This window comes from Urocampus carinirostris, chromosome 9 (genome assembly GCF_059441175.1).
Source record: "Urocampus carinirostris isolate Australia breed hairy pipefish chromosome 9, RoL_Ucar_1.0, whole genome shotgun sequence".
Classification (NCBI taxonomy): domain Eukaryota; kingdom Metazoa; phylum Chordata; class Actinopteri; order Syngnathiformes; family Syngnathidae; genus Urocampus; species Urocampus carinirostris.
In genome coordinates this window covers 42624396-42768574 of record NC_142357.1, presented here as the reverse complement: position 1 = coordinate 42768574, position 144179 = coordinate 42624396, and the positions used below count along the sequence as shown (strand labels likewise).

At 40.1% G+C, this 144179-nt stretch overlaps 2 protein-coding genes across 2 annotated transcripts in view; one reads left to right on the top strand and one right to left on the bottom strand.

Annotated features, from left to right (window-relative positions):
• The window catches only part of LOC148360363 (kelch-like protein 1), a 16912-nt gene extending 15046 nt beyond the window's left edge, over positions 1-1866 (top strand). The window contains exon 4 of the mRNA XM_088343872.1: positions 1858-1866. Within this exon, the coding sequence (XP_088199998.1) occupies positions 1858-1866 (9 nt within the window). The remainder of the gene's footprint in view (positions 1-1857) is intronic.
• A 41100-nt stretch (positions 1867-42966) lies between these two features.
• Positions 42967-108806, bottom strand: ahnak (AHNAK nucleoprotein). Its single transcript, XM_088343956.1, has 6 exons — positions 108709-108806; positions 81542-81605; positions 68232-68293; positions 66452-66608; positions 64442-64659; positions 42967-62320 (listed from the first exon to the last, which is right to left on the bottom strand). The coding sequence occupies exons 4-6, from the start codon at positions 66606-66608 to the stop codon at positions 44216-44218; spliced, it is 18480 nt and encodes a 6159-aa protein (XP_088200082.1). The 5' UTR covers positions 68232-68293; positions 81542-81605; positions 108709-108806; the 3' UTR covers positions 42967-44215.
• Between the last annotated feature and the right edge of the window lie 35373 nt (positions 108807-144179).

Here is a 144179-nt window from a genome sequence, read left to right as displayed (position 1 = left end):
TTTCCCTTGCCCTTGTGTCGGTTTAAGATCAGGGGATGGTGTCCTAATAGTCTGGTAATTTGCATAATCTGTGGTCTGTGCAGCCCTTTGAGACTCTTTGTGATTAAGGGCCCAACAAATAAACATGACTTGACTTGACTGTGGTTTTTGAGTTTTCCCTTGCCCTCATGTCGGTTTTAGATCAGGGGATCCTGTCATAATAGTCTGTGGTTTGCAGTAATCCGTGGTCTGTTTAGCCCTTTGAGACCTCTTTGTGATTAAGGGCCAAACAAAAAACATGACTGGACTGAGGTTTTTGGGTTTTTCCTTGCCCTCATGTGTGTTTTTAGATCAGGGGGATGGTGTCATAATAGTCTGTAAAGCCCTTTGAGACTCCTTGTATAGATATGATATGTGTTTGTTGTTTTTTAAATATAATTTATTTAATTACAGTATACACTCATTATATATAAATATATTCAACATTTAATAAATACTTAAAACTAGTAAGACTATCTTGTAGGTTGTGAATTTCTAAAAAAACAAACTATGAATTTACATGGCGTCACAAAAAAAAAGACATGATGTCCCTCTCGGTTTATGTTTATTGTGTAATAATATACCGTATTTTCCGCACTATAGGGCGCACCGGGTTATAGGGCGCACCCCCAAAAACTAATTTTTGGTCCTATTTTTGACATACATAAGGCGCACCGGATTATAAGGCGCTACAATGGGAACGTGGACAAAACAGTCAGATGGTTCAGTCCAACTTATTACCCCTTTAACATTCCCAAAGCTTGCAAAGACGCAAATACGTGTCTCAGACATGTACGGAAACAGTGTCTGTACCATGTCACTCAAATGCATCGTTCCATCATTCGGAAGGTTATAAAGTCTTGGGATTCAAGAAATGCCAACCATTCCTTAGTATCTATTTTTTTTTTCGCTCGCAACTTTACTGTGCATATGACGATAAACACTTGGAATTGAGTTGAATTTAAAAATAGACACTCCATTCCATCCATGATCTGCACCGCTTATCACAGAAACTTCGAGTTCAGTCTGAAACAAGATACAGGGAAAATATATAGCCGGAGTAGCTCACCGAAGTCGTTGTGTTCATAATAATGTGCAGCCGTGGTCCTCTTATATCCGTGAGTTTAGTAGATCCAGGAGAATAAAATACGAATACAGAATAGAAAAAAATGCTTTCTGTATGCCGTCAACCACGCATTCATCTTTTTCGGCCAATTGCAGGCTTTGTTTTGCCGTTCAAGCCAATGCAAGCCTGTAAATGATAAAAAGGATCCGCCCCTTGACCTCCGAATAACCTTAGCCAATAGTGATCGATTCAACTGATGATTGACACATTGGTTAGCCAATGAAACGCCGGTATATAAATCCCAGCATACACCGCAAACTACTCCACGTTCGGGGGAAAATCGAGTCAGCGGCTGCTTGCCTTAGTTGCAAGACTTTGCGACTTAATATTGATCCATATATAAGGCGCACTGTATTATAAGGCGCATGGTCAGCTTTTGAAAAAAAATTAAGACTTTTGGGTGCGCCTTATAGTGCGGAAAATACGGTAATTTCAATATGTATTAGTTTCATGTTCTGATGCGATTTAATGAAAAAATATATATCACACGTTTGAAGGCGCCTCTACTTACAAATGTTTCAGGTTACAAAGCGACTCCCAGAACAAATTCAATCGGCAAAACGAGGTACCGTTGTCGTTCTCGTTTCTGTCCCCGAAACTTGAAAATAAAGAGCGACTTTGAGAATCTCGTGTAAAACGTATCTCGTCCCGGTAGACTTTATTGCGCGCTCGCGCCGGAAAAGGTGTGACTTACGGCGCTATTTCTTTTGCAGGAGAATTGAGATATCATTCAAAGCAACAAGGCGATGTTTACGAGCAGAAGGCGGCGGGGGGCAGGCGGGCGGGGGGAACGGGCAGGCGGGCGGGGTCAGGGTTTCCATTCCCTTCGGGTTAACGCGCTCTATAAATCCGACCGGGACAAATAGGAAAGAAATCGAATCGCTCGGACACGAGGTGCTGAGATTGACGCCGACTTTGCGGGACGAGTTTTATTTTGAAAGTCGAGCCGGTCGACAAAGTCGTTGCCGGAAATATAGATTTACGGCAGGGGTGACAAACTCGTTTTAACTCGGGGGCCACACCATAGAACAAACATTCACTCGGGGGCCGGACTAGTAGATTAAAAAGAAAGAAGAAGAGATAAAGAAATAAGAGAAAGAGGGAGGGGAAAAGGAGAGAGGGCGGGACAAAGAAAGAGAGGGAGAGAGCGTGAGAAACTAAAGAGAAAAAGTCGTGAGAGAGGGGGAAAAGAAAGGGAGAGGAAGAAAGAAATCCAAAGAGAAATAGAAAGACAGGAGAAAAGAGAAAAAAAAGCGTGAAGGGTAGGAAGAGAGAATGAGAAAAGAGAGAAAAGGAAAAAAGAAAGTGTGAGCTAAAGGGGTTAAAAGACACAGAGAGAGAAAGAGACAAAGAGCAAGAAAGGAAGTGAAAAAGAGAGATAAAGAAATAAGAGAAAAAGGGAGGGAAAAGGAGAGAGGGCGGGACAAAGAAAGAGAGGGAGAGAGCGTGAGAAACTAAAGAGAAAAAGTCGTGAGAGAGGGGGAAAAGAAAGGGAGCGGAAGAAAGAAATCCAAAGAGAAATAGAAAGACAGAAGGAGAGAAAAGAGAAAAGAAAGTGCAAAGGGTAGAAAGAGAGAAAGAGAAAAGAAAGAAAAGGCAAAAAGGAAGTTAGAGTAAAAGAAGTTAAAAAGACACAGAGAGAGAAAGAGACAAAGAGCAACAAAGGAAGAGAAAAAGAGAGATAAAGAAATAAGAGAAAGAGGGAGGGGAAAGGAGAGAGGGCGGGACAGAGAAAGTGAAAGAGAGGGAGAGAATGTGAGAAACAAAAGAGATGAAAAGAGAAGTCATGAGAGAGGGGGAAAAGAAAGGGAGAGGAAGAAAGAAATCCAAAGAGAAATAGAAAGACAGAAGGAGAGAAAAGAAAGCGCGAAGGGTAGGAAGAGAGAAAGAGAAAAGAGAGACAAGGAAAAAAGGAAGTTAGAGTAAAAGAAGTTAAAAAGACACAGAGAGAAAAAGAGAGAAATAGAGAATGAAAGAGACAGAATGGGAGAAAAGAGGTAGAAAAGAGAGAGAGAGAGAGAGAGAGAGAGAGAGAGAGAGAGAGAGCGAGAGAGAGCGAGAGAGAGAGAAATAAATACCAGTACATGAGTACAGTGTCTTTGTTCTTTGGCAACATCAAGTTGACATATTTCAACCTGCAGCTTGTTTTTCTCTTGCGCTTCTCTGAGTCTTGTCTCGCGGACAAACACGGCGGCGACTAAGTAGGGATCCCACTATGTAAAATAAATACAAATTTCTCGACCAATGAATTTTTTTTTTATACAAAAATCAACGGCGGCGCAGTTCTGAGGCCATGAGATCGGACTCCCTGTGTGGAGTTTGCATGTTCTCCTGCATCTTTCACGTCAGGCACAGAACTTACAAAACGTCTGCGCCCGGGTGGCCGACAAATTTTAAAAGGAGAAAAAAGAAAAAGAAAAAACCAAAAGATTTTTTTTTTTTTCCCAAATCAAACGATTGCTTTATTCCGATTTCGAAATCTTCGTTCGATTTCGGAAATTTCAGAATTTATATTCGCTTGGCAATTTGCATACTCTGCATCGAATAACTTAGTGCTTCCGGACTGTTTCGAACGTTATATCATTTAGACGCAGAGTGAACACAAGAAAATGGAGAAGTGGTTGGGAATCGAGCCAAAACCTCAGCTCCAGAAGAAAGATTCAAAAGAAGCAAACCAAATTGATGACGCTCCAAAACGTAAACGTACATTAAAAGCATCGCGGAAAGAGGAGTTCACGTGGCTTGTAGCAGACGCACAGAAAACACAAGGAAAACTGGAGAAGTGGTTAGGAATCAAGCCAAAACCTCAGCCCCAGAAGAAAGATTCAAAAGAAGCTAACGAAATTTACGACGCTACAAAACGTAAACGAACATTAAAAGCATCGCTGAAAGAGGAGTTCACGTGGCTTATAGCAGCCGCACAGAAAACACAAGAAAAATGGATAAGTGGTTAGGAATCAAGCCAAAACCTCAGCCCCAGAAGAAAGATTCAAAAGAAGCTAACAAAATTGATGACGCTACAAAACGTAAATGTACATTGAAAGCATCGTAGAAAGAGGAGTTCACGTGGCTTGTAGCAGAGGCACAGAAAGCACGAGAAAAATGGAGAAGTGGTTAGGAGTCAAGCCAAAACCTAAGCTTGGAAGAAAGATTCAAAAGAAGCAAACAAAATTGATGACACTCCAAAACGTAAACGTACATTAAAAGCATCGCGGAAAGAGGAGTTCACGTGGCTTGTAGCAGACGCACAGAAAACACAAGAAAAATAGAGAAGTGGTATGGAATCCAGCCAAAACCTCAGCCCCAGAAGAAAGATTCAAAAGAAGCTCACTAAATGTATGACGCTACAAAACGTTAAAGTACATTAAAAGTATCGCGGAAAGAGGAATTCACGTGGCTTATAGCAAACATTGCATGAATGATGCAGGTAATAAGAGCATGTTGCAAAAGAAACTAGCTAAAACTATCTAGGGCTACAAGAAAAGACAGAGTGAACGCAATTTCACTTTTCGGAAATTTGTCATAAATCATCGATAGAGCTGGTGAGAAAACCCGGTGGGGTGAGATTTATGACGCGAGACGTAATCTGGTGAACCAAACATCTGCCGACGTGTTGCTGCCCTACTTCGCCTGGCAAACATCAGACTGCCGTACCTTTAGCCTGCTCGGCAGCGAAAAACCAAGGAAGGAAGGAAGGAATCGGAAATAAGGAGGTAGGAAAAATAGGAAAAATTGGGGAAAAGAAGGAAGGAAGGAAGGAAGGAAGGAAGAAAAGAAAGAAAAAAAAGAAAAAAAGAAAAAAAAAGAAAAAAAGAAAAAAAAAGAAAGAAAGAAAGAAAGAAAAAAAGAAAGAAAAAGAAAAAAAAGAAAGAAAGAAAGAAAGAAAAAAAGAAAGAAAGAAAAAAAGAAAGAAAGAAAAAAAGAAAGAAAGAAAGAAAAAAGAAAAAAAGAAAGAAAGAAAGAAAGAAAGAAAGAAAAAAAGAAAGAAAGAAAGAAAAAAGAAAGAAAGAAAGAAAGAAAGAAAGAAAGAAAGAATGAAAGAATGAAAGAATAAAAGAAAGGAAGGAAGGAAAGAAAGAAGGAAGGAAGGAAGAAAGGAAAGAAGGAAAGAAGGAAGGAAGGAATAAAGGACAGAATGGAGGGAGGGACAGAGGAAGAAAGGATGGAAGAAAAGAAGGAAAGAAGTATGGAAGGGAGCAACAACAGGAAATGGAAGGAGAAAAGAAAGTAGAAGAGGTATCAGAGACACAACAAGGTAGAAAAAAAAGGAGGGAGGGCAGGGAAGGGAAAGAAGGAATGAAGGAGAAAAAAAGTAGGAGGGATGGTATCAGAAATAAGGAGGTAGAAAAATGGAAAAAACAGGAAAAAGGAAGGAGGGAGGGAGGGCTGAAGGAAGAAAAGATAAAGGAAGGAACAAAGGAAGAAAGGGAGGGAAGGAAGGAAGGGAGGGAGGAATAAAGGACAGAACGGAGGGAGGGACAGAGGAAGAAAGGAAGGAAGAAAAGAAGGAAAAAGGCAAAAGGAAGGGAGTAACAACAGGAAATTGAAGGAGAAAAGAAAGTAGTAGAGGTGTCAGAGACACAGTGAGGTAGGAAAAAAGGAGGAAGGGCAGGGAAAGGAAAGAAGAAAGGAAGGAGGAAAGAAAGTAGGAGGGATGGTATCAGAAATAAGGAGGTAGGAAAAATAGAAAAAACAAGAAAAGGAAGGAGAAAGGAAAAAGAGAGGGAGGGCTGAAGGAAGAAACGAGGGTGGAAGGGGGAAGAAAGAAAATAAGAAAGCCAGCAAGAAAGGAAGGGAGCAACAACAGAAAATGGAAGGAGAAAAGAAAGTAGTAGAGGTATCAGAGACACAACAAGGTAGGAAAAATAGAAAAAAGCAGAAAAAAAGGTGGAGGGCAGGGAAAGGAAAGAAGGGAGAAAGGAAGGAAGGAAGAAAGGGGTAGGGATAGAGAGTGAAGGAAGAAGAGAGACAAAGGAGGTATAGAGAAAGAAGCAAGGAAGGCAATTACAGTGAAAATAATCCATACAAAGGAAAGGGAGAAATTTAGGAAAAAACGAGGGGAAGGAAGAAAGGGTGGAGGGATAGAGAGTGAAGGAAGAAGCAAGACAAAGGGATAAGAAGCAGGTATAAAGAAAGAAGCAAGGAAGGCAATTACAGTCGAAAGAATACATAAAAGGAAAGGAGAAAGGAAGGAAGGAAGAAAGGGGTAGGGATAGAGAGTGAAGGAAGAACAGAGACAAAGGAGGTATAAAGAAAGAAGCAAGGAAGGCAATTACCGTGGAAAGAATACTTAAAAAGGAAAGGGAGAAATTAGGGAAGAAATGAGAGGAAGGAAGAAAGGGGAGGGATAGAGAGTGAAGGAAGAAGAGAGACAAGGGATAAGAAGCAGGTATAAAGAAAGAAGCAAGGAAAGCAATTACAGTGGAAATAATCCATACAAAGGAAAGGGAGAAATTTAGGAAAAAACGAGGGGAAGGAAGAAAGGGTGGAGGGATAGAGAGTGAAGGAAGAAGCAAGACAAAGGGATAAGAAGCAGGTATAAAGAAAGAAGCAAGGAAGGCAATTACAGTCGAAAGAATACATAAAAGGAAAGGAGAAAGGAAGGAAGGAAGAAAGGGGTAGGGATAGAGAGTGAAGGAAGAACAGAGACAAAGGAGGTATAAAGAAAGAAGCAAGGAAGGCAATTACCGTGGAAAGAATACTTAAAAAGGAAAGGGAGAAATTAGGGAAGAAATGAGAGGAAGGAAGAAAGGGGAGGGATAGAGAGTGAAGGAAGAAGAGAGACAAAGTAGGTATAAAGAAAGAAGCAAGGAAGGCAAATACAGTGGAAAGAATCCATAAAAAGGAAAGGAGGAAGGAAGGAAATACAGAAGGAAGAAAGAAAGGGTGGAGGGATAGAGAGTGAAGGAAGAAGCAAGACAAAGGGATAAGAAGCAGGTATAAAGAAAGAAGCAAGGAAAGCAATTACAGTGGAAAGAATCCATAAAAGGAAAGGAGAAAGGAAGGAAGGAAGAAAGGGGAAGGGATAGAGAGTGAAGGAAGAAGCAAGACAAACCAGGTATAAAGAAAGAAGCAAGGAAGGCAATTACAGTGGAAAGAATACATAAAAAGGAAAGGGAGAAATTAAGGAAGAAATGAGAGGAAGGAAGAAAGGGGTGGGATAGAGAGTGAAGGAAGATGAGAGACAAAGGATGTATAAAAAAAGATGCAAGAAGGCAATTACAGTGGAAAAAATATATAAAAAGGAAAGGAGGAAAGAAGAAAGGGGAAGGGATAGAGAGTGAAGGAAGAAGCAAGACAAAGCAGGTATAAAGAAAGAAGCAAGGAAGGCAATTACAGTGGAAATAATACATAAAAGGAAAGGAGAAAGTAAGTAAGGAAGAAAGGGGTAGGGATAGAGAGTGAAGGAAGAAGAGAGACAAAGGAGGTATAGAGAAAGAAGCAAAGAAGGCAATTACAGTGGAAAGAATACATAAAAAGGAAAGGGAGAAATTAAGGAAGAAATGAGAGGAAGGAAGAAAGGGAAGGCATAGAGAGTGAAGGAAGAAGCAAGACAAAGGAGGTATAAAGAAAGAAGCAAAGAAGGCAATTACAGTGGAAAGAATACATAAAAAGGAAAGGGAGAAATTAAGGAAGAAATGAGAGGAAGGAAGAAAGGGGAGGGATAGAGAGTGAAAGAAGAAAAGAGACGAAGGGATAAGAAGGCGGTATAAAGAAAGATGCAAGGAAGGCAATTACAGTGGAAAGAATACATAAAAAGGAAAGGAAAAAGGAAGGAAGGAAGGAAGAAAGGGCAAGGGATAGAGAGTGAAGGAACAAGCAAGACAAAGCAGGTATAAAGAAAGAAGCAAGGAAAGCAATTACAGTGGAAAGAATCCATAAAAAGGAAAGGAGGGACGAAGGAAATAAAGAAGGAAGAATTGAAACGAAGAAAGAGAGGAAAGACCGAACTATTTTCATCCTTTCAATTCTTTGTCCGACGCAGCTAAAACGGGCATTGCTATCTCGCCGACTCTTTAAGCTCGTAAAAAACGAGTTTACCTTTGCCAATTGAACGCTTGTTTTTTTTTCTCTCCTTTTTATGTGCGTTGACTTTGCGCTTATCAAGTCCATAAAAAGCGGTTACTAAAAGCCGGCGCTCGGGGGGGCAAGGGCATCTTTTACGACCGGCCCCCCCGAGTAAGACCGACCCAACCCGACCGGCGCTTTTAATATTTCAGCATCCTTGCGGAATATCGCCTTCGATATTATATTTGACATCGCCCGCCTCGACGCCGCCCCGTGTGAAGGCATCGCTTATTCGTGCATTCTTGATACATAGTCATCCTCTTGTCATTGGCGGTGGACCCAAACGCAGGAAGCGTGGCAAGCGATTGTATTGAATTCCGGTATCAGAAATAAGGAGGTAGGGAAAAAAAGGAAAAATTGGGAAAGGAGGGAGAAAGAGACCACTGAAGGAAGGAAGAAACGAAGGAAGGGAGTGAGTGAGTGAGGGAGGGAGGGAGGGAGGGAGGGAGGGAGGAAGGAAGGAAGGAAGGAAGGAAGGAAGGAAGGAAGGAAGGAAGGAAGGAAGGAAGGAAGGAAGGAAGGAAGGAACGAAGGAAGGCAGCAGCAACAACAGGAAATGGAGGAGAAAAGAAAGTAGTAGGGGTATCAGAGACAAAACAAGGTAGGAAAAATAGAAAAAGGCGGAAGGGCAGGGAAAGGAAATAAGGAAGGAAAGAGGAAAGAAGGTAGGAGGGAAGGTATCAGAAATAAGGAGGCAGAAAAAAAAGGAAAAAATTGGGAAAGGAGGGAGAAAGAGACCACTGAAGGAAGGAAGAAACAAAGGAAGGGAGGGAAGGAAGGAAGGAAGGAAGGAAGGAAGGAAGGAAGGAAGGAAGGCAGCAGCAACAACAGGAAATGGAGGAGAAAAGAAAGTAGTAGGGGTATCAGAGACAAAACAAGGTAGGAAAAATAGAAAAGGCGGAAGGGCGGGGAAAGGAAATAAGGAAGGAAAGAGGAAAGAAGGTAGGAGGCAAGGTATCAGAAATAAGGAGGCAGGAAAAAAAGGAAAAAATTGGGAAAGGAGGGAGAAAGAGACCACTGAAGGAAGGAAGAAACAAAGGAAGGAAGGAAGGAAGGAAGGAAGGAAGGCAGCAGCAACAACAGGAAATGGAGGAGAAAAGAAAGTAGTGGGGGTATCAGAGACAAAACAAGGTAGGAAAAATAGAAAAAGGCGGAAGGGCGGGGAAAGGAAATAAGGAAGGAAAGAGGAAAGAAGGTAGGAGGGAAGGTATCAGAAATAAGGAGGCAGGAAAAAAAGGAAAAAATTGGGAAAGGAGGGAGAAAGAGACCACTGAAGGAAGGAAGAAACAAAGGAAGGAAGGAAGGAAGGAAGGAAGGAAGGAAGGAAGGAAGGAAGGCAGCAGCAACAACAGGAAATGGAGGAGAAAAGAAAGTAGTAGGGGTATCAGAGACAAAACGAGGTAGGAAAAATAGAAAAAGGCGGAAGGGCGGGGAAAGGAAATAAGGAAGGAAAGAGGAAAGAAGGTAGGAGGGAAGGTATCAAAAATAAGGAGGCAGGGAAAAATTGGGAAAGGAGGGAGAAAGAGACCACTGACGGAAGGAAGGAATGAAGGAAGAAAGGGAGGGAGGCAAGGAAGATAGGGAGTCAAGGAAGGAAGGAAGGAAGGAAGGAAGGAAGCGAGGAAGCAAGAAAGGCAGCTGCAACAACAGGAAATGGAGGAGAAAAGAAAGTAGTAGGGGTATCAGAGACAAAACGAGGTAGGAAAAATAGAAAAAGGCGGAAGGGCGGGGAAAGGAAATAAGGAAGGAAAGAGGAAAGAAAGTAGGAGGAAAGGTATCAGAAATAAGGAGGCAGGAAAAATTTAAAACCGAGAAAAGGAAGGAGAGAGGGAGGGCGGAAGAAGGAAACGGTAAAGGAAGGAAGGGAGGGAGCCAAGGAAGGAAGGAGGGAAGGAAGGGGGGAAGGAAGAAGGGAAGGGATGAAGGAATAAAGGACGAAATGGAGGGAGGGACAGAGGAAGAAAGGAAGGAACAAAAGAAGGAAAGAAGCAAGAAAGGCAGCAGCAACAACAGGAAACGGAGGAGAAAAGAAAGTAGTAGAGGTATCAGAGACACAACAGGGTAGGAAAAATTTAAAAAAATGGAAAAAAGGGCAGGGAAAGGAAGGAAGGAGGAAGGAAAGTAGGAAGAAAGGAATCAGAAATAAGGAGGTAGGAAAAAACAAAAGAAGAAAGCGAGGTAGCCAAGGAAGGAAGGAGGGAAGGAAGGAGGGAAGGGACGAAGGAATAAAGGAGAAACTGGAGGGAGGGACAGAGAAAGAAAGGAAGGAAGAAAAGAAGGAAAGAAGCAAGAAAGGCAGCAGCAACAACAGGAAATGGAGGAGAAAAGAAAGTAGTAGAGGTATCAGAGACACAACGAGGTAGGAAAAATAGAAAAAGGCGGAAAAAAGGAGGAAAGGCACAAAAAGGAAAGAAGGAAGGAAGGAAGGATGAAAAGAAAGTAGGAGGGAAGGTATCAGAAATAAGGAGGTAGGAAAAATAGAAAATACTGGAAAAGGGAGGAGAGAGGGAGGGCTGAAGGAAGAAAAGATAAAGGAAGGAAGGAAGGAAGGGAGGGGCAGAGGAAGAAAGGATGGAAGAAAGGAAAGAGAAAGGTAGCAAGAAAGGAAGGGGGCAACGACAGGAAAATGGGAAGAAAGAAAGTAGTCAGGGTATCAGACACAACGAGGTAGGAAAAAGAGGAAAAAAATGGAAAAAGGGAGGAAGGGCAGGGAAAGGAAAGAAAGAAGGAGGAAAGAAAGTAAGAGGGAAGGTATCTGAAATAAGAAGGTAGGTAACATAGAAAAAACAGGGAAAAGGAAGGAGAGAGGGAGGGCTGAAGGAAGAAAAGATAAAGGAAGGAACGAACAAAAGAAGAAAGCGAGGGAGCCAAGAAAAGAAGGAGGGAAGGAAGGGGCAGAGGAAGAAAGGATGGAAGAAAGAAAGGAAAGAAGCAAGAAGGGTAGCAAGAAAGGAAGGGGGCAACGTCAGGAAAATGGGAGGAAAAAAGGTCGTAGATGTATCAGAAACAACGAGGTAGGAAAAAGAGAAAAAAAAGCGGAAAAGGGGAGGAAGGGCGAGGAAAGGAAGGAAGGAGGAAAGAAAGTAGGAGGGAAGGTATCAGATATAAGGAGGTAGGAAAAATAGAAAAAAAGGAGAAAAGGAAGGAGTTAGGGAGGGCTGAAGGAAGAAACGGTAAAGGAAGGAAGGAACAAAGGAAGAAAGGGAGGGAGCCAAGGAAGGAAGGAGGGAAGGAAGGAAGGGACGGAGGAATAAAGGACAGAATGGAGTGAGGGACAGAGGAAAAAAGAAAGGAAGAAAAGAAGAAAAGAGGCAAGAAAGGGAGCAACAACAGGAAATGGGAAGTGAAAAGAAAGTAGTAGAGGTATCAGAGACACAACGAGGTAGGAAAGGAAGGAAGGGCAGGGAAAGGAAAGAAGGAAGGAAGGAAGGAAGGAAGAAAAGAAAGTAGGAGGGAAGGTATCGGAAATAAGGAGGTAGGAAAAATAGAAAAAACAGGCAAAAGGAAGGAAGGAGGGAGTGCCGAATGAAGAAAAGGCAAAGGAAGGAAGGAATGAAGGAAGAAAGGGAGGGGGCCAAGGAAGGAAGGATAGAAGAAAGAAAGGAAATAATATACGCCGATATTCCACAAGGATGCTGAAATATTAAAAGTGACAAACAAATGGTCGAAAACGACAATAAAACTGTCTGAACCAGAAAACAATAACCAAACCTCATAAATCAGGTGGCAGCTGGGGAAAGGGTGATACCGACGCTCCCCTACTTACATTCGACTTACGTAAAACGGTAGACAGGAACATTATTTTCAGGGATGTGGAAAAATATCTGGACGTTGCTGTAAGTTAGATTTTGTATCGTGTGCTCCTTTATCTGAGTAGAGGACATTACTGTAGTGCTTCTTTCTTCCACTACCGGCGTGTGGCGCTGTGAGAGGTCACCCAGCATCCACCATGAAGAAGAAATCCGGCTTCCTCTTAAACACTCTATACTGTATCTCCAGCGCGCCAAGAACTTTAAAATTTTTCTTGTTTAATATCTCGTGCATCCATTCAAGATGGTTGGTGTAAAGTGTAAAGAAGAGGCGAGCCGTTTCTTTTGAAATGAAAGTGGAATAAGAAAGCTTGATGCGGTTGAGAAAATGGTCTGATCGCTTTATTTCGTCTACTTTTTACCACAGAGGAGGAAGGTGCCGAATTTTTAAAGCCCATCTTCCAAAAGTAAGTTAAACTTGACTTTATGTATCTTTTGTCATGAATCGGGGCACCGACGAATGCTTCGTTGGCGCCAACAGCCCTGGTCGCTGATTGGCTCCCTGCCACTTTTTAAACCCCCGTCTTCCGAGAGGAAGCTGTCAGATCGCTCTGCGAAGCTATGCTCTCAGCTAGGCAAGCTTTTGTACTCTCCGACATTATCCTGCCCTAAAAATCATGCATGGACTTGCTCCCTCATATCTTTCTATGTTCCGGTCCGGAGCCTTTGCTCTGAAAATGCTGGTCTACTAGTGATCCCAAGACCCACGAAGAAATCCCCAGGTTGGAGTTTCATTCGAGATCCGATCTGCAACCTCAGTGGAAATGTTTCAATCTAAGCTTAAAACACACTTCTACTCTATAGCATACGAATGACCTATATTTTATGTTAACAGTATCAGGTGATGGTGTCATAAGAGTCTGGGGTTTGCAATAGTCTTTGATCCGTGCAGCCCTTTGAGACTCTTTGTGATTAAGGGCCAAACAAATAAACATGACTTGACTTATAAAACTTCATGTAAACCCAAAAAAATAAGAGTACTATATATTTTAAAAGAAGGACATATTTAAAATACAGGAATACTTTGCTAATGTCATGCTTTTAATATTCACTATTATTGAAGTACTTAACCATCATGTTGTCCTCATTTTTTTGAATACAGCTGACACAGAAATGTAAATTAAAAACATTTTTTTCATTTTTTTCTACTTTTAAGATCAATCTAGAAAAAGTCGGAACATTTAGAGATGAATAGTAGCGGGTCATTTTGACTCAAAGACAAGAGGAAGTTTGAGTACTTTGAATTTGTACACTTTTCGCAAGTATTTCCTTCATTTGATGGAAAAAATAGTAAAAATAAACAAACTTGTCTGCAACTTGAGTCAAGTCAAGTCATGTTTATTTGTTTGGCCCTTAATCACAAAGAGTCTCAAAGGGCTGCACAGACTACAGTTTATTGCAAACTACAGACTATTATGACACCATCCCCTGATCTAAAACCTACATGAAGGCAAGGAAAACCTCAAAAACCTCAGTCAAGTCCAGTTAAGTCATGTTTATTTGTTTGGCCCTTAATCACAAAGAGTCTCAAAGGGCTGCACAGACTACAGTTTATTGCAAACTACAGACTATTATGACACCATCCCCTGATCTAAAACCTACATGAAGGCAAGGAAAACCTCAAAAACCTCAGTCAAGTCCAGTTAAGTCATGTTTATTTGTTTGGCCCTTAATCACAAAGAGTCTCAAAGGGCTGCACAGACTACAGTTTATTGCAAACTACAGACTATTATGACACCATCCCCTGATCTAAAACCTACATGAAGGCAAGGAAAACCTCAAAAACCTCAGTCAAGTCCAGTTAAGTCATGTTTATTTGTTTGGCCCTTAATCACAAAGAGTCTCAAAGGGCTGCACAAAACACAGATTATTGCAAACCACAGATTATTATCACACCATCCCCTGATCTAGAACCTACATGAGGGTAAGGGAAAACTCAAAAACCACATTCAAGTCAAGTCACGTTTATTTGTTTGGCCCTTAATCACAAAGAGTATCAAAGGGCTGCACAAAACACAGATTATTGCAAACCACAGATTATTATCACACCATCCCCTGATCTAGAACCTACATGAGGGTAAGGGAAAACTCAAAAACCACATTCAAGTCAAGTCACGTTTATTTGTTTGGCCCTTAATCACAAAGAGTATCAAAGGGCTGCACAAAACACAGATTATTGCAAACCACAGATTATTATCACACCATCCCCTGATCTAGAACCTACATGAGGGTAAGGGAAAACTCAAAAACCACATTCAAGTCAAGTCACGTTTATTTGTTTGGCCCTTAATCACAAAGAGTATCAAAGGGCTGCACAAAACACAGATTATTGCAAACCACAGATTAGTATCACACCATCCCCTGATCTAGAACCTACATGAGGGCAAAGAAAAACTCAAAAACCACAGTCAAGTCACGTTTATTTGTTTGGCCCTTAATCACAAAGAGTATCAAAGGGCTGCACAAAACACAGATTATTGCAAACCACAGATTATTATCACACCATCCCCTGATCTAGAACCTACATGAGGGTAAGGGAAAACTCAAAAACCTCAACATGAGGAAAATGAATAAACCTTGAGAAGTCAAGTCCTGTTTGTTTGGCTCTTAATCACAAAGAGTCTCAAAGGGCTGCACAAAACACAGATTATTGCAAACCACAGACTATTATCACACCATCCCCTGATCGAGAACCTACATGAGGGTAAGGGGAAACTCAAAACTTCAGCATGAGTCAAGTCATGTGTATTTGTGACGCCCTTTAATCACAAAGAGTCTCAAAGGTCTGCACAGATCCAAGACTATTGCAAACTATCAAAGAAACTTTTCCAGAAAGGATGCCTTTTTTTTGCATTTGTGATACCTCCTACACAATGGTAAACAATGCTTTTGTTAAATACAAATGCACTTTGCTAAAAAAAGACCAGAAATACGCATAACATTCACACAATGTGTACCGAAGCAACCCTAAATATCCCAAATATTTATAAAAAGTGTACTTTAATAAGAAAATCTATCCCAAATATTCATATAACGTGCACCTAGACAACCCTAAATGTCTGATAAAATTCAGTTGGTTGGATCCCTTAACTAAAAAACGTGTACTTAAATAATACATAATTAAGATATGATGTAAAGTGTACTTAAACAACTATAAATACCATATTTTCCGCACTATAAGGCGCACCGGGTTATAGGGCGCACCCCGAAAAAATGGTTTTTGGTCCTATATTTGACATACATAAGACGCACCGGATTATAAGGCGCTACAATGGGAACGTCGACAAAACAGTCAGATGGTTCAGTCCAACTTATCACCCCCTTAACATTCCCAAAGCTTGCAAAGAAGCAAATACGTGTCGTAGACACGTGCGGATGCGGTGTCCGTACGATGTTACTCAAATGCATCATTTCAAATATCATTCGGAAGGTTCAAGTCTTGGGATTCAAGAAATGCCAAACATTCCTTAGTTTCTATTTTCTTTTTCGCTCGCAACTTTACTGTGCATATGACAATAAACACTTGGAATTGAGTTGAATTTAAAAGTAGACACTCCATTCCATCCATTATCTGCACCGCTTATCACAGAAACATCGAGTTCAGTCTGAAACAAGATACTGGGAAAATATATAGCCAGAGTAGCTCACCAAAGTCGTTGTGTTCAATAATAATGTGCAGCCATGGTCCTCTTATATCTGTGAGTTTAGTATATCCAGGAGAATAAAATATTTACAAATACAAAATGGTAAAAAAATGCTTTCTCTATGCCGTCAGCCACGTGCTATACACATTCATCTTTTTCGGCCAATTGCAGGCTTTGTTTTGCCGTTTAAGCCAATGCCAGCCTGTAAATGATAAAAAGGATCCTCCCCTTGACCTCCGAATAACTTTAGCCAATAGTGATCCATTCAAATGATGATTGACACATCGGTTAGCCAATGAAACGCCGGTAAATAAATCCCAGCATACACCGCGGACTACTTGGCGTTCGGGGGAAAATCGAGTCGGCGGCTGCAAGTTAGTTGGAAAACTTAATGTTGATCCATATATAAGGCGCACTGTATTATAAGGCGCATGGTCAGCTTTTGAAAAAAATAAAGGCTTTTAGGTGCACCTTATAGTGCGGAAAATACGGTACCCAAAATATCTATGAAGCCTGTACTAAACTACTCATAATACGAATAAAATGTCGACTTAAACATCTATAAATACACAAAATATTACTATATACATGTACCTACACAACTATAAATACACAAAATGTTACCAAAATGTGTACGTATACAAATATCACATATGAGTAAAGCTAAACAATGACAATTCTTTAAATATGTAGGTCATGAGGAATAATCTACTGGTCGAAAGTAAAATCATTTGAAAAATGTATTGAACTTTAATGGCAGACAGTTGTACATCATCCTCAAATTTGGCAATCATTCCCCTCTTCGTCTTTTCCACTTCCCCTTATCACCAATTTCTTGGGATTCAATAATATCATGACAAATGGGCAATAAAACACAGTAGATCACAATAAAACGAGATGTGGTCTTAACCAACACAATTGGAACAGAACAGGTAGACGGCATGTTATATGTCAAAGTGTCCTTGGGCAAGACACTAAATCCCTAATGCCCCCAATAACCAGGTGCATGGCTGACTCCCTATTAGTGTGTGAGTGTGTGTGTGAACGGGTAAGTGTGAAGCACATTGTAAAGCGCTTTGGGATGTCTTCATTGACTTGAAAAGCGCTATAGAAATGCAGACCATATACCATTTAGCATCTTGATTATCCTCAAACCGTTTGGAGGCTGACTCCCTATTGGTGTGTGAGTGTGTGTGTGACTGGGTAAGTGTGAAGCACATTGTAAAGCGCTTTGGGAGGTCTTCATTGACTTCAAAAGCGCTATAGAAATGCAGACCATTTACAACACTGAAATGATGCAGAAACAGTGCATAAACGACGTGCACGAAACATTATCCCTCTCTGACCAGACGATGACGATGGGACTTGTTTACTACTATTTGTCAATACATTGTGACTCTCAGGAGGATCCCTGTGGAACTTTTTTTTTCGTTTTCCGTCCCCTTCCCCTCGTACCTCTCCCTCGCCTCCACCCGAACAGGGTCCTCATCTCCGCCCTTGACTTCTTCCTTCTGGGGTCGGTCCTTGCGCTCGGGGCCGGGCGACGAGGCGCTCTTTCCCGTGTCCGTCCCGGGCGCCGCGTTTTGCCGGCGCTGTCCGGTCCTGACGGGCGCCAGGACGGGGTGGGCCGGGCTGCCAGACTTTCGGGGTCCCCCCGCGTTCTTCTGGGTCTTGAGGCGTCCCTGGTTGGGGGTCCCCCGATGTTCTCCTCCATCCTGCTGGATGTAGCCCCCGCCTCCGCTGCCGGCGTTTCCCGCCGAGCTTTGGGACGAGTGACTGAACCAGCGCCAGCGGAGACGCAGGATGTGCTTCACGTCGAAATCCTTTTTTCCCGACATTCTTTGGAGGGGGGGTCCGGGGTTATTGTCTCATGTCCGCCCCCTTCCCTGGATGCGCTTCTATTGTTGTTTCGGGGATGGAGAGTCCGCAGTTTGGCGTTCCCCCCCTCTAACTCTCGTCTTCTGCTGCAGATGCTGTTGCACCGCTGGCGGGAGCTGACTTCATGCGAAGCCCCCTCCCCTTGTCCATCCCCTTTTCCCTTACTCGCCCCTTCCTCCCTTTATCTTTCTCTCTTTTCACATGCACCCCCCCCCAAAAAAAAAAACATACAGTTTTAGACATGTTGGAAAGAATGCCCTCCCCACACCTACACTGCAAGCAATTACAGCTGAATCACATAACTCAACAACATGAGTGACTAGAGAAGGAAACAGTAGAATGTCAAAATCACGGGACTCACGACGTCCCCTTGTCCATCCCATTTCCCTTACTTGCCCCTTCCTCCCTTTATCTTTCTCTCTTTTCACATGCCCAACACATAAAGTTTTAGACAACATGTTGGAAAAAAATGCCCTCCCCGCCCCTACACAGCAAACAATTACAGCCGAATCACATAACTCGGCAACATGAGTGACTAGGGAAGGAAACAGTGAATATAGAATGTCAAAAGAGTGGCTAGTGAAGAAAACTATGGACAACTGAGTGGAGTAGAAGAGGAGCTTGAATGGCATGACTTAGCAACAAGTAAAAGATTGAATTCGTAAAGCCCTACGATAATGAATAAAAGAACTCAGCGACATGAGTGACTAGAGAAGGAAACAGTGAAAATAGAACGTCTAAATCACGGGACTCAGGACGTTCGCTTGCATGAGCAGCTGTAGAAGGCGAGTGACACTGAAGGGCAAAGCAGGGGAAACCAATAATAACAACTACCGACCAGCCATAGCCTGCAGCCAAGTGTCTAATACTAGTGGCTAGAGAAGAAAACAGTGAAAAAAGCGGAAGATGCATGGGCGGCAGTGCAAGGGTGCTGAGATTAAAAGACGAAGCAGGAGCAGTGAGCCTGCAGCCAACTGGCTATCAGTGGCTAAAGAAGGTAACAGTGGAAAAATGTCAAAGGTACCATAAAGAGCAGTGGAAGGTGAGTGATACTGAAGGACAAATCAGGAGAAGCTAACTAAAGCGGCTAGTAGTAAGCATTAGCCTGCAGCCATGATGCTAACGTGAGTGGCTAGTGAAGAAAACTATGGAAAAATGAGTGGAGTAGAAGAGGAACTTGAATGACGCGACTCAGCAACAAGTAAAAGATTGATCACAGAACTCGGTGACATGGGTGACTAGAGAAGGAAACCATGAAAATCAAATGAAAGATGCCACGTTCACAGGACTCACGACATTCGCTTGCATAAGGAATAGTGCAAGGCGAGTGACACTGAAGGACAAAGCAAAAGCTAACAATAACAAAAGTGACTAGCAGCAAGCCATAGCCTGCAGCCAAGTGGCTAGAGAAGGAAACTATGGGGAAAAAAGTCAGATGCCAAAATCACAAGACTCTGCAACGTTTGCTTACATGAGCAGCTGTGAATGGCGTGTGAGACTGAAGTATAATGTAGGAGAAGCTTACAATACAGGCTAGCAGCTAACATGAGTGGCTAGAGAAGAAAACAAACACAAATGAGTGAAATGTGCCCAAATGACAGGACTCGAACAGGAAAATATTGATTTTGTACAATGTTGGGATCTTATATCACAGAACTCAGCGACATCAATAGCTAAAGAATGAAACTGTGGAAAAAAGTAAAAGATGCTGGAATCACGAGACTCGATGATGTTGGCAGCATAAGAAGGCGGGTGACACTGAAAGGACGAAGCAAGAACCACTCATAATAGAGGCTAGCGGCTAGCCACACCTGCAGCCAAGTGGTCTTACACGAGTGGCTAAAAAGTGGCTAGAAAGGGAAACAGTGGAAAAGAAATCAGAATAAACCAGGATCATGGGACTCGAGTGACACTGAAGGACAAAACAAGAGACGCTCATAAAAGAGGCTAGCGGCTAGCCACACCTGCAGCCAAGTGGTCTTACACGAGTGGCTAGAAAGGGAAACAGTGGAAAAGAAATCAGAACATGCCAGGATCATGGGACTCGAGTGACACTGAACGACAAAACAAGAGACGCTCACAATAGAGGCTAGCGGCTAGCCACACCTGCAGCCAACTGGTCTTACACGAGTGGCTAGAAAGTGGCTAGAAAGGGAAACAGTGGAAAAGAAATCAGAATATGCCAGGATCATGGGACTCGAGTGACACTGAAGGACGAAACAAGAGATGCTCATAATAGAGGCTAGCGGCGAACCGCACCGGCCTTACACCAGTGGCTAGAAAGGGAAACAGTGGAAAAAAATCAAAACATGCCAGGATCATGGGACTCGAGTGACACTGAAGGACGAAGCAAGAGACGGTCATAATAGAGGCTAGCGGCAAACCACACCGGCCTTACAACAGTGGCTAGAAAGGGAAACAGTGGAAAAGAAATCAGAATATGCCAGGATCATGGGACTCGAGTGACACCGAAGGACGGAGCTGTATAAGCTAACGATAGAGGCTAGCGGCTAGCCCCACCTGCAGCCAAGTGGTCTTACACAAGTGGCTAGAAAGTGGCTAGAAAGGGAAACAGTGGAAAATAAATCAGAAAATGCCAGGATCATGGAACTCGAGTGACACTGAAGGACGAAACAAGAGACGCTCACAATAGAGGCTAGCAGCTAGCGACACCTGCAGCCAAGTGGTCTTACACATGTGGCTAGAAAGTGGCTAGAAAGGGAAACAGTGGAAAAGAAATCGGAATATGCCAAGATCATGGGACTCGAATGACACTGAAGGACAAAACAAGAGACGCTCACAATAGAGGCTAGCGGCTAGCCACACCTGCAGCCAAGTGGTCTTACACGAGTGGCTAGAAAGGGAAACAGTGGAAAAGAAATCAGATCATGCCAGGATCATGGGACACGAGTGACACTGATGCAGGAAACAAGAGACACTCACAATAGAGGCTAGCGGCTAGCCACACCTGCATCCAAGTAGTCTTACACGAGTGGCTAGAGAGTGGCTAGAAAGGGAAACAGTGGAAAAGAAATCAGAACATGCCAGGATCATGGGACTCGAGTGACACCGAAGAACGAAGCAGTATAAGCTAACGATAGCAGCTATCCATACAGCCACAGCTACCAGCCAAGTGGTCAACATGAGTGACTAAAGAAGGAAACTATGAAAAAAGTGGAAGATTTCTTAATCATGGGGCTCGCTAGGCAAAATCCTCATTCAAGTTTCCGTAGTAGCAAGACGGCGAGCAAATGTTGCTTTTTTAAATCAAGGACAAGCGTTTCAGGTTGTGTTCCTGTTTTTGCATATATATGATGTTTATTAAAGGCATATTTTATAGATTTTATCCATGCACATAAAAGCAACATTGACGACGCGTTTGGGTCCTAGCATCAAACGGGGTCCCGCGGGGGGGCGTCGCCTCCCGGAAAAACAAAGGGAAAGGTAACCGTGCGGATAAAAATTCCCGTCTCGATTCCTTGCAAGTCTTCTCAAGAGAAAAGCACAAGAGAAAAAAAAAGCCTCAAGGTCAGTAAGCTGCCCGTCAAAGCTTCGGAGTTCTGAAATCCCCGTCGACAGTACTCCGAGGGGGGGCGTCCAAAGGTAAGTTCAAGGTACCAGAAACCCTTGCTGTGATTTCTATTCTAAACTTTACTGCATCAAATACACAGTGAGCTACTTGCAGTCATGCTGAAGAGAAGCAAAGACATGATAACCATAGAAACGAAGCTTGCCATTATGAAGAAATCCGAAGAGTAAGCATGAATCGCGATCCTCGCTAAGGAATATAGCCGCAACATAAGATCGTATGGTATTTTTCTTTACTTTATTCATGGCCGTGGGTCCTAAAACTTGCAGTAATGCTAAAGGTAGAAGCAAATACATGATAACCCTAGAAATGAAGCTTGCCTTTATGAAGAAATCTGAAGAGTAAACATGAATTGTTACCCTCGCTAGGGAATATGACCACAACATAAGATCGTAAGGTGTTTTTCTGTACTTTATTCATGGCCGTGGGTCCTAAAACTTGCAGTGATGCTAAAAGTAGAAGCAAAGACATGATAACCATAGAAACGAAGCTTGCCTTTATGAAGAAATCCGAAGAGTAAACATGAATCGTTACCCTCGCTAAGGAATATGGCCGCAACCTCAGGTCGTAAGGTATTTTTCTGTATTTTAATCATGGCCATGGGTCCTAAAACTTGCAGTCATGCTAAAAGTAGAAGCAAAGACATGATAACCATAGAAACGAAGCTTGCCATTATGAAGAAATCCGAAGAGTAAACATGAATCGCGATCCTCGCTAAGGAATATAGCCGCAACATAAGATCGAATGGTATTTTTCTTTACTTTATTCATGGCCGTGGGTCCTAAAACTTGCAGTAATGCTAAAGGTAGAAGCAAATACATGATAACCCTAGAAATGAAGCTTGCCTTTATGAAGAAATCTGAAGAGTAAATATGAATTGTTACCCTCGCTAGGGAATATGACCGCAACATAAGATCGTAAGGTGTTTTTCTGTACTTTATTCATGGCCATGGGTCCTAAAACTTGCAGTGATGCTAAAAGTAGAAGCAAAGACATGATAACCATAGAAACGAAGCTTGCCTTTATGAAGAAATCCGAAGAGTAAGCATGAATTGCGATCCTCGCTAAGGAATATAGCCGCAACATAAGATCGCAAGGTATTTTTCCGTACTTTATTCATGGCCGTGGGTCCTAAAACTTGCAGTAATGCTAAAGGTAGAAGCAAATACATGATAACCCTAGAAATGAAGCTTGCCTTTATGAAGAAATCTGAAGAGTAAAAATGAATTGTTACCCTCGCTAGGGAATATGACCGCAACATAAGATCGTAAGGTGTTTTTCTGTACTTTATTCATGGCCATGGGTCCTAAAACTTGCAGTGATGCTAAAAGTAGAAGCAAAGACATGATAACCATAGAAACGAAGCTTGCCTTTATGAAGAAATCCGAAGAGTAAACATGAATCGCGATCCTCGCTAAGGAATATAGCCGCAACATAAGATCGTAAGGTATTTTTCCGTACTTTATTCATGGCCGTGGGTCCTAAAACTTGCAGTAATGCTAAAGGTAGAAGCAAAAACATGATAACCATAGAAACGAAGCTTGCCTTTATGAAGAAATCCGAAGAGTAAACATGAATCGCGATCCTCGCTAAGGAATATAGCCGCAACATAAGATCGTAAGGTATTTTTCCGTACTTTATTCATGGCCGTGGGTCCTAAAACTTGCAGTGATGCTAAAGGTAGAAGCAAATACATGATAACCCTAGAAACGAAGCTTGCCTTTATGAAGAAATCCGAAGAGTAAACATGAATCGCGATCCTCGCTAAGGAATATAGCCGCAACATAAGATCGTAAGGTATTTTTCCGTACTTTATTCATGGCCGTGGGTCCTAAAACTTGCAGTAATGCTAAAGGTAGAAGCAAAAACATGATAACCATAGAAACGAAGCTTGCCTTTATGAAGAAATCCGAAGAGTAAACATGAATCGCGATCCTCGCTAAGGAATATAGCCGCAACATAATATCGTATGGTATTTTTCTTTACTTTATTCATGGCCATGGGTCCTAAAACTTGCAGTAATGCTAAAGGTAGAAGCAAATACATGATAACCCTAGAAACGAAGCTTGCCTTTATGAAGAAATCCGAAGAGTAAACATGAATCGTTACCCTCGCTAAGGAATATGGCCGCAACCTCAGGTCGTAAGGTATTTTTCTGTATTTTAATCATGGTCCTAAAACTTTCAGTCATGCTAAAGGCAGAAGCAAAGTCATGATAACCATAGAAATGAAGCTTGCCTTTATGAAGAAATCCGGAGCGTAAACATGAATTGGGACCCTCGCTAAAGAATATGACTACAACGTAACATACTCGATACAATACTGTATTTATTTCTCAAGGATGCTAAAGGGAGAAGCAAAAACATGATAACCATGGAAACAAAGCATGGGATGATCAAAATATATGAAGAGGGCACCTGAACTGCCACCCTCGCTACAGCTGAATTGTGCTCGGTACAGTATTGGATTTTCTGTATTGTATTAATTCACTCCCAAAACATGATAACCATGGAAACTACGCTTAAGATGGTAACCAGTTCTGTCAAGGGCATATAAGAATCTGGCAGCTTTTGCTGTTGGTACAGTCCTTAAATACCAGGTTACTGATTAGACCCAAGAATTACAAAGAGAGCACATAAATCGCTCCCCTCGCTAAAGAATATGACCACAACCTAACATACTCGATACAATACTGTATTTATTTCTCAAAGATGCTAATGGAAGAAGCAAAGCATGATAACCATGGAAACAAAGCTTGGGATGATCAAAATATATGAAGAGAATTTTTATTTTTTTGGTGCATCCTAAAATCCAGGAAATACAGTAGATAAAATAAGCTTGTTTTAGTTTTTGAGTTTATAGTCTATGAAATATGGTGTATAAGAAATGTTTTTATGTAGACAACACTAGAATTTTGTTAGCATACGAGTGTTAGCGCCTCTGGTAAAACACAATTTCTACAGGCGGTCAAATGTCAAAAGAATACATTATTAATGAGCATCTGAAAACAAGAACAAATTCACAGACGGGGTTGTGTTATTTCGGTGCCGGAAGGGTACACAATCGGAGTCCTGGTACTCCGAAAGCTTGAAATATGTGTATACGAGTACGCTCAAATATCTCATGGGTTATTTTTTGTTTAGAGATGACTTTCACTATTTTACAAAGATATTATAAAAGAAGGGGAAACACAATATCATAGTTTTTTCGTAGTGGAGAATTTTATGGGATGCGATTTTGTGCTCGTAATTCTAGCCATGAACAGTAATGTGCTCGTAAGTGCAATTAAAGGCACATCATTGAAAGGCTTAAAATGTGTGTACAAGTACTGTAAAATCCCTCAAGGATTGTTTTGTCATTGTTTTACACAAAAAACAGGTCTCATCATTTAATTGTTCTCATATTTAAAGAGTGAAGTGATTCTGTGCTCGTAAGTGCAATTAAAGGGACATCATTGAAAGGCTTGAAATGTGTGTACAAGTGCGGTCAAATCCCTCAAGGATTGTTTTGTAATTGTTTTACACAAAAAAACAGGTATCATTTAATTTTTCTCATATTTAAGAAGTGATGTGAAGTGATTTCGTGCTCGTAAGTGCAATTAAAGGCACGTAATTGAAAGGCTTGAAATGTGTGTACGAGTACGGTAAAATCCCTCAAGGATTGTTTGTCATTGTTTTACACAACAAACGAGTATCATCATTTAATTTTTTTCATATTTAAGAAGTGATGTGAAGTGATTCCGTGCTCGTAAGTGCAATTAAAGGGACATCATTGAAAGGCTTGAAATGAGTGTACAAGTACGGTCAAATACCTCAAGGATTGTTTTGTCATTGTTTTACACAAAAAACGGGTATCATCATTTGATTTTCCTCCTATTTAAGAAGTGATGTGAAGTGATTCCGTGCTCGTAAGTGCAATTAAAGGCACATCATTGAAAGGCTCAAAATGTGTGTACAAGTACTGTAAAATCCCTCAAGGATTGTTTTGTAATTGTTTTACACAAAAAACGGGTATCATCATTTGATTTTCCTCATATTAAAGAAGTGATGTGAAGTGATTCCGTGCTCGTAAGTGCAATTAAAGGCATATTATTGAAAACATTTAAATGTGTATACAAGTACGGTCAAATTCCTCAGGTTTTTTGGGTTTTATATTTCGGATGTAAAGCTCACCGGTCATTATTTCCCCAAATAACTGGTGATTGTAATTTTTCTCATGGTGTACGATTTACGTCCGTAAGTACTCGTTATTGCGATTACGAGTACGGTGAAATCCCCCTTTTTTTGTGTGTGACTGGTTTCTTTTTGGAAGTAGAGCTCACCTTTATTATTTAACAACAACAAAAAACTGAATATCATGACTCAATTTTTCTCATACTTGGGAATTTATGTGACGCAATCCCGTGCTCGTAAGTGCAAGTAACACCACCTAACTGAGAGGTCTGAAATGCCATTTTTACTCAAATAAAATGCAGCTATTCCAAAACAAGGACATAAAGCAAATATCATATACGAGTACAGGTTTATCTTAAAGTTAGAGCTCAACTTCATTATTTTACAAAAGAAAACTCTATCTTAATTTGGTACTTCTCATACTTGAGAATTGATTTGATGCAATTCCGTGCTCGTAAGTGCTATTAAGGTTTTAAACGCATATACGAGCACGCTGAAATCCCGAACAGGTTTTTTTTGTGCGTTTTTTTTGTAATTGGAGCTCACTTTCAATATTTTACCCGCCCAAAATATATTCAATTTTTCTCATACTTGATCATTTATGTGATAAAATTCCGTGCTCGTTAGTGCGAATGAGGCTTCAAATGCGTATACAAGTAATCCCTCACAGGTTTTTTGTGTGGTTTTATTTTGTAGTTAGAGCCCATTAATATATATTTTAATTTCTTTTTCCCATACTTGAAAATGTATGTGATCCAATTCTGTGCTCGTTAGTGCAATTGAGTCTTCTAATGGATATACAAGTACTGTGTGATCCCTAACATGTTTTTGGGTGTCGTTTTATTTTGTAATTAGAGCTCACCTTCACCATTTAAAAAATAAATAAATATATATCTTATTTTTTCGGATACTTGAGAATTTATGTGACGCGATTCCGTGCTCGTAAGTGCAATAAAGGCTTGTAAAAGTTTGGTGAAATCCCTCACAAGATTTTGGCGAGGTTTTATTTTGAAGTTAGAGGTCACCGTGACTATTTTATTAAAAAAAAAAAAATATATATATATATATATATATATATATTATTGATTTTTCGGTTACTTGAGAATTTATGTGACGCGATTCCGTGCTCGTAAGTGCAATAAAAGCTTTAAATGCATATACAGTACAAGTACTGTGTAATCCCCAACATGTTTTTGGGTGTGGTTTTATTTTGTAATTAGAGCTCACCTTCACTATTGAAAAAAAATATATATATATATCTTGATTTATTTTTCCGATGCTTGACACGATTCTGTGCTCGTAAGTGCGATAAATGCTTCAAATGTATATACAAGTTTGGTGAAATCCCTCACAAGATTTTGGCGAGGTTTTATTTTGAAGTTAGAGGTCACCTTGACTATTTAACTAAAAAATACTATATATTTTATTGATTTTTCAGATACTTGAGAATTTATGTGACACAATTCCGTGCTCGTAAGTGCAATAAAGGCTTCAAATGTATACAGAAGTTTGGCGAAATCCCTCACAAGATTTTGGCGTGGTTTTATTTTGAAGTTAGAGGTCACCTTGACTATTTTACTAAAAAAATATATATATTTTATTGATTTTTTAGATACTGGAGAATTTATGTGACGCAATTCCGTGCTCGTAAGTGCAATAAAAGCTTAAAGTGCATTAAACTACAATGGTGAAATCCCTCACAGAATTTTGGCGTGGTTTTATTTTGAAGTTAGAGTTCACCTTGACTATTTTACTAAAAAAAAACTATATATTTTAATTGATTTTTCAGATACTTGAGAATTTATGTGACACGATTCTGTGCTCGTAAGTGCGATAAAGGCTTCAAATGCGTATACAAGTTGGTGAAATCCCTCACAAGATTTTGGAGTGGTTTTATTTTGAAATTAGAGGTCAACTTCACAATTTTACACAAAAAAAACTGTATATCTTAATTTATTTCCCGGATGCTTGAGAATTTATGCGACGCTATTCCGTGCTCGTAAGTGCAATAAGGGCTTCAAATGTTTTTTGGGGTGTGGATTTATTTGTAATTAAATCCCCTTCTTTACTATTTCACCAAAATAAAACGCAGCTCTAATAAAACAAGGCCATATCCAGGAAATCATAATTTAATTTTTCTCACACTTGAGAATTTATGCGACGCGATTCTGTGCTCGTTAGTGCGATTAACGGCACGAAAAACTCGCCGATCGGGATTATACGAATCCCTGGGAAAAAAACGGGTTTAATCATGGTCGTTAAAGGGTAATTAAGTGGCTTTTACTGCCTGAATAAAATTGCGGTGCCCCTCCCGAGGAATTTTTATGGCTCCAATACTAAAAACGGGGCAAGTCGTGTCAGCAGATTTGGAGATTTTTTCAACGGCTATGTTTTATCCTTTCTTTTATTTTTCCATCCATTTTCTGCAGGGCTTATCCTCAGTAGGGTCGCGGGGGTGCTGGAGCCCATCCCAGCCATCTTTGGGCAGTGGGCAGGGGACACCCTGAACTGGTTGCAGGGCACACAGGGACAGACAATTCGCTCGCTCATTCACACCTAGGGACAATTTGGTTAGGCCAATCAACATGACCCGAATGTTTTCAGAATCTGGGAGAAAACCGGAGTGCCCGGAGGAAACCCGCGCTAGCACGGGGAGAACATGCAAACTCCACACAGGAGGTTCAATATCTGAGAACTGTGCCACACACGTGCTAACCACTGTGCCACCGTGCTGCCCTTTAAGCTTATTATTTCACAATCATCCTCAATTTTAAAGAGACAGTTATTTTCAGACTTCCACCGGACGTCTTTTGGACATTTTCCCGAAATCCAGTCGGGTCCATTTTTGGGCGTCTTGTGTGTTCGAAACCCTTAAAAATGCATGACTTTTAATGTTGTGGTTTTAAGGTCAGAAAAAGGCTTACATTTTCGGTGAAGTGCTTGAAAATGCTTAAAATGGTTGCCATTGCCAAGTTTCTTGGTTGTCTGACTCTTGAAGGATTTTATACATTTGACTATAAAGGATTTTATACGATTGAATACAAGTTACATTTATTGAGTTTCTGAAAAGACCGAAATGTTAGTTATTGGTCCATCTAAATGTCGTGACTTGTTCTCAAAAACGGCTCTGAACATTGACAAATGTCATATCACCCAGAGTGACTCAGTTAAAAATTTAGGTGTCTTATTTGATCCCGATCTGTCCTTTCAAACACACATGAAGAATATGACTAGAACAGCTTTCTTCCATCTTCGCAACATTGCTAAAATTTGTCCTGTCTTATGTTGACAGTATCAGGTGATGGTGTCATAAATTTGTCCTATGCTGTCTCAGTCGGATGCGTTTGTTACCTCCCGTCTCGATGACTGTAATGCACTACTCTCCGGTCTCCCGAAGTCCAAAAACAAGAGCCTTCAGCTTGTACAAAATGGCGTCATAATAGTCTGTGGTTTGCCATAATCTGTGGTCTGTGCAGCCCTTTGAGACTCTTTGTGATTAAGGGCCAAACAAATAAACAGTGCCAAAAATAAAAGTGTGCAAATGCACTGGAAAGAGAAGTCAAACATTTACAATTCTTTCACAACATCTAAAAATTGGCCAAAGTAAAATACACAAATGTTTTTCGGGCTGTGAATTGGTCATCTCTAAATGGCTACTTTTGAAAACTAGATCTCCATTTAGAAAATATGTAAAATACAATGTTTAGTTTTTTAGATTGTGCTCAAATTTGACAAGGTATGAGGTAAGGCTTTAAGCTATTACCTCACCTGTTTTCCAGCTAAGATGCCCGTGCTACACTCATCCGCAGGCATTCAATTGCAAAACCAATTTGGGCAAGAATAAAAACCTTCTATTTCTGTGTTTTATAACTCTGATAACTCAATGTTGGTGCAAATTGTTTGGGAAATAAATTGTGTGAGTGCTACCATTCAAGAGACCAAAAGCATCCATATTCTCAAACCGTTTCCATTGACTTTGGGTACATCTTGGATTTGAGGCCCATTTTTAGGGCTTTTAGGGACTAATCGTAGCGGTAACTTTGGGTCAATAATCAAGCTTGACTTTTATTTTCTTTATTTTATTTTGTCAATGCAGGAACTTTATGTTCACAGTATCAGGTGATGGTGTCATAATAGTCTGTAGTTTGCAATAGTCTTTGATCTGTGCAGCCCTTTGAGACTCTCTGTGATTAAGGGCCAAACAAATAAACATGACAAGACACATTTTGGACAAAACGTCTTTTCGATAACCTTCCCTTTCCAACCGGACACAGACGTCTCTCGGGCGGACGGAACCGTTCCGTCTTCTCGACGTCTCGTCCATTTTGTCCCGTAAACGTATACAAACTATCCGTCCTTTTCACCCGGGAACGAATAAAGCAATTTAGTCTGGTCCCGTTATGACAAGGCGAGTCGGTTAGAATGAGGAACAGCCTCCTATAGAGAAAGGAGACATTACAAAGGGTCACGTCTTCAATGGAGGAGTCAAGGACACCATCTGGCTGCTCTCCTCAAGAGACATAAAAAGGCTAAACCAGACAAGGGAAAGAAATAACCGGACAGTATTGCCTCCTACCTTTACACCGTGTCCTATTTTCTTCTAACGTCGAATTTAAACTGAGAAAACTACAACCGTCTTCCGGCAGTATAAACAAATTGAGTGTCATGGCAGATTCCGTAAACATAGTGCCAGAGTCAACAAACGAGAAGGAAAAGAAGCTTGCACCGAAGAAGGGCGGTAAATTCAACTCATTTTTGCGAATATTATTCTTCATTTCCTACAGAAATAATATCTTAGAAAAAAAAAGTGACAACTAAAATGAGCAAAATGTTCTTCCAAAGGTGTTTTTGCAGATGATTTAGCTCATTAAAAAAATATTCATTTTTCTTTCTTATTTAATATATTGTTTTGATAGTCAAATAAGAAAATGTATACTTAAAACTGCATAGCTCTAATTTGGGGGGAAAAAACATTTTTACTGGGTTTTTTTCCATTTTAGGATATTTTATGTTGTTTTTTTATAGTCACATAAGAAAAGGCAGACTTAACATTACAGTCATTTTGGTAATTTTTAAATCATTTTTTTACATTATTGATTTTGCGCATGTATTTCTTTTTAATTCTCATTTTAAGATATTTTATTTTGTTCCTTTAATCAAATAGGAAATTGTTAAATAATATCAAAATAATGTCATGATTACCGATGTGATGCACCTGCCTCGGACTCTGATTGGCTCCCTGTCACTATTTAAACCTACGTCAATCTATCACCTGTTGTCAGTCCGTCTGTGAACCTCAGTGTACTCTAGGCAAGCTTTTTCGACACTGACTCCCACCTGTTTTTGCATCCATCTGTTTCCCGGCTTCGACCCGTTTTTGATCCTGACCATGTCTACTCTCCTCTCCTGGCTTTAGACTCGTTTCCGTTCCCGACGCCGCCATCGCTCGCCACGGATGTCCCACTTCCGCGTTCAGAGCGACCTGCTTCCCGCGTCCAGCGATCACCGGATCGTGGGCACAACCCTTTCTCTTTTTTCCAATTTAACCCCACTCCTACCCGTCACCTGTTGTCAGTCCGTCTGTGAACCTCAGTGTACTTTAGGCAAGCTTTTCAAACCTGACTCCCACCCGTTTTTGCTCCCGTCTGTTTCCCGGCTTCGACCCGTTTTTTGATCCTGACCATGTCTACTCTCCTTTCCTGGCTTTCGACTCGTTTCCGTTCCCGACGCCGCCATCGCTCGCAACGGATGTCCCACTTCCGCGTTTAGAGCGACCTGCTTCCCGCGTCCAGCGATCACCGGATCGTGGGCACAACCCTTTCTCTTTATTCCAATTTAAACCCACTCCTATCCGTCACCTGTTGTCAGTCCGTCTGCGAACCTCAGTTTACTCTAGGCAAGCTTTTCGACCCTGACTCCCACCTGTTTTTGCTCCCGTCTCTTTTCCGGCTTCGACCCGTTTTTGGATCCTGACCACGTCTACTCTCCTCTCCTGGCTTTCGACTCGTTTCCGATCCCGACCACGTTCTTTGCTCTCCTGTCTCGGCAGCTGACCCGTTTTTTTTTCGTTCCCGACACCGCCATCGCTCGCCACGGAAGTCCCACTTCAGAGCGACCTGCTTCCAGCGATCACCGGATCGTGGTTGCAACCCTTTCCTTTCTTCCAATAAAACTGAGAGAAACGAAACGCAAGTGGGTCCTGTCTCCGTTCTGGTCCTGACACATAACTGTCATGTGAAAGAACGTATCTCCATTGTTTCCCTCTTTTTTGATTTTGTGTATGCACATTAGGTCTATTTTTTCTCACTTTTAAGATATTCTATTTTGTTTTTTTAGTCGAATTAGAAAATGTATACTGTACTTGAAACAACATTGCTGTGATGTGCAAACTCTAAACAAAAATCTAGATACTTTCTTTTATATATATATATATCATTTATTCTAAAGATAGATAGAGATCGATAGAGATAGATATAGATAGATACATAGATACATAGATAGATAGATAGATAGATACATAGATATAGACAGAGATAGATGGATAAGATAGAGATAGATACATAGATAGAGATAGATATATAGATATATAGATATAGATAGATACATAGATATAGATAGATAGAGATAGATATATAGATATAGATAGATACATAGATATAGATAGATAGAGATAGCTAGATACATAGATATAGATGGATAGAGATAGATATAGATGAAAAGATAGAGATAGATAGATACATAGATATAGATAGATAGCGATAGATGGATATGATACATAGATATAGATAGGTGGATATGATACATAGATATAGATAGGTATGATACATAGATATAGATAGGTATGATACATAGATATAGATAGGTATGATACATAGATATAGATAGGTATGATACATAGATATAGATAGATATGATACATAGATAGATAGATACATATAGATACATAGATACATATAGATAGAGATAGATACATAGGGAGAGATAAATACATAGAGATAGATAGATAGAGAAAGATACATAGTTATAGATATTTGGATAGAGATTAATACATAGATATAGATAGATAGATGCATAGATATGGATGGATAGAGATAGATGCATAGATATAGATGGATAGATAGATTCATAGATAGCGATAGAGATAGATAGCTAGATAGATAGCTAGATACTTTATTCATCCCCGTCGGGAAATTCACACTTCCAGCAGTATCCTTGTGTTGAAAAATAAAACAAAAGAAATAGAATGTGTCATAATACTCTGTATAAATGGTTTGCAATAGTCTTTGATCCGTGCAATCTGTTAAAAGCTTTGAAAGGAAAAACATCATTTTTTTAAACTATACTTCTCCAATTATTGGACGTTTTTAGAAAAACATGGTTATTTCATTATTTTTTGTAAAATAGAAAAACACGTAAGAAATAGAGATTTTTTTTTCCAGTCAATCCTTATTGGATGTTTTTAGAAAGATATGATTTGTTATTGTCAAGACCGGAACAGAGAAAGGACCCACTTGCGTTGCGTTTCTCCCAAGTTTTTATTGGAAAGACGGGAAAGGGCTGCGCCCACGATCCGGTGTTCGCTGGACGCGGGAAGCAAGTCGCTCTGGTACTCGGATTGTGGATCTTCCGTGTCGAGCGATGGAAAAAGCGGGTCGGTAGCCGGGACAGGAGAGCAAAAACGGGGTCGGAAGCGAGTCGTGAGCCAGAAAAGAAGAGAAGACGTAGTCGGGGACAAAAAGAGGTCAGAATCCGGGACGGGAGAGCAGACGTGGTCAGGATCAAAAACGGGTGGACAGACGGGAGCAGAAAACGGGACAAGTGGGACTCGGGGTCGAAAAAGGCTTGCCTAGTGTTCACTGACGTTCGCAGACGGACTAACCACAGGGGAGTAACACGACAGGGTTTAAATTTGGACAGGGAGCCAATCAAAATCCGCAGTAGAAAAGAAAAAATAGAATGACAAAAAATAGTTTATATTTTTCTCTCTCTTTTAACTGGATGTTTTTGGGAAAAATCATTGTTTTACACACAAAAACAGGAAATTAATACCGTATTTTCCGCACTATAAGGCGCACCTAAAAGCCTTTATTTTTTTCAAAAGCTGACCATGCGCCTTATAATACAGTGCGCCTTATATATGGATCAATATTAATTTGCAAAGTCTTGCAACTAACTTGCAGCCGCCAACTAGATTTTCCCCTGAACGCCAGGTAGTCCGCGGTGTATGCTGGGATTTATTTACCGGCGTTTCATTGGCTAACCAATGTGTCAATCATCATTCGAATCGATCACTGTTGGCTAAAGTTATTCGGAGGTCAAGGGGCGGATCCTTTTTATCATTTACAGGCTCGGATAGGCGAAAGGGGCAAAAGAAACCCTGCAATTGGCCGAAAAAGATGAATGCGTATAGCACGTGGTTGACGGCATACAGAAAGCACTTTTTACTATTCTGTATTTGTATTTTATTCTCCTGGATTTACTACACTCACGGATATAAGAGGACCACGGCTGCACATTATTATGAACACAACGACTTCGGTGAGCTACTCCGGCTATATATTTTCCCTGTATCTTGTTTCAGACTGAACTCGATGTTTCTGTGATAAGCGGTGCAGATAATGGATGGAATGGAGTGTCTATTTTTAAATTCAACTCAATTCCAAGTGTCTATTGTCATATATACAGTAAAGTTGCGAGCGAAAAAGAAAATAGAAACTAAGGAATGGTTGGCATTTCTTGAATCCCAAGACTTGAACCTTCCAAATGATGGAACGATGCATTTGAGTGACATCGTACGGACACCGCATCCGCACGTGTTCTCGACACGTATTTGCGTCTTTGCAAGCTTTGGGAATGTTAAGGGGGTAAGAAGTTGGACTGAACCATCTGACTGTTTTGTCGATGTTCCCATTGTAGCGCCTTATAATCCGGCGCGCCTTATGTATGTCAAAAATAGGACCAAAAACTATTTTTTCGGGGTGCGCCCTATAACCCGGTGCGCCTTATAGTGCGGAAAATACGGTAATATTTCAAATGGCCAAAACGAGCACAAGGAGAAAGCTTAACTTTGTCTAATATTATTTGTTTGATTTTTATGAGAGTATTGCTACTTCATACTTTAGCATTTTTAGTCCCAACTCAGCTAGCTTTAGCTTGAGCTAGCTCCCTAGTACTTGGTGTAAGATTTTTTTTCCTTTTTCTTATTTCATGAAATTGATGATGATACCACAACAATCAAAACAAATACATCAACATGCTCTAGCTAACTAGCAAAGATAGCATCTTACCTGAATTTCTGGATTCAAATCGCGAAACAAACTTTAAGCTGGCTACCGTCCGAAGCGAGCGTCTTGTTTTTTTGAGTTTGGGTCTCTAAAAAGAAAACAGTACTTTCCTCTCCGAGAGGAAACCATTCTTTCCTTCCTCTGGGCCGAGACAACGATTGTCCACGAAGGAATGTGAAACCCAAGCTCATTATCTTCTAATTCTTGGTAGACCAGATGATTAGAATAGTAAGTAATAATACTTATGGGTAATAGTCATCAATCTGTTTAAATTAGCATAAATGTAAAGGAAGATTTACATTTGTTTTAACTTGACGTGACTTGAGGTGGTCTATTGAAGTAGCGGGTGGATGCAGAAGTTTGTATTTTGTAAGGTTAATTGTTCTATATTCTTTATCAATAATCGGTCAAATCATAATTCGTTACAAAGCCAAGGGGCCGAGACACTTGCTCCCAGCCAAGAGGCTGAGTCAAGGTCCTAGCAACAGAGTCAAGCAGCGATCATTGCGAATCAGAAGTGGGAGGAAAGGATCATCATGTTCCCAAAATATTTAGTTGTTTAATCACCGACTATCACTTACAATTGTCTCTAGAATAGAATAGAATAGAATAGAATAGAATAGAATATACCTTTATTGTCATTGTTACAAAATGGGTTAACATATTGTGACAACGAAATTGGGCATGACACTCCAGTTTTACACATTCACAGTGAGGTATGAGCCAAGAAGATAAAGGAACAGAGAAGATATGGTTATGAAACAAGGGGGATAAGGCTATAGTTATAATTTACATGGTATTTACACAAGAAATGTCGGCATGTGGGATGTTACATACAGTGTTGTCGTGATACCGTTGGTATCGTAAGGGTTGTGCAATATTGCAAAATCAATGCAATTTAGCGAGGGTAGCCATTCGAGTGCCCTCTTTGTGTGGCTTGATCAACGCAGGCTTCAATTCCATGGTTATCATACATTTGCTTCTCACTCTACAGCAGGGGTGTCAAACTCATTTTAACTCGGGGGCCACACGATAGAACAAACATTCTGTCAGGGGCCGGACTACTATATTAAAGAGAAAGAAAAAGAGAGATAGAGAAATAAGAGAAAGAGGGAGGGAAAAGGAGAAAGGGCGGGACAAAGAAAGAAAAAGAGAAAGAGGGAGAGAGCGTGAGAAACAAAATTGATAAAAAATCGTGAGAGAGGGGGGAAAAGAAAGGGAGAGGAAGAAAGAAATCCAAAGAGAAATAGAAAGACAGAAGGAGAGAAAAGAGAAAAGAAAGCGTAGGAAGAGAGAAAGAGAAAAGAGAGAAAAGGAAAAAAGGAAGTTAGAGCAAAATAAGTTAAAAAGACAGAAAGAGAGAGAGAAAGAGACAAAGAAGAACAAAGGACGAGAAAAAGAGAGACAGGGAGAGTGAAAGAGACAGAGAGTGGGAGAAAAGGGGTGGAAAAGAAAGAGAGTGAGAGAGAAAAAGAAATACAAGTACAGTGTCTTTGTTCGAGGCACCTGGCTTTGGCAACATCAAGTTGACATATTTCAACCTGCAGCTTGTTTTTCTCTTGCGCTTCTCTGAGTGATGTCTCGCGGGCCGGATTCAATCCCTTAGCAGGCCTGATCTGGCCCGCGGGCCGCCTGTTTGACACCTGTGCTCTACAGCAAATCTTGAGACCTATAGCAAAACCAATTCTAGTTTGCTACATGAGATTCTGAACTGGATGAAGAAAGATGCATTGTGGTAGGTTTGTTCATTCGGCCAATAGCATATCAGCATCTTCACGATAAAGTGACACAAACCAATAGCAGACCAGGATTTTAAATGACATATAACTTTGAATTTTACAAATATTTGGGCACTCAAAATACTTTGATAGAGTTACGGGTCTCAAGACTTGCAGTGATGCTAGAGGGAGAAGCAAAAGTCTGATAACCATGGAATTGAAGCTCGCAATGTATTGAAGCTTGTTTTAGTTGTTAATACTAACTAATAGCAGCTGATGCTTATTTCACGGACCTCAAGTATTATTTCTAGCATTGTGGATTTAGCCCCTTCTACTTTGGTTGATAATATGTTTATTATTTGCCCTTATGTGGGTTTTAGATCAGGGGATGGTGTCATAATAGTCTGTAGTGTGCAATAGTCTTTGATCTGCCCTTTGAGACTCTTTGTGATTAAGGACCAAACAAATTAACACGACTTGACTTGGATAATGCTGAGGTTTTGAGTTTTCCCTTGCCCACGTGTAGGTTTTAGATCAGGGGATGGTGTCATAATAGTCTGTGGTTTGCAATAATCTGTGGTCTGTGCATCTCTTTGAGACTCTTTGTGATTAAGGGCCAAACAAATATATATGCCTTGACTTGTTTAATGCTGAAGTTTTGAGTTTTCCCTTGCCCTCATGTAGGTTTTAGATCAGGGGATGGTGTCATAATAATCTGCAGTTTGCAATAATCTGTGCAGCTCTTTGAGACTCTTTGTGATTAAGGGCCAAACAAATAAACATGACTAATGCTGAGATTTTGAGTTTTCCCTTGCCCTCATGTAGGTTTTAGATCAGGGGATGGTGCCATAATAGTCTGTGGTTTGCAATAATCAGTGGTCGGTGCAGCTCTTTGAGACTCTTTGTGATTAAGGGACAAACAAATAAACACAACTTGACTTGGTTAATGCTGAGGTTTTGAGTTTTCCCTTGCCCTTATGTCAGTTTTAGATCAGGGGATGGTGTCATAATAATCTGCAGTTTGCAATAATCTGTGCAGCTCTTTGAGACTCTTTGTGATTAAGGGCCAAACAAATAAACATGACTTGACTTGGTTAATGCTTAGGTTTTGAGTTTTCCCTTGCCCTAATGTAGGTTTTAGATCAGGGGATGGTGCCATAATAGTCTGTGGTTTGCAATAATCGGTGGTCTGTACAGCCCTTTGAGACTTCTTGTGATTAAGGACATCAGAAATAAACAGGACTTGATTTGGGGTTTTGAGTTTTCCCTTGCCCTCATGTAGGTTTTAGATCAGGGGATGGTGTCATAATAGTCTGGGGTTTGCAATAATCTGTGGTCTGTGCAGCTCTTTGAGACTCTCTGTGATTAAGGGCCAAACAAATAAACGTGACTTGACTAGAGGTTTTTCAGTTTTCTCTTGCCCTCATGTAGGTTTTAGATCAGGGGATGGAGTCATAATAGTCAGTGGTTTGCAATAATCAGTGGTCGGTGCAGCTCTTTGAGACTCTTTGTGATTAAGGGACAAACAAATAAACACGACTTGACTTGGTTAATGCTGAGGTTTTGAGTTTTCACTTGCCTTCATGTAGGTTTTAGATCAGGGGATGGTGTCATAATGGTCTGTGGTTTGCAATAATCTGTGGTCTGTGCAGCTCTTTGAGACTCTTTGTGATTAAGGGCCAAACAAATAAACATGACTTGACTTGACTAGAGATAACTCTCCTTCTCGTAGCATCGATAATGCCGCACACGATTCGGTCACCTACCAGAAAATCATGCATGCAGCTCTCCAAACTCGCCTCGTCCTTTCAATCTGAGGCGTATGCATCAATTCTGTGTCCTCGTGAAGAAGATCCTCCTCCATAAACTTTTTCTTCAGCGCGTAAACGAACTTTAATCGCTTCCTCGCCGGCGACATGAAGGAAAAGTTGCACATCGCACCCTCTCGTCTGTTTCCGCAAAACAAGAAATCGTTGCAGCCGGCTTCGCCATTTTGAGCAAGAATGGCTTGCAAACACAGAGTTGGTGGAGGTTGAAATGGAACCATGACGTACACTTCTTCTAATTCTGACTCTCGACTTCTGAGACCAGGAAATATCTTGATGAGGCGTATAACTTTGTCTTTGTATTTATTGTTTGGGAGGATAGCGTGCATACTTCCTGTTTTACTGACAGCTACGGCTGCCGGTAAGGTACATTCACGTGATCTGTACACAAAGTATTTGATACATAAATTATATACAAATGTATGAGTTGAGTAGGGTTACTTGAACTGGATTACTTTCAATTACTTTTGGATTACTCCAATACTAATAAGCTAATAAAAGACAAAAGAAACTAAAAATGAATAAAATGACTCCATTATGTGCAGGCTTGGGGAGTAACGGAATACATGGAACGGCAAAAAATGATGTTGGCAAGCTGTTTGAATTGATTTTCATTTTGTTTCTGTCGCATTTTATGTTCGTTTTGCCGGAGAACAAAGAGTTCAAAGCCAGGAGAGAAAGCTTACCACGTGTTGTGAGTCATCATTTGATTCATATTTACATTCTTTTGTCTTTTATTAGCATATTTGCTATTGGAGTCATCCAAAAGTCATTGAAAGTAATCCAGTTCAAGTAACCCTACCCAACCCTGTCAGACATAGATTATGATTTATCACAAAAAAAAGGTGTTATGTATTTGTTTTCTATTTCAAAATAAACAAAGGTAAAAACAAAATAAACATTCGCACATTTTCTTTAATGTAATCGTCTTTTCTGGTGGCTAGCTTCCATTTAGCTTATAGCATCATCTTAATAATGCTAAGTAATCATACCTGTCGCGCTCCAGGCCTCCATGCCCTTACAAATTGTCGTATTTTCCCTTACAAAATACAAAATAATCTTGCACCGTATTTTTTTCAAACGTGTTTATTGATGTAGTTTAACATGTTATATTGTACATGTGTTTCGTTATATCATATATATTGTTTATGAACATTTTGAGTTGCTCGACATGAATGAGGTTTATTACAAAAAAGTTCAAAAATGAAGTCGCTTGAACGTTCACTGTAGAAGGAAAAAAATACATGCAAATATCATTAAGTAGAATAATACATTTTCTTATTCAAATTATGAATCATTTTCTGGATTCAATTATTGTTGGTAATCTACTGATTCAAGGGATAACCACAAACCTGTTCTTTTTCATTTTCTCCTCTTATACTTCCTTTTTTTCTTAACGTCTTTATAGAACATCATAATTCGTAATATAATGCATCAAAGCAAGTGAGCCGTTTGAGAGCCTACTCTCTTTAATGAGTTGAGCCGAAAAAGCCGGTTCTCTAAAAAGAGACGGACTTCCTTTCACTACATAACTACCACCTGAAATCCAATGTTGAATGATGCATGATGGGAAATCCCCAGGCGGTAGACGCATGCGCACAGTAGCATCAAACCGCTCGCTTTGTTTGCAACGAAAAAAAATGATACCGAGATAGAGGCTACCACGGCGAACTCGTTTGACTGGATTGATTCGCCGTTTGGTGATAGTCGGTGTATACCGGATGGTACCCATCCTTGACAAATTTGTGTTTTTCCGTACAGATTTTCTTGTACGTGGTACGCGTCTTAAAATGCATAATAAACGTACTTTGTATGGCAAAAACCTACAGGTTGACAGGTATGCTAATCATGATTTATTTTAAAAAAAAAGGTGTGACGTATTTGTTTTCTATTTCAAAATAAAGGTAAAAACAAAAAAAAACATTCTGCATATTTTCTTTGATTTAGTCGTCTGTTCTGGTGGCTAGCTTCCATTTAGCTTATAGCATCATCTTAATAATGCTAAGTAATATAGCAGCTAATGCTAGCGTCACAGACCTCAGCTATAAGTAAGCGTTTGCTTCTTTCTACCCCTTTTCGAACATGTTATGTTAACATTATTTTTGTTGTTGAGTAATTGTTTTTGTCCTGTTTTTATTTTATAATGTTTGAAATAAAGTGAAGTTTTCATTCATTCATTCAACTACAAATGCTAATGTTAGCATTGCGGACATTGTTACAAACTGCTAATGTTAATGTCTTTGTATTAATGCGTCCCTTTGAATAATGCTAATTTTGTGTCTTTAAATATGCTAAATACTTAACTTTTTTTTTTTTTTAAACGTGACAAAATCGATGATAGAATATTTTTTACAGTAGCTTTGAAAAGAATGAAACACACTAGGCAAAAGAATGGGAGACATTTTATGCATTTTTTGAAGCTGCCTATCTGCATCAGTGGATAGCCTCTGTTTTTGTGGCTAACTTCTCTTTATCCGCTAGCATCACTTTATCGTTAATGCTAAATAACATAATATAATAATAATAATAATTTCCTTGTATTGTCATTCTGTGTAACAATGTACACAGAACGAAATGTCGATTGCACCTGACCCGTTGTAGCGAGCCGATGCAGCCGCAGCCAACAGAGGGCGCCGCCGACCACTTTTTAAGTCTTAGGAATGACTCGGCCGGGGCGCGAACCACCGACCTCCCAGTCTCAAAGCGGGCGCCTTACCATCTAGGCTACTGAGCTGGTAATGCTAATATCTGTATAAATAATAATTACGTGTACGATTTGATTTTTCAATGTTTTGGTAGTTAGCTATATTTTAGCCGCTTGTAACATTTCAGTCATCAATGCTAAATGATTTAGCAGCTAAGGCTTGTTTTATTAATTTAGCTGCTAGCCGCTGATGCTAATGTGGATTCTGGATTCAGTTGCTAGCGTTTAATGGTAGGCTTTGTCCAAACATTTTGATTTTTCAGAAAAGATAAACAAAACCTATGATTTTATACATTTTGTCACGGTCTTAGAGACTAGCATCTGTTTTGGTAACTAGCTTCACTTCAGCCAGCTTCATCGCTTCAGTCATTAATGCTAAAAGATTTCGCAGCTAATGCTTGTTTCATGAACTTAGCTGCTAGCCGCTAATGCTCATATAGTTTCTGGAATTAGCTGCTAGCTTTTACTGCTAGTATCTATACAAATGTTAATTATTGTACATTTCGATAAAAAATAAATAAATAGACAAAACCCCTTATCCTATACATTTTCGTTAACGTAGCTGCTAGCGGATTTAGTGGATAGCATCTGTTTTGGTAGTTAGCTGTATTTTAGTCGCTTGCATCATTTCAGTCATCAATGCTAAATGATTTAGCAGCTAACGCTTGTTTCGTTATTTTAGCTGCTAGCCGCTCATGCTAATGTGGATTCTGGATTCAGTTGCTAGCATTTAATGGTAGGACTTGTATAAAATGTTAATTAATTCTACATTAGATTTTTCAGAAAAGATAAACAAAACCTATGATTTTATACATTTTGTCACGGCATTAGTGAGTAGCGTTTGTTTTGGTAGCTCGCTTCACTTTAGCCAGCTTCATCGCTTCATTCATTAATGGTAAAAGATTTCGCAGCTAATGCTTGTTTCATGAACTTAGCTGTTAGCCACTAATGCTCATATAATTTCTGGATTCAGCTGCTAGCTTTTACTGCTAGTATCTATACAAATGTTAATTATTGTACATTTTGATAAAAAAATATAAACAAAACCCCTGATGCAATACATTTTTGTTAACGTAGCAGCTAGCGGATTTAGTGGATAGCATCTGTTTCGGTAGCTAGCTTCACTTTGTCCACTTGCATCACTTTTGTCTTCAATGCTAAATACTTTAGCAGTTAATGCTTGATCAATGAACTTGGCTGCTAGCTCCCAATGCTAATGTCTCTGCTAATGTCTAATGTCTTTTGGACCTTTCAAATGGAATTTAAACAATTCTAATGCTGTTTAAACATGGTAAAAACATATAGACATATGCTGATTAGTAGTGAAGAATTTTTTACATTTGACCATAAAGGAGATTTTAAAATTAACTACATTTGTAAGTACATGTACTCAGTTTCATGCAGTAGAGAGATTCACTGACTGTTTTTCTTCAAGGTATATTAGAAGGTTAGGTTGTCTGGAATGCATCAGACGTATGTTGATAACAGAATTCTTGTGAGTGCTGACGGGAGAACGCTAGACGCACAAGGACGTCGGCATTGTTTTGAGCTGATAAGCTTTGCTGATATGAGTTTCCTTTAGACATGGCGGCGCCTTTCGGCGAGGAGGTGGTGAAGCTGGCACCTGACCCACCCCAGGGGAGGAGTCAGCACGCCCATGGGAGGAGTCAGCACACTCCATGGGGGGCCGACGCGCCGGCTTTTGAAAAGACGTGGACAGAAAACGGGAGACGGAAGGAGAGATGGGAGATCAGATCGGAGAATAAGAGGGACAATCGAAAAAGGAGGCTCGAAGAAGCCTCGAGCGACAATAATTCGGCTAATTTGATAGAATTCACTTAGAATAATACTTTAAGAAAATAAATCTGCCCCCGTGTGAAAATGCCGGCTATCTTTATTCTTTTTCCCATTAAGAAAAGAGCATGCATTGTTAGGAGCATGAAGTTTGTGTTTGGTTAATGGAGTCAGATAACTTATTCAAACAATTTAGTAAACAATACATTAGTAATATAGTTTTTTCCCTAACAGTAGCAAACATGATATAAGAGAGATATAAAAATGTGTTTTGATAAAACAATATGTTGTAACACGCTTTGGAAATAAATAAACACAAACAACAAGAAAAGTTGATACATTCTATACATTTTAATTAGTTTATCAGACAGAATGCACACAGAAAAGGTAAAACCGACAATTCATACTTTGCACATATAACATCGAAATTCTCGGAAATTCAAAACACGTTTTTATTATTACTTGTGAAATTGTATGCTGTATGAAGGGTGCAAAAAAAGAACCAGGTAAACTGTACAATAAACAGGTTAGAAACAAAAAAATGAGGACAGAAAATCGTTTCTAAAATATGAACTTAGGTTTGATAAAACTTTGCCCGAAAAAAAAAAAAGATTATACAAAAAAAAAACCTTCAAATTAAAACGGTTTACATGTGTTATCGGTTCGGACTACGCGTTCCTTCGAAATAACTACTGCGTAAAAAAAATGGACAGTTGACCACACCCACTCATGAACAACCAATAAGGACGAAGCAAATAGTATCGTTAGTGGATGGTATATTCTCAATAAATCTGGACTATGTACAGGAAAACAATATTTATTACATTTTATTTACAATTCGATCATTTGAACCGTTTTTGTTTGATCGTATATTTAGTAACAAATTTTCGTAACATTTCCGATCGGGAAGGATGGGGATTCGCCCGTTTTTGGGGTACGTCGAGAACACTCCCGCTACTTGACAATGAGGACAACCTATTGGACGATGAGGACAATCTGGATTTGGACATACCGGCTATAATTTCCCATTAAAAAATTTGGATCGTGAAATTCGTAAATCCGTTCGTTTTTGTGTAACACCGACAGTTGGTTGTTTGTGAACTTGGGCGCCCCCTACTGGACAATTAGGAAAATCCCTCTCAATACTGGAAAAAGTGGAAAATCTGGGATCTGCACTACCTTCTACTCCCACCTCGTGAAAAATCTGAATCTCGAAATTCGGGAATTCACTTGTTTTCGTGTAACACCGACAGTTGGATTTTCAAGAACTTCAGCGTCCCCTTCATTGCCTTCCCACGAGTGGACCATGAGTACAACCCTCCCTTACTAGAGGACTGTGAAGACATTTTGGTTATGGACACGTTGGTTCAAATTTTGGATCGTGAAATTTAGTAATTCTTGGATTTTGGGCGATACCGGAAACTGGATTTTCGTGAACTTAAGCGTCCCCTCTGCGACAACCGCCTTCCTTGCTCCAGGAATAATGTGGATTAACCCCCTCACTATAGGATTATGAGGACCATTTGGTTTTGGACACACCTACACTCCCGCCTGGTTAACATTTCAGATCCTGAAAATCACCCGTTCACTCATTTTTGGGTGAGACCGACATGTGGAATTTGGGGAACTTGAGCGCCCCCTTTGCCCCGCCCTCGTTACTGGACGATGAGGACAATCTGGATTTGGACACACCTGCGCTACCTTCTACTCCCACCTCTCCACTTTCGCCATAAGTGACCTCGTACGAGCCTTTGGACTTGGAACCAAAACCTCCAAAGGTTCCGAACTTCAACTTTCCTTTCTTTCCTTGAACTTTTGGTCCTTTAACATCTAAAGAAACCTCACCGCCCTCTGCCTGGAGGTGTCCCGAAGGGGACACGACCGCCAGCTCGCCCTCGTCGCTCAAAGACGAAGACCGGTGCCTCGACTTCTTGAACAGATCCAGTGACGCCGACTTGCCTTTGGGTGAGACGCTGACCCCGGCCCCGCCCTCCATTTGGAAGTCTCCGCTATGGACAGTCAAACCTTTAGACCCCTTCGCGCCGGAACCCAGGTCCACCTCCACTCCCTGAAGGTCCCCCGTGCTTCTGCCTTTCGCTTTGGACTTGCCGAAAAAATTGGGGACCTTCATTTTTATCCTTCCTTCACTTTGCCGTATTTCCGGACTGGAAACCGCGATATCGGTTGAGTAATGCAGTTCCCCGCCAGCCGAAACTTTACCGTCGCCACCTCTAGACTCGGTCTCCGGCAGACTAAAACCAAACTGTGGTATCTTCAGTTTGGGGAAGGTGACGGTACCTTCAGGATATTGAAGGCCTCTAAACACCCCGCCTGCCGGAGAGATCTCGATATCCGGAATTTTGAAATGCGGCGTTTTTAGTTTCACGTCCAAGCCTTCGTAACTACCGCTAGCGGACCCGTGTAACTCACCGGCGGGGAATTTCAACTCCTCAGAAAAGGATCCATCACCTTTTACTTTCGGGGATTTTAAATCGAGTTCCACGTCGGGGAATTGAAGTTTACCAAAAATGGGCTTCTTGACTTTGGTTTTATGGACTTTAATGTTTGCGGTTCCTGCGGTCACGTCAACCGTTGGTGCCTCAGCGTCAAAATCAGGTTTCTTGACCTTTCCGGTTACTTTTGGGAGTTTGAATTTCCCTTTCTTGCCCTTGATGTTGACGTCGACGTCAGGGTAGGACAAGTCACCTTCTATGTGACCTTCGTAGGTACCTTTCGGACCTTTGATTTCTAATTCTGGAGCCTTGATTCCTCCACTAAACGTTGGACCTTTTAGGTCAGGACTCCCTACGTTTAAATCGACTTTCGGCATGGAGATGTTTGGGCCTGAGATTTTCGGGGCTTTGATTTTTGGTCCTTTGATCTTACCGCTAGTACTATCTATGTCAAGGTCTGGACCTTCAACACTGATTGAGGGTCCTTTGATATCAGCTTTTGGAAGACTGACGTCGATTCCTTGACCTTGAAATTCAACATTAGGTACTTGAATGCCAGATCCCTCAACTTTTGCGAAGCCAAACTTTGGCATTTTTAGTCCAGGAATTTCAAATCCGCCCATAGAACCCCGAATGTCAATGTTTGGGTCTTTGAATTCTCCCTCTAAATGGGGTCCTGACACGTCAATATTACCTTTTCCTTTCGGACCTTTCAGATTGAAATCAGGCATGTTGATGTTTGGTCCAGAAATGTTGGGCATCTTGATCTTTGGACCCTTGATCTTTCCACTTGGACTGTCAAAGTTGACATCTGGTACTTCAACGTCAACTTTTGGACCTTTGATGTTCAATTCCGGTGTCTCAATGCCTCCCTTCATATTTGGACCTTTAAGATTGAAATCTACATCCGGCAGGTTGATATTTGGACTTGAGATCTTTGGCATCTTGAATTTGGGTCCCTGGATTTTAGCACCGGGACTCTCAATGTCCACAGCCGGTCCTTCCAAGTCTAGTTTTGGACCTTTGATGTTGATATCAGCTTTTGGGAGATTGACGTCAGGGACATTGATATCGGCCTTCGGGAGGTTGATGTCAAGATAGGGACCCTCTTCTTTTGGACCTTTAAAGCCAAATTGTGGCATTTTTAATTTGGGAATTTCAAACCCACCCATAGAACCCTTAATGTCCAAATTTGGATCTTTGACATCGATTCCGGGGGCATTGATCTCTAAATTAGGTCCGGACAAATCTATGTCGCCTTTGGCTTTTGAACCTTTCAAATGGAAGTCTGGCATGGAGATGTTGGGACCAGATATTTTGGGCATCTTGAATTTAGGGCCCTTGATCTTTCCACTTGGAGTATCAATGTCAACATCAGGTACGTCAATTTCCATTTTGGGGCCCCGGATTTTCAAATCCGCTTCTGGACCTTTGAGTCCAACCTCAGGGACATTGACGTCGATGTTAGCCTTGGGAAAGTTGATGTCAACATCAGGTCCTTCTAATTTTGGACTTTTAATGCCAAATCCTGGTATTTTGAATTTCGGCATTTCAAATTCACCCTTGGGGCCTTTAGCTTCAACCTTTGGTCCTTTGATATCCAGTTCTGGGGCTTTAATATTACCTTCAAGTCCTGGTACTGACATATCAACGTCACCTTTGACTTTAGGTCCTTTCAAATGAAAATCTACATCAGGCATGGATATGTGAGGCATCTTGAACCTGGGTCCTTTGATCTTACCACTTGGACTTTCAATGTCAACACGTGGCCCCTCAAAATCCACTTCAGGTCCTTTCATGGACAAATCAGCTCTGGGAAGGTTCCCTTTGATGTTAACATCAGGGGCGTCAATATCGACCGTAGGAAGGTTTATGTCAACACCAGGACTTTCTAATTTTGGACTTCTAAAACCAAACTTAGGCATGTTAATTTTTGGCATCTCAAATCCAGCCTTGGGGCCCTTAATGTCCACCTTTGGACCCTTGAGGTCCACATCTGGCACTTCAATATCACCTTCGATTTTAGGGACTGACACATCAAGATCTCCCTTGACTTTCGGACCTTTCAAGTTGAAATCTAAACTTGGCATGTTGATATTTGGGCCGGAGATTTTAGGCATCTTGATGTTTGGGCCCTTGATCTTCCAGCCTGGACTGCCAATGTCAACATCTGGAGCTTCAAGGTCCACACTTGGACCTTTAAAGTCAACATCAGTTTTTGGGAGGTTAATATCAACACCTGGGACATTGACATCAATATCGGCCTTTGGAAGGTTGATGTCAACATCAGGACCTTCTAGTTTAGGACCCTTAATGCCAAATCCTGGCATTTTGATTTTGGGCATTTCAAATCCACCCTTGGGGCCCTGGATGTCAACCTTTGGACCTTTGATGTCCACACCTGGCATTTCAATATCACCTTCGATTTTGGGGACTGACACATCAACATCTCCCTTGACTTTTGGACCCTTTAGATTGAAATCCAAGCTTGGCATGTTGATATTGGGGCCTGAGATTTTGGGCATCTTCATGTTTGGTCCCTTGATCTTCCAACCTGGACTGCCAATGTCAACGTCTGGAACGTCAATATCAACATCTGGACCTTTAAGGGCTACATCAACTTCTGGGACTTTAACATTAAAATCTGCCTTTGGAAGGTTGATATCAACATCAGGACCTTCTAGTTTCGGACCTTTAATACCAAATCCTGGCATTTTAATCTTAGGCATTTCAAATCCAGCCTTGGGGCCCTTGATATCCACTTTTGGGCCTTTGATGTCTACATCAGGAACATTAATGTCTCCTTCGATACTTGGCACTGACACATCAACATCTCCTTTGACTTTTGGACCTTTCAGGTTAAAATCCAAACTTGGCATGTTAATATTGGGGCCTGATATTTTGGGCATCTTGATGTTTGGGCCCTTGATCTTCCAGCCTGGACTGCCGATGTCAACTTCTGGTACATCAATGTCAACACCTGGTCCTTTAATGTCTACATCCATTTTGGGGAGACTGGCATCAACTTCTGGGAGGTTGACATCAATATTGGCTTTTGGAAGGTTGATGTCAACATCAGGACCTTCTACCTTTGGTCCCTTGAAACCAAATCCTGGCATTTTGAATTTAGGCATTTCAAATCCAGCCTTGGGGCCCTTGATGTCCACTTTTGGACCTTTGATGTCTACATCCGGAACATTAATATCTCCTTCAATACTTGGCACAGACACATCAACATCACCTTTGACTTTTGGGCCTTTTATGTTGAAATCCATACTTGGCATATTGATATTTGGGCCTGAGATTTTGGGCATCTTCAAATTTGGCCCCTTGATTTTCCAACCTGGACTTCCAATGTTAACGTCTGGTACTTCAATGTCAACACTGGGACCCTTGATGTCTAAATCAGCTTTTGGGAGATTGAAGTCAACATCTGGGACACTGACATCAATATCAGCTTTTGGAAGGTTGATGTCAACATCAGGACCTTCTAGCTTTGGTCCCTTGAAACCAAATCCTGGCATTTTAAATTTAGGCATTTCGAATCCAGCCTTGGGGCCCTTGATGTCCACTTTTGGACCTTTGATGTCTACATCCGGAACGTTGACATCTCCTTCGATACTTGGCACTGACACATCAACATCTCCTTTGACTTTTGGACCTTTAAGATTGAAATCCAAACTTGGCATGTTGATATTTGGGCCTGAGATTTTGGGCATCTTCAGATTTGGCCCCTTGATTTTCCACCCTGGACTGCCGATGTCAACATCCGGTGCTTCAATGTCCAGACCTGGACCTTCAATGTCCACATCCATTTTGGGGAGACTTGCGTCAAATTCTGGGAGGTTGACATCAACATTGGCTTTCGGAAGGTTGATGTCAACATCGGGACCTTCTAGTTTTGGTCCCTTGAAACCAAATCCTGGCATTTTGAATTTAGGCATTTCGAATCCAGCTTTGGGGCCCTTGATGTCCACTTTTGGACCTTTGATGTCGACATCCGGAACGTTGACATCTCCTTCGATACTTGGCACTGACACATCAACATCTCCTTTGACTTTTGGACCTTTAAGATTAAAATCCAAACTTGGCATGTTGATATTTGGGCCTGAGATTTTGGGCATCTTCAGATTTGGCCCCTTGATTTTCCACCCTGGACTGCCGATGTCAACATCTGGTGCTTCAATGTCCAGACCTGGACCTTCAATGTCCACATCCATTTTGGGGAGACTTGCGTCAAATTCTGGGAGGTTGACATCAACATTGGCTTTCGGAAGGTTGATGTCAACATCAGGACCTTCTAGTTTTGGTCCCTTGAAACCAAATCCTGGCATTTTAAATTTAGGCATTTCGAATCCAGCCTTGGGGCCCTTGATGTCCACTTTTGGACCTTTGATGTCGACATCCGGAACGTTGACATCTCCTTCGATACTTGGCACTGACACATCAACATCTCCTTTGACTTTTGGACCTTTTAGGTTGAAATCCAAACTTGGCATGTTGATATTTGGGCCTGAGATTTTGGGCATCTTCAAATTTGGCCCCTTGATTTTCCAACCTGGACTGCCAATGTCAACATCTGGTGCTTCAATATCCAGACCTGGACCCTTGACGTCCACATCCATTTTGGGTAGACTTGCGTCAACCTCTGGGAGGTTGACATCAATATCGGCCTTTGGAAGGTTGATGTCAACATCAGGACCTTCTAGTTTAGGACCCTTAATGCCAAATCCTGGCATTTTGATTTTAGGCATTTCAAATCCACCCTTGGGGCCCTTGATGTCAACCTTTGGACCTTTGATGTCCACACCCGGCATTTCAATGTCACCTTCAAATTTGGGGACTGACACGTCAACATCTCCTTTGACTTTTGGACCCTTTAGATTGAAATCCAAACTTGGCATGTTGATATTTGGGCCTGAGATTTTGGGCATTTTCAGATTTGGGCCCTTGATCTTCCACCCTGGACTGCCAATGTCAACGTCCGGCATATCAACATCAATTCCAGGACCCTTGATGTCAACATCTGGGACATTGACATCAATATCGGCCTTTGGAAGGTTGATGTCTACGTCAGGACCTTCTAGCTTTGGACCTTTGATGCCAAATTCTGGCATTTTGATCTTTGGCATTTCAAATCCACCCTTTGGGCCCTTAATGTCGACTTTAGGGCCCTTCATTTCCATATCGGGGACCTTAATATCGCCCTCAATACTTGGCACAGACACATCGACATCTCCTTTGAAATCGGGGCTCTTCAGATTGAAATCCAGGTTTGGCATGTTGATGTTTGGTCCAGAGATTTTGGGCATCTTGAATTTTGGTCCTTTGAGCTTCCCACCTGCACCATCGATATCAAGATCCGGTCCCTTTATATCTACTTTGGGTCCCTTCAAATCCACACGAGGTCCTTGAACATCAACATTGGGGAGGTTGATGTCAGCATGCGGTAGGGTTATGTCCGTGTCCATTTTGACTTTAGGACCTTCGAGATTAAAATCAACATCTGGAATCGAAAATTTCGTCCCCTTTACTTTTGGTCCTTTTATTTTTAAATCGGGATCCACGGTTTTTATTTCAGGCCCTTGGATGTCCACATCTGGTATTTCAATTTCTCCGCTACCTTTGGAAACATTTAGATCAGCTCCTTGGAGTTCAACTTTAGGAAGCTTGAAGCCAAATTTGGGCCTTTTAAATTTGGGTCCTTTGATTTTGGGCCCAGATATGTCCAAGTCTACATCCAGTCCTTCCATGCTTCCAGTCTTTCCTTTGATTTTTATATCTCCTTGGGTCTGTTTCAAATCGATTTCTGGACCCTTTACTTTAGGGCCCTTGAATCCAAACTTGGGCATTTTGAATTTGGGTTTCTTGATGTTGAATCCTGGAACATCAACTGAAACATCTCCAACGTCAAGTTCAGCTTTTGGCAAATCAATCTTCGGGAGACTTAAGTCAACTTCTGGACTTTGAACATTAGGACCTTTAATGTCCAAATCAACTTTGGGTAGACTGACATCAACATCTGGAGTTTGAATGTCGATCCCCGGAACCTCAGCGTCACCATGTATTTTAGGTCCCTTGAAACCAAATTCTGGCATTTTGATTTTGGGCATTTCAAATCCAGCCTTGGGGCCCTTAATGTCAACTTTAGGACCTTTGATGTCAACATCCCGAACATTAATTTCTCCTTCGATTTTGGGTACTGACACATCAACATCTCCCTTGACTTTCGGACCTTTTAGGTTGAAATCCAAACTTGGCATGTTGATATTTGGGCCTGAGATTTTGGGCATCTTCAAATTTGGCCCCTTGATTTTCCAACCTGCACCGCCAATGTCAACATCAGGTACGTCAACATCCAAACCTGGGCCCTTGATGTCCACATCCATTTTGGGGAGACTGGCATCAACTTCTGGTAGGTTGATATCAATGTCTGCCTTTGGAAGGTTGATGTCAACCTCGGGACCTTCTAGCTTAGGACCTTTAATACCAAAGCCTGGCATTTTTATTTTCGGCATGTCAAACCCACCCTTGGGTCCCTTGATGTCCACTTTTGGACCTTTGATGCCCACATCTGGCATTTCAAAATCACCCTCGATTTTGGGGACTGACATATCAAAATCTCCTTTGACCTTTGGACCTTTTAGGTTGAAATCCAAATTTGGCATGTTGATATTTGGGCCGGAGATTTTAGGCATCTTGATGTTTGGTCCCTTGATCTTCCAGCCTGGACTACCAATGTCCACATCTGGTAAATCGATGTCAACATTAGGACCCTTGATGTCTAAATCAGCCTTTGGGAGATTGAGGTCAACTTCTGGGACGTTGACATCAATATCAGCCTTTGGAAGGTTGATGTCAACATCAGGACCTTCTAATTTTGGTCCTTTAAATCCAAATTTAGGCATGCTGATTTTGGGCATGTCAAATCCAGCCTTGGGCCCCTTGATGTCCACCTTTGGACCTTTGATGTCTACATCAGGAACATTAATATCTCCTTCCATACTTGGCACAGACACATCAAGATCTCCCTTGACTTTGGGACCTTTCAGGTTAAAATCTAAACTTGGCATGTTGATATTTGGGCCGGAGATTTTGGGCATCTTGATGTTTGGTCCTTTGATCTTCCAACCTGGACTACCGACGTCCACATCTGGTAAATCGATGTCAACATTTGGACCCTTGATGTCTAAATCAGCCTTTGGGAGATTGAGGTCAACTTCTGGGACGTTGACATCAATATCGGCCTTTGGAAGGTTGATGTCAACATCAGGACCTTCTAATTTTGGTCCTTTAAATCCAAATTTAGGCATGCTGATTTTGGGCATGTCAAATCCAGCCTTGGGCCCCTTGATGTCCACCTTTGGACCTTTGATGTCTACATCAGGAACAATAATATCTCCTTCCATACTTGGCACAGACACATCAAGATCTCCTTTGACCTTTGGACCTTTCAAGTTGAAATCTAAACTTGGCATGTTGATATTTGGGCCGGAGATTTTGGGCATCTTGATGTTTGGTCCCTTGATCTTCCAACCTGGACTACCGACGTCCACATCTGGTAAATCGATGTCAACATTTGGACCCTTGATGTCTAAATCAGCCTTTGGGAGATTGAGGTCAACTTCTGGGACGTTGACATCAATATCGGCCTTTGGAAGGTTGATGTCAACATCAGGACCTTCTAATTTTGGTCCTTTAAAGCCAAATTTAGGCATACTGATTTTGGGCATGTCAAATCCACCCTTGGGCCCCTTAATGTCCACCTTTGGACCTTTGATGTCTACATCAGGAACATTAATATCTCCTTCGATACTAGGCACGGATACATCAACGTCTCCTTTGAGCTTTGGACCTTTCAGGTTGAAATCTAAACTTGGCATGTTTATATTTGGACCTGAAATTTTGGGCATCTTCAGATTTGGTCCCTTGATCTTCCAACCTGGACTACCGACGTCCACATCTGGTAAATCGATGTCAACATTTGGACCCTTGATGTCTAAATCAGCCTTTGGGAGAGTGAGGTCAACTTCTGGGACGTTGACATCAATATCTGCCTTTGGAAGGTTGATGTCAACATCAGGACCTTCTAATTTTGGTCCTTTAAATCCAAATTTAGGCATGCTGATTTTGGGCATGTCAAATCCAGCCTTGGGCCCCTTGATGTCCACCTTTGGACCTTTGATGTCTACATCAGGAACATTAATATCTCCTTCCATACTTGGCACAGACACATCAAGATCTCCCTTGACTTTCGGACCTTTCAAGTTGAAATCTAAACTTGGCATGTTGATATTTGGGCCGGAGATTTTAGGCATCTTGATGTTTGGGCCCTTGATCTTCCAGCCTGGACTTCCAATGTCAACGTTTGGTACATCAATGTCAACACCAGGTCCCTTAATATCCACATCCATTTTGGGGAGACTGGCATCAACTTCTGGGAGGTTAACGTCAATGTCGGCCTTTGGAAGGTTGATGTCAACATCAGGACCTTCTAGTTTAGGACCTTTAATGCCAAATCCTGGCATTTTAAATTTGGGCATTTCAAACCCAGCCTTTGGGCCCTTGATGTCAACCTTTGGACCTTTGATGTCTACATCCGGAACATTAATATCTCCTTCAACACTTGGCACTGACACATCAACATCTCCTTTGACTTTTGGACCTTTAAGATTGAAATCCAAACTTGGCATGTTAATATTGGGGCCTGAGATTTTTGGCATCTTGATGTTTGGGCCCTTGATCTTCCAACCTGGACTGCCAATGTCAACGTCCGGCATATCAACATCAATTCCAGGACCCTTGACGTCAAAATCAGTTTTAGGGAGGTTGATATCAACATCTGGAACATTGACATCAATACCAGCCTTTGGAAGGTTGATGTCTATGTCAGGACCTTCTAGTTTAGGACCCTTAATGCCAAAATCTGGCATACTAATCTTTGGCATTTCAAATCCAGCCTTGGGGCCTTTAATGTCAATTTTGGGGCCCTTAATGTCCAAATCTGGTCCTTCAATGTCTCCTTTGATGTTTGGTGTGGACACATCGATATCCCCCTTCAGTTTGGGGCCTTTAAGATTAAAATCTACATCAGGCATGGAAATACCTGGTCCTGAGATCTTTGGCATCTGGAACTTTGGTCCTTTTATTTTACCGCTTGGACTTTCAATATCAATGCCAGGTCCTTGGATGTTCAATTCAGGTCCTTTAAGATCTGGTCCTGAAGCTTTGATGTCAATGTTCGCCTTGGGGAGATTGATATCCACATCGGGACCCTCCAGTTTTTTACTCTTAAATCCTGGCATTTTAAACTTCGGTAATCCAAAACCGCCCTTGGGGCCCTTGATGTCTACCTTGGGACCTTTAATATCAAGGTCTGGAGATGTTATTTCCCCCTCGAGATTTGGTAATGATGGATCGTCAACTTTCAGTTTAGGACCTTTAACGTGAAAATCGACATCAGGCATGGAGATCCCTGACCCTGAGAACTTTGGCATCTTGAATTTGGGTCCCTTGATTTTACCACTAGGACTTCCAATGTCCAAATCAACCTTGGGACCTTTAATATCAACATCAACTTTTGGGAGATCAATCTCTGGCCCTTCGATTTCAACCTCTGGGAGGTTGGTGTCAATGTTAGCTTTGGGAACATTAATGTCAACCTCAGGGCCCTCCAGTTTCGGACCTTTGAATCCAAATCCTGGCATTCTGATTTTGGGCATGTCAAATCCACCCTTGGGCCCCTTGATATCCACCTTTGGACCTTTGATGTCTACATCAGGAACATTAATATCTCCTTCGATACTAGGCACAGATACATCAACGTCTCCTTTGAGCTTTGGACCTTTCAGGTTAAAATCTAAACTTGGCATGTTTATATTTGGACCTGATATTTTGGGCATCTTCAGATTTGGTCCCTTGATCTTCCAACCTGGACTACCGACGTCCACATCTGGTAAATCGATGTCAACATTTGGACCCTTGATGTCTAAATCAGCCTTTGGCAGATTGAGGTCAACTTCTGGGACGTTGACATCAATATCGGCCTTTGGAAGGTTGATGTCAACATCAGGACCTTCTAATTTTGGTCCTTTAAATCCAAATTTAGGCATGCTGATTTTGGGCATGTCAAATCCAGCCTTGGGCCCCTTGATGTCCACCTTTGGACCTTTGATGTCTACATCAGGAACATTAATATCTCCTTCCATACTTGGCACAGACACATCAAGATCTCCTTTGACCTTTGGACCTTTCAAGTTGAAATCTAAACTTGGCATGTTGATATTTGGGCCGGAGATTTTGGGCATCTTGATGTTTGGTCCCTTGATCTTCCAACCTGGACTACCGACGTCCACATCTGGTAAATCGATGTCAACATTTGGACCCTTGATGTCTAAATCAGCCTTTGGGAGATTGAGGTCAACTTCTGGGACGTTGACATCAATATCGGCCTTTGGAAGGTTGACGTCAACATCAGGACCTTCTAATTTTGGTCCTTTAAATCCAAATTTAGGCATGCTGATTTTGGGCATGTCAAATCCAGCCTTGGGCCCCTTGATGTCCACCTTTGGACCTTTGATGTCTACATCAGGAACATTAATATCTCCTTCCATACTTGGCACAGACACATCAAGATCTCCTTTGACCTTTGGACCTTTCAAGTTGAAATCTAAACTTGGCATGTTGATATTTGGGCCGGAGATTTTGGGCATCTTGATGTTTGGTCCCTTGATCTTCCAACCTGGACTACCGACGTCCACATCTGGTAAATCGATGTCAACATTTGGACCCTTGATGTCTAAATCAGCCTTTGGGAGATTGAGGTCAACTTCTGGGACGTTGACATCAATATCGGCCTTTGGAAGGTTGACGTCAACATCAGGACCTTCTAATTTTGGTCCTTTAAATCCAAATTTAGGCATGCTGATTTTGGGCATGTCAAATCCAGCCTTGGGCCCCTTGATGTCCACCTTTGGACCTTTGATGTCTACATCAGGAACATTAATATCTCCTTCGATGCTAGGCACGGAAACATCAACATCCCCTTTGACCTTTGGACCTTTCAAGTTAAAATCTAAACTTGGCATGTTGATATTTGGGCCGGAGATTTTAGGCATCTTCAGATTTGGCCCCTTGATCTTCCAACCTGGACTACCGACGTCCACATCTGGTAAATCGATGTCAACATTTGGACCCTTGATGTCTAAATCAGCCTTTGGGAGATTGAGGTCAACTTCTGGGACATTAACATCAATATCTGCCTTTGGAAGGTTGATGTCAACATCAGGACCTTCTAGTTTCGGACCTTTAATACCAAATCCTGGCATTTTAATCTTAGGCATTTCAAATCCAGCCTTGGGGCCCTTAATGTCAACCTTTGGACCTTTGATGTCTACATCCGGAACATTAATGTCTCCTTCAATACTAGGCACTGACACATCAACATCTCCTTTGACTTTTGGACCTTTAAGATTGAAATCCAAACTTGGCATGTTGATATTTGGGCCTGAGATTTTGGGCATCTTCAGATTTGGGCCCTTAATCTTCCAACCTGGGCTGCCAATGTCAACATCTGGAACTTCAATGTCCATACTTGGACCCTTGATGTCAAGATCTGTTTTTGGGAGGTTGATATCAACATCTGGGACATTGACGTCAATATCGGCCTTTGGAAGGTTGATGTCAACATCAGGACCTTCTAGTTTAGGACCCTTAATGCCAAATCCTGGCATTTTGATTTTTGGCATTTCAAATCCAGCCTTGGGGCCCTTGATGTCAACCTTTGGACCTTTAATGTCCACGTCGGGCATTTCAATACCACCTTCGATTTTAGGAACTGACACATCAACATCTCCCTTGACTTTCGGACCTTTTAGGTTGAAATCCAAATTTGGCATGTTGATATTTGGGCCTGAGATTTTGGGCATCTTTAGATTCGGCCCCTTGATTTTCCAACCTGCACCGCCAATGTCAACGTCTGGTACTTCAACATCTACATCTGGGCCTTTTATGTCCATGTCCATTTTGGGGAGACTGGCATCAACTTCTGGAAGGTTGATGTCAACATCAGGACCTTCTAATTTTGGACTTTTAAAGCCAAATTTAGGCATGCTAATTTTGGGCATGTCAAATCCAGCCTTGGGCCCCTTAATGTCAACCTTGGGTCCCTTGATGTCCACTCCTGGTGCTTTGATGTCACCTTCAACTTTTCCAACCGTCACGTCAACATCACCTTTGAGTTTGGGTCCTTTAAGATTGAAATCCACATCAGGCATGGAGATGCTTGGTAATTTAAACTTGTGTCCTTTCAGGGTTCCACTGGGACTCTCGATGTCAATTTCTGGTCCTTTGATGTCCAGATCAGTTTTGGGGAGATTTACATCAATTTTCGGGCCCTTTAATTCAATCCCGGGAACATTGACATCAACGTTGGCCTTAGGAAGATCTACGTCAACATCGGGACCTTCCAATTTTGGTCCTTTAAAGCCGAATTTCGGCATGCTAATTTTAGGCATTTCAAATCCAGCCTTAGGGCCTTTGACGTCAATTTTGGGGCCTTTCATATCCAAATCGGGTACCTCAATGTCACCTTGAATTTTGGGAACTGACACATCAACATCTCCTTTGATTTTTGGACCTTTCAGATTGACATCCAAACTTGGCATATTGATATTTGGACCAGAAATTTTCGGCATCTTAATTTTTGGTCCCTTGAGCTTCCAACCAGGACTACCAATGTCAACATCTGGAACGTCAATGTCAACATCTGTTTTTGGGAGACTGACGTCAACTTCAGGGACCTTAATGTCAATATCAGGATTTTTAAGGTTGATGTTGACATCAGGACCTTCTAGTTTAGGACCTTTAATGCCAAATCCTGGCATTTTGATTTTTGGCATTTCAAACCCACCTTTGGGGCCCTTAATGTCCACTTTTGGACCTTTGATGTCCACATCTGGCACTTCAATTTCACCTTCAATTTTGGGAACCGACACATCTCCTTTGACTTTTGGACCTTTCAGATTGAAATCCAAACTTGGCATATTGATATTGGGTCCAGAGAGTTTGGGCATCTTTAATTTGGGTCCCTTAATATTCAAACCTTGTCCGCCAATGTCAACATCGGGTAAGTCAACATCCAAACCTGGGCCCTTGATGTCCACATCCATTTTGGGAAGACTGACGTCAACCTCTGGGACATTGACGTCAATATCGGCATTTGGGATGTTCATGTCCACTTCAGGACCCTCTAATTTGGGACCTTTGAAGCCAAATTTTGGCATGCTTATTTTGGGCATTTCAAATCCAGCCTTGGGGTCCTTAATTTCAACTTTAGGGCCTTTGATGTCCAAATCTGGGACTTCAATATTCGGAGCAGACACGTCCACATCTCCTTTGACTTTCGGACCTTTTAGGTTGACGTCCAAACTTGGCATGTTGATTTTTGGGCCTGAGATTTTGGGCATTTTTAGATTTGGGCCTTTGATCTTCCAGCCTGGACTACCGATGTCAACGTCTGGTACTTCAATGTCTACACCTGGACCTCTGATGTCCACATCCATTTTGGGGAGACTGGCATCAACTTCTGGAAGGTTGACGTCAATTTTGCCCTTAGGAAGGTTGATGTCAACATCTGGACTCTCAAGCTTTGGACCTTTAAACCCAAATTTAGGCATGCTAATTTTGGGCATTTCGAACCCAGCTTTGGGGCCCTTAATGTCAACTTTTGGACCTTTGATGTCAACATCAGTTTTTGGGAGGTTGATATCAACTTCAGGGACCTTGATGTCAATATCTGGCTTTTTGAGGTTGATGTCAACTTCAGGACCTTCTAGTTTAGGACCCTTAAAACCAAATTCGGGCATTTTGATTTTCGGCATATCAAATCCAGCCTTGGGGCCCTTGATGTCAACTTTGGGGCCTTTGATATCCAAATCGGGCACTTTAATATCGCCTTCGATACTTGGCACTGACACATCCACATCTCCTTTGACTTTTGGACCTTTCAAGTTAATGTCCAAACTTGGCATGTTGATATTTGGACCGGAGATTTTGGGCATCTTGATGTTTGGGCCTTTGATCTTCCAACTTGGGCCACCGATGTCAACATCTGGGACTCCCACATCAAAATCCGGACCTTTGACGTCCACATCCAGTTTGGGAAGACTTGCATCAACTTCTGGGATATTGACGTCAATATCTGCCTTTGGAAGATTGATGTCAACATTGGGACCTTCTAGTTTAGGACCTTTAATGCCAAATCCTGGCATTTTGATCTTTGGCATTTCAAACCCAGCTTTGGGGCCCTTGATGTCCACCTTTGGACCTTTGATGTCTACATCCGGAACATTAATGTCTCCTTCGATACTTGGCACTGACACATCAACATCTCCTTTGACTTTTGGACCTTTCAGGTTAACATCCAAACTTGGCATGTTAATACTGGGGCCTGAGATTTTTGGCATCTTGATGTTTGGGCCCTTGATCTTCCAACCTGGACTGCCCATGTCAACGTCTGGTACTTCAATGTCTACATCTGGACGTTTGAATCCGACATCCATTTTAGGAAGACTGGCATCGACATCTGGGAGGTTGACATCAATGTCGGCCTTTGGAAGGTTGATGTCAACCTCGGGACCTCCTAGTTTAGGACCCTTAATTCCAAATCCTGGCATTTTGATTTTGGGCATTTCAAATCCACCTTTGGGGGCCTCGATGTCAACTTTAGGACCTTTGACGTCGATATCAGTCTTTGGTAGGTTGATATCAACTTCAGGGATCTTGATGTCAATATTTGGCTTTTTAAGGTTGATATCAAGATCAGGAGCTTCTAGTTTAGGTCCTTTAATGCTGAATCCAGGCATTTTTGGCATTTCAAATCCACCCTTGGGGCCCTGAATGTCCACTTTTGGACCTTTGATGTCCACGTCCGGCACTTTGATATCTCCTTTAATATTTGGTACGGAAACATCAATGTCACTTTTGATTTTTGAACCTTTTAAGTCCACACTTGGCAAGCTGATATTTGGACCTGAAATGTTGGGCATCTTCAATTTGGGTCCCTTCATGTTAAATCCGGAACCACCAATGTCAACGCCTGGTATTTCAACATCCAAACCTGGACCCTTGAAGTCCACATCCATTTTGGGGAGACCGACATCAACTTTAGGGACATTCCCGTCAATATCTGCCTTTGGAAGGTTGATATCCACATCAGGACCTTCTAGTTTAGGACCTCTAATGCCAAATCCTGGCATTTTGACTTTTGACATGTCAAATCCACCCTTGGGTCCCTTGATGTCCACTCTTGGACCCTTGATGTCAACATCTGTTTTTGGGAGTCTGATATCAACATCTGGGACATTGACATCAATATCTGCCTTTGGAAGGTTGATACCAACATCGGCACCTTCTAGTTTAGGCCCTTTAATGCCGAATCCCGGCAGGTCAAAGCCACCCTTGGATCCCTTGATGTTCACTTTTGGACCTTTGATGTCCACATCCGGTACATTGATATCGCCCTTGACACTTGGCAGTGACACATCGACATCGCCTTTGACTTTCGGACCTTTCAGATTGACATCTAAACTTGGCATGTTGACACCTGGGCCTGAAATCTTTGGCATCTTCATGCTCGGTCCTTTGATCTTAAAACCTGAACTGCCAATATCAACGTCCGGTACTTCAACATCCAAAGCTGGACCCTTGATGTCCACATCCATTTTGGGGAGACCGACATCAACTTTTGGGACACTCCCGTCGATATCTGCCTTTGGAAGGTTGATATCCACATCAGGACCTTCTAGTTTAGGACCTCTAATGCCAAATCCTGGCATTTTGACTTTCGGCATGTCAAATCCACCCTTGGGTCCCTTGATGTCCACTCTTGGACCTTTGATGTCTACATCCGGAACGTTCATATCTCCTTCAATACTTGGCACTGACACATCAACATCTCCTTTGACTTTTGGACCTTTCAGGTTAACATCCAAACTTGGCATGTTTATATTTGGGCCAGAGATTTTTGGCATCTTTACGTTGGGTCCCTTGATCTTAAAACCAGGACTCCCAATGTCAACGTCCGGTACGTCAACATCCAAACCTGGACCTTTGATATCCACATCGGTTTTGGGGAGATTAATATTGACCTCAGGGACATTGACTTTGATATTTCCCTTTGGAACCTTGCTGTCATAATCCGGACCTTCCAAATGTGGACCTTTGATACCAAATCCTGGCATTTCAATCCCTGTCCTGGCACCTTTAACGTCAATTTTAGGACCTTTGATGTTGAATTCCGGCTTCGTAATATTTCCTTTGATACTTGACACTGAGACATCAACGTCACCTTTGACTTTGGGATCTTTCAGATGTAAATCTACCTCCGGTCCTGAAATGATCGGCATGTTCAATTCCGGTCCCCTGAACCTACCGCCTCCTCGAATGTCCAAATCTACTTTTGAGGTACTAAAATCAACTTTAGGACCTTCAATTGTCGTTCCACCTGAAGGTAATTTAATGTCAACTTTGGGAAAATATTTTTCGCCGTTTCCCTTGATGCTACCTTCTGAACCTTTGAGGACCACGTCGGGAACTTCTACATTCCTGTCCATCCCTGGAGTTTTTCCTTCAAACTTCAAACCAGATGATACGATATTTACCTGAGGGGTTTTGAAATCCCCGCCTTGACGCTCGAGAGTTACATCCGGGCCTTGGACGTGAAACCTTTTTGTTGTAACGCTAACGTTAGTACTTCCAGACGGACCTTCCGGAGAAGTTCCGCTGACTGAGATCTTTGGAACGGAACCGGACTCCCTGACTGTGAATCCAGGTAACTTGACCGTGGCGCCCTCGCCTTCTGTTACAAACACCTTCCCCGTCACCGAAACCGAACCCCCGTTTTCGGCATCGCTAACGAAAACATCTCCGCTTCCTCCCGTGGAAACCTGCCTACTGCCTCCGTCGGCGCCGGTTTTACCTGAAGTGATCCTAAACCCCGGGGAACCGTCTCCCTTAAATTCGGGAGAGGAAATTTCGATGTGTTCGCTGATTCCGACCGGCATGTCGACGGTGTAGGTGGTGATGCGGCGCGTGACGGTGGTGATGGTGCTTCCGTCGCTGCTCGTGCTGCTGTGGCGCTCGGTTCGAACGTCCACGCCTTCCGCCAGATCTTCCGACTTGAGTCTGGGTTTGATCTTCCTGCTGTAAATCCTTTTGTAGTCCTCGTCTTCCCCGCTCTGTTCGGAGAATAGGATAGAATGGTCTTTACCGTCATTGATATTAATTTTGTGAAAAATTGTATGCAACGAGATTAGACGTGGCATGAAGACTTTGAAGAAAACAAAGATAAAAGAATATATATTAATTTCAGCCACATATTTGAGGGAAACATTCACTGGCTGTATCCTTTCGTATCAGTACTTTCCCTTATCTTATGGTACAAACGTCAAAATCCAGCTTTGTGCAGTTTCAATTCAAAGTCTCTTATTTATTGAGATCCTTTCTTCTGTCTTGTAATATAATAATAATAATAATAATAATAATAATAATAATAATAATTAATCCACGCCTTTCTCCTATAAGAGAGTAACCGAAACAAATTCCGATCCCTTTCTTGACTTCTGGTCCTTTAAAGTTTCTTTATTCTGAAACTTTGTAATAAATGTCCTCAACATCGGGAATGTCCCTCGCTTTCTAATATATATATATTTCCAAAAAATCAGGCCATTATTGAGTATTTTTGCTATCTTCAGACGAGGAACTGTAATAGTCATCCATATCAGTAGGTGGCAGTAGATGTTTATATACTAATTATCTGCTCTTGAGGTAGCACAGTACATCTAATAACTTAAATTGTTTAACAAAGCGGTTAAAAGATTGCTCTGTAAAAAATAAAAACATAAATAAAGCACACCATTTTTATTTTAAGTATTATTTTCTTCTTTTTATATACTCATTATCTGGTTATGAGGTAGTACAGTGAAATATTTGACATCACTTCATTTTCGAACATTTTCAACAGACGAATAGATAGATGTCTATAGAGATGTCTAGATAGATGTCTAGATAGATGTCTAGATAGATAGATCTAGCTGTCTAGATCGATGTCTAGATGGATAGATAGATGTCTAGATAGATGTCTAGATAGATAGATAGATGGATAGATGTCTAGATAGATAGATAGCGAGATAGATAGATCTAGCTGTCTAGATAGATAGAGATAGATAGATAGATAGATCTAGCTGTCTAGATAGATAGATATAGATAGATAGATCTAGCTGTCTAGATAGATCAATGTCTAGATAGAAAAATCTAGCTGTCTAAATAGATAGATATAGATATATGGATGTCCAGATAGATAGACCTAGCTGTCTAGATAGATAGATAGATCTAGCTGTCTAGATATAGATATATAGATGTCTAGATAGATAGACCTAGCTGTCTAGATAGGTGTCTAGATAGATAGATAGAGAGATCTAGCTGTCTAGAGATATCAATGTCTAGATAAATAAATCTAGTTGTCTAGATAGATAGATATAGATATATGGATGTCTAGATAGATAGACTTAGCTGTCTAGATAGATAGATAGATAGATCTAGCTGTCTAGATAGATAGATATATAGATGTCTAGATAGATAGACCTAGCTGTCTAGATAGATATATAGATGTCTAGATAGATAGACCTAGCTGTCTAGATAGATAGATAGATAGATAGATAGATAGATAGATAGATAGATAGATAGATAGATAGATCTAGCTGTCTAGATAAATAGATAGATAGATAGATCTAGCTGTCTAGATAAATAGATAGATAGATAGATCTAGCTGTCTAGATAAATAGATAGATAGATCTAGCTGTCCAGATAGATAGATCTAGCTGTCCAGATAGATAGATAGATCTAGCTGTCCAGATAGATAGATAGATCTAGCTGTCCAGATAGATAGATAGATAGATAGATAGATAGATAGATAGATAGATAGATACTTTATTCATCCCCGTAGGGAAATTCACACTTCCATCAGTATCCTTGTGCTGATAAATAAAATAATAATAATAATAAAATATAGAGTATTTAAATAGTGCAACGGAAAATACACACTCTCATAAACATAGGGTAGTATGCAAATGTGGGGGTAGGGGTTTAACGTGGGCTTTTACTCCCCCGGGTGGAGTTAAAGAGCCTCATGGTATTAGTAATAAATAGTAGCTCTTTTGGTTAAGGTTGAAGATCCCTTAAATAAGCTAAGGTGAGGTTAAATGCGATTCAATAAATCAATTAGAATTGGATAGGACGAATTAATTCAGTGAAGGATAAAAATAAGAAGAAGAATGAAATAAAAATATTAAAAAACTCACAAGCAGGACGTCCGGACTGGGGCTCCCCATTTTCCCCTCCCAGGTGAGCGTTCCCATGGGGGAGCGGCAGGGGGTACTGAGGGGGGAGACGCACGGCGACTTGTCTTTATTTTGCAGCTTCAGCCCCACCTTGTGGCGATTCAGCGTCTTCAGCAGATCCGCCGTCTCTTCCGAGCTCATGTTGTCGAAATAAATCGTCGCTCCTACGATCTGGTCACCTGAAATCGCAAATGGCGTTAAGGGATATATTTTTGCATACCTTCACGATCTAAATCTAAACTTATTTATAAATCCCGATTTGCGGGCGTTCGTATGTGGCTTATAGGCTCCGAAACGGATGGAACGATTTTCATTAAAATTTCACAGTTTGTACTTTTGACAGCAGGGAGAGTTTTTAGCTAGGTTTGGTGCCAAGCACCCCAATAAATTCCCAAAAAATCCATAAACATTGGCTTTCATTCACAGGCGGCTCTGGAGCTTAGTGTTAACTTTTAAGTGTGGAGATTTTAGATTTTATGTTTATATATTTTACCTAGTGATGGTTCAAAAATCTTAGTCCAGTCAAATAAAATTAGGTTAAATAAAATCGTTTTTTAAATAAAAACAAGTCATAATTGTGATATTTGATTCATAAATTAATGCCTGCAATTTTGATGTTTGTATTGGGTTATTTATGGGTATTATGTTTTTAGCGATACTGTATCTATCTATCTATCTATCTATCTATCTATCTATCTATCTATCTATCGAGCTAGATCTATCTAGCTATCCAGACAGCTAGATATATCTAGCTATCTATCTATCTAGACAGCTAGATATATCGATCTATCTAGCTAGCTACTGTATCGATCGAGTTACTGTCACTATCTATCTAGACAGCTAGATCTATCTATCTATCTATCTATCTATCTATCTAGTGAGCTAGATCTATCTATCTATCTATCTATCTATCTATCTATCTAGCTACTGTATCTAGCTAGCTACTGTATCTAGCCATCTATTTAGCTACTGTATCTATCTATCTATCTATCTAGCTACTGTATCTGGCTACTGTATCTCTATCTATCTACAAATCGACAAAAATCTCAAAATATAAGTTTTAGGTTGCAAAGTACCCGAACAGGAAAACATTGCTTCTAGTTACAAACATGTTTCAAGCTACAAAGTCAAAAATAAAGTACAATATGCGCTGTCATTCCCTGCACCGAGTTCTACCTGGCCACTGGTGCGTATGCGTGAATCCCAGCATGCTCTTCGTGTCCCCTTCCTGCTCTACGAAAAACTATTATTCACAATGGACCCCACCAAAGACAAGGAGAAAAGAAGAGGAAGAGACTTTTTCTGGCCATCGAAATAAAGAAAGAAATCATAGAAAGGTATAAAACATACACCGCCGTGCAGGAAGAGTTCAGAGATAACAAGGAGGAGGATGCAGCCGTCATTCCATCACCCCAAACAAAATCGCTCTCTCTTTCCCTCCCTCACTTTTTCTCCCTCCCTCTTCCTCTTAAACTTACTAGTCCGGCCCCCGTGAGATTTTTTTATAGCATTTGTGGCCCCCAGCTAAACACCCCTGCCGTAGGTAATAGTCCTTTTAAAGCTAATGCAGTTGCAGTGCGGATATTGCGACTACTAAAGCCTAAATTTTCCTTATCACAGTAAACATTAAACAGCACATCATAAGTGATCAGAGATGGCATTAGGATACGTTAACACTACACCCGGGTCAGAACAAGATCTAGAGTGTTATGAGTGGGCACATCAATTATTTCATTAAAACCAAATGTATCAATCAGTGATTTAAAGGATTACAACATTGTCCGCATAAGTTACTAAATCTGTTAACAGTTCCGAAAATTCATCTCAAAAATTTGGATACACAATTACTCCCAGAACCAATTCATTTCGTAAGTGGGGGTACCACTGTACAACAAAGGCACTCATAACGGAGCCTTATAGTACGGTGCGCCTTATAGATGGGGGAAAAAAACAGTATTTTATTCCAATTACCTTCGTAAACTTTTCCGGATCTGGCGGCAGGCGACTCCCCTTTAACCTCCTTGACGAAAATTTCGCCTTCTCGGGTCTGTTCGATGGTCAGGCCCGTTTTTTCGGCGCCTTCCCAGTCGGGAAAGAGCACTTCCCTTGTTTCGTCCTCCTCGGACATCTGAAAATACAATGACAACCGTCCCTTTCAAATTAAAAGAAATCCAAAAAGTGAAAAGGTAAAAAAAAACCTCATGAAATTGATATGAACTCAAATTAAATGGCGGAACATTTAAGTAAAATGAAATTAAATTTAAATTACACTATCAAATTAAATCAGAGAATTATAATAAAATAATAAACAAAAAGTATAATTAATATAAAATGAAGTAAAATACAATCACCTAAAAATAAAAACGTGAAATAAAAAAATATTGCAATACAATAATAATCAAAAGAATCTAATTAAATAATGTAAATTCATAAACAACTAAAATTGAAATTAAAAAAATTATAGAAGTAATACATAAAATAATACTGCAGTAATTGAAAAAAATAGATAATAATAGTAATTCATAAAATAGCATTTCAATAATAAAGAAAAATATGCTTATAATATAAAATGTAGAATAAAAGTTACTTAATATAAAAACTTAAATAGAATAAATATATTCGTAGTAGTAAAAATAATACAATAATTAACAAAAAGTCTAATTAAATTAATGTAAACAAAAACAAAATTAAATGAAATTCAAATTACACTATTAAATTAAATCATAGTAATTTTGATAAAATAATAAACGAAAATATAATTAATATAAAATGAAGTAAAATACAATTAACTCAAAATAAAAACATGAAGTAGAACAATTATGATAAATAGCTATAATAAAATATTGCAATAAAAATAATAATCAAAAATCTAATTAAATCAATATAAATTCATAAAAAACTAAAATTAAATAAAAGAAATTATAATAGTAATACATAAAATAATACTGCAGTAACAGAAAAAAAAGTTGATATTAGTAATTTATAAAATAACATTCTAATAATCAACAAAAATCTACTTAAAATAATATAAAATGAAGTAAAATAAAATTTAAAGTAAAAGTTTAAATAAAACAATTATATTAATAGTAATAAAAAATAAAACAATAATTAACCCAAAAAATCTAATTAATTGAATATAGACGAAAACAAAATTAACTTCGATAAACTAAAATACAATTGAATTCAATAAAAAATTGTTAAATTATGTTAGTAATATATAAAATAATATTGCAGTAATAAAAAATGATTATAATCAACAATAAACTCACATGATACCAAGTAAAATTCGGACAAAAATTGAAATAAATAGTAATAGTAATTTATAAAATAATATTACATAAATAAACAACACACAAACATTTAATTTAATTAATATAAACTGAAATGAAATTAGACTAAAATGCAACAAAAAAAACAAAGAAACAAAAAATGAACAAAATAAAATGAGATAAAATAAAATCAATTTCAAATAAAAACAAGTACATAATAAATAATAATTATAAAATACAATAGTAAAAAGAAAACAAAAAATGAAATAGTAACAGTAATTCATAAAATGGTATTACAATAAAAATGAAATAAAAAATTAATTATTAAAAGAAACAAAAAATAAAAAAAATAAAGTCAGATAAAATAAAATCAATTTCAGATAAAAACAAGTAAATAATAAATAATAATCATAAAATATAATGGTAAAAAAAATAGTAAATATAATTAAAATGATTAAAAAAATAAATAATAATGTGTATACCTTTTTGTTCGTTTCTTCTGTGCTGGAGCGCCGGTGGGAGAAAATGTCACCTTTTGGTTTTCCTGTTGAACAAATTGATTCTTAGAACATTATGTCCGCATAGTTTTATCACTTTCATGAATCCCCTTTAAATTCTTCAATGCATTTTAACCATGGAGTGCCGTGTCCAATCTCGTTTCACCACGTCAATGACAATAAAGACAATCCAAGAACCGGACTTGTAGGTTCCTAAGGATTAACGCTAGAGGGCAGTAAATTCCTTTCTGACGATACGGGTTCTTACTTATTAATATAGTCTTGTTGAAAAAAATCAATAAATACATTTGAAACTATAAATAATAATATACATAAAATATGTATACATTTCTTTTCAATATTAACTTACAAATCATTTATATATATATATATATATATATATGAGAGAGAGAGAGAGAGAGAGAGAGAGAGAGAGAGAGAGAGAGAGAGAGAGAGAGAGAGAGAGAGAGATATCTCCATCTATCTGTCTACATCTATCTACATCTATATATCTTTATCTGTATATATATATCTACATCTATCTATGTGTATCTACATCTATATCTATCTATCTATATATCTCTCTATATCTATCTATTTATCCATCTAGATATCTATCTCTTTCTCTCTCTCTCATTTATATATATATATATATATATATATATATATATATATATACATATATATATATATATATATATATATATATACATATATATATACATATATATATATATATATATATATATACATATATATATATATATATATATACATATATATATATATATATATATATATATATATATATATATACATATATATATAATATCTATATCTCTCTCAATATCTATCTATCACTCTCTATATCTATATCTATCTATCTATCTATCTATCTATCTAGACATCTATCTCTTTCTCTCTCATATATATCACTCTCTATATCTATATCTATCTATCTATCTATCTATCTATCTATCTATCTTTCTATCTATCTAGACATCTATCTCTTTCTCTCTCTCATATATATATATATATATATATATATATATATATATATATATATATATATATATATATATATTAGATATATAGATATAGATAAATAGATAGGTATTTTAAAAAAACACAATAAACATGCACTAAAAATGCCTCCCAAAGAACAAACCATGTCGATCGTAACTTACTGGGTGTGTTTGTTTCCTTTGGGCAGAGCGCTAAAAGGATTTGACTGTTATGAAAACATGATCCAAGGTAAATCAACTTTTCTTTTCTTAGGTTTAACACGGTTCACACGCATGAGTAGTTTTTTCCTGCGGGTTTTACAGTAAATTGAAAAATTGGGGGAAATAAATTTAGATTATTTTTTGATATTTAATCATTTAAATTAAATTGAATTCAATTAAGAACAACAATGCTGGATTTTCTTCGCTTTTTTTTCTTTTTTAAAAAAAAATTTTAATGGCCAAAGTGAATTATTCTATTGCATTTAAAATAATTAATGTTATTAAAATAAATTAAATAAATCGTTATTGGTTTTGCAGCAATAAATAATAACAAAACAGTAAATAAATGATTAAATGTTTTTCACTTGTAATAATTCATGTAAAATGTAATGCGTTTATGGTTTAACATCAAGAAAAATAAATGCATCTAAATTATAACAGTTAAACTGTCACGGTTGCCATGGCGCCCAATTGACCCCGCCCATGTGGCACCAGCTGCGGCTCGTTGACAGATTGGCTTTCCGTCTATTTAAGCTCCGTGCTCTCATTTTTCCTTTGTCAGTCTGTCAACAAACCTCTGCCCCGCAAGACGTGGGTTTCGACTCGGTCCTATTTCCTGTTGGCATTTCCTGTCTGGTATTATTCCCGTTTATTTTTTTGTCCTGTTTTATATCGGTTTCCAGTTTCGTTCCCGTCTATTTTCGTCTTGTTTATTGTTCTCTCCAGTTTTTGTTCCCGTCTAGTTTGCCCTGTTTATTTTCGATATCCTGTTTCATTATTTATCCTATCTATCCCGCCTTGTCCGGTATCGACCTCATGTGTCCGATATCTACTCGGGCAATTGGTATCGATCTCGTCGGCCTCTGGCTTCCTGTCATTCCACACCTGACTGCTGCCTAACGTGCATGACTCCCCATTTCCCGTAAAATAGAAGGCTTGTGTGAGTAACATCACGCGCTTGGGTCCTAATCCTGTTCCGATTCATGACATAAATGAAAATAAATGTAAATACATCTAAAAAAGGGGATGAAATGTTGGTAGATAAATGTTTAAATGAAATACTATACATGTTGATATCTTAATAAACAAATACATAAGTATAAACTCAAAACAAATAGATTAAATGGGGAATGAATGAATACATTTAACACTATTAATAATTTTATACTTAAAAATAGAACAATATACCCAAAAAAATACGTTAAAAATCAAAAACACCAAACAAAAGAAATCATATTAATATTCATGATTTCATATTATAAAAATGACATGTATTAATAACACCTGACAAAAAAGAAAACAAGAATAAGTCTTCAGAAACATGATAATAAAGTCAAATCCGGCATTTAATCTTCCATTTATGAGCTGGCTACATAACTCCACGTACTGGAGTACTCAGATTACAAATTCCATCGCATGACTGAAAGTAAACAAACAAGATGGCCGCCATGCTCTCGTAAAAACTTCGAGAATTCGGTGCTAATAAACAAGCCACAAAACGTTTGCTTTTACGTGGGAAAATTCCACGGAGGGGCGCCATTTCTTCCTTGTAGCCGGCTAATAAACACCTTTATTTTAGGATCAACCTCGTCTGACTTCATTCACCCCCCCAAAAATGTCAAATAGGATTCCTTTCATCGCCCTTAAAACTATTTTCACGTTTTTTTAGCTTAGCCAATGCAGATGACGTCATTTCCCCCCCTAAATATTCAACAACTACCCTAAGAAATCAAATATATGGTGTTAATGTCAAGAACCGGAACAGGAGGAGGACCCAAATGCGTGACGTTTCTCACACAGGCTTGGAAATGGGGAGTCATGCACGTTAGGCAGGAGTCTGGCATGAAATGATAGGAAGCCAGAGGCCGAGGAGATCGATACCAGATACACGAAGAGATACCAGACAGACGGGGTCAATAGCGGACAGGACGGGACAGACAGGATCGAGATCAAATACATGAGCAGATACCGGACAGGCCGGGACAGACAGGATCGATACCAGATACTGGAGACTGGAGTCAGACATCAGTCAGGACGAAACAGACAGGATTGATACCGGATACTGGAGACTGGCGCAAGATATGAAACAGGACGAGATAGACGGGATCAATGCCCGATACTGAGTCAGATATCAGACAGGACGAGACAGAGGGAATCGCTACCGGATACAGGAGACTGGCGCAAGATATCGGACAGGATGAGACAGGCAGAATCTATACCAGATACTGGAGACTGGAGTCAGATATCAGACATGCCGAAACAGACGGGATCGCTACCAGATACTGGAGACTGGCGCAAGATATCAAACAGGATGAGATAGACGGGATCGATACCCGATATTGGAGTCAGATATCAGACAGGACGAGACAGACAGCATCGCTACCGGATACAGGAGACTGGCGCAAGATATCGGACAGGATGAGACAGGCAGAATCTATACCAGATACTGGAGACTGGAGTCCGATATCAAACAGGGCAAGACAGATGAGATCGATACCGGATACTGGAGACTGGCGCAAGATATCAAACAGGACGAGAAAGACGGGATAGATATCCGATACTAAGTCAGATATCAGACAGGACGAGACAGACAGAATCGCTACGGGATACTGGAGACTGGCGCAAGATATTGGACAGGATGAGACAGGCAGAATAGATACCAGATACTGGAGACTGGAGTCAGATATCAGACGTGCCGAAACAGACGGGATCGCTACCAGATACTGGAGACTGGCGCAAGATATCAAACAGGATGAGATAGACGGGATCGATACCCGATACTGAGTCAGATATCAGACAGGACGAGACAGATGGGATCGATACCGGATACTGGAGACTGGCGCAAGATATGAAACAGGACGAGATAGACGGGATCGATACCCAATACTGAGTCAGATATCAGACAGGACAAAACAGACTGGATCAATACCGGATACTGGAGACTGGCGCAAGATATCAAACAGGATGAGATAGACGGGATCGATACCCGATACTAAGTCAGATATCAGACAGGACGAGACAGACAGGATCGCTACCGGATACAGGAGACTGGCGCAAGATATCGAACAGGATGAGACAGGCGGAATCGATACCAGATATTGGAGACTGGAGTCAGATATCAGACAGGACAAAACAGACTGGATCAATACCGGATACTGGAGACTAGCGCAAGATATGGGACAGGACGAGACAGGCAGAATCCATACCAGATACTGGAGACTGGAGTCAGATATCCGACAGGACGAGATAGATGGGATCAATACCAGACACTGGAGACTGACAAACAGGACGAGATAGACGGAACCGATACCGGACAGGACGGGACAGACAGGATCGATACCAGATACTGGAGTCAGATATCAGACAGGACGAGACAGACGAGATCGATACCGGATACTGGAGACTGGCGCAAGATATCAAATAGGACGAGATAGACGGGATCGATGCCGGATACTGGAGATTGGCGCAAGATATCAGACAGGATGAGACAGGCGGAATCGATACTAGATACTGGAGACTGGTGTCCGATAACAAGCAGGATGAGATAGACAGAACCGATACCAGACACTGGAGATCGAAATTAAACAGGACAAACTAGACGGGAACGCTACCAGACACTGGAGCTCGATATCAAACAACAAAATAGCCGGGAACGAAACTGGAGACCGATATTAAACGGGACAAAATAGCCGGGAACAAAAGTGCAAATCGATATTAAACAGGACAAACTACACAGGAACGCTACCAGACACTGGAGATCGATATCAAACACAACAAAATAGCTAGGAACGAAACTGGAGATCGATATTAAACGGGACAAAATAGCCGGGAACGAAACTGGAGATCGATATTAAACAGGACAAAATAGACGGGAACGATACTGGACAGAAAACACAAGCAGGAAACCAGACAGGGTCAAAACCCACGTCTTGCGGGTGCAGAGGTTCGTTGGCGGACTGACAAAGGGTGAGTGAGAGCACTGAGCTTAAATAGAAGGGAAGCCAATCATTCAACGAGCCAAAAGGGCGAGGCCAATTGGGTGCCAGGGCAACCGTGACAGTTAATGATCAAAAACAGCGAGAACAGAAAATCCTTCATACATTGAGAATGGGTCCTAAATCAAGGGAGACCGGGGTAAAAACTAATGCCAGCTGCCGTTCATCGCGAGGGGAAGAAGAAATCCGACGGCAAATCGAAGCCACGGAGAGCAGCGTTGGTGTCATTTTCAAGCAGCCTTTTTGAGCCACACAATATCCATGTCAAGCATTTACAAGCACTTCACTCAAAGTTTAAAGTTTACTCCAAAAATTTCAATTTCCCTTCCAAAAAAGCAATTTCTGCACTTCATTTAATAGCGTGATGATATATTACCATGATGTTTTGGGTGGGGTTCATTAAAAATGCCGAGGGGCCGATTTTGGCCCGCATGCCGTAGTGTAACCGCCCCCGCAGTTGAGTAGTAGCCGCTCGTCACGCGCTCGGCAAAAAATAGCCAGCAAATGTTTTGCTTCGGCGTTCCTGGAATTGCGACAACACTCTTCTGTTATTAATCGGCCACGGATACTTAGAACTGGAGTGTTGTGTGTTTTCTTTCATGTTTTGTACTTTGTGTCCTTTCATGTTATGTGTTTCGGGGCTTTCCGTGAAAAATGTTGCTCTTTGATGTTTTAAAGGCGTCACAAAGATGATTATTGTTCTCTCTGTGCATTGTTTTTTTCCTGGTCACTATGTTTTTATGTCTTACTTTCATGTTTTGTACTTTGTGTCCTTTCATGTTAAGTGTTTCGGGGCTTTCCGGGGAAAATGTTGCTCTTTGAGGTTTTAAAGGAGTCACAAAGATGATTATTGTTCTCTCTGTGCATTGTTTTTTTCCTGGTCACTATGTTTTTATGTCTTACTTTCATGTTTTGTACCTTGTGTCCTTTCACGTTATGTGTTTCAGGGCTTTCCGTGGAAAATGTTGCTCTTTGATGTTTTAAAGGAGTCACAAAGATGATTATTTTTCTCTCCGTGCATTGTTTCTTCCTGGTCATTATGTCTTTGTGTCTTACTTTCATGTTTTGTACTTTGTGTACTTTCATGTTATGTGTTTCGGGGCTTTCCGGGAAAAATGTTGCTCTTTGATGTGTTAAAGGCATCACAAAGATGATTATTGTTCTCTCTGTGCATTGTTTTTTTCCTGGTCACTATGTCTTTATGTCTTACTTTCATGTTTTGTACTTTGTGTCCTTTCACGCTATGTGTTTCGGGGCTTTCCGTGGAAAATATTGCTCTTTGATGTTTTAAAGGCGTCACAAAAATGATTATTGTTCTCTCTGTGCATTGTTTCTTCCTGGTCATTATGTCTCTCTGTCTAACTTTCATGTTTTGTACTTTGTGTCCTTTCACGTTATGTGTTTCGGGGCTTTCCGTGGAAAATTTTGCTCTTTGATGTTTCAAAAGCGTCACAAAGATTATTATTGTTCTCTCTATGCATTGTTTTTTTCCTGGTCACTATGTCTTTATGTCTTACTTTCATGTTTTGTACTTTGTGTCCTTTCATGTTAAGTGTTTCGGGGCTTTCCGGTGAAAATGTTGCTCTTTGATGTGTTAAAGCCGTCACAAAGATGATTATTGTTCTCTCTGTGCATTGTTTTTTTCCTGGTCACTATGTCTTTTTGTCTCACTTTCTTGTTTTGTTCAGTAAGAACGAGTTGGTATTTTATTAGATCCTGTGCCTAGTTGGTGTTCTAACACATGTTGTTTTAACACATTTCTCTAAGTCTTACTTCCATGTTTTTTTCTGTTAGCTCTAGCTAGCGCCATCTCCTTTATAGTTCATAGTCTCGTCATCATGGCGCTCTGCGAACTTCAGTTTCCACTAGGCAAACCTTTTTTGACCTGTTTTTGATCTACATCTACTCTCCCATCCCGGCTTTCGACCTCTTTTGTCCTTACTCATTTGGCGCCAACAACAGCGGGTTCTGATTGGCTCCCTGGCACTATTTGAACCCAGTCCTGTCAGGACTCCCACCTGACCTGTTTTTTGCTTCCTTCTGTCTCCGGCTACGACCTGTTTTGCTCCTGACCACGTCTGCTCTCCCGTCCCGGCTTTCGACCTCTTTTGTCCTCGACCACGTCTACTTTCCTTTCATGGCTTACTCATTTGGTGCCAACAACAGCTGGTTCTGATTGGCTCCCTGGCACTATTTGAACCCAGTCCTGTCTGTCCCCTGTTGTCAGTCCATCTGCGACCCTCAGTGTATACTAGACAAGCCTTTTTCAATCGCGACTCCCACCTGTACTGTTTTTTGCTCCCTTCTGTCTCCGGGTACGACCTGTTTTGCTCCTGACCACGTCTGCTCTCCCGTCCCGGCTTTCGACCTCTTTTGTCCTCGACCACGTTTACTTTCCTTTCATGGCTTACTCATTTGGTGCCAACAACAGCTGGTTCTGATTGGCTCCCTGGCACTATTTGAACCCAGTCCTGTCTGTCCCCTGTTGTCAGTCCATCTGCGACCCTCAGTGTATACTAGACAAGCCTTTTTCAATCGCGACTCCCACCTGTACTGTTTTTTGCTCCCTTCTGTCTCCGGGTACGACCTCTTTTGTCCTCGACCACGTCTACTTTCCTTTCATGGCTTACTCTTTTGGCGCGGGTTCTGATTGGCCCCCTGTCCCTATTTAAACCCACTCCTATCCGTCCCCTTTTGTCAGTCCATCTGCGAACCTCAGTGTATACTAGGCAAGCCTTTTTCGACCCCGACTGTCCCGTTTTTGCTCCATTCTGTCTCCGGCTACGACCTGTTTTGCTCCTGACCACGTCTGCTCTCCCGTCCCGGCTTTCGACCTCGACCACGTCTACTTCCCTTTCATGGCTTACGACTCGTTTCCGACCCCGACCACGTTTGAGCTCTCCTGTCCCGGCTACTAACCCGTTTTCTGTTCCCTGGATTGTGGGTGCAACCCTTTCCCTTTCTTCTAATAAAACTTGTGAGAAACATAACGCAAGTGGGTCCTGTCTCCGTTCCGGTCCTGAGATTTACAGTACAAAAGTGTCCCTTGTCTCATTTCTTATAAAAATAAAATTTCATAATCATTTAATAAAAAGCGGCAATCCAGGTCATGAATTTCCATCCTCGTGCTGATCATAAGACCAGCACGTTGTTTTTCTTCTTCTGCAGACAAAATATTACAATACTATTCAAATATGTATTCAAATATACTTTAAAGGTACTAAAATATGAATTATTCATTTTTTTATTCCAGCCAAGAGAGAAAACAAACATTCTAGGTTGGCGGGAAGATGCTCCTTCTGGACAGGTGCTGGCTTTTTTTTTCCGGGGGGAGGGGGCGCTATAACGCAAAAGGGCTCGGGTTTCCCCCGGTCGCCTCAAAGTGGGGATTTGCTAGCAACATTCCAGAAGGCGGGGGTCCTAAACTTAATTTACTGGGGGCGGTCGGGGATAGGGTTCTGGAGGTCTCGTTTTTGTCCTCTGTTCTCAAATATACTGTTTATCCATTCATTCATTCATTCATTATCTGAATCGCTTATCCTCAGTAGGGTCGCGGGGGTGCTGGAGCAGTGGGCAGGGGACACCCTCAACTGGTTGCCAGCAGTGTTCCCTCTAAGCTGCGCGCGTGCGCAATTGCCCCTGACGTTGTGTCCTAAATGCGGTACTTGGAAGTCAAGGTCGAAGTAGAACGAAGTGGAGTAAAGTCAGTAGAGTTTTTCGAGAACCGGCTTCTTCGGCTCGGCTCACTAAAAGGAAACGGCTCTTTCGGGTCCTAAACGGCTCTTTGGGTTGTTTTTGCTTCTTTCATCCCAACATGACCAAATATGATGTCAAACTATGCACAAAATGACTTAAAGGAAGGGGGGAATAGAACAAAAAAGAAAAAAATACCAAAATGAAAAAGGTAGTTAAAAGCTGAGAAAAAAAGAAACAAAAGGAAGAGAAAAAAGAAGGAAAAATTTAGAAAAAAAAAAGCCAGAAAAAAAGAAAAGAAAGAAACGTAGGAAAAAAGTAAATGGAGAACAAAAAGAAAAAAGTAACAGCTCGGAAAAACTAAACGCAATGAGATTTTTTTAAAGGAATTTTTAAAAAGTAGGGGAAAAAAAAACAGGGAAAAAAGGAGAAAAATTTTGCGTGGCAGTCTGTCATGAGGGGAGCGGACCAGAACGGAGGCAGGAGGCAGGAAGGGAGAACTCAATTGCGTTTTCATTTACCAAAATAAAAGTCGTCCAAAACTCAGGGACAAGACAGAACAAACAGGTTTTAACAAAAACGTGCAAACACGGGTTTCTTCCGACTCAAACAAAACAGGACAGAGCAAAACAGAACGGGAGATGCAGACAGAAAGTGCAAAACAGAAACTGCAAGCAGAAAATGCAACGAGCCAGCACCCGCAAAACCCACAACCCACCCTTAAGTAGCACGAACGCAAAATCTACTGCAGCCGTGGGCGGGGCCAGCCGGTCACCACGGCGACCATGCTGGACACGACAGCATTCAAATCATTTCCAATTTCATCAAGTGAATCTTGTTGCCAACATTGTACTTCCACTCCAAAATGCGATTAAGTACAGTTCTGTATCTTACAACCGACTCAATCATCCCCCAAAAAATATTAATATTATGCGACAAAATATATCCGGAAATAAATAGAAATTAGTCTACAATCAAAGTTTTGAATTTTAAAAATAGGGCGGGGAAAAACATTGAATTCGGGACAGCGTGTTATAATTTACGACAGGAAGTGGCCCTATTGTGTAGTGTGACGAGTGTGACGAGTGCTACAGAGCAAAAGGAAGCATAGAAAATACAGAGACTGATAGTGACTCAAACGCAGTGTTTTTCTTTCGTTGCCCAGCCTTTCTCAAAGAAAGGAGAAAAGGGAAAATAAATAAGAAAGGAAAAAAAATAAGGAAAAAGAAAGAAAGAAGAAGAAAAAAAGAAAAAAAAAGAAATAAAAAAGAGGAACAAGAGAGGAAGAAACAAGTTTTAAAAAAAAAGGACAAATTGTCACGGTTGCCATGGCGCCCAATGGGCCCCGGTTCATTGACAGATTGGCTTTCAGTCTATTTAAGCTCAGTGCTCTCATTTTTCCTTGGTCAGTCCGTCAACGAACCTCTGCCCCGCAGGACGTGGGTTTCGACTCGATCCTGATCCTGTTGGTATTTCCTGTCCAGTATTGTTCCTGTATATTTTGTCCCGTTTAATTTCAGTTTCGTTTCAGTCTATTTTCGTCCTGTTTAGTATTTTCTCCAGTTTTTGTTCCCGTCTAGTTTGTCCTTCTTATTCTTTATATCCTGATAGGACGAGTTGTCACGGTTGCCATGGTTCCCAATTGGCCCCGCCCGTGTGGCACCAGCTGCAGCTTATTGACAGATTGGCTTTCCGTCTATTTAAGCTCAGTGCTCTCATTTTTCTTTGGTCAGTCCGTCAACGAGCTTCCTGTTGGTATTTCCTGTCCAGTATTGTTCCCGTATATTTTGTCCTGTTTAATTTCAGTTTCGTTTCCATCTATTTTCGTCCTGTTTATTATTCTCTACAGTTTTCATTCCCGTCTAGTTTGTCCTGTTTATTCTTTATATCCTGATAGGACAAATTGTCACAGTTGCCATGGTGCCCAATCGGCCCCGCCCAAGTGGCACCAGCTGCGGCTCATTGACAGATTGGCTTTCTGTCTATCTTAAGCTCAGTGCACTCACTCACCCTTTGTCAGCCCGTCAACGAACCTCTGCCCGGCAAGACGTGGGTTTCGACTCGGTCCTGTTCCTGTTGGTATTTCCTGTCCGGTATTGTTCCTGTATATTTCGTCCTGTTTAATTTCAGTTTTGTTTCCGTCTATTTTTGTCCTGTTTATTATTTTCTACAGTTTTCATTCCCGTCTAGTTTGTCCTGTTTATTTTCGATATCCTGTTTCACTATCTAACCTGTCTGTCCCGTCCTGTCCGGTATCGACCCTATCTGTCTGATATCAACTCATTAGCTCACCGCTTATCCTCAGTAGGGTCACGGGGGGGCTGGAGCCCATCCCAGCCATCTCCGGGCAGTGGGCAGGGGACACCCTGAACTGGTTGCCAGCCAATCGCAGGGCACACAGGGACAGACAACTCACTCACTCAGTCACACCTAGGGACAATTTGGACCCGCCAATTCACCTGAAATGCATGTTTTTGGAACGTGGGAGGAAACCGGAGTGCCCGGAGGAAACCCACGCATGCACGGGGAGAACATACAAACTCTGCACAGGAAGTCTGGAGCTGGATTTGAACCCACGCACAATATCACAATATGTTAACCCATTTTGTAACAATGACAATAAAGGTATATTCTATTCTATTCTATTCTATTTCCCGTCAAATAAAAGGCTTGTGTGAGTAACGTCACGCGTTTGGGTCCTGATCCTGTTCTTGAAGTACCCTTAGCAGCAAGATGGCGGACATTACCTCATGTTTTGTCAAATAAATGTATATTTCTTTACCTCTGTGTATTTCAAAACATGGAAGTTTATGTCTTTTCCCCTTATCAATATTTTTTTTTAAATAAATGATGTTTTTCAAGCACCCTAGAGGCTCTTTAAACTTTCATATTAGGACGGGGGCCTCAAGGTGTCACAATAGGCCCCCGGGCCATGAGTTGGGGACCCTTGCCAAAAGGGGAGGGCTGTTCCAAGGTCAGGCTGACAAGATGGCCTGGAAAAAGAGTTTGGGGAGGGGTCCGGGGTGACCTTGAGTTGACTTTCCTGCCCCCCTCCCTGACAGATTTCTTCAAGGACAATTACCGTATTTTCTGGAATATACCACCTAAATAACCCCAATTTGCCCAGAAATTTGCCTTGTATACTTCAGAATACTGCTGGGTAGAATTGGAAGGTTTTACAGCACAGGTGTCAAGCAGGCGGCCCGCGGGCCAGATGAGGCCCGCTGAGGGATTGAATCCGGCCCGCGAGACAACGCTCAGAGAAGTGCAAGAGAAAAAGGAGCTGCGGGTTGAAATATGTCCACTTGATGTTGGCAAAGAAAGGTGCCTCGAACAAAGACACTGTACCTGTATTTATTTCTCTCTCTCTCTCTCTCTCTCTCTCTCTCTTTCTATTGCGTTCTCTTTTCTCTCTCTCTCTCTCACTCTCTCTCTCTCTCTCTCTCTCTCTCTCACGTTCTCTTTTCTCTCTCTCGCCATCTCTCTCTCATGTTCTCTTTTCTCTCTCTCGCTCACTCTCTCATTCTCTTTTCTCTCTCTCTCTCTCTCTCTCTCTCTCTCTCTCTCTCTGTCTTTTCTCTCTCTCTCTCGCATTCTCTTTTCTCTCTCTCTCCCATTCTCTTTTCTCTCTATCTCTCTCTCGCTCGCATTCTCTTTTCTCTCTCTCTCTCGCATTCTCTTTTCTCTCTCGCATTCTCCTTTCTCTCTCTCTCTCTCTCTCTCTCTCTCTCACACACGTTCTCTTTTCTCTCTCTCGTGTTCTCTTTTCTCTCTCTCTCTCTCTCTCTCTCGCGTTCTTTTTTTTTCTCTCTCTCTCTCTCTCACGTTCTCTTTTTTCTCTCTCTCTCTCTCTCCCACCCCTTTTCTCCCACTCTGTCTCTGTCTCTTTCACTCTGTGTCTCTCTTTTTCTCTTCCTTTGTTGCTCTTTGTCTCTATCTCTCTCTCTGTCTTTTTTAACTTATTTTGCTCTAACTTCTTTTTTGCCTTTTTCTCTCTTTTCTCTTTCTCTCTTCCTACCCTTTGCGCTTTCTTTCCTCTTTTCTCTCCTTCTGTCTTTCTATTTCTCTTTGGATTTTTTTCTTCCTCTCCCTTTCTTTCCCCCCTCACTCAGGACCTTTTATCTTTTGTTTCTCACGCTCTCTCTCTTTTTCTTTCATACCCCATTTTCTTCATCTCTGTATTCCGCCAGTAATGTTTTTTTTGTATTTAAATTTGAACACGTGACTAGTTCAAATTGATCCAAAGTTTGACTCCACACACAGACACACACATACTTTTCCTGGTGGTTCTCACCTTTGGGATGAGGAATTGACTACAATATGACATCAAACATGACAAAAGGTAACTTTTTTTGGGGTATGGGTGCGTAAAATAAGGTACCTGGGACAGCTCAAGCCTGGCTGAGGGCTTCGCTCTGATGCTTTTTTTCCTCTTTTCTGGACTTCTGGAGACACAAAAAGACGGGAAATCAAAAAGAAATCTTGAAAATAATGACAAAGAGGAAATATAGATATATTTTTCTGCTGGAATGATCGTGAAAAAAAGTTTGACACGGCAAAACAATTCTTGAAAATAAAACGACACGCATTTTTAGTCAGGCAATTATCGGGGCACAGGTGTCAAAGAGGCGGCCCGCGGGCCAGATCAGGCCCGCTAAGGGATTGAATCCGGCCCGCCAGACAACGCTTAGAGAAGCGCAAGAGAAAAACAAGCTGCAGGTTGAAATAGGTCCACTGTATGTTGCCAAAGCCAGGTGCCTCGAACAAAGACACTGTACTTGTATTCATTCACCTCTTTCTCTCTCTCTTCTTCTATCCTTTTTTCTATCTCTCTCTGTTTTTCAATTTATTTTGCTATTTCCTTCCTTTTTCTCCCCTTTTCTCTTTCTTACCCCTTCTCTCAATCTCTTTGTATGTCTTTATTTATTTCTCACCCTCTCTCTTCTTCTATCCTTTTTTCTATCTCTCTCTCTCTGTTTTTTTATTTCTGCCTCTTTTGCTATTTCCTTCCTTTTTCTCTTTCTTTCTCTCTCTCTCTTTCTCTCTCTCTCTCTGTCTTTATTTATTTCTCACCCTCTCTCTTCTTCTATCCTTTTTTCTATCTCTCTCTCTGTTTTTGTATTTCTGCCTCTTTTGCTATTTCCTTCCTTTTTCTCTTTCTTACCCTCTCTCTCTCTCTCCCCCTCCCTCTCTGTCTCTCTCTCTCCTCTCTATATATGTCTTTATTAATTTCTCACCCTCTCTCCTCTTCTATCCTTTTTTTCTATCTCTCTCTCACTCTGTATTTTTCTATTTCCTTCCTTTTCCTCTTTCTTACCCTCTCCCTCTCTCTCTCTCTCTCTCTTTCTTTTCTCCCACTCTGTCTCTGTCTCTTTCACTCTCTGTGTCTCTCTTTTTCTCTTCCTTTGTTGCTCTTTTTCTCTTTCTCGTGTCTTTTAACTTCTTTTGCTCCAACTTCCTTTTCTCTCTTTTCTCTTTCTCTCTTCCTACCCTTCGCGCTTTCTTTTCTCTTTTCTCACCTTCTTTCTTTCTTTTTCTCTTTGATTTCTTTCTTCCTCTCCCTTTTGTTTTCCCCTCTCACGACTTTTTATCTTTTGTTTCTCAAGCTCTTTCCCTTTCTCTCTTTTTCTTTCTTTGTCCCGCCCTCTCTCCTTTTCCCTCCCTCTTTCTCTTATTTCTTCATCTCTTTTTCTTTCTCTTTAATCTATTAGTCCGCCCCCGACAGAATGTCAACAAAATGGCTTCCGTACGGCTTCTGGAATATTGGACTCTTTTCGTAGCCTTGGGTGGAGTCGTTGCCCAGCAGCTGAGTTAAAGGGACAGTGTTTCATTTTTGCCGCGGAAAACGAGTGCTAAAAAACACATTACAAACTACAGAGACTCAAAGTGACCAAACCGCAACATTTTTCAAATGATTTTGCCTTTTGTGAATGAAGGGGAAAAAAAGAATAAATATTTAAACATTAGCTAAAAAAAATCACTATTTTCTGTAATTAAGTCGTTTAAATATTAATTAAACCTCAAAAAAGTAAATCAAAATAAAATAGACAAAAATGTTAAGTAAAATTAATTCAATAAATTAATATAATCATAAAACGAATAAAAAATGAAGTTATAAAACACACTAATAAAAAAATAAAACTAGCAGGACATCATAAATCAATCAAAAAATAGGATAATAATAAATGTGTTAAAAATAACAAAAATAAAAAGAAAATAAATAATAAAATGGATAAAGAATTCATATCATTATAAAGAGAAAAAAATAATAAACTAATTATTAAGTAAAACAATGAAACAAAACAAAAAATGATTTTTTTAAAAACTAAAAATGAATATCATTAAAATAATATTTTTTTTCTTTCTTTTTAAATTAAAAGAAAATAAATGAATACAAATATACGAAACGACTTAATAAATAAAATAAATTAAGTATATTACTTCATTTATCAAATAAAACAATATTGTAAAAAAAAAAAAAATCATCACACCGTAATCATCACTAAAATAAATGACAAAAACAAAACAAATAGAATAAATAAAAAAATTGATTAAGGATATTAGAAAAAAGAAGAACTCATTAATGAGTAAAACAATAAAACAAAAAAGAAATTGAATTAAAAAAATAAAAACAAAGATCGTTAAAATAATGTTTATATTTTTTAAATAAAATGGAAATAAATGGTTAAAAATATACGAAACGACTTAATATATATAAAAAATAAAAAAGTATATTACTTAATTCATAAAATAAAACAATAATGTAAAAAAAAAAAAAACTGTAATTATCACTAAATAAATGACAAAAACAAAACAAATAAAATATATAATAAAATTGATAAAGGATTCATATTATTATAAGGAAAAAAATAATTAACTAATTCATAAGAGAAACAATTAAAACAAAAATATTTAATTAAAAAATAAAAATGAACATCATTAAAATAATGTTTTTTCCTTTTTTAAAATAAAAATAAAATAAATGAATAAAAATATACTAAATGACTTAATAAATAAAATAAGAAAAAAAGAATATTACTTCATTTATAAAATAAAACAATATTTTAAAAAGTAATCATCAGTAAAATAAACAAAAAAAACAAATGGAATAAAAAAAAAAAATCTATCAAATCGTATTCGTTGACAAAATAAACAAAAATCTGGCACTGTGGCACGGTGACTGACTGGCAAGCCTTACAATCCAGAATTCCTGGGTTCAATTCCAGGTAACAGTGCCCCAGAACGTATACAATTTAGGATATTTATATTGGAGTCCCGGAGGTGTCCACCGGCGGCGGCGGCCATTTTTGTTTACCTAATCGGAACCTGCAGCTGCTCAAACACGGAATCGGCACACACGAGATCGTCGAACGGCGATGGAAAAAAAGAGAAAGCTATGAGAAGGAAAAGGCCGCTCCGCCCGGGCTAAGACTGCAGAAGGGAGTCGGCCCCACCCCGCCCGGCTTCGCATTCCTGGACGGAGGGCCAGCTGGAAAGGAGCCCGGGGCCCCCGCTTCGCCCCCCCTTCGCCCTCCCTTGCGCTGACTAACCTCGTAGAAATGTGCCCTTCGGGTTCCTTCCTCGCCCACCCTTGCACCGACATCCCAAACACAACCGGCAGGTTCCCGTGACATAAACAACATTGTGCCCGCCCGCCTGCTTGCCCGACCGCCCCCTTCGCCAAGGGGTAAGGTCTAAGCACTAAGTCAAGGCTAGGGTTAGGTTGGGCAGGGCTTTGAAGTTAAGGTTAGGGCCAACTTGGGTTAGGTTTAAAGTTCAGGGGTTAAGCTTAGGGTGAAGGTTAGAAGGTTGAATTTAGGTTTTGGGGTAAGGTCTAAGCATTAGGTCAAGACTAGGTTTGGGTAGGGCAGGGCCTGAAGGTTTAGGTTCAGGCCACGGCTTGGGTTAGGTTCAGAGAGCAAGGGTTAAGGTTAGGAATAAGGCTATGGTTAGGATAATGGTTTTAGTTTTGGGTTTAGGGTTACGACTAAGGCTAGATTTAGAAAATAGGTGTAAGGGTTATAGGGTGAGTTACAGTTAGGGTCAGGGTTCTAGGGTAAGGCTTAGGGCTAAGGTTAGGGATCAATTAAGACTAAGGTTAGGGTAGGGTCAGGATTCTAGGGTAAGGCTTAAGGCTAAGGTTAGGGATAGATTAAGGCTAAGGTTAGGGTAGGGTCAGGGTCCTACGTTAAGGCTTAGGGCTAAGGTTAAGGATAGGTTAAGACTAAGGTTAGGGTAGGGTCAGGATTCTAGGGTAAGGCTTAGGGCTAAGGTTAGGGATAGATTCAGGCTAAGGTTAGGGTAGGGTCAGGGTCCTACGTTAAGGCTTAGGGCTAAGGTTAAGGATAGGTTAAGACTAAGGTTAGGGTAGGATCAGGATTCTAGGGTAAGGCTTAGGGCTAAGGTTAGGGATAGATTAAGACTAAGGTTAGGGTAGGGTCAGGACTCTAGGGTAAGGCTTAGGGCTAAGGTTAGGGATAGATTAAGGCTAAGGTTAGGGTAGGGTCAGGGTTCTAGGGTAAGGCTTAAAGCTAAGGTTAGGGATAGATTAAGGCTAAGGTTAGGGTAGGGTCAGGGTCCTACGTTAAGGCTTAGGGCTAAGGTTAAGGATAGATTAAGAGTTAGGTTAGGGTAGGGTCAGGATTCTAGGGTAAGGCTTAGGGCTAAAGTTAGGGATAGATTAAGGCTAAGGTTAGGGTAGGGTCAGGACTCTAGGGTAAGGCTTAAGGCTAAGGTTAGGGATAGATTAAGGCTAAGGTTAGGGTAGGGTCAGGATTTTAGGGTAAGGCTTAAGGCTAAGGTTAGGGATAGTATAATAATAATAATAATAATAATTTCCTTGTATTGTCATTCTGTGTAACAATGTACACAGAACGAAATGTCGATTGCACCTGACCCGTTGTAGCGAGCCGATGCAGCCGCAGCCAACAGAGGGCGCCGCCGACCACTTTTTAAGTCTTAGGAATGACTCGTATAAGGCTAAGGTTAGGGTAGGGTCAGGGTTCTAGGGTAAGGCTTAAAGCTAAGGTTAGGGATAGATTAAGGCTAAGGTTAGGGTAGGGTCAGGGTCCTACGTTAAGGCTTAGGGCTAAGGTTAAGGATAGATTAAGAGTTAGGTTAGGGTAGGGTCAGGATTCTAGGGTAAGGCTTAGGGCTAAAGTTAGGGATAGATTAAGGCTAAGGTTAGGGTAGGGTCAGGGTTCTAGGGTAAGGCTTAAGGCTAAGGTTAGGGATAGATTAAGGCTAAGGTTAGGGTAGGGTCAGGGTCCTACGTTAAGGCTTAGGGCTAAGGTTAAGGATAGATTAAGAGTTAGGTTATGGTAGGGTCAGGATTCTAGGGTAAGGCTTAGGGCTAAAGTTAGGGATAGATTCAGGCTAAGGTTAGGGTAGGGTCAGGGTCCTACGTTAAGGCTTAGGGCTAAGGTTAAGGATAGATGAAGACTAAGGTTAGGGTAGGGTCAGGATTCTAGGGTAAGGCTTAGGGCTAAAGTTAGGGATAGATTAAGGCTAAGGTTAGGGTAGGGTCAGGACTCTAGGGTAAGGCTTAGGGCTAAGGTTAGGGATAGATTAAGGCTAAGGTTAGGGTAGGGTCAGGGTTCTAGGGTAAGGCTTAAAGCTAAGGTTAGGGATAGATTAAGGCTAAGGTTAGGGTAGGGTCAGGGTCCTACGTTAAGGCTTAGGGCTAAGGTTAAGGATAGATTAAGAGTTAGGTTAGGGTAGGGTCAGGATTCTAGGGTAAGGCTTAGGGCTAAAGTTAGGGATAGATTAAGGCTAAGGTTAGGGTAGGGTCAGGGTTCTAGGGTAAGGCTTAAGGCTAAGGTTAGGGATAGATTAAGGCTAAGGTTAGGGTAGGGTCAGGGTCCTACGTTAAGGCTTAGGGCTAAGGTTAAGGATAGATTAAGAGTTAGGTTATGGTAGGGTCAGGATTCTAGGGTAAGGCTTAGGGCTAAAGTTAGGGATAGATTCAGGCTAAGGTTAGGGTAGGGTCAGGGTCCTACGTTAAGGCTTAGGGCTAAGGTTAAGGATAGATGAAGACTAAGGTTAGGGTAGGGTCAGGATTCTAGGGTAAGGCTTAGGGCTAAAGTTAGGGATAGATTAAGGCTAAGGTTAGGGTAGGGTCAAGAGGTTTGAGATAAGGGCTAAGACTAGGGTTAGAGTTAGGTTTTAGGGGTCTGGGGTTTAAATTTAGAGTGAGAGCCTGGGGTTAGGGGTTAGTTGTTAGTTAGGGTCAGGGGATTAGGACTCAGAACTGGGTCTGGGGCTAGGGCAACTCGAGGGTCAGCAAGAACAACGCTTTCTATCCTTTAGCAAACCCAAAAAACAAACTCCACAAAGAAAAGTATCGACTCGTGGTCGGGCGGAACGTTCTCAGTGTTCTCACAGCGGAGGGAGGAACGAGGCCTCCGTTAGCCGACCCTTCAAACACGCAGATAGCAGGCCTGACGCACGCTAAAGGAATGCTAGTCCAGATAAGCGCTCGTCCACCCCGCTCCTGAAAAATTTCTTATTGTTCGTTCCTCGCCCTTACGAGGGCGGGGGGACCTCGGATCCAGTTTCCTCTCCCGAGGTTAACATTACAAAGGGTGTGTTTCCAAAAAACAGCTAGCCTGATTTGAGTGGACCCGTTCCACTTTTTTGCACTCAGGGAACAGGAGAGCAAAAACGTGGTCGGGATCGAAAACGGGTCGTAAGCCGGGACGGGAGAGCAGACGTAGTCGCAATCAAAAACAGGTCGTAAGCAATTTTCCCTGTCATTTTCCTTCCGGGTCTGAGCGTTCACACAAAGTCGGTGAGCAACGCTTGAAACAACAGTGAGCAACGGCAATCCCAAGTGTGGCATCTAAATCATTGTCAAACATGTCCAAAACATGACATCACGTTACATTTTGCTGAGTTTCCGGCAATGCCAAATTATTTTTCTCTATTGAATGAATTGACTCATGTACGATGGCCTACAAACGTTGTTTGTTTTTACCATTCTTTCACAAGATATCCATTTCTTTTTTTTCCTGGTATCTTTTGTCGCATAATTCTAACATTTTTGGGGGCTTATTGAGTCGGTTGTAAGATACAGAACTGTACTTAATTACATTTTTTAGTGGAAGTACAATGTTGGCAACAAGATATACTTGATATAATTAGAAATTATCTGAATGCAACACAAACTTTTTCTTCTTTTTCCCAGTTTTTTTCTACCTTTTTAAAATTCCTTTAAAAAAAATCTCACTGTGTTTATTTTTTCCTAGCTGTTACTTTTTTCTTTTTGTTCTCTATGTACTTATTTTCCTTTGTTTCTTTATTTTCTTTTTTTCCGGCTTTTTTCTTAATTTTTCTTTCTTTTTTCTCTTCCTTTTGTTTCGTTTTTTTCTCAGCTTTTCACTACTTTTTTATTTTGGCATTTTTTTTCTTTTTTGTTCAATTACACCCCCCCCCCAAAGTCATTTTGTGCACAATTTTACATAATATTTGGTCGTGTAGGGATTAAAGAAGCAAAAACAACCCAAAGAGCCGTTTGGGACCCAAAAGAGTCGGTTCTTTTTAGTGAGCCGAGCCGAAGAAGCCGGTTCTCGAAAAACTACTGACTACTCAACTTGGTTCTACTTCGACATTGACTTCAAAATACCGCATTTAGGACACAACGTCAGGGGAACCCGTGTATTTTGACCTTCATGCACTGTAACTTTGACTTAATTTGTTTCTTAATTAGCAATTTTGAGCCCTGATTTTTGTGCGCTGGCTAGATTTTCTTTTGCGCACACACGCAGCTTAGAGGGAACATTGGTCGTAAGCTGGCACGGGAGAGCAGACGTGGTCGGGATCAAAAAACAGGTCATCGCCAAAGATCAGGTACGGACAGGTTCTTTTTGTCCCCGACTACATCTACTCTCCCGTTCTGGCTTACGAATCCTTTCCGACCCCGACCACGCCTTGCTCTCCCTGTCCCGCCTACGGACCCGTTTTTCCATCCCTGACACCGCCATCGCTCGCTACGGAAAATCCGCTTCCGTGTTCGGATCACAATCCGATTGCGAGAGCGACTTGCTTCCCGCGTCCAGCGAGCATCGGTTCTCGGGCCCTGCCCTTCCTCTTTCTTTCAATAAAATTGTGAGAAAACGTTACGCGATTGGGTCCACCCTGTGTGCTGGTCGTGACAATTTCACTGAAAAAAAAGTTGACGAATATATTTTGCTCCATGGATATTTTTTAAGTATCATTTTTGTTATTTCGATAGAACATTTTAAGCTAACACTAAAATAATAAAAATATTAAATAATATAAAATATTAAAACAAGTTTTTTTCTGTCCTGTTTTGAATTCTTATGCTTCTACAGATCATTTTTGCTCATTTTGGGGTATTATTTTTCTTATTATTTCTTTCTAGAAAACGAGCTATAAATACAATAAAACTTGAAGAGGTTAAAATAGAATAAATTCCAAAATAAAAGCACTTTTCAAAATGCTGGGGCCGGCAATTAATTTCTATACATTTTGGACGGCCTATGTGCCTCCACAACAATAAATCCATTCCTAAAAACCGACACTCGTGAATATTGACCCTTTCTAGCGTTAGTTATGCTGTCCATCTTGCTCGTGACGTAAAAGCATACATCAAAAAATCGAGAGATTAGGAAAGAGAAATAAGGAAGGAAAGAAAGAAAGAAAAAGGTAAAAGCCAATAAAAGGAAGGATCCACGCCCGTGACTGGTATTTTTAACACTTTCCGGTGTTATTCTTTCCTTGACGACAAGCTGGTCTTGCTCTGCTCTACTGTGTTGGATACACAAGTCTAGAAAGAACAAATCTAAAACAATAAACACGTGAAAAGAATATAACATTCACCGTTGTTGACATTCTAACACTTTATAGTGTTAGTTTTCTTGTGAATCCCGCTAGTCATGTGAAAGCATACACAAAGAGAGATAGAGATAGATGTCTAGTTAGATAGATAGATTTCTAGATAGATAGATGTCTAGATGGATTGATAGATGTCTAGATAAATAGATAGATGTCTCGATAGATAGATGCCTCGATAGATAGATGTCCAGATAGATAGATAGAGGTACAGACGGTACAGATATATGTCTAGTTATTAGATGTCTAGATAGAGAGATGTCCAGATAGATAGATAATGTCTAGATAGATAGATAGATTTCCAGATAGATAGATAGATAGATAGATGTCTAGATGGATGTCTAGATAGATAGATGTCCAGATAGATAGATGTCTAGATATATGTTTAGATATATGTCTAGATAAATGTCTAGATAAATGTCTAGATAGATGTCCAAAAAGATGGATAGATGTCTAGATAGATAGTTATCTAGATAGATGTCTAGATAGTTGTCTAGATACATGTCTAGATACATGTCTAAATAGATAGATGTCTGGATAGATAGATGTCTGGATAGATAGATGTCTCGATAGATAGGTGTCTAGATAGCTGGTGTCTAGATACATGTCTAGATAGATACATGTCTAGATAGGTAGATGTCTAGATACATGTCTAGATAGGTAGATGTCTAGATAGGTAGATGTCTCAATAGATAGGTGTCTAGATAGATGTCTAGATAATAATAATAATAATAATAATAATAATAATTTCCTTGTATTGTCATTCTGTGTAACAATGTACACAGAACGAAATGTCGATTGCACCTGACCCGTTGTAGCGAGCCGATGCAGCCGCAGCCAACAGAGGGCGCCGCCGACCACTTTTAAGTCTTAGGAATGACTCGGCCGGGGCGCGAACCACCGACCTCCCAGTCTCAGATAGATAGATGTCTCGATAGATAGGTGTCTAGATAGCTGGTGTCTAGATACATGTCTAGATAGGTAGATGTCTTTATAGGTAGATGTCTAGATAGATGTCTAGATAGAAGAAAGAAAGAAAGAAAGAAAGAAAGAAAGAAAGAAAGAAAGAAAGAAAGAAAGAAAGAAAGAAAGAAAGAAAAAAAGAAAATAAGAAGAGAGAGCGAGAGATAAAAAAAAAGAAAGAGTGAAAGACGAGTAACGAAAACAGACCCAAACAAACATACTGCAACACGCCCTTGGTCCTCCGGAGAGAAGTGTCTTATGTAAATCCTATTTTCTTTTCTTTTGTTTTGGGCGACCGCGCCCTTTTTTCTCCATTTCTCGGACAAGACGAGCAAAACGGGCAAAACGGGCGTGGCGGCACTTTGAGAAAAACTTCACACGCCACCGAGACATCTTTAGACCTCGCGAGAGAACCCATAAACTACTCTCGACGATGATATTGCCGAAGAGGCTTGTGTTTCTTTACTCCCTCCCGTAGAAGAATCACAACGTCGTGGACAGGGGTCTCCGACGTGTGGATCGCAAGCCCCAAGAAGCCCTTTGCGAATCGCTGGGTTGTCCGTGGACAGTTCTAAACATAACACACTAGAAAGAAAGACAGAAAGTGAGAGAGAACAGAGAAAATAGAGGAAAGAGAGAACAGATAAAAAGAAAAAGAAAACAATAGGGCAAGAACAGAAAAAATAAAGAACAAAAAAGAGAAAAAAAGAAAGAAAGACAGAAAGAAAGACAGAAAGAAAGAAAGAAAAAAAGAGAACAAAAAAGTGAGAGAGAACAGAGAAAATAGAGGAAAGAGAGAACAGATAAAAAGAAAAAGAAAACAATAGGGCAAGAACAGAAAAAATAAAGAACAAAAAAGAGAAAAAAAGAAAGAAAGACAGAAAGAAAGACAGAAAGAAAGACAGAAAGAAAGAAAGAAAGAAAAAAAGAGAACAAAAAAGTGAGAGAGAACAGAGAAAATAGAGGAAAGAGAGAACAGAGAAAAAGAGAAAGCAAACAATAGAGCAAGAACAGAAAAAATAAAGTAAAAAAAGGGAAAAAGAAAGACAGAAAGAAAGACAGAAGGACAGAAAGAGAACAAAAAAGTGAGAGGGAACACAGAAAATAGAGGAAAGAGAGAACAGAGGAAAAAAGAAAGAAAACAATAGAGCAAGAACAGAAAAAAGAAAGTACGAAAAAGAAAAAAAAGAAAGACAAAAAGACAAAAAGACAGAAAGACAGAAAGACAGAAAGACAGAAAGAGAACAAAAAAGTGAGAGAGAACACAGAAAATAGAAGAAAGAGAGAACAGAGAAAAAGAAAACAATAGAGCAAGAACAGAAAAAATAAATTACAAAAAAAGAGAAAAAAGAAAAAAAGAAAGACAGAAAGAGAACAAAAGTGAGAGAGAACACAGAAAATACAGGGAAAGAGAGAACAGAGAAAAAGAGAAAGAAAACAATAGAGAAAGAACAGAAAAAATAAAGTAAAAAAAGAGAAAGAAAGAAAGCCAGAAAGACAGAAAAAAAGAAAGAAAAAAAGACAGAAAGACAGAAAGAGAACAAAAAAGTGAGAGAGAATACAGAAAATATAGGAAAGAGAGAACATGGAAAAAGAGAAAGAAAACAATAGAGCAAGAACAGAAAAAATAAAGTACAAAAAAGAAAGAAAGAAAGAAAGACAAAAGAAAGACAAAAGAAAGAAAGAAAGAAAGAAAGAAAGAAAGGGGGAGAGAAACAGAGAAAGAGAAAAAAGAAAGAAAGAAATAAAGAAAGACAAACAAAAGCCATAACTGATATCTTTCATTTCAAAAGTGTTGCTCAACCCCTGATAGAGTACCTATAGTCTATACATGTATTTTTATGGCGAGGCACAGAAAAACCCTGCGAGGAAACGTTCCTGTTGTTGAACAATAAAACAAAAGGTGTAAATACCAAACTAAAAATATTTTCAGGAAAGAAAATATAAGATAAGCAAAGCAATTGACTCAATACCGATTTAAAGGCTGAAACACCCGTTTTAATATTAAAACCTAGTAATAACATGATAACAACATAGTCATAACATAATAACTGATTATTTTAGCAATTTCACGCTAATCAGCAACCAAAAACTTTAAACTTTAAAGAGAGATATATATACTGCATAGGGCAGCACGGTGGGGCAGTGGTTAGGTGCGGCACAGTTCTGAGGTCATGAGATCGAACCTCCTTTGTGGAGTTTGCATGTTCTCCCTGTGCCTGGGTTTCCTCCCACATTCCAAAAACATGCGTTTCAGGCCCGTCCAAATTGTCCCTAGGTGTGAATGAGCGAGTGAGTAATCGCCCCTGGGTATGAATGAGCGAGCGACTGTGTGCCTTGCAAGCAGTTCAGGGTGTCCCCTGCCCACTGCCCGAAGCTAGCTGGGATAGGCTCCAGCACCCCCGCGACCCTACTGAGGATAAGCGGTGCAGATAATGGATGGATATACTGCATATAGGCCCCTTCTTATAAAATTACTCTTATGATGACACACATAAAAAGTCGGTTGAATTCAACGTATTACAGGCCGCCGTCCTATCAACAATCCAACAGGCGCAACACAGGAAAAGGAAAAGGAAGCGCAGTGGTGCTTGCCTTCACTTTCTTTCCGTTCCGCAACATTTTGGAACAGCTAAAAGAAAGAAAAGAAAAAAAAAGATAAAAGAAACCCCACATCTGCAAATAAGCACTAGCGAACGGATCTATTAGCGAGATTGAAGAATTTGTCAAAAGGAAATGTGTTCTTTTGGAATGCAGGCCATAGATCCTCATTGTCATGTTTCCTTTTTCATTTAAATCCATTTTTTTTCCGCTTACATCCTACCTATTTGAGAATACACATATTTTTTTTAACCCCAAAATTTGAATGCGTGTTATATTGAGACAGGCAGACAAAGAAAGGAAGACATAAAGAAAAAGAAAGATAGACAGACAGACAGACAGATAAAAAAAGAAAGACAGAAAGATAAAGAAAGAAAGACAGACAGACAGATAGACACAGACAGAAAGACAAAGATAAAGACAGAAAGAAAGACAGAAAGAAAGAAAGACAGAAAGAAAGAACGACAGAAAGAAAAAGAAAAAAAGACAGAAAGATAAAGAAAGAAAGACAGAAAGATAAAGAAAGAAAGACAGACAGACAGACAGACACAGACAGACAGACAGACACAGACAGACAGACAGAAAGATAAAGAAAAAGAACGAAAGACAGAAAGAAAGACAGAAAGAAAGAAAGAACGACAGAAAGAAAAAGAAAAAAAGACAGAAAGATAAAGACAGAAAGGGAGAAAAATAAAGAAAGACAGACAGACATAAAGAAAAAGAAAGAAAAAAGAAAGAAAGAAAGAAAGAAAGACAGAAAGAAAGACAGAAATGAATAGAAAGAAAAGAAAGAAAAACAAAGAAAAAGAAAGAAAAAAAGAAAGACAGAAAGAAAAAGGCAGAAAAGAAAGAAAAACATAAAGAAAAAGAAAGACATAAAAGAAAGAAAAAGAAAGAAAGACATAAAGAAAAGGAAAGAAAGAAAGTCAAAGAAAAAGAAAGAAAAAGAAAAATAAATAGAGAAAGAAAAAGAAAGAAAGAAAGAAAGAAAGAAAGAACTGATAACTGATATATCTCGGTGAAAAAAAAATAAACAGGACTTGACTTGACTCTGGTTTTTGAGTTTTCCCTTGCCCTCATGTCGGTTCTAGATCAGGGGATGGTCTCATAATAGTCCGTAGTCTGCAATAATCTGTGGTCTATGCAACCCTTTGAGACTCTTTGTGATTAAGGGACAAACAAATGAACATGAACAAATTATTACAGTAGACCCCCGGGATACAGCGACCCCACGTTACACCGTTTTCGCGTTACAGTGCGCAATAAGATCGTTTTTTACCTCTCTTTGCGGCATTTTTCTTTCTAAAGAATTTGGCATGCAGATCCGGGTTATTGACCTCTTTAGGACTAGGATTCTGAGGTTCACGACTCAAAATACAGTATACCCCGGGATACAGTGACCCCGCCTTATGTTCATTCTGACCCATTTTAAGGCATCTTCCCCACTATACAAAGTCGACAACATACGATTTGTTATTTCCTCCCAAAATTCCGAATTTGTATGGAGATAAATCTTAAAGATGCCCGTCTCCTATTGGTCGACGTCATAAAACCATGCCGGTCTGCGATTGGTTGCTGTCTCGGCATTATGAAAATGCCGATACGCACTTGGGTCCCACAACTCCTTTCTCTTCATTCAGTTCAGAATCTTTGTTGACGATACAATACTGTATATTTTGTTCTGTATCAATTAAATAAGACTCTCAAGATGCTAAAGGGAAAAGCAAAAATCATGCTAACCATGGAAGCGAAGCTTGGGACGATCAAGGAATACAAAAAGGCACACAATTCGTTTCCTTGCTAAGGAATATCACAATATAACATCCGCAATATTGTACAATACTGCATTTTTTGTACTATATTTAGTTGCTATGGACCCCAAAATTCCCAGTTATGCTAAAGGGAGAAGCAAATGAATGATAACCATTGAAATAAAGCTTGGCATAATTAAGAAATAAGAAGAAAACACACAAATCACTACCTTCACTGATAAATATGGCCGTAAAGCTGGTGATATAATACTGCATTTTTTTATGCTATATTCAGTTGCTATCGACCCCAAAATTCCCAGTTATGCTAAAAGGAGAAGCAAATGAATGATAACCATTAAAATGAAGCTTGGCATGATTAAGAAATACGAAGAAAACACACAAATCACTACCTTCACTGATAAATATGGCCGTAACGCTGGTGATACAATACTGCATTTTTTTATGCTATATTCAGTTGCTATCGACCCCAAAATTCCCAGTTATGCTAAAGGGAGAAGCAAATGAATGATAACCATTGAAATGAAGCTTGGCATGATTAAGAAATACGAAGAAAACACACAAATCACTACCTTCGCTGATAAATATGGCCGTAAGGTAACACTATACAATACTGCATTTAAGTAACTGTATTTAACTGCCTTCCAGAGTTTTGCAGTGATCTCAAAAGAATAAAGAAAAAAACATGACAACCATGGAGACAAAGCTTGCAAATATTAAGAAACATAAAGAAGGCACACAAATGGCTACCCTTGCCAAGGAATATATATGTACGAATGGAACGATTAATAAGAACCAGGAGGCAACTAAAGGAAGGATGTCTTCTAAGATGGAGGTTCTAATTGTTTGTCATTGCATCCACCCACTACTCCATTGGACCAACTTAAGTCGAGTCACACTAAAAAAGTGAAGTTTTTCTTTTCTTTATGTTCATTTAGTGTGAAGTATATTGTAAAGCACTTTGGGAGGTTTTCGGTGACTGGTTAAAGCCAGGGAAATGCAGTCCATTTACCATTTATATCTGGCTTGACCTTAGCATTAGCATAGGTTTCTTTCCCCCGCTATACATCAGTTTCACGTTTGGGTCCAATACCAAAAACTGGTCTACAACGTCCTCATCATCAAACAAAGGACGCAAAACTTGTCGATGAAAATATTCCCGATGACTTGAAGTGACCTCGAACGCGTTCCCTGGTGTCAAGTCGAGTGCTTTTGTTTCCAAATGCCGACTCGTCTTTCCACAAATAAGCCCGGAGGCGAAACCGGGTCTCGACAAAAACCGGTTCCTTACGTTTCGTGGTGTCCGATAGATGTTGCGTTCGAGTGCGTTGGTGTTTCAAGCTTCTGCGACACGAAATATGACATTCCCGACGGTAGAGCTGCTTTAACCGCACTAGAGTTAAAGCTTTAACTTTAGTGATGATCGATGCAATAGAGCGACTTTAACTCCGGCTTCACTTGAGTTAATTCTGTTTTAACTCTTAGTATTTAGCGCTCCAATCTTGATTAACTCCACAGCTGCTTTACTTCAAATTTCAAACCATACTCTGAACCATTAACTTTAAAGCTTTAACTTTAGTGATTAACTCTATGGTTAGACCTGCTTTAAATCACGATTCTGCTGTAAGATTAGCTTTAAAGCTTTAATTTCACTCATCGACTCTACAGTTTGAGGATCTTTCACTCAAGCTTCTCTTCAGAGTTAAATTTTGATTTTGCCTTTAACTCGAGCTGGAACATTAGCTTAAAAATGTTAGCTACATTGATGAGCGGCATTGTTAAAACTGCTTTAACTTCAGTTTTAGATAGATAGATAGATAGATAGATATATAGATGTCTAGATAGATGTCTAGATGTCTAAATAGATGTCTAGATAGATGTCTAGATGTCTAAATAGTTGTCTAGATGGATAGATGTATATATATATATATATATATATATATATATATATATATATATATATGTCTAGATATATGTCTAGATAGATGTTTAGATAGATAGATGTCTACACGTCTAGATTGATGTCTAGATAGATGTCTAGATGTCTAGATAGATATCTAGATAGATAAATGTCTAGATAGATAGATGTATAGATATATATATATATATATCTAGATATATGTTTAGATAGATGTCTAGATAGATAGATGTCTAGAGGTCTAGATAGATGTCTAGAGGTCTAGATAGATGTCTAGATAGATGTCTAGACGTCTAGATAGATGTCTAGATAGATGTCTAGATAGATAGATGTCTAGATAGATAGATGTCTAGATAGATATATGTCCAGATAGATGTCTAGATAGATAGATAGATGTCTAGATAGATAGATGTCTAGATAGATAGATGCCTAGATGGATAGATGTCTAGATAGCTGTCTAGATAGATAGCTGGATGTCTAGAAAGATAGATGTCTAGATAGATAGATGTCTAGAGGTCTAGATAGATGTCTAGAGGTCTAGATAGATGTCTAGATAGATGTCTAGACGTCTAGATAGATGTCTAGATAGATGTCTAGATAGATAGATGTCTAGATAGATAGATGTCTAGATAGATAGATGTCTAGAGGTCTAGATAGATGTCTAGAGGTCTAGATAGATGTCTAGATAGTTTTTCCTTGCCCGCATGCTGGTTTGCTGGTTTAAGATCAGGTAATTGTGTAATTTTGTAACTGTAATCCTGTGCAGTCCTTTGAGACATTTTTGTGATTAAGGGCTATATAAATAAATTTGACTTGACTTGACTTGACATGTCTAGATAGATAGATGCCTAGATGGATAGATGTCTAGATAGCTGTCTAGATAGATAGCTGGATGTCTAGAAAGATAGATGTCTAGATAGATAGATGTCTAGATAGCTGTCTAGATAGATAGCTGGATGTCTAGATAGATAGGTGTCTAGATAGATAGATGTCTAGATAGCTGTCTAGATAGATAGATGTCTAGATAGATAGGTGTCTAGATAGCTGTCTAGATAGATAGATGCCTAGATAGATGCCTAGATAGATGTCTAGAGAGATGTCTAGAGAGATGTCTAGATATATATGTCTAGAGAGATGTCTAGAGAGATGTCTAGATAGATAGATGGCTAGATAGGTGCCTAGATAGATATGTGTCTAGATAGATAGATAGATAGATAGATAGATAGATAGATGTTTAGATAGATAGATAGATAGATATATAGATGACTAGATAGATAGATAGATGTCTAGATAGATAGGGTGGGGTTTAATGTGGGCTTTTACTCCCCCGGGTGGAGTTCAAGAGCCTAATGGCATGAGGAAGAAATGATCTCCTCAGCCTTTAATCCAGAATTGTAGCTTTATTTTGCATTTTATTCGACACTAGCCGCAACATTAGCTTTAGGATGTTAAGGCGACACTTAATTTTAAAATTAAAGACAAATAGTTTTTGCAGTTGTGCAACAAATAGGACACTGACTCCCACCCTGTTTTGTGATACACCTTTTTCAAGGTCAAATTCAAGCACTTTTTAAGGACTTTCACAGACAACCTTTCAATTTCTTCATAACGGTAATATGTACCTTAAATTTTCAGTTGCAGGAAGTTCTGACTTCATTTTTTTGCACGGCCCAAAAATATGTCCATAATTGATACGTAATCCTTGCACTAGTTAACTAACTATTAACTAATTAACCTGTCCCAAAGGGGGCAATAAGGATAGGACCATGCCATACAAAGTAATGCCAGCAGCCGTCAATCACAAGGGAAGAAATGCAATGGAAAAGCAAAGCCACCAGAGAACAGTGTCTGTGTCATTTTTAAGCGGACATGTTAAGAAACATGGCAATATTTTCAAGCATTTTCAAGCACTTCACCCAACGTTAAAATTCAAGCGTTTTGAAGGATTTCAAGCACCGTACAAACATTAGACATGGGAACCCATATCGTACATATTCCTCTGACCACTTGGGTTCGTCGTTGTGTATAGACAGGTTTGAGTCTGTGTGCCTTGACATTTGTCCACTGATCCACTCGACTCCTAAGGCTCGATCAAACCCATTTTAGGAACCACTGCTTGGCTCCACCGAACCCCTGAGGCAAACTCACGGAGACCTCAGGGTTAGATTGACCCCAGGTTAGGAACCCCAGCTTGGCTCCACCGAACCCCTAAGACTGTCTCACAGAGACCCTAAGGTTAGATCGAACCCAGGTTAGGAACCACTGCTTGACTCAACCGAACCCCTGCGGCCGATTCATGGAGACCTTAGGGTTAGATTGACCCCAGGTAAGGAACCACTGCTTGGGTCAACCGAACCCCTGTGACCGACTCACTGAGACCCTAGGGTGGGATACAACCCAGGTTAGGAACCAATGCTTGGCTCCCCCGAAGCCCTGAGACAGACTCACCGAGACCCTAAGGTTAGATCGAACCCAGGTTAGGTACCACTGCTTGGCTCACCCGAACCCCTGAGGCCAACTGACGGAGACCCTAAGGTTAGATCTAACCCAGGGTAGGAACCACTGCCTGGCTACACCAAACCTTAGAGACCGACTCACCGAGACCCTAAGGTTAGATCTAACCCAGGTTAGGAACCACTGCCTGGCTACACCAAACCTTAGAGACCGACTCACCGAGACCCTAAGGTTAGATCTAACCCAGGTTAGGAACCACTGCCTGGCTACACCAAACCTTAGAGACCGACTCACCGAGACCATAAGGTTATATCGAACCCAGGTTAGGAACCACTGCTTGACTCAACCGAACCCCTGTGATTAGGTTAAGAACCACTGCTCGGCTCCATCGAACCCCTAAAACCAACTAACCGAACCTTGAGGGTTAGATCAAACCAAGGTTAAGAACAACTTCACACCGGCTCACCGAAACCAGGTTAAGAACCACTGCTCGGCTCCACCGAACCCCTGAGACAGACTCACCAAGACCCTTAGGGTTAGATCTAACCCAGGTAAGGAACCACTGCTTGGCTCGACCGAACCCCTGAGACCGACTCACCGAACCCCTGTGATTAGGTTAAGAACCACTGCTCGGCTCCACCGAACCCCTCAAACCGACTCACCGAACCTTGAGGGTTAGATCAAACCAAGGTTTAGAACAACTTCTCACCGGCTCACTGAAACCAGGTTAAGAACCACTGCTGGGCTCCACCGAACCCCTGAGACCGACTCACCGAACCCCTGGGGTTAGCTCGACTTCAGCTTTACTCCAGAATTCAAAGAATGAAATCTTGAATCTGCTTTAACTGGAGCTGCGACTTGAGCGCTACAAGCTTCTTTTTGGGGTGCGGCCACAGAAGCAACTGCACACGTTGCCGTTTTGCTTCTGGCTTCTGCTTTTGAACCCCCGGATTTGGACTCCCCCTTTGAGAAGATTCCATCTGGACTCGACGGCAAAGTCGGGAAAAGTCGCAGAGTCTCGGTTCCGCCTTTTATGGCTGCAAGCTGCTTTCAATTAGCTTGTCTTTGCTAACCGCCGCATTCCATAACAACCCCCCGACCCCCGAAAGAAGAACTCCCCCCCGTCCTTCCTACTCCCATTTCTTCCTCACCAGAACCGAGGTTACGAGACCTGGAAGGAAACGGAAAAAACGAAGAATTTCTACAAAATAAAACGCCCGGTGTGCTGTCAAAAGTTGAAGCTGAACGTACGTTTTGGGGGTTATCGTTTTGGAGTTAAAGCTTTAACTCTAAGAGATCTAGTGAGGATTATTTTCATAGAAATCAAACTATTTAATTAACCCTTATCAAATTAACGAGTGCTGTCAACAGCATCGGGCGAGTTTGAAACTGCATTTTGGACCTATAATTTTTGAGTTAACGCTTTAACTCTAACAGCACTTGTAAGGAGTATTTTCATGTACTGTATTGCAATTAATTTTTTAGTCCTGATTAAAATGGATGGATGACGTCCACAGCCGTCAACGGCATCGAGTGTGTTAGAACCTAAATGTCCAAGTTATAATTTTTGAGTTAAAGCTTTAACTCTGACAGCACTTGTAAGGAGTATTTTTATGTATTGTATTGCAATTAATTATTTAGTCCTGATTAAAATGGATGGATGACGTCCACAGCCGTCAACGGCATCGAGTGTGTTAGAACCTAAATGTCCAAGGTATAATTTTTGAGTTAACGCTTTAACTCTGACAGCACTAGTAACACGTGTTTCCATGTATTAGAGTTAATCAATGAGCCCTAAATCAAATGGATGAATGACGTAAACAGCCGTCAACGGCATCGAGTAAGTTAGAACCTAAATTTCCAAGTTATAATTTTTGAGTTAAAGCTTTAACTCTGACAGCACTTGTAAGGAGTATTTTTATGTATTGTATTGCAATTAATTATTTAGTCCTGATTAAAATGGATGGATGACATCCACAGCCGTCAACGGCATCGAGTGAGTTAGAACCTAAATGTCCAAGTTATCATTTTTGAGTTAACGCTTTAACTCTAACAGCATTAGGGACACATGTTTCCATGTATTAGAGTTAATCAATGAGCCCTAGATCAAATGGATGAATGACGTAAACAGCCGTCAACGGCATCGAGTGAGTTAGACCCTAAATATCCAAATTATAATTTTTGAGTTAACGCTTTAACTCTGAAAGCACTAGTAACACGTGTTTCCATGTATTAGAGTTAATCAATGAGCCCTAAATCAAATGAATGAATAACGTCTATAGCTATTAACCCCAGTGAGTGAGTTAAAATGAATACTTTGGAGTTATAATTTGAGAGTTAAAGCAATAACTCGGAACTAGTAACCATTGTTTTCAAATAGTCCAATGAATTTATTAGTCGATAGGTGTCATCAGTGGTAAAGTTGCCTTCTTAGGTAATATTTCACGAGTTAAAGCTTTAACTCTGACAGCACTAGTAACATGTGTTTCCATGTATTAGAGTTAATCAATGAGCCCTAAATCAAATGAATGAATGACGTCTATAGCTATTAACACCAGTGAGCGAGTTAAAATGCATACTTTGGAGTTATAATTTGGGAGTTAAAGCAATAACTCGGAATTAGTAACCATTGTTTTCAAATAGTCCAATGAATCTATTAGCCCTGATGAAATGGATGAACGACGTCGATAGATGTCAATAGTGGTAAAGTTACCTTCTTAGGTCATCTTTCATGAGTTAATGCATTAACTCACTGCACCAGTAATAAGTATTTTTATGTAATCCAATTCATTAATGTTGCGTAATAGAATGGAAGTCGAAGGTGAATGTACGTTTTGGCGTTATTATTTTCAAGTTAAAGCGTTATTATTTTGGAGTTAAAGCTTTAACTCGTATAGATCTATTAACCATTATTTTCACGTATTCCAATAAATTTATTAGCCCTGATAAAACGGACGAATGATGTCGATAGGGGTCAACAGCAGTGAAGTTGCCATCTTAGGTTATTATTTATGAGTTAAAGCTTTAACTTTGACGGTACAAGTATTTTCATGTTATCGAAATTAATCGGCCTTAGCAAAATGGATAAAGTTCCTGAAAATTGAAAGCAAACGTTTGGAATTATTATTCATGTTTGGCAAAAAACAACAGATTATTTTGTAGCGCTGTCAAAACTGTTGTTTTAACTCGGGAGTTAATCGCACAACTCTATTATTTTATAACGAGCTGCCACAAAAGCCTTGGAACTCTTATACGCTAGAGTTAAAGGTATTCCCAAATGTTTCAACATGCATAATGTCTACATAGATTTCAAAATTTTCGGATCTGGCCCGCGAGACAACACCGAGAGAAGCGCAAGAGAAAAATGAGCTACACTTTGAAATATGTCCACTTGATGTCACCCAAGCCAGGCACTATTTGCACACAGCTGTAGTAGTATTTCTTGCTTCTCTCTCTCTCTCTCTCTCTCTCTCTCTCTCTCTCTCTCTCTCTCTCTCTCTCTCTCTCTCTCTCTCTCTCTCTCTCTCTCTCTCTCTATATATATATATATATATATATATATATATATATATATATATACAGTATATATATATATATATGTATATGTCTATTTATTTCTCATCCTCTCTCTTCTTCTATCCTTTTTTCCATCTCTCTCTCTCTGTGTTTTTCTATTTCTGCCTCTCTTTTGCTATCTCATTTTTTCTCTCTTTCTTACCCTCTCCCTCTCTTTCTCTCTCTCATGTTCACTCTTTTTCTCTGTCATTTTTTCTTGTCTCATTTTTTATCCTTCTTTCTTTCTTTCTTTCTCTTCCTCTCTCCTTGTTTCCTCCCTTTTGCTCTCTCTCTCTTTCTCTCTTTCTCTCCGTCTCTCTCATGTTAACTCTTTTTCTCTGTCATTTTCTCTTGTGTCTTTTTTTATCTTTCTTTCTATTTCTCTCTCCTTGTTTCCTCCCTCTCCTTCTCTATTGTGCGCTCTCTCTCTCTCTCTCTCTCTCTCTCCCCCCCTCTCTCTCATTCTGTCTCCCTTGTTCTGCTTCTATTTTTATGTCTCTTCTCCCCCACTCTTTATTTCTTTCTCCCTCTTAAACCAACTAGTCCCTGCGAGATTTTCTCTTCTAGCATGTGGCCCCTGAGCAGCTCAAATAACTTCGACACCCCTGGACAAACTGGACAAAATAACACGGAGAGTAAACGGGTGCTAAACGGGACAATCACGCTAGGCAAACTAGGAACCGGCAACGAAAAATGGCGACCCGAAAGTAAGAACGCAAGAAAGGAAGCAAAGAAGAAAGCAAGAAAGAAAGAAAGCAAGAAAGAAAGAAAGCAAGAAAGCAAGAAAGCAAGAAAGCAAGAAAGAAAGAAAGAAAGAAAGAAAGAAAGAAAGAAAGCAAGAAAGCAAGAAAGAAAGAAAGAAAGAAAGAAAGAAAGAAAGAAAGAAAGAAAGAAAGAAAGAAAGAAAGAAAGAAAGAAAGAAAGAAAGAAAGAAAGAAAGAAAGAAAGAAAGAAAGACTGATGGGGAGGACTAGTACATTAAAGAGAGAAAAAGAACGAAAGAAAACGAGGGAGGGGGGGCAGAGACAGAGACAGAAAGTAAGAACGCAAGAAAGCAAGAAAACAAGAAAGAAAGCAAGAAAGAAAGCAAGAAAGAAAGAAAGGAAGACAGAAAGAAAGACAGAAAGAAAGACAGAGAGAAAGACAAAAAGAGAACAAAAAAAGTGAGAGAGATCACAGAAAATAGAGGAAAGAGAGAACAGAGAAAGAAAACAATAGAGCAAGAACAGGAAAAAAAAGTACAAAAAAGAAAGACAGAAAGAAAGAAAGAAAGAAAGAAAGAAAGAAAGAAAGAAAGAAAGAAAGACAGAGAGAACAGAAAGCATGAAAGAAAGAGTACAAAAACAGAGAGAACAGAAAAAATAGAAGAAAGAGAGAACAGATAATATAGAAGAAAGAGAGGACAGAGAACAAGAGAGAAGGAGCCGTCAAGTCTTTCTTTTATTAATAAATGCAAATAAAATGCTCCTTTACGCCACTAGGGGGCCGACATCAAGTCTGGTAGCATGTTAAAGACAGTATAGTGCAGTATTTTCTGAGCTTGAGTAATTATTTCACACTGCCCCTTTAAAGCTTTATCCTTTTTTATCCCTGCAGACATAGCTGCTTAAGCTCCAGCTTTAATCCAGAATTAAAGCATTATTCTGCTTTAACTCAGGCTGAAAATCAGGCTTTGAAGCTTTAATTCTATAACATCTGCTTTAGCTCCAGCTTTACTGCAGAATTAAAGCTTTAACTCCATTAACTCATCCTACGGTTAAAATGACTTTACTTCCAGCTTTTTGCACAATTAATGGATGCTGCTTTAACTCTAGCTGTATCAGAGACGGTAAAAGCTTAACTCTTGATCACCTCCACAGCCAACGCCTTAATTGCTAATAATCGCTTTAACTCTATTAACTCGTCCTAGAGTAAAAGCTTGGTTAACTCCAGCTTAGTTGTAAAATTAAAGTTTGATTCTGCTTTAACTTTAGCTGTGTTACAGACGGTAAAAAGCCCAACTCTTGATCACCTCCACAGCCAACGCCTTAACTGCAAATAATCGCTTTAACTCGATTAACTCGTCCTAAAGTTAAAAGTACTTTACTTGCTGTTTTTTTTGCACAATTGGTTTGATTCTGCTCTACTTCTAACTGTATTACAGACATTAAAAGCTTAACTTTTGATTGCCTCCAAAGCCGACACCTTAACTGCAAATAATCGCTTTAACTCTATTAACTCGTCCTAAAGTTAAAAGTACTTTACGACCAGTTTTTTTGCACAGTTAGTTGGATTCTGCTCTACCTCTACCTGGAGGAGAACATTTCGACTCAACTCTTGATTCACCTCCACAGCCAACGCCATAAGTGCAAATAATCGCTTTAACTCGATTAACTCGTCCTACAGTTAAAGCAACTTCAACTTCAGCTTAATTGTACAATTAAAGTTAGATTTTGCATTACCTCTAACTAGAAGAGAACTTTTCGACTCAACTCTTGATTCACCTCCACAGCCGACGCCATAGCTGCAAATAATCGCTTTAACTCAATTAACTCGTCCTACAGTTAAAGCAACTTTAACTCCAGCTTAAATTGTCCAGTTAAAGTTTGATTCTGCTTTAGCTGTATCACAGACGTTAAAAGCTTCACTCTCGATCACCTCCACAGCCGACGCCATAACTGCAAATAATCGCTTTAACTCAATTAACTCATCCTGCAGTTAAAGCAACATTAACTCCAGTTTAAATTGTCCAATCAAAGTTTGATTCTGCTTTAACTTTAGCTGTATCACAGACGTTAAAAGCTTCACTCTCCATCACCTCCACAGCCGACGCCATAACTGCAAATAATCGCTTTTACTCAATTAACTCGTCCTACAGTTAAAGTTATGTAAACCCCATCTTAATTGTACAATTAAAGTTTGATTCTGCTTTAACTTTAGCTGTGTTACAGACAGTAACAGCCTAACTCTTGATCACCTCCACAGCCAACGCCTTGACTGCTAATAATCGCTTTAACTTAATTAACTCATCCCACAGTTAAAGCAACTTTAACTCCAGCTTAATTGTACAATTAAAGTTGGATTCTGCTTTACCTATAGCCGGGTTAGAAAATTTCCAGTCAACTCTTGGTCACCTCCAAAGCCAACGCCATAACTGCAAATAATCGCTTTAACTCAATTAACTCATCCTGCAGTTAAAGCAACATTAACTCCAGTTTAAATTGTCCAATCAAAGTTTGATTCTGCTTTAACTTTAGCTGTATCACAGACGTTAACAGCTTCACTCTCGATCACCTCCACAGCCGACGCCATAACTGCAAATAATCGCTTTAACTCAATTAACTCGTTCTACAGTTAAAGCAACTTTAACTCCAGCTTAAATTGTCCAATCAAAGTTTGATTCCGCTTTAACTTTAGCTGTATCACAGACGTTAAAAGCTTCACTCCCGATCACCTCTACAGCCATAACTGCAAATAATCGCTTTAACTCAATTAACTCGTCTTACAGTTAAAGCTCACCAACTCCAGCTTAAATTGTCCAATCAAAGTTTGATTCTGCTTTAATTTTTGCTGTATCACAGACGTTAAAAGCTTCACTCTTGATCACCTCCACCGCCATAACTGCAAATAATTGCTTTAACTCAATTAACTCGTCTTACAGTTAAAGCTCACCAACTCCAGCTTAAATTGTCCAATCAAAGTTTGATTCTGCTTTAATTTTAGCTGTATCACAGACGTTAAAAGCATCACTCTCGATCACCTCCACCGCCATAACTGCAAATAATTGCTTTAACTCAATTAACTCATCCTACAGTTAAAGCAACTTTAACTCCAGCTTAAATTGTCCAATCAAAGTTTGATTCCGCTTTAACTTTAGATGTATCACAGACGTTAAAAGCTTCTCTCTCGATCACCTCCACCGCCATAACTGCAAATAATCGCTTTAACTCTTCACTTCAAGTCTTAAAGTCAGACCTTTTGACGAACAGGCCAGGACTTTTTCAAGCATGGAGATTTGAGCAGTCGAAAAAAGGGTGTGCCCCTGCCTGTAGGAGAAGTACACACAGAAAAAGGGGAGAAAAAAAAACCGTAGGGAGGGGGAAGGAGCCAAACGAAAGGAATCCACACCCACCCACTCTTGCTGCTACGCAACTTTTTTATTTTGTCATGTTTTCGCAAAGTGACCTTGCAAACATTTTCAAGGGCGTGGACGATTGACGGACGATCAAGTTTAAGGGGATTTTTTTTTTTTTTTTTGCAGAATAAAGTTTGGGGAAGTTGAAATAGTATAAGGGATCGACAAAATGGACAGATAACAATGTTTAAGGGGACATTTTTGCGATATAAAGAGTTTTGGAAAGATTAAAAAGTAGATGAAAGGGGAGTGGACAAAAACACGCAGGAAATATTCCCCGTCGTGGAAAGTGCGCAGTCGTATTCGTTTGGAGTGATGTGTCGTTCGCGAACGTTGCGGTTTTATAAGCTGGCTCTTTGATCCGATCATTTTTTTTTCCCTCGTGATGAGTCAATCTACATTGTTTTCAGGGGTTCTATGTTTTTCACTTTAAATGTATACATATATTTAAAGTTATTTCGTATTTTGGTGAATATTTTGAATGCTTTTTCTTGTTTTTTTGCAGGATGAATGATTCTCTTTGAGCTTTTTAAAAATTCCTAACTCGTTCGTTGTTTTTTTTTCAGTTTATTTGTTGTTGCACGGTTTTTAAATTAAATTTAGAGGTTTTTTTTTTTTTTTTTTTCAGGCTTCTGTCATTGACTTTTGATTTATTGAGCGTGTTAAAAGTTAAAATTGTTTTGTATTTTAAAACGTATTTTTCTTATCTTTTTCAAGAATCAAGGATTCTTTTTTAGCTTTTTTGTATATTTAACTCATTTAAAGGTTGTTCCTTTTCACAGTTTGTTTGCTGTTCCACTGAAAAGTACATATATTTTTATTTATATTTGTTTTTTTCAAGGATTCTATGTTGCATTACTTTTATGATTCTAAGTTGGTTAAAATGGGTTAAAAAGTTTTCTGCGGTGTTAAAAAATGATGAGGTCGTTGCGCTCATCATGGTACATAATAATAATAATAATAATAATAATAATCTATAGATAAAGCTACAAGGTAAAATCTGAAGAGCCGGTAGGGAGTCGAAAGAACCGACTCTTTTTAGCGGGCCAAGCCGAAAGAGCCAGTTTTCCAACCATAAACTGCCGCAATTCCCATTCCTTTTCGACTGCGTTGGCGTGATGCCTTCAGGTACACACCCACTTTTGGAAAACAGAATTTCTCTCTCAACAGAAGAAAAACACGATCTCACGACTTTTACTTTGAAAAACTAAACTCTGAATTGACCAAGTCCGTGTTAATCATTACATCGTTTTTCTCGTGCGGAAGGAAAAAGCAGATACAGATGCAAGAAAGTTGAATGAAAATGGCGTCGTGTGTCTTACCTGCGTCCCCCCCAGAAGCCTCAAACTCGCTTGAGCATCCTGGAAAAAGCGAAGGTGGCCCCCCAGTCCCAAGAAGAGCGCTCCTCGAATGAGAGAATCGCAAAACTTGTGCAACTTTTTTCTTTCCAGGGCGTTTTCTTTTCACCCCCCCCCCCCCTCTCCTCCTCCACTCCCACTTTTTTTTTTCTTTTTTTTTCTCTTTGACTTCTTGTTCTGAGTGTTGGTTGGGAGAGGCTGCTGGGCGGGGAGGGATCGACAGGGGGAGGGAGTTGGCTCTCTTCTCTTTTTTTTTTTTTTTTTGCAAGCAGCCGTGAGACTGACTGCATGTGGGGCCTTGAGGGGAAGGGGGAGGTGGTGGGGGGTGTCGATACATAAAGGAAACAAAAGTTAACTGTAAGGGGTCCCGTGTCATTATTTGCTCGATACAGTAGGACATGCGAGGAAAACTATACTTTGAAGAGAGAAAAAGAAAGAAGGAGAAAGGGAGAGGGGGGGCAAAGAAAGAAAGAAAACAAGAAAGAGAACAAGAAAGTGAACAAGAAAGAGAACAAGAAAGAAAGCAAGAAAGCAAGAAAGCAAGAAAGAAAGCAAGAAAGCAAGAAAGCAAGAAAGAAAGAAAGAAAGAAAGAAAGAAAGAAAGAAAGCAAGAAAGAAGGAAAGAAAGAAAATCTGATGGGGAGGACTAGTACATTAAAGTGAGAAAAAGAACGAAAGAAAACAAGGGAGGGGGGGCAGAGACAGAGACAGAAAGTAAGAACGCAAGAAAGCAAGAAAACAAGAAAACAAGAAAACAAGAAAGAAAGCGAGAAAGAAAGCAAGAAAGGAAAGCAAGAAATAAATAAAGAAAGAAAAAAAGAAAGAAAAAAAGAAAGAGACAGACAGACAGACAGACAGACAGACAGACAGACAGACAGACACAGACAGAAAGAAAGAAAGAAAGAAAGAAAGAAAGAAAGAAAGAAAGAAAGAAAGAAAGAAAAAAGAAAGAAAGAAAAACTGATGGGGGAGGACTAATACATTAAAGAGAGAAAAAGAACGAAAGAAAACGAGGGAGGGGGGGCAGAGGCAGAGACAGAAAGTAAGAATGCAAGAAAGCAAGAAAGAAAGCAAGAAAGAAAGCAAGAAAGAAAGAAAGAAAGAAAGAAAGAAAGAAATAAAGACAGAAAACAAGAAAGAAAGACAGAAAGAAAGAAGGAAAGGAAGAAAGAAAGAAAGCAAGCAAGAAAGAAAGAAAAAGAACAAAAAAGAGAGAACAGAGTAAATAGAGGAAAGAGAGAACAGATAATATAGAGGAATAAGAGCACAAAGAACAAGAGAGAGGGAGTGAGAGAGAGAGAACAATAGAGAGAGAACAGAGAATATAGAGGAAAGAAAGAACAAGAGAGAGAGTGCGAGAGAGAAAACAATAGAGAGAGAGAACAGAAAATATAGGGGAAAGAGAGAACAGAGAACATGAGAGAAGGGGTGAGAAAGAGAGCAAAAACAATAGATAGGTAAGAGAAAAAATATAGTATAAAAGAAGAGAGAAAAAGACTGAATAAAAAATTGAGAAATGGAGAAAGAAAGAGAGAAATGAAAGAAAAGAAGAGAGTGGGAGAGAATGAAAGAGAAAGAGAGAGTGGTACAAAGAAAGAAAGAAGGAAAGAAACAAGAAGGAAAGAAAGAAGAAAGAAAGAACAAAGAGAGAAAGAAAGAAAGAAAGAAATCATATAGAGGAAAGAGAGAACAGATATTGAGAGAGAGGGAGTGAGAAAGAGAGATAAAACAATAGAGAGAGAACAGAGAATATAAAGGAGAGAGAGAACAGAAAAAAGAAGAAGTGACAGAGAGAAAAAAATAGAGAGAGAACAGAAAATATAGAGGCAAGAGCGCACAGAAAACAAGAGAGGGAGTGCGAAAGAGAGCGAAAACAGCTCTGATTTTGTAACTTTTGACGATGAAGTTTCAACTTTACTCTAACTCGTGGTGCGACAAAAACACTTTATTAGTCACACCACAAGTTTTGTTTTATTGTGAAGGTTTGTTGAAAGGGTCAGTTGTCATACTCTTGTCAATTCAGTGAGATAAAACTTGACTTCTGGTGCGACTACGTTTTCTATTTAGTCGCATAACAACAAAACATGAAACAAATTATAAGGGTTGGATTTCATAACTTTGTCTATCTTTATTTTTCAGTAAGAATATGTTCAAAAGTAAGATAAAGGTAACAGCAGTAGTGAAATATTTTTTCTATTTGGTTGCAAAAACCTATGATCCTTTTGCACCTTTTTTGGTTTCAGAAAGCAATTAAAAAAAAAAATAATAATAAAAAAAATCCGCCTAAAAGCATTTCTGCCTCATTGGAGGCTCCTTGTTGCTATCCGTCCGTTTCTCCCCATAATTCCTGTTTACAAATAGACTCGTAAAATCTGCCTCTGACCTTTTGATTGACACCGCTCTCGGCCAATCGCGGTCCACAGCCCGCATTAGCCTAAGGGAGCCTCCATATTCTGTAAAGGATTCAAGAAGAGCATTCAATAGAATTTTGGTATGTCTCGGTTTGGGATTTGAGGCCAATTATATTTCAATACATTAAACAAATATAATATATATTTACATTTCAACCTATATTTGATAATATGCCATTTTTTACCAATCTTTAAATTGTTAAAAAGAAGGGAAAGATAAAAAGAACAAGAGAAACGAAACAACAGAGAAAGAAATAAAGTAAAAGAGTGAGCAGGGGAAAAGAGAGACAGGGAGAGAGAGGGATCAAAACAGGGGAGAGAAAGAGAAGTTAAGAAGGAAAGAGAAAAATAGAAAGAAAGAAAGATAATTACAGCGTAAGTTACAGAGAGAGGAAATAGAAAGAGTTGGAGAGTGAGAGAGAAATAGAGAAAAGAGAGAGTGAACGGGAGAAAGAAAGAGAAGGAGAGGGAGAAAAAAAGAGAAAGAGGAGGAAGGAAAGAGAGAGCGATAAACAGATAGGGAGAACAAGGGAGACAGAGTAACAGTGAGAAAAAAAGAGCAGAATTGAGATATGAGTGGAGAAATAAAAAGAGGAATAAAGAAAAAAAGAAAGAAATGAAGAGAAAGATAAAAAGAATAAGAGAAGCGAAAACAACATAGAAAGAAAGAAAGTAAAAGAGTGAGCAGGGGAAAACAGAGACAGAGAGAGAGATGGATCAAAAGAGAAAGAAAGAGAAAAATAGAAAGAAAGAAAGATAACTACAGCGTAAGTTACAGAGAGAGGAGTTGGAGAGTGAGAGAGAAATAAAGAAAAGAGAGAAAAAGAGAGAACGGGAGAAAGAAAGAGAAAGAGAGGGAGAAAAAAATAAAAAATAATAAAGTGAGAGAGCAATAAAGAAATACTACCACAATTGTTTTGCAAGTGTTAACTCGATTGGGTGACATCCGGTGGAAATATTTAGAACTACGGCTCATTTTCCTCTTGCGCTTCTCTCACTGTTGTTTTGGGGCCAGATTTAAACCTGATCTGGCCCGCGGGCCGCCTGTTTGACACCCGTGGGTTGGAGTTTACCCTAACTTTGAATGCTAACCTTGATGCTAACACAGCTGCAATTCTAACAAATGCTAATGCTAACTCGACTGAAAATGTAGCCCGTCACTAATAATAAATGCTAATGCTAACACTAGTTCAAAGTGAGGCTACCAGCAGCATAGTTTTGTTGTTGGCTGCTAACAATGCTAATGCTAACAAGCGAGTAAGTTCACAAAACATGCTAGCGAATGCACAGAAAGGAAATACATGTTAAGGAACCAAAAAGCTAAAATCCTTTTGTATACCCAGTGCATTTTTTTGTAATTGTTCTTTGAAAAAAACAGCTGTACTTGATCCAGGCGCGGTTTTTATTGCTAGCTGAGTCATTTGCACCCAACCCTCTCAGCTAATATGTGGCAACGGCTTTGCTAATCCAGCAATAAACGAGAGCATGGCATTACTGCACTTTTTATGGATTAGCATTAGCAATGTTGCTAAGTCTTTGTGAATTTAAATGTAAGTTTGTTTATATTTATTAATTTTTATTCGGGGTCTACCGCTCTTTTTTTCATATTAGCGTTAGCAATAGAGCTATATGCTAGTGACTTTGAAATTGTAGGTTTGTTTCGTTTAGCAAATGTTTATTTGTAACAATTTACTTCACTTTTTATGGATTAGCATTAGCAACGACGCTAAGTCTTTGTGAATTTAAATGTAACTTTGTTTATATTTATTAATATTTATTCGGGGTCTACTGCTCTTTTTTTCATATTAGCGTTAGCAATAGAGCTAGATGCTAGTGACTTTGAAATTGTAGGTTTGTTTCATTTTAGCTAATGTTTATTAGTAACAATTCACTTCACTTTTTATGGATTAGCATTAGCAATGTCGCTAAATTGTGAATTTAAATGTAAGTTAGTTTATATTTAATCCATTTTTATTCTGAGTCTACTGCTCTTATTTTTCGTATTAGCGTTAGCAATAGAGCTACATGCTAGTGACTTTGAATTTGTCGTTATGTTTCATTTTAGCAAACTTTTATTTGTAACAATTCACTGCACTTTTTATGGATTAGCATTAGCAACAGCGCTTTTATTAGGGGTCTACTGCCCTTTTTTCAGATTAGCGCTAGCAATAGAGCTAGATGCTAGTGGCTTTGAAATTGTCGGTTTATTTCATTTTAGCTAATGTTTATTTGTAACAATTCACTGCACTTTTTATATATTAGCATTAGCAATGTTGCTAAGTCTTTGTGAATTTAAATGTAAGTTTGTTTATATTTATTAATTTTTATTCGGGGTCTACTGCCCTTTTTTTCATATTAGCGTTAGCAATAGAGCTATATGCTAATGACTTTGAAATTGTCGGTATGTTTCATTTTAGCAAATGTTTATTTGTAACAATTTACTGCACGTATGTATGTACACTCACGGATATAAGAGGACCATGGTTGCACATTATTATTGAACGCAACGACTTCGGTGAGCTACTCCGGCTATATATTTTCCCAGTATCTTGTTTCAGAGTGATCTCAATGTTTATCTGTGATGGGTCTTTTTTAAAAATAATCTCAATTCCAAGTGTTTATTGTCATATGCACAGTAAAGTTGCGAGCGAAAAAGAAAATAGAAACTAAGGAATGGTTGGCATTTCTTGAATCCCAAGACTTGAACCTTCCGAATGATATTTGGAACCATGCATTTGAGTGACATCGTACAGACACTGTTTCCGTACATGTCTGAGACACGTATTTGCTTCTTTGCAAGCTTTCGAAATGTTAAGGGGGTAAGAAGTTGGACTGAACTATCTGACTGTTTTGTCCACGTTCCCATTGTAGCGCCTTATAATCCGGTGCGCCTTATGTATGGAAAATATAGGACCAATAACTATTTTCTGGGGGTGCGCCTTATAGTGCGGAAAATACGGTATTAGCATTAGCAACGACCTTAAGTCTTTGTGAATTTAAATGTAAGTTTGTTTATATTTAATGAACTTTTATTACAGATCTGCCGTCCTTTTTAATGTTAGCGTTAGCAATAGAGCTACATGCTGCATGAGTATGTACTTATGTTTCTATTTAGCGAACTTAAAGCCCTAGTTTACAGTTATGTTTAACTTTATTCAACTTTTATCCATGAGAGTCGGTTGCTCTTTTTTTTGTATTAGCATTAGCATTAACGTTAGCATGCATTAGCGCTACATGCGTGTATTTACACTTATCTGGAATTCAAGCAAACTTATAGTAAGAGTTTGGTGCTAGCATTAGCAACGACGCTAAGTCTTTGCGAATTTAAATGTAAGTTTGTTTATATTTAATAAACTTTTATTAGGAATCTGCCGCCTTTTTTATATCAGCGTTAGCAATAGAGCTACATGCAACATGAATATGTGCTTAAGTTTATATTTAGCGAACTTAAAGCCCTAGTGTGTAAAATATGACCTCTAGACGGCATTGTGTTGTCAGATACGAACGGAAACCAGTGCCACAGAGCACAGCGTAGCAGCAAGATGGCAGACAAACATGGAGGCAACTTCCAGGTAAGGATTCTGTTATGTAAAAGAAATACAAATGCACCATCTACGATTTATATAGTTTATGATTCTAATTATTTGTACCACTAGGAGGTAATAAATATGACACACTGTCCCTTAAAGAATTTGGTTAACTTTTTTTGTATTAGCATTAGCCTTAGTGCTTCAAAGTTTTAAATTTTGACAGAATTTATGTTTACAGTTATGTTTACCTTCATTTAACTTGTATCCATGAGAGTCAGTTGCTTTTTTTTGTATTAGCATTAGCATTAGCATGCATTAGCACTACATGCGTGTATTTACAGTTATGTTGAATTCAAGCAAACTTTTAGTTGTAAGAGTTTGGTGCTAGCATTGGCAACGACGCTGTCTTTGTGAAATTAAATGTAAGTTTGTTTGTATTTAATACATTTTTCTTCGGAGTCTACTGCCCTTTTTTCATATTAGCGTTAGCAAAAGAGCTACATGCTACATGAATATGTACTTCACTTTTTTGTATTAGCATTAGCCTTGGGGCTTCAAGCTTTTGATTTTTGATGGAATTTATGTTTACAGTTATTTAACTTTATTTATTTATCCATGGGAGTATGTTAGCATTAGCGTGTGATGGCGCTAGCATTAGCAACGACGCTACATACTAGCAATTTTGGATTTGTACTTGTGTCAGTATTTAACTTTGGTTGTCAACAGTTCCGTTTACTTCCAGAGGTGGCGCTAGAGGCGTGGAATTATGTTTCATTTTAGCGAAGTAATTCATAAGAATGGGGTGCTCTTTTGGTGTTAGCATTAGCGTGTTTTAGCGCCAGCATTAGCAACGACGCTACATACTAGCGATTTTGGATTTGTACTTGTGTCAGTATTTAACTTTGGTTGTCAACAGTTCCGTTTACTTCCAGAGGTGGCGCTAGAGGTTTGGAATTGTTTCATTTTAGCGAAGAAATTCGTAAAAGTGGGGTGCTCTTTTGGTGTTAGCATTAGCGTGTATTAGCGCTAGCATTAGCAACCACGCTACATACTAGCGATTTTGAATTTGTACTGGTGTCAGTATTTAACTTTGGTTGTCAACAGTTCCGTTCACTTCCAGAGGTGGCGCTACAGGCTTGGAGTTCTATTTTATTTCAGCGAAGAAAATCATAAAAGTGGGGTGCTCTTTTGGTGTTAGCATTAGCGCTACATGCTAATGACTTCCATTTTGTAAACGAACACAAAGCCTTTGTTGTTTTTCCTCCTTTGGTTGTTTTTTTTTTATTTCGCTCGTGATTTTCACCTCGTCAAAAAAAGTTGAGTTATTTTACTACTTTCCTTTTTTTATCCAGGTGCAAATTCGTCGAGAATATCCACAGGTTTCCAGTTGGGATGAGTTTTTGAGCTGACGCCCAGTCGGGCGAATGGGACGTGCTAAAAGGCTTCTGGCAGACAAAACACGAAGATGGCGCGTGACGTGCTACGAGTCGTCTCGTGAAGAAAACAAATAGAAGGGAAAGGAGGAGGAGGACGCGTGTGACTGAAGAGGAGGAGGAGGAGGAGGACGACGTAGAAGCCGTCCATCGAGGTGCCTGGATGGCAAGTCCCTGTTTTAGTTTGATTGACAGTTTGCAGAAAAAAATGCCTTTTGTTTTACGTGAGAACAATTCTCCTCACGATCTCTCTCTTGCTCTATTTCTCACACGTTTCTCTTTCTTTCTTTCTTTCTTTCTCTTTCTCTCTTTCTTTTTTTCTTTCTCTCTTTCTTTCTCTCTTTCTCTCTTTCTTTCTCTCTTTCTCTCTCTCTTTCTCTCTCTCTCTCTTTCTTTCTTTCTCTCTCCTTTCTCTCTCTCTCTCTCTTGCTATTTCTCTATTGATCTCCCTCTCTCTTTCTCTCTCTACTTTTATCTCTCTCTCTCTTTCTCTCTTGCTATTTCTTTATTGATCTCCCTCTCTCTCTCTACTTTTCTCTCTCTCTCTCACTTGCTCTCTCTCTCTCTTGCTCTATTTCTCACTCCTTTTCTCTTTTTTCTTTCTCTCTCTTGCTCCCTCTCTCTCTTGCTCTATTTCTCACTCCTTTTCTCTTTTTTTTCTCTCTCTCTTGCTATTTCTCTATTGATCTCCCTCACGTTCTCTCTCTCCCTCTCTCGCTCTTGTTCTCTCTTGCTCTATTTCTCACCCATTTTCTTTCTCTCTTTCTCTACTTTTCTCTCTCTCTACTTTTCTCTCTCTAGCTATTTCTCTATTGATCTCCCACTCTCTCTCTCTCCCCCCTCTCTCTCTCTCCCTCTCTCTACTTTTCTCTCTTTTGCTATTTCTCTATTGATCTCCCACTCTCTCTCTCTTTCTCTCTCTACTTTTCTCTCTCTCACTTGCTCTCTCACCCTCTTGCTCTATTTCTCACTCCTTTTCTCTTTTTTTTCTCTCTCTCTTGCTATTTCTCTATGATCTACCCCACTTTCTCTCTCTCCCCCTCGCTCTTGTTCTCTCTTGCTCTATTTCTCACTCCTTTTCTTTTTCTTTCTTTCTCTCTCTCTCTCTCTCTCCTTCCTTTGCTCTCTCTTGCTATTTTTCTATTGATATCACCCACTATATCTCTCTCTCTTTCCTTCACTGTCGCTCTATCACTCTCTCCATCTCTTTATGTATTTTCTCTCTCTTGACTTTTTTGCTCTTTTCTCTCTCTCTCTATGGGTCTTTCTACCATATTTTCTGTATTCTCTCTTTTTCTCTTTCTTTCTCTCTCTCTCTTTGCTTTCTCCTCTCGCTTTCTCTCTCACTCGCTTTGCTTTATCTTTCTCTCTCACTCTCTGTTCGTCTTTCTCGTTTTTCATCTTTCTCTCTTTCCATCTTTCTCTGTCCCACTTTTTATCTTTCTCTCTCTTCATCTTTCTCTCTCTCTTTTAATCTCTCTCTCTCCCTCTCTTTTCATATATCTATCTCTCTCTTGCTCTCCCTCTTCATTCTTTTCTCCGCCTAGCTTTTTTTCTTTCTGTCGTCCCTCTCTGTGTTGCTACCCTTTCTCTCTCTCTTTATCTCTTTCTCTTTTTGGGTTTCCTCTATATCATTTCTGCCTTTGCTCTCTTTGTCCGTCTTTCTTTCTCCCGCTCCCTTTGTCTTTCTGCGCGTTTCTTTTCCCGCGATCCTCTCTATTGAATCCCAACCGAAGACACCATGGCATTAGTCATATCGAGCCCGGTTTATTATTTGTTTGGCCTTTCTGGGGACGCGATTGCGCGTTCGCACCGTTTTGCGGGTAGGCCGTGAGTCACCCCCATTTTTGCGGAGCGCGTCAGGAAGAGGGAGCGGCGCGTCGGAATATTGCCAGACGAGAAGGCCGCTTTGGTCTTCCGCCAACTCAGGCCGAGATGAAAGCTGCAGAGCCAGTTTGGACAAGAGCGACCGACTTTTTTCCGTGTTGCGAATAAACACTCGAAATCAGTCGGACTCTAGCGTTCATAGCACAAAACCGATTCGAATAATAAGAACGAATAAGTTCTGTATGATTTTCTTTCAAAAATCGAAGAAACCGATAGGAATTTTGCAGAACGACAGACGGGAAGTGTCGAATGCAAATAGGGCCTCGGTCAAGCAGGAACGGAATGCAAATCGAGAGCGCCACCTTTTTCGAGCCAGAGTTTGCGGATTCGTTTGAAAAGAAGTACGACGACGTTTGTGAAAACTATTAAATGTCAGGACCAGAACGGAGACAGGACCCTATTTGCGTTACGTTTCTCTCAGTTTTATTGTGAGGCAGATAGTCAAAAAAAGGCAAGGCTCAAGAAGTGAGTTTTGAATCCGGATTCGAAGGTGTGGACAGGACAGAATTTCGGAGGTCAGGCAGCAATGAGTTCCAGAGCTGGGGGGCAGAGCGGCTGAAAGCTCTGCTCCCCATGGAGCTGAGGCGGGCAGGGGGTCTGTTTTATATGTTTATAGGTCAAATAACTCCTTTTTTATCAAAGAATTATCCAATAATGCATTCATTAATCAAATTTGTTTAAAAAAAGGACTTTTTTGATCCCTAAACAAAGTTTTGGCCATAATTTTGCTCCAAATGTTAGGTAGGATCAAAATAAAGTTTTATTTATCCAGAAAAATGTTCTGCTTCTGCCTGGCAAATAAAACCCATGTATTATATCCCCTAATTTAATATTATTTTAGTTTTTGATGTAACTGTTTCTTTTACAATGTATTTTTCAGATTCTACTATATTTTTACTTTCGATTTTTGAGACAGATACTTGTTTGCAACCATAAAACAAAAAACTGATCCTAACAAGCTCTCATCTTCAAAAACTGGTGCTTCCAATTGAGTTTGTGTAATAACATAGTAATAACATACATTGGAACAGTCTGAGCCATCCATCATCCACAGGGCTTATCCTCAGTAGGGTCGCGGGACAATCTGAGCAAAATGTATATTTAACCGGTACACCATTTTAAAATCATTAGTGTTTTCCATTCAGTTGCTCTCATGATATAGAAATAGCACGTTATGGACTCAGTAATAACATAGTAGGGGGAAACAACGTGAGATTGCGGTAATAACACATAGATAGATAGATAGATAGATACTTTATTCATCCCCTAAGGGAAATTCACACATCGACGACATCGTAGTAACATACAATCAGCGCTTCAAAAAACATGGCCTACTTTGCGATAATGACAAGGGATGATCAGCTCTTTTGTTTACTTTTGTTTGATTTAATATTGATGAGTTAGCCTTAACTCACTGTGGTATCTTGAGCCCTTTGAGACTCTTTGTGATGAAGGGCCGAACAAATAAACAGGACTTGCATCATCAAGATGGCGCCTTTTCAATTTCTTTGTGCATTTAACATGTTACAATGACAATTCTGTTTGATTTAGTACTGTTTGATTGTATGCATACTAAACGAGTGGCACTTTATAATAAGCACGCAGCTTTTAAAACGGTGCTTTTGATCAATGAGTTGTAATTACATTGTAATAACACATGAATAAGACAGCAAGACAATACAAACACTTGGAACATTTTCTTTGATTAAGGAGTGTATACAAAACACATGGTACTTTATAAAGGGCTTTCCGCTTCAAAAATATTGCCGTGTTCTCAAGTGGGTTGCCAACCCTAACCCCCTAAAAAGAACCCTAGCATTAACCCTGACCCCAACCCTTTAACTAACCCTAAACCCTAAACTTAACCCCCCAAACCTAACCATAACCCATGTATCCAACGCTAACCCCCTAACCCCTGACATCTAACATCTAACCCTAAACCCCTAAAACCAACCCTACCATTAACCCTGACCCCAACCCTTTAACTTACCTAACTCTAAGCCCCTAACCCTAATCCTAACCCCTAAGACTGAACCTAACCCTACACCTTAGCCTAAACCCTAAACTTAACCCCCCCTAAACATAACCCCTAAGACTAAACCTAATCCTAAACCTTAGCCTAACCCCAAACCTAACCCTACCCCGCTAAACCCTGGCGTCTAACATCTAACCACAACCCTAACCCTAAACATAACCCTTAAGACTAAACCTAATCCTAAACCTTAGCCTAACCCTTATACCTAACTCTAACCCCAAACCTAACCATAACCCTCTGACCCCTGGCGTCTAACATCTAACCACAACCCTAACCCTAAACATAACCTTCCCAAGACTAAACCTAATCCTAAACCTTAGCCTAACCCGGGCACCGGTGTTGTGGAATGCTCTTCCCCCTGAGATCCGATCTGCAACCTCGGTGGAAATGTTTAAATCTAGGCTTAAAACTCACTTCTACTCTACTATAGCATACGAATAACCTAAACTTCTTATATGTAATACCTTGTGAAGCCCTTAGAGACTAATTGTGATTAAGGGCTATACAAATAAAAATGACTTGACTTGACTTAAACCTAACTCTAACCCTAACCATAACCCCCTAACCCCTGGCGTCTAACATCTAACCACAATCCTAAACATAACCCATAAAACTGAACCTAATCCTAAACCTCAGCCTGACCCCTTAACCTAACTCTAACCCCCTAACCCCTCTTGTCTAACAGCTAACCACAACCCTAAACATAACCCCTAAGACTAAACCTAACCCTAAACCTTAGCCTAACCCCAAACCTAACCATAACCCCTAACCCCTGGCGTCTAATATCTAACCACAACCCGAAACATAACCTAAACCTTAGCCTAAACCCTAAACATAACCCCCCCAAACCTAAACATAACCCAGATGGACTAAACGAACGCAGGTAAGACGAGAAACGCTCCAGTTTCCTGAATGGCCAGTGCAGAAACTTAGTTTCCCAAGGACCTCCAATTTTTTGGGGGGGACCTTGAGAGAATAAGATTGCTTCCTAACCTACCCTAAGACTAAACCTAATCCTAAACCTTAGCCTAACTCAAACCTAATTATAACCCCTAACCCCTGGCGTCTAACATCTAACCCGAACCCTAACCCGAAACATAACCTAAACCTTAGCCTAAACCCTAAACCTAACCCCCCCCAAACCTAACCATAACCCATATATCAAACCCTAACCCCTGACATCTAACATCTAACCACAACCCTAACCTGAAACCTAACCCCCTAAAACTAATCCTAAACCTTAGCCTAGCCCCTAAACCTAACTCTAACCCCCTAACCCCTGGCATCTATCATCTAACCCTAAAAAATGTTGCTGTTTTTGCATTAGCCACATCTAAACCATTTGTCCTCGTCCGGCCCTTCCGGTCGACCGCACCTTTTCGCCGACCTGGTTATGGGCGCGGCCCCCCCTCGACAAGCGTCCCAGACGGCCGACTTTTTGCTAGCATGACACAGCGCCTCCGCGCAGCCTCCGTGTTGATTTTTCGCAAGAATTCCAGATGAAAGGGACGCGTATTTTATAGATCCACGCCCTCTGAAATCATTCAATAGCCAGATAACCCCGTCACCAGATAAGCGCTCCGATAAATCCGATCGGGGAATTTCTGCAATTCGCCCGAGGATTTCTTCACGACTGTCTTTTTCTTCAGCTTGTAATGCGTTCAATCTGTGCTCTATTGGCACAACTGTTGTATATTATGACATGATTCTGTTCCGAGGTGGGGATCGCAACGTGAAATTACTGTAGAGCGGGGGAAAGGAACCTAGGCTATTTAGCTCATACATCATCGAAAAAGAAAAACTGACATTTATTTACCTTTGGTGTGGCGTGACTACAGCTGGTCTAGTGGGGTAGCGGGTGGATGCAGAGGGGGAGGCGATATGATACTGTCGGAAGATTTCCTTTCTTGCATCGCATCTTTATTTTTATTACAAGTCTCGATTATCAATTTGTTATGATTCCAGTGCCTTCTTCATATTTTTTTAATTGTTATCATGTTTTTGCTTCTCCCTATAGCAAGTTATAAGAGCCATAATTAGTCCAATATAAAAAAAACAAAGTAAATATATATTTTTGAAATATCATGTCATTTGTGCATTTTTCGTCTTGAACATTTGATTTAGAAATGTTCTTGAGCTAAATCCTTTGTGCATTTTTAAATTCCACATTTATTTTCTTTCATATTCATTTTCTTTTTAATAGTATGAAAATAATCGGTCAAAAATGTAAGGTAAAAGTTTTGTAAGAAATAAAGTCAAATTTTAAAAAATACATTTTAAAAAGATAATTAAAAAAACAAAATAATAAATAAATATATATATATATATATATATATATATATATACATATATAAATAAATATACAGTTATCTAAAAAAATACTATTTAAAATGACACAAAATGTATTCAAAAACATTCCGTATTTCCTTTCTCCAATTTTTAAAATTTTTTCTTTTTTTCCCTTTTTAATATTTGACAATATGGCAAAGCAATCCAAGAAAATATAGGGGGAAACTATATAGTAAAATAAGACAAATACATTAAATTAAAATAAACAAAAACATTTTTAAAGAAGAAATATATGTAAAATGTGCAAAATGATCTCCCAACTCAACCAGAAAATGTTAATTTGATTCCAAAATATTTCATTTCAAATTTTCAAAATATTAAAAAACAGTGCAAGAAATTATTTAAAATATATTTAGGAAACTAAGAACAATGTACTTCAAAAAATGATTTTAAGTAAAACTAAAACATATTTATTTTACATTAAATGTGCAACATTGTACTATTTAAACCCATGTCTATCTGTCACCTGTTGTCAGTCTGTCTGCGAACTTCAGTTAACACGAGGCAAGCCTTTTCGACCCTGACCCCCACCTGTCCCGTTTTTGCTCCCGTCTGTCCCCGGCTACGACCCGTTTCGATCCTGACCACGTCTGCTCTCTTGTCCCGACTTACGACCCGTTTTTGATCTCGACCACGTCTGCTCTCCCATCCTGGCTTACAACTCGCTTCCGACCCTGACCACGTTTTTGCTCTCCTGTCCCGGCTACTGGCCCGTTTTTTCCATTTTCGACACCGCCATCGCTCGCCATGGAAGATCAACTTCCACGTTTAGAGCGACCTGCTTCCAGGGATCACCGGATTGTGGGCGCAACTTTGCAAACTTGTGAGAAACGCTACGCAAGTGGGTCCTGTTTCCGTTCCGGTCCTGACAAAAACAGGAAAAAGAGGGTAAAAAAAATGTGAAGAACAAAACGTAAAAAAAATGCAATTTCAAAGATAAAGTATTTCAAAAAATGACTGAAAGAAAAAGAGCATGTCATTTAGCAAAAGTACGCAAGAATGATAAATTCATATTTTTTTCAGGAGTGTTTTTCCTGTAGGTGCGGCGGCCATCCTGCACAACAGCCCCAGTGAAAACAGAGGGAGGGCGTCCGGATTCAATCAGGGAGGGGAAGGGGAAGGGGAAGAGCTCCCCTCACCTCGCTTTAATTCCCTTATCCCCGCGCAGATAACGGGCCGTCCCGATAAAGCCGAGTCCGAGCATTCCGACGCGGAACGTCGACGCGGCGGCCGATAGCGATAAAAGGTCAGATTTGGACTGGTTTTCAACTCCGGATCGACGACATTCCTTGCCTGGTGAATATCAAAGAAAAATTCATTTCTTACTCGTTGAGATAGCGATCGAATTCCTACTGCGTTTGTCTCAGAAGTTGTTCATTCATTCTCAATACGATAAGATGATAAGTTACTGTTAACAAACAATAAGTAATATCTTATATAACATACAATGAATGCAATCAATACAAATTATTCTGTCATTGACCAGAACAGGATCAGGACCCAAACGCGTGACGTTACTCACACAAGCCTTTTATTTTACACTTTAAACTTTTAACTCATTTAAACTTTCAACCTTTTTTTATACTTCTAACGTCTGCCCGGACGCCCGGGACGTGCATCTTTTACGTCGGGCTTACAACTTAAAAAAACGTGTCAGCCGGGGTGGCCGACAACTTTTTCAAGGAAGAAAAAAAAATTGTTTTCTTTTCAAATCAAATAAAACGTTTGCTTTATTCCGATTTTGAAATTTTCGTTTGGTTTGGAAATTTCGGTTCGTTTGGCAATTTGCATACTCGGCAGCCAATCGGAAGACTGCATTAAACAACTTCGTGCTTCCAGACTTTCCCGAGCCTTGTAAGGCTGTGCATTTGCATATCATTTTCCAAAGTAGACGCACAGAAAACACAATAAAAATGGATAAGTGGTTAGGAATCAAGCCAAAACCTCAGCCCCAGAAGATATATTCAAAAGAAGCTAACAAAATTGATGACTCTCCAAAATGGAAACGTACATTAAAAGCATCGTGGAAAGAGGAGTTCACGTGGCTTGTAGCAGACGCACAGAAAACACAAGAAATATAGAGAAGTGGTCATAAGTCAAGCCAAAACCTCAGCCCCGGAAGAAAGATTCGAAAGAAGCTAACAAAATGTATGACGCTCCAAAACGTAAACGTACACTAAAAGCTTCGTGGAAGGAGGAGTTCACATGGCTTGTAGCAGACGCACAGAGAACACAAGAAAAATGGAGAAGTGGTGAGGAACAAGCCAAAACCTCAGCCCCGGAAGAAAGATTCAATAGAAGCTAACAAAATTTATGATGCTACAAAAGGTAAACATACATTAAAAGCATCGTGGAAAGAGAAGTTCACGTGGCTTGTAGCAGACACACATAAAACAGAAGAAAAATAGAGAAGTGGTTAGGAGTCAAGCCAAAACCTCAGCCCCAGAAGAAAGATTCAAAAGAAGCTAACAAAATTTATGATGCTACAACAGGTAAACGTACATAAAAAGCATCGTGGAAAGAGGAATTCACGTGGCTTGTAGCAAACATTGCATGAATGAAGATGAGTCAATACAGGTACATACTGATGGCAGATGGAAACCAGTATACGTGCAACGAATGTTAGAAGTAGATTTATAATAAATTTAAAGTGTTGTTCTGTTATATATTCTGATTATCAATCCTTAATACTTTGCAACAATGGGTTTTTTGTGATGAGTCGTCTTATTGTGTTTCAAGTTGTGAAAAATGGGGCATGCAACTGATGTCCGCTAACTTTTTCTCACGACTTTCAGACACTGACTTTATATACTTAGCAAACTCAACGTCAACAAGATAGAACCCCTAGAAAAAAATGCATATTGACCAATCACAAGGGGGGGAGCGAGCATCGAGATGAAAGCTGGCTGTTTATTGGTTGAAATGATGTAAACTGCTGTTATGTCTAACCTGCATTATCGCTACTTCAAATTCATTTCGGGGTAATAATCCTTGTGAAACGCCCCCCACCCCCATGCAAATCATGTATTGTGAGACTGCCGTTCCCAACCCCGCCTCGAATCCAAGTGAGTCAGGGTTGTTACTTGTTGCGGCAGGAGCTCGAAAAGACTTTGGCAAATGAATAAGAAGCGTGCTCCGACACAATGGGGGCCCGCCCGACGCTGCAGCAAAGGAAAGCCTAACCCTCCTTATTCAAATCCGCTTTCATGTCTGCACAACGGCTATTTAAGGTCAACAAAAACACGGTGCAGGAAAACATCCAAAAACGATTCACTTGGAAAGAGGGAAATGATAACTTAAGGGGCTGTCGTGAATTCCTAATCCCAAAGGTGAGAACCACCAGGAAAAGGATGTGTGTGTCTGTGTGCGGAGTCAAACTTTGGAACAATTTACAAGACCAGATAAAAAAAAACAATACTAGCGGAATACAGAGATGAAGAAAATGGGGTATGAGTAATACGAGAGATTGGGAATACTGCGTTTAAAACTGTGGTTTACTGTTGCTATTGTTATATCATAACTGTTATTATTAATATCCTTACAGTTGTGATTATCATTGGTGTATTTAATAGGGAAGATGAAGGGGGAGGGAATATAAACATTTGCTTCTTACTACCCCTTTTTAAACAGATTCAGATCTACTTTATTGTCATTCTAGAACACGTGTACAGAACGAAATGTCGATACATCTGACCCGCACAGTTTCCTTGAATGTACAGATATAAATATAAATAAAACAGGGATCAGAATTTTCCGCAGATCCGCGGATTTCCGCTGTTTTTGAACCCCAAAGGCATTCCGACTTTTTCACTTTTTCTCTTGCGTAGCAAACAAATTCAAAATCCGACTGTCTCACTCTTTCCTTTATTGCTCTGGCGCACCCTGGCGGCCGTTAGAAAAATTGGCCGCATTGTCGCACAAGCTGCAGGGACTGAACTGCATTTGAACTTATTTTGCAGTATTTACAAAAAAATCAGTTATGTGGGCAAATTATTTTAATCTTCTAAAAATGTTACTTGAATGATAAATATAAGCATGGTTTTGGACAAGTAAATTGCCTAAAACCCAGGTTTTTTTTTTTGGGGCTAGGTGGCGGTGGGGGGGGCTCCGCCCTGGTTTATTCCTGGACGCTGGCTATTTCAGCTGAAAATGAAAATCTCCATTCTGATCCCTGATAAAATGTTGTATTGAGTTGGAGTATTGAGTACTAATAATACACTAAATCATTATGGCTATGTATAGTATTTTACAGTAGTGCAAAGAGTGCAAGAGGAGCAGCTCACCAGATGTGCAAAATGGGCAGTCAGGTCAACAGTATTATGTCACATTATTTTGTTGTTGAGTTATTGTTTTTGTTCTGTTTTTATTTTCATGTTCGAACTCAAGTTTTCATTCATTCATTCGACAATAATCCGCCAGCACAAAAATCAGGTTTTGACTCTTAGTTTGTTGTGGCGTGTGAAAATTACATAAAGAAATACATCGAGAGCTACGAATGAAAATCACAGAAATAAACCAGGACTAAATGTATGAAATAAATGCAATTTATTCAAATGTTTATAAACGTTTTCATTTATTTTGTCGCGCGTTGTTTCTTTTGCTGTGTATTTTGTGGTGAGGTTGTTTTTTTTTTTTCTTGTTTTGGTATTTATGTTATTGCGTATTGTTTAATATTATTTTATTGTGTATCGTGTATGTCGTTTTTGTCTTGTTAATTTAGTCATTTATTTTGTTGTGTTTTTTCTCATTTTTCTTATTCCAGTATTTATTTTTGGGGCCTTTTGTCCTAAGTTTCGTCATTTAATTTGGCGTGTAAAGTATCTTATCTTATCTTATCCTATCTTTAAAGTTTCTTTTGCTGTGTTTTTTGTTGTGAGGTCATTTTTCTTATTTTGGTATTTATTATTTTGCGTTTTGTGTCATTTTTTTGTGTTGTTATTCGTTTATTTTGTTGTGTATTTTTCATATTCTGTTATTTATTTTGGTGGTCATTTGTCCTGTATTTTGTCATTTAACTCATTTCAGTATTTATCTTTGAGTGTATGTTATCATGTATTTTTTGTGTATTATGTCATTTATTTTGTCATGTATTTTATCAAGTATTTTTTGTGTACTATGTTATTTATTTTGTCATGTATTTTTGGGAGGGTATTATGTGTATTTTGTCATTTTTCTTCTTTCGGTATTTATTTTGCTGTGCATTTTGTTGTTCATTTTATAATGTGTCATTGTATTTTTTTGAATACCATTTTGACAAAATACACGAGAAAATAGACTAAATAAATAGACTAAAAATTACACAACAAAATATACGAAGTAAATAACAATGTACATGACAGAATACAAGACAACATAAATACTGAAGTCAATAAATGACAATAGTGCATAATAAATAGATAAATAGCATTTATATCATATATTTACAGGGTTCCTGCAGCTTAATTCAAGTTAAAATCCAGACTTTCTAAAACTTTTGAAATAAAATTCAAGACTAAGTCCAGAAGAAAACCACAATATAAACAAAAACAACAACAAATCCAAATATTTCTTGTACATATTTAACACAATTGTTGCCGCAAGTCAATCAATGAATTATTCAAAAGTATGGTTGATAAATGTTACTAAATTTTTTAGTTCCAACCATCCATTATCTGCATTGCTTATCCTCAGTAGGGCCGCGGGGGTGCTGGAGCCCATCCCAGCTATATTCGGGCAGTGGGCAGGGGACACAGGGACAGACAATTCACCTGCTCATTCTCACCTAGGGACAACTTGGTTAGGCCAATGAACCTGACATGCATGTTTTTGGAATGTGGGAGGACACCCACGCAAGCACGGGGAGAACATGCAAACTCCACACGGAAACAAATATAAATCATACGATCATTGGATTGAAGACATTTCAAGGCCTTATTTTTTAGAATTATGAATTCAAGGCCTTTTAAGACTTTTCAAGAACCCCGATTCAGGTATTCCATGACATATCCGTTTGTGTTGGTCTATCTAAATGGCACACACCGGTCGCCATTTGTTTATTCTACCTTTATTTCATCGTGCGGAAGTACGGCTCCTCCGTCGTTTACCCGGTGACGCAACAATTGAAAGCAATCACATTTTGTGTAAACGCAATTGAGTCTCGAAAGAGCGACTGGGAGAATGTCCTCATTCACTCGAGAACTTCAACGAATGCGAGGAGTACGAGCACAATAGAGTATTTGTGAGCGAGGTGACAAAGGGAGACTTGATGGAGCGCATACGAGCGCTCGCCTGAGGAGGTTTCGCTATAAGGCGGAGACCCCGGGATAAGGCGTCCCCGCCTTAGGACAGTTTTTCAGCCCCTTTTTACAGCGTTCTCCTCGGTACACGACTTCAACGACCAGTTATTTTAAATGGTAAATGGTCTGCTTCTATATAGCGCTTTTCAAGGCAATGAAGACCTCCCAGAGCGCTTTACAATGTGCTTCACACTTACCCATTCACACTCATACTCACACACCAATAGGAATTCAGCCTCCAAACGTTTTGAGGATAATCAAGATGCTAAATGGTCTGCATTTCTGTAGCGCTTTTCAAGTCAATGAAGACCTCCCAGAGAGCTTTACAATGTACTTCACACTTATCCATTCACACTCATACTCACACACCAATAGGAATTCAGCCTCCAAACGTTTTGAGGATAATCAAGATGCTAAATGGTCTGCATTTCTGTAGCGCTTTTCGAGTCAATGAAGACCTCTCAAAGGGCTTTACAATGTGCTTCACACTTATCCATTCACACACACTCACTCGCACACCAATAGGGAGTCAGCCTCCAAACGTTTTGAGGATAATCAAGATGGTAAATGGTCTGCAGTTGTATAGCGCTTTTCAAGTCAATGAAGACCTCCCAAAGCTCTTTACAATGTGCTTCACACTCACACAACAATAGAATCCATGCAAGGCGCCGACCTGCTTATTGGGGGCATTAGGGATTCAGTGTCTTGCCCAAGGACACGTCGACATATAATACAGAGGAGCCAGGGATCAAACCTGCGACCACTTGATCCCAAGACGAGCGCTCTACCTCCTCCGATTTTGTGGTGTCTCTGCAACTTTTTGTCTTTTAATTTTGATACAATTTTGTAAAATCTTAAATAAATGAGAAACATTATCCTTGAAATCAAGAAAATGATCTAGGACAGAAGTGTCAAGCTCATTTTAGCCCGGGGCCCACCAGGTAGAAAAAAACACTCTCACGAGGGCCGAACGAGTTAATTACAGAGAAAGAGAGACTGACAGGGAATAAAAGGAATATAGAGAGAAAGAAAGAAAGAACAAGAGGGAGAGAGAGAAAGAAAGGGGAAAAAATAACACAAAAAGAAAGAGAGAAAGAAACAGATAAAGAAAGAAAGCAAGAAAAGATAAAAACTGTAAAAGAAAGAACGACAGAGGGATAGAAAGAAAAAGAAAGGGAGAAAAGAAAAAGATGGATAGAAATAAACAGAAAGAAAGAAACTAAGGGAAGAGAGAGCAGGTGAAATAGAGAAAGAGATAAAAGAAAGAAGGTGAAAGAAAGACAGGAGGAAAATAAATTAGAAGAAAGAATGGGAAAAGAGATAAAAAGGAGATGAAAAAAGAAAGAAGGAAAAAGAAACAAAGAACAAAAGAGGGAGGGAAAGAGAAAGAAGGGGGAAAGATAACAGAAAAAGAAAGAAACAGAAATAAAGAAAAAAAGCAAGAAAAAAATAAAAACCGAGGACTAGAGAAAGAAAGACAGTGGGAGAGAAAGAAAAAGGGAGAAAATAAGAGAAAAAGATGCATAGAAATAAACAGAAAGAAAGAAAGGGAAGAGAGTGTGAGTGAAATAGAGAAAGAGATAAAAGAAAGAAGGAGGTGAAAGAGAGAAGGAAAGGAAGTGAGAAGAAAGAGATAAGGTAAAGAGATGAAAAAAGAAAAAAAAGAAAGAGGGAAATGAAAAGAGAAAGACACACAAAATGAAAGACAGAGAGAGAAAAACAAAAAGAGACAAAGAGAGAGAATAAAAAGACAGAAAGAGAGTGACAAAGAGGAAATAAGATGACAGAAAGAGAGAGAAAATAAACACTGCTCCAGTCGCTTTGGCTGTGATGCCTGGCTTTGGCGACATCAAACGGACATATTCCAAACCGCAGCTCATTTTCCCTCTGTGCTTCTCTCACTGTTGTCTCGCGGGCCTGATTCAAACCCCCGGCGGGCCTAATCCGGCCCGCGGGCCACATTTTCGACACCCCTGATCTAGGATATCATCATTGCTATTTCAAAAAGTCATGTTTCAATTTGGGAACTTTTATTTTTAGCATTTATTATTTTTTTTTACATCGTAAACATTTCATTTGTGCAAAACTAGTAAAAATGAAAAGGACCCCCCAAAAAATGGAGAATTATATATGCTCGATCATTTTACTGCTTTAAGGAAAAACTGAGAAAAAAATGACCCACCCAATGCTCATTAAGTCTGCGTATAAAGTATTACTTTTGTTTATTTGACTAGAAAAACAAGATCAAATATCTTCCTCTAAGAAAAAAATCAATAATGAATACTAAATTTAAAAAAAAATCTGATTTCAGCGTTTCCCCAGCAACCATCAACAACAAATGATTTTGTGTAGCCAAAATTTTTGGCGGTGTTTGTGCATAGGATGCCAGATACCATTTTGAATTTTTTGCACTGTATTTATTCTCTTTGGGACTTGATGCTAAAGAGAGAAGCAAAACCTGATAACCATGGAAGCAGTGTTCTGGTTTGCCGGCGTCCCTGCGTCCTAGACGCATCATTTTTGCTGGGGACGCATCGTCTCAAATCAACCTGCGTCCCCGGGACGCAACTTGTCATTATTACCTGATTACTTTTTTTTTTTAACAAAGATTTATCGCACTCCAAACCTTTCGTCAGGCAGATCCGCCATTGTTGTTTTGGTCTCGCGCCGATCTCGGCAAAGGAGATCTCGTTGCTTCGAGATGACGTCATTCTTTTGGTGGTTGTCGAGTGAGAGAGAAGTATGCCTACGAAAAAACAGTCGGTATTAGGTACAAATCAACAAAAAATTGGTCATTTCTTCAGTGACGGTAATAAGTCGAAACATACCACAGAAAGTGGTAACAGCGGCAATAATTCCGGCACGAAAAAACGGCGGAGAAATTCTTCAGAAGACCGCGAAGGCAAGGAAAACACGCGTGTTGAAGCGAACGACTCGACGAAAGAAAATAAACAAAAAAATACTCCTCGCAAGAAAAGGACTTTTCTGCCAAAATGGACTCGATTATATTCCTGGTGACGCTATGAGGAGGATGATAATGGAGGCTACATGTTCTGTGATGCGTGCACCCAGCGTGACAAAAAAACTGGATTGCATGAATCATTTCGCAATACGAAGTTTCAGAAAAGCACATTGGATCGGCACCACAAATTAGCTATGGAAATTCCGTTGCTGCAATCGGACCTTGAGAAGGCATTATAACTGGCGGGACAGCAAACCACCAAGAATATATGAACTGAAAAATCTGAAGTGATTAAAACTGCATGAATATCTCATCTCATCAGCCGTACCGCTTATCCTCATTAGGGTCGCAGGGGGGCTGGAGCCCATCCCAGCCATCTCCGGGCAGTGGGCAGGGGACACCCTGAACTGGTTGCCAGCCAATCGCAGGGCACACGGGGACAGACAACTCATTCGCTCATTCACACCTAGGGACAATTTGGACCGGCCAATTCACCTGAAACGCATGTTTTTGGAACGTGGGAGGAAACCGGAGTGCCCGGAGGAAACCCACGCAAGCACGGGGAGAACATACAAACTCCGCACAGGATGTCTGGAGCTGGATTTGAACCCACGACAGGTTCCCATGACATGAACTGTGCCGCACAAGCGCTAACCACTGCGCCGCCGTGCTGCCCTGCATGAATATATAGACTCATATTTCAGTTATATGATTTTGTATAATGTACAATATTTTTGTGAACTGAAAAATCTTCAAGAGATAACTGTTTTGTATTACCAATAAACTGTGATGATTAAAACGGAATAAATATATAGATTTATATTACCGTAAATTCCGGACTATAAGCCGCTACTTTTTCCGCAAACTTTCAACCCTGCGGCGCTCGAGTACAAACGGTAAGATTTAGACCTGTGGAATATATGCGCCGAGGAAGACTGCAACTTCTTAGCTTGTGCACAAATTGAATTAGAGTAGACATATCCTCATCATGCAAATTGCAAACAGAAAGGCACATGACGCAACTTTCAAGCTAAACGCAATCGAACAGTCCGATAAAGAAGGAAACAGAGCTACTGCACGTAAACTTTACTTTGCGAGCGTGTTGCTAGCGTGTTTTTGAGTAAGGGAGCGTGGGACGACGTCTATATGACAAAGTCTCATTTCCATACTGAAGGAAAACGACTTTGAAGACATCAGTTATAAGGAGGAAGATGAAGACGGTTTACCGTAGTTTCTGCATGTACGGTATGTTTTTTTTAACACACCCGTTTACTGCGTCGCGAGCATGTTGCTAGTAGCGTTTTGCTACCCTTCACAGGCACGGTTTGGGATCAAAGTTATAATATTATTACTAAAGCTTTGAAAACTCTCTCGGTGTACCGTCTTTCTTTGTAAATACGTGCAACCATGTATAATATGTATTTGCAACTGTATATTTTTGTAATGTATTTATTTTAGAAACTTATTCTGATATGTTTTGTACGAGCAAATGAGAAAGAAGGGGCGGGGCAAACGCGGGCTGACGGGAAGTGGAGTAAACGTGAGACGTGTTTGTGGACGCAGCCCGACAATAGTGGATATATATTTTTCCCACCCTTACCTTTGGAAATATACACTTTTTTCCTTGGATTACTTTCAACAGACACCCGGACTCTGCAGGTCAGCATCAAACGTTAAGTACTGGTATCATTTTCCGTTCATTTTGCCGGCTGTGATTTTTGGACTGTGTCGGGTATGGGTTAATTTTGTGTTTGTGTTGCATTTTCTCAATGTGGGCGCATGCGGCTAATATACAGGTGCGGCTTGTGTATGTACAAAATCGGTTTTCCTCCCGAAATGTGGTGGGTGCGGCTTATAATCAGGTGCGCTCTATAGTCCGGGATTTACGGTATATATTTGTCGCCGGTTTACAATTTCAACCTGGATAAGACTAAATTTTGGGGAGCCATAGATCTCTGTTGGGACCCATACCAAACCTGATAACCATGGAAGTGAAGCTTGCGATGATTAAGATACTCCAAACTGAACATGGGAAGAGACACGCATTTGTCTCACGTCATTAGTGTTAAAATTTTTCTTTTTCGCTTTATTTTTCTGACTGAATGGGAATGATCCGTCCCCGCATTTCTACAAAGTCGGGAACATTTTGTTTTCCGGAAAACAATTCTTTTCGGTTATTCAATAAAATCGAATGGCTTGCATCATGTGTTTTGGAACTATTTTCTTCCAGGTCGGTGTTTCTCAACACTTTTGGGGCAAAGGCACCCTTTTTTTTTTTTCAACGAAAAATCTCAGAGCATACCGTGTTTAAAAAAAAATCATTCCCAGGGGCTTTTTGAAAGCAGGAGATAATCATGTTGTCTGGACAGTCCCATGTTTTCTTAGTTTTGGTCCTGATGGCTCAGGAGATAATACGAGTCATTCATTTTGGTGTATCGCTTGCTATCATTTTCCATTTTATTATATTTTTTTATCATAAATAAAGGTCGCCTGCACTTTTTTTCAAGGCCAAACAAATAAACATGACCTGATTTGGTTCATGCTAAGGTTTTGAGTTTTCCCTTGCCCTCGTGTGGGTTTTAGATCAGGGGATGGTGTCATAATGGTCTGTAGTCTGTACAGCCCTTTAAGACTCCTTGTGATTAAGGGCGTCACAAATAAACAGGACTTGATTTGGGGTTTTGAGTTTTTCCTTGCCCTCATGTCGGTTTTAGATCAGGGGATGGTGTCATAATAGTCTGTATTTTGCAATAGTCTTTGCAGGCCTTTGAGACTCTTTGTGATTATGGGCCAAACAAATAAACACGACTTGACTTGAGTAATACTGAGGTTTTGAGTTTTCCCTTGCCCTCATGTGGGTTTTAAGTCAGGGGATGATGTCATAATAGTCTGTGGTTAGCAGTAATCTGTGGTCTGTGCAGCCCTTTGAGACTCTTTGTGATTAAGGGCCAAACAAATAAACATGACTTGACTTGATTAATGCAAAAGTTTTGAGTTTTCCCTTGCCCTCATGTGGGTTTTAGATCAGGGGATGGTGTCATAATAGTCTGTAGTTTGCAATAGTTTATGCAGCCCTTTGAGACTCTTTGTGATTAAGGCCCAAACAAATAAACACGACTTGACTTGATTAATGCTGAGGTTTTGAGTTTTCCCTTGCCCTCATGTGGGTTTTAGATCAGGGGGTGGTGTCATAATAGTCTGTGAAGCCCTTTGAGACTTCCCGTCTCTAGCACTTAAAGTAATAACAATCTATTTGACCTAAAATCCAGGACACTTCCTGCAAAAAAAAAATTCAGTAAATTAGAGTGACGCATGCGTTTCCCCATTTGGCCCTGCAGCAACAGGGATCAGCTGACCATGTGTTGGGACCCTCGCGTTGTCATGGAAACCAACGATGGTGACGCATCTTGCAGGAAATCCCCCCGCAGAAAAAAATGATTCGCAAAAAAAAGAATGCGAGGAGTGGAAATGAAATCAAAATTTCAACAACCACTCGTGACTCACTGACACGAGGAGTCGGAAGAATATTCCGGGATGGCTGCCATGGCGACCGAATAAGCAAGGGGGCGGGTACGAGTTGGGCGTGTTCCCATAGCAACGCCCTGAGTGTGTGTGGATAAATATCACACGGCGTAAAAACCGTTTGGGAAAGGGAAGTTTGGGTTCCGCCTTCTGTTCTTTTTTTTTGCTCTTTCTCAATTTTTTTATTTTTGCGTCGTAATAAATTTGCACGTTGATAGGTTAGGTTAGGGCAGAGGTGTTAAACGGGCGGCCCGCGGGCCGAATCAGGCCCGCTAAGGGATTGAATCCGGCCCGCGAGACAACATCTAGAGAAGCGCGAGAGAAAAACAAGCTGCGGGTTGAAATATGTCCACTTGATGTTGCCAAAGTCAGGTGCCTCGAACAAACACACTGTATTTGTCTCATCTCATCTCATTAGCTGTACCGCTTATCCTCATTAGGGTCACAGCCATCTCCCGGCAGTGGGCAGGGGACACCCTGAACCGGTTGCCAGCCAATCGCAGGGCACACGGGGACAGACAACTCACTCGCTCATTCACACCTAGGGACAATTTGGACCGGCCAATTCACCTGAAATGCATGTTTTTGGAACGTGGGAGGAAACCGGAGTGCCCGGAGGAAACCCATGCAAGCACGGGGAGAACATACAAACTCCGCACAGGAAGTCTGGAGCTGGATTTGAACCCAGGACAGGTTCCGATGTCATGAACTGTGCCACACAAGCGCTAACCACTGCGCCACCGTGCTATTCACTGTACTTGTATTTATTTATATTCCTCTTCTCTCTCTCTCTCTCTCTCTCTCTCTCGCACCCATTTTCTCCCACTCTCTGTCTCTTTCACTCTCTGTGATTCTCTTTCTCTTCCTTTGTTGCTCTTTGTCTCTTTCTCTCTCTCTCTGTGTGTCTTTTAACCTCTTTTGCTCTAACTTTTCCCTTTCTCTCTTCATATCCTTTGCGCTTTCTTTTCTCTCTTCTCTCCTTCTGTCTTTCTATTTCTCTTTGGATTTCTTTCTTCCTCTTCTTTCCCCCCTCTCTCACAACTTTTTATCTTTTGTTTCTCACTTTCCCTCTCTCTCTTTCACTTTCTTTGTCCCGCCCTCTCTCCTTTTCCCTCCCTCTTTCTCTTATTTCTTTCTCTTGAATCTACTAGTCCGGCCCCCGAACAGAATGTTTGTTCTATCGTGTGGCCCCCGAGTGAAAATGACTTTGACACCCCTGGGTTAGGGGCAGTTTTAGGTTGAGGGCCAGCTGGTTAAAAAGATTCTTTTCATTGATATAACATGAACATTCAATAATGACAACATTTCAATTAAAGTGTTTTGCGAAAGGATTTATATTTAAAAAGGCCGTTTTGTTGACTGAATGTTCCTTTTGAAATTGAATTATGGCACTCTGGGGCTTCCATAACAACATACTCTCGCCGTTATACACCAGAGTTTCCACAGACTCCGCCGTTATGCCGCAAGTCAAGTCAGGTCATGTTTATTTGTGATGGCCTTAATCACGAAGAGTCTCACAGGGGCTGCACAGACCACAGACTATTATGACAGCATCCCCTGATCTAAAACCTACATGGGGCTAAGGAAAAACTCAAAAACCAGAGTCAAGTCAAGTCCTGTTTATTTGTTGGGCCCTTCATTGATCATTGCAAGCTTGGTTTCCATGGTTATCATGTTTTTGCTGCTCCCTTTCGCATCACTCTAAGTCTGGGGTGTCAAAGTCATTTAAGCTCGGGGGCCACACGATAGAACAAACATTCTCTCGGGGGTCGGCCTAGTAGATTGGAGCGAAAGAAAAAAAAGAGAAAGAAATAAGAGAAAGATAGGGAGAGAAAGATAGAGAGGGTGGGACAAAAAAGAGAAAGAGAGAGAGCATGAGAAACAAGAGATAAAAACAGAAATAGTGAGAGGGGGCGAAAGAGAAAAAGAAAGAGAGAAAAAGAGGAGAGAAGAGAGAAGGTGAGAAAGAAAGAAAGGGGAAAGACAGAAGGGGAAAGCAAGAGAGAGAGAGAGAGAGGGAGTAAAGGAAAAAATGAAAAGAGCAAAAGAAAGTAAAAAGACATACAGAAAGAGACAAAAAGGAACAAAGAAAGAGAAAAAGAGACAGAGAGAGTGAAAGAGAGAGTGAGAGAAAAATGGAGGAAGAGAGACAGAGGGAAAGAGAGAGAAATACAAGTGCAGCGTTTGTGAGAGGAACCTGGCTTTGGCAACATCAAGTGGACCTATTTCAACCTGCAGCTCTCTTTCTCTTGCGCTTCTCTAAGCGCTGTCTCGCGGGCCGGATCCAATCCCCTAGCGGGCCTGATCCGGCCCACGGGCCGCCTCTTTGACACCTGTGCTCTAAGTCATGGGACCGATAAAAGAAAAAACCTACAAAAAACACAATATTGTATCACAGACTCCCGATGTTGAGATTCTTAACTGGACGAAGAGATACACGGCCATTGTGGGAGGTAATTCAGCCGACAGCATATCTGTATTTCTATGATGCTGTGAAACATCTTATTCTATCTTGTGGTTTTGTTTGCTTTCCTTGTGTTGCACCTTGCGAAAACCGGCATTCCTCTCATAACTGTCAAACCTTTCCTCCCTAGCTTCAAGTCCCTGCACGAAGCACAATTGAGAGCTTAGCGAGGGAGAGGCGTCCCGTTTGTCTTTTTCAGGACAACATTCAGGGAACAAAATGGAGACTCTATGAGGTCATGCAGCAGGGCTGTCAATTTTAACTCAGGGGCCACACGATAGAACAAACATTCTGTCGGGGGCCGGACGAGTCGATTAAAGAGAAAGAAAAAGAGAGATAAAGAAATAAGAGAAAGAGGGAGGGAAAAGAAGAGAGGGCAGGACAAAGAAAGAAAAAGAGAGGGACAGAGCGTGAGAAACAAGAGATAAAAAGTCGTGAGAGAGGGGGGAAAGAAAGGGAGAGGAAGAAAGAAATCCAAAGAGAAATAGAAAGACAGAAGGAGAGAAAAGAGAAAAGAAAGCGCGAAGGGTAGGAAGAGAGAAAGAGAGAAAAGGAAAAAGGAAAAAAGAGGTTAAAAAGACACAGAGAGAGAAAGAGACAAAGAGCAACAAAGGAGGAGAAAAAGAGAGACACAGAGAGTGAAAGAGACAGAGACAGAGACAGAGAGTGGGAGAAAAGGGTCAGAAAGGAGAGAGAGAGAGAGAAAGAATTAAGAGAAAGATAGGGAAAGAAAAAGAGAGAGGGTGGCACAAAGAAAGAAAAAGAGAGAGAGGGAGAGAGCGTGAGAAACAAAAGAGATGAAAAGTCGTGAGAGAGAGGGAAAAGAAAGGGAGAGGAGGAAAGAAATCCAAAGAGAAATAGAAAGACAGAAAGAGAGAAGAGAAAGCGCAAAGGGTAGGAAGAGAGAAAGAGAAAAAAGGAAGTTAGAGCAAAAAAAGTTAAAAAGACACAGAGAAAGAGACAAAGAGCAACAAAGGAAGAGAAAAAGAGAGACACAGAGAGCGAAAAAGACAGAGGCAGAGAGTGGGAGAAAAGGGGTGAAAGAGAGAGAGAGAGAGAGAGAGAGAGAGAGAGAGAGAGAGAGAGAGAGAGAGAGAGAGAGAGAGAGAAATACAAGTACAGTGTCTTTGTTCGAGGCACCTGGCTTTGGTAACATCAAGTGGACATATTTCAACTTGCAGCTCGTTTTTCTCTTGCGCTTCTCTGAGTGTTGTCTCACGGGCCAATCCCTTGGCGGGCCGCGGGCCGCCTGTTTGACACCTGTGTCATACAGGGAGGATTGACAACAAGACTTTGAGCGATAGGGTGGAAAATAAGAGATGAGCTTCTCTTCACGTTGTTACTCTGTGCTCTGTGGCTTTTTTAAAGAGTCTTGTTTATGAGGCGAGTAAAGTTAAAGGTGTTGTTTGATGGGATGGATCATCAATGAAAGGTTTCTATTTTTTTCTACCATTATCCCTCTTTCGCTCCATTTTGTTATCTATTCTTTCTGTTTTTTATCACTTCTTTCCTCAGTTTATATCTTTCTCAATGTTTCTCTTCTTCCAATTATTTTTCTTTCTTTACTCTTGTCTTATTTCCACCTCGTTTTTTCTTTCCTTCTCCTTGTCTTTCTTTCCTTCCATCTTCCTGTTTTTTTTCCAGCTCCCTTTCTTTCTACCTCTCTTCTCTGCATTTCCTTTCTCTCTTTTGGGTTTCTCTCACTTTCTAATTCTACAGGGAGTGCAGAATTATTAGGCAAATGAGTATTTTGACCACATCATCCTCTTTATGCATGTTGTCTTACTCCAAGCTGTATAGGCTCGAAAGCCTACTACCAATTAAGCATATCAGGTGATGTGCATCTCTGTAATGAGAAGGGGTGTGGTCTAATGACATCAACACCCTAAATCAGGTGTGCATAATTATTAGGCAACTTCCTTTCCTTTGGCAAAATGGGTCAGAAGAGGGACTTGACAGGCTCTGAAAAGTCAAAAATAGTGAGATATCTTGCAGAGGGATGCAGCACTCTTAAAATTGCCAAGCTTCTGAAGCGTGATCATCGAACAATCAAGCGTTACATTCAAAATAGTCAACAGGGTCGCAAGAAGCGTGTAGAAAAACCAAGGCGCAAAATAACTGCCCGTGAACTGAGAAAAGTCAAGCGTACAGCTGCCAAGATGCCACTTGCCACCAGTTTTGCCATATTTCAGAGCTGCAACATCACTGGAGTGCCCAAAAGCACAAGGTGTGCAATACTCAGAGACATGGCCAAGGTAAGAAAGGCTGAAAAACGACCACCACTGAACAAGACACACAAGCTGAAACGTCAAGACTGGGCCAAGAAAAATCTCAAGACGGATTTTTCTAAGGTTTTATGGACTGATGAAATAAGAGTGAGTCTTGATGGGCCAGATGGATGGGCCCGTGGCTGGATCGGTAAAGGGCAGAGAGCTCCAGTCCGCCTCAGACGCCAGCAAGGTGGAGGTGGGGTACTGGTATGGGCTGGTATCATCAAAGATGAGCTTGTGGGGCCTTTTCGGGTTGAGGATGGACTCAAGCTCAACTCCCAGTCCTACTGCCAGTTTCTGGAAGACACCTTCTTCAAGCAGTGGTACAGGAAGAAGTCCGCATCCTTCAAGAAAAACATGATTTTCATGCAGGACAACGCTCCATCACACGCATCCAAGTACTCCACAGCGTGGCTGGCAAGAAAGGGTCTAAAAGAAGAAAAACTAATGACATGGCCTCCTTGTTCACCTGATCTGAACCCCATAGAGAACCTGTGGTCCCTCATCAAATGTGAGATTTACAAGGAGGGAAAACAGTACACCTCTCTGAACAGTGTCTGGGAGGCTGTGGTTGCTGCTGCACGCAATGTTGATCGTGAACAGATCAAAGCACTGACAGAATCCATGGATGGCAGGCTTTTGAGTATCCTTGCAAAGAAAGGTGGCTATATTGGTCACTGATTTGTTTTTGTTTTGTTTTTGAATGTCAGAAATGTATATTTGTGAATGTTGAGCTGTTATATTGGTTTGCCTGATGAAAATAAATAATTGAAATGGGTATACATTTGTTTTTTGTTAAGTTGCCTAATAATTATGCACAGTAATAGTCACCTGCACACACAGATATCCTCCTAAAATAGCTAAAACTAAAAAAGCCCCACTCCAACTTCCAGCTTTGATATTAATGAGACTTTTGGGTTCATTAAGAACATGGTTGTTGTTCAATAATATAATTAATCCTCAAAAATACAACTTGCCTAATAATTCTGCACTCCCTGTATACCCTTTTATTTCCATCTCCCTCTTCTCATCTCCCTGTCTTATAACCCTCTCCCCTTCACTCTTTTTATTTCTTCATTTGCCCCTTTTTCTTTCCTTCCATCTCCCCTTTTCCCCAGCTGCCTTTTTCTTTCCACCCCTCTTCTCTGCATTTTTCTTTTTCCTTTCTCTCTTTTGATCATTTTCTCTCACTTCCTAATTCTATATCTCTTTATTTCCATCTCCCTTTCTTATAACCCTCTCCTCTTTACTCTCTATTTGTTCATTTGCCCCTTTTTCTTTCCTTCCATCTCCCCAATTTTTCCCCAGCTACCTTTCTTTCTACCCCTCTTCTCTGCATTTCTTTCTTTTCCTTTCTCTCTTTTGATCATTTTTTCTCTCTTCCTAATTCTATATCTCTATTTCCATCTCCCTTTCTTATAACCCTCTCCTCTTCACTCTCTATTTCTTCATTTGCCCCTTTTTCTTTCCTTCCATCTCCCTTTTTCCCCAGCTGCCTCTTTCCACCCCTCTTCTATGCATTTCTTTCTTTTCCTTTCTCTCTTTTGATCATTTTCTCTCACTTCCTAATTCTATACCTCTTTATTTCCATCACTCTCTTTTAATCTCCCCGTTTTATAACCCTCCCATCTTCACTCTTTATTTCTTCCTTTGCCCCTTTCTTTCCTTCCATCTCCCCCTTTTCCCCAGCTACCTTTCTTTCTACCCCTCTTCTCTGCATTTCTTTCTTTTCCTTTCTCTCTTTTGATCATTTTCTCTCTCTTCCTAATTCTATATCTCTTTATTTCCATCTCCCTTTCTTATAACCCTCTCCTCTTTACTCTCTATTTGTTCATTTGCCCCTTTTTCATTCCTCCCATCTCCATTTTTCCCCAGCTGCCTCTTTCTTTCCACCCCTCTTCTCTACATTTCTTTCTTTTCCTTTCTTTTATGATCATTTTCTCTCACTTTCCAATTCTATATCTCTTTATTTCCATCTCCCTCTTTTCGTTTCCCTGTCTTATAACCCTCTCCCCTTCACTCTCTTTATTTCTTCACTTGGCCCTTTTTCTTTCTTTCCATCTCTTTCCTTTTGCTTTCTCTTTCTTTCTCTGCTTATTCCTGTCTCTTTCTTTCCCCTTTCCCTTTCTTTTTCTCTCTTTTTACCTTCTCTATGTATCCCCCTCTCTCTCAAAACCAGAAGTCGGAAAATTTTTCGGAGAAAAATTGTAACGGTACACGATAAATACATTTTGAAACATATACAATTTAAGAAATATATTTTAAATGAAGATCCAGTTAAATCAAAAATACCATATTGTAAGCAAGAACATTTTCATGAGAAATTTGCTGTTTTATTTTTCTACGGACGTTCAATTCGTCTTATTTTACAATCAGTGGAGTATTAGTTCAACTCTAACCCGGGTGGCGATACTTAAATATTCCTCTCCACCGATTGGTCGGAAATAGTCAGGCTCCGCCCCCTAAGTCAGGGTAACTCGAGCCGGAGTTTGCCGCGGGGTTTCCCGCCCCCCGGAACAGGGGCCGCCTTGTTTTCCCTGGGCTGCTTTCGTTACGTAAGCGTCTGCTTTGGTAACCGGACTCTGTCATTTATTCTGTTTTCAAGCCTTGGCAGATTCATTTCATTGCTATGCTGTGTTTGAGTGCGGAGGAGAAATGCCTGCAGAGGAGGAGGGAGAGGCCCCTCCTAGATAATAGTATGGAGGTCACGTTCCTGCCTAGGAAACGCTTACAGGAGTCGACATATGTTGCTTAAGCGGGCCCTAAAGTTTTTGTGCTCTCGGCCGAGTGACAGGAAGCCTCAATTAAAAAAAAAAAAAAAAGTGGCGTTTTTGTCGGGCCCAGAAATTCCACATGTCAAAAACGGAAGGCGGAGTCGATTTAAGGGCAGCGGACGAGGCTTTGCTATATTGTTTTTAAATAGAAGCTGAACATTTTTGTCTAATTATAAGTCGCTCGACGGAAAGACGGAACCGAGAATGAAAACGCGTCCGAAATAGTTTTATTTCGTCGTAGTTGGATGCTGTGTTGGAGAAGTGACACGAAGCGAAAACCATGAAGAACTTAGCCAAACCCTAAAACATGATCTTAGCCCGAAAGCCTAGACCTCAGCTCACCGAAATCCTAACCCAGGCAAAACCCTAACCATAGCGTAATCCAAAGCCTAGCATGTTTGAAATTATAGTATGAAACCCTTAAAGTGCTCTAAAAACTTAGTTTAAATACCTAATTTTAACCCAAAAAAGACCCCAACCATGAAGAAAACCTAAACCTAGAAAGCTTGGAGTCCTAGTTTAAAACCCTAGAAGTTCTTGAAAACCCTCATATGAAGCCATCTTAAAACGTTAGCTTGAAACTCACCCTACCAAAACCCTAACCCAAGCATAATCCAAAGCCTAGCATGTTTGAAATCCTAGTATGAAACCCTTAAAGTTCTCTAAAACCCTAGTTTAGAAACCTAATTTTACCCCAGTAACCCCAACCATGAAGAAAACCTAAACCTAGAAAGCTTGGAGTCCAAGTTTAAAACCCTAAAAGTTCTTGAAAACCCTCATATGAAACCATCTTAAAACATTAGCTTAAAACTAACCCTACCAAAGCGCTAACACAAGCAAAGCGTAATCTAAAGCCTACCATGTTTGAAATCCTAGTAGGGTTTTGTGAAAAGCGCCGCTGCGCTGTTAAAACAGCTTCCAGTTGCTACACATTTTCACAGCGTTCATTTCGAATTCACTTTTTAAGAGTTGGCATGTTTCATTTGGCAGTGCCTCTTGATATTATGAAATGATCTGCATTTCTATAGCGCTTTTCAAGTCAAGACTTCCCAAAGTGCTTTACAGTGTGCTTCACATTTTCCCAATAGCGGCCGTGTAGCCATGTAAGGCGCTAACCTGCTTATTGGGGGTATTAGGGGTTCAGTGTCTTACCCAAGGACACTTCGACATGTAACCTGGAGGAGCCGGGATTCGAACTGCGAGATCTTGATCCCAAGACGAGTGCTCTACCTCCTGAGCCATTGCACCCCCTTTATCTTATTTGGAAACAGCCACAGTCTCTTAGCAAATTAGGCAGATGCTGTTGTTTCGGATTTAGGTGGAAAAATACACGATTTCCACTTGTCCTGGATGCGGCGGTCCTCACAGTCAGCTTTCCTTTTTTTATTTTACAGTAGCGATTTTGGAACTAGGGTGGGCTAACTTTCTCACTGAAAGCCAAGGTGGCCAAAGGGCTACTGCCATCATCTGGTGAAACAGTGATATTTTTTTTTGTACCGGGCGGCAGTGGCTCAGGAGAGGTA

What these genes read in the sequence shown, in the direction of transcription:
- ahnak (XM_088343956.1), bottom strand. Translation starts at nt 66,608, where the DNA reads ATGTCCGAGGAGGACGAAACAAGGGAAGTGCTCTTTCCCGACTGGGAA. An exon ending in ATCCGGAAAAGTTTACGAAG is followed by an intron (nt 64,660 to 66,451) that starts GTAATTGGAATA and finishes TTGCGATTTCAG; the next exon opens with GTGACCAGATCGTAGGAGCG. An exon ending in CCAGTCCGGACGTCCTGCTT is followed by an intron (nt 62,321 to 64,441) that starts GTGAGTTTTTTA and finishes TTCTCCGAACAG; the next exon opens with AGCGGGGAAGACGAGGACTA.